Source organism: Jatropha curcas, chromosome 9, assembly GCF_041381405.1.
Source record: "Jatropha curcas cultivar XTBG-Jc1 chromosome 9, XTBG_Jcur_1.0, whole genome shotgun sequence".
NCBI lineage: Eukaryota > Viridiplantae > Streptophyta > Magnoliopsida > Malpighiales > Euphorbiaceae > Jatropha > Jatropha curcas.
In genome coordinates this window covers 22,498,671-22,642,849 of record NC_143159.1, presented here as the reverse complement: position 1 = coordinate 22,642,849, position 144,179 = coordinate 22,498,671, and the positions used below count along the sequence as shown (strand labels likewise).

The 144,179-nt window shown below is 32.7% G+C and overlaps 10 protein-coding genes, 2 long non-coding RNA genes, 1 other non-coding gene and 1 pseudogene across 18 annotated transcripts; 5 read left to right on the top strand and 9 right to left on the bottom strand.

Annotated features, from left to right (window-relative positions):
- Positions 1 to 8,249: 8,249 nt before the first annotated feature.
- LOC149493816 (putative beta-D-xylosidase 5) lies at positions 8,250 to 11,315 on the bottom strand. Its single transcript, XM_089726475.1, has 6 exons — positions 10,786 to 11,315; positions 10,399 to 10,704; positions 10,134 to 10,303; positions 9,602 to 10,044; positions 9,047 to 9,460; positions 8,250 to 8,959 (listed from the first exon to the last, which is right to left on the bottom strand). The coding sequence occupies exons 1-6, from the start codon at positions 11,272 to 11,274 to the stop codon at positions 8,352 to 8,354; spliced, it is 2,430 nt and encodes an 809-aa protein (XP_089582601.1). The 5' UTR covers positions 11,275 to 11,315; the 3' UTR covers positions 8,250 to 8,351.
- A 14,945-nt stretch (positions 11,316 to 26,260) lies between these two features.
- Positions 26,261 to 54,366, bottom strand: ATSAC1 (Phosphoinositide phosphatase family protein). Its single transcript, XM_012211409.4, has 16 exons — positions 54,103 to 54,366; positions 52,882 to 53,086; positions 52,635 to 52,800; positions 50,886 to 51,108; positions 50,093 to 50,169; positions 49,381 to 49,568; positions 49,169 to 49,266; positions 31,894 to 32,027; positions 31,670 to 31,804; positions 29,506 to 29,890; positions 29,294 to 29,415; positions 28,996 to 29,106; positions 28,629 to 28,841; positions 27,765 to 27,956; positions 27,206 to 27,317; positions 26,261 to 26,659 (listed from the first exon to the last, which is right to left on the bottom strand). Exons 1-16 carry the CDS (start codon positions 54,235 to 54,237, stop codon positions 26,468 to 26,470), a joined length of 2,688 nt encoding a protein of 895 aa, XP_012066799.2. The 5' UTR covers positions 54,238 to 54,366; the 3' UTR covers positions 26,261 to 26,467.
- On the top strand, positions 33,318 to 34,396 carry LOC149493815 (uncharacterized). The gene has a single exon (XM_089725672.1). It carries the CDS (start codon positions 33,349 to 33,351, stop codon positions 34,027 to 34,029), a length of 681 nt encoding a protein of 226 aa, XP_089581798.1. The 5' UTR covers positions 33,318 to 33,348; the 3' UTR covers positions 34,030 to 34,396.
- Positions 54,367 to 61,570: 7,204 nt separating the features above from the next.
- LOC149493814 (uncharacterized) lies at positions 61,571 to 64,833 on the bottom strand. The gene is made up of 2 exons (XR_016322447.1): positions 64,469 to 64,833; positions 61,571 to 61,846 (listed from the first exon to the last, which is right to left on the bottom strand). It is a non-coding gene; the product is annotated as an uncharacterized LOC149493814 (long non-coding RNA).
- Positions 64,834 to 67,738: 2,905 nt separating this feature from the next.
- LOC149493813 (SSUH2-like protein) lies at positions 67,739 to 70,184 on the top strand. 2 transcript variants are annotated; one of them, XM_089726170.1, is made up of 4 exons: positions 67,739 to 67,956; positions 69,387 to 69,446; positions 69,809 to 69,855; positions 69,986 to 70,184. In XM_089726170.1, exons 1-4 carry the CDS (start codon positions 67,834 to 67,836, stop codon positions 70,035 to 70,037), a joined length of 282 nt encoding a protein of 93 aa, XP_089582296.1. In that variant the 5' UTR covers positions 67,739 to 67,833; the 3' UTR covers positions 70,038 to 70,184. The 2 variants fall into 2 exon arrangements, with proteins under 2 accessions (XP_089582296.1, XP_089582295.1); XM_089726169.1 differs by having other exon boundaries at positions 67,743 to 67,956; positions 69,969 to 70,184.
- TRNAR-CCU (transfer RNA arginine (anticodon CCU)) lies at positions 68,891 to 68,963 on the top strand. Its single transcript has one exon. It is a non-coding gene; the product is annotated as a tRNA-Arg (tRNA).
- A 7,825-nt stretch (positions 70,185 to 78,009) lies between the features above and the next one.
- LOC110009061 (uncharacterized) lies at positions 78,010 to 79,654 on the top strand. Its single transcript, XR_016322648.1, has 4 exons — positions 78,010 to 78,360; positions 78,443 to 78,496; positions 78,755 to 78,828; positions 79,276 to 79,654. It is a non-coding gene; the product is annotated as an uncharacterized LOC110009061 (long non-coding RNA).
- Positions 79,655 to 79,664: 10 nt separating this feature from the next.
- LOC105629774 (putative acetyltransferase At3g50280) lies at positions 79,665 to 81,370 on the bottom strand. Its single transcript, XM_089726204.1, has one exon. It carries the CDS (start codon positions 81,128 to 81,130, stop codon positions 79,784 to 79,786), a length of 1,347 nt encoding a protein of 448 aa, XP_089582330.1. The 5' UTR covers positions 81,131 to 81,370; the 3' UTR covers positions 79,665 to 79,783.
- A 779-nt stretch (positions 81,371 to 82,149) lies between these two features.
- LOC105629775 (serine-type endopeptidase inhibitor) lies at positions 82,150 to 83,045 on the bottom strand. The gene is made up of 2 exons (XM_012211414.3): positions 82,926 to 83,045; positions 82,150 to 82,789 (listed from the first exon to the last, which is right to left on the bottom strand). Exons 1-2 carry the CDS (start codon positions 82,969 to 82,971, stop codon positions 82,608 to 82,610), a joined length of 228 nt encoding a protein of 75 aa, XP_012066804.1. The 5' UTR covers positions 82,972 to 83,045; the 3' UTR covers positions 82,150 to 82,607.
- Positions 83,046 to 93,790: 10,745 nt separating this feature from the next.
- On the bottom strand, positions 93,791 to 95,742 carry LOC105629776 (putative acetyltransferase At3g50280). Of its 4 annotated transcripts, XM_089725559.1 has the most exons (4): positions 95,592 to 95,742; positions 95,388 to 95,458; positions 95,154 to 95,309; positions 93,791 to 95,012 (listed from the first exon to the last, which is right to left on the bottom strand). In XM_089725559.1, the coding sequence occupies exons 3-4, from the start codon at positions 95,254 to 95,256 to the stop codon at positions 93,910 to 93,912; spliced, it is 1,206 nt and encodes a 401-aa protein (XP_089581685.1). In that variant the 5' UTR covers positions 95,257 to 95,309; positions 95,388 to 95,458; positions 95,592 to 95,742; the 3' UTR covers positions 93,791 to 93,909. The 4 variants fall into 4 exon arrangements, with proteins under 4 accessions (XP_089581685.1, XP_089581682.1, XP_089581683.1 ...); XM_089725556.1 differs by having other exon boundaries at positions 93,791 to 95,309; XM_089725557.1 differs by having other exon boundaries at positions 93,791 to 95,306.
- Positions 95,743 to 102,076: 6,334 nt separating this feature from the next.
- On the bottom strand, positions 102,077 to 102,949 carry LOC105629787 (uncharacterized). Its single transcript, XM_012211427.2, has 4 exons — positions 102,885 to 102,949; positions 102,580 to 102,794; positions 102,308 to 102,534; positions 102,077 to 102,262 (listed from the first exon to the last, which is right to left on the bottom strand). Exons 1-4 carry the CDS (start codon positions 102,947 to 102,949, stop codon positions 102,077 to 102,079), a joined length of 693 nt encoding a protein of 230 aa, XP_012066817.2.
- Positions 102,950 to 105,470: 2,521 nt separating this feature from the next.
- Positions 105,471 to 106,463, bottom strand: LOC149493812 (uncharacterized; annotated as a pseudogene).
- Positions 106,464 to 111,620: 5,157 nt separating this feature from the next.
- LOC105629777 (V-type proton ATPase subunit G1) lies at positions 111,621 to 113,088 on the top strand. 2 transcript variants are annotated; one of them, XM_020677653.3, is made up of 4 exons: positions 111,621 to 111,779; positions 111,979 to 112,087; positions 112,229 to 112,329; positions 112,749 to 113,088. In XM_020677653.3, the coding sequence occupies exons 2-4, from the start codon at positions 112,000 to 112,002 to the stop codon at positions 112,884 to 112,886; spliced, it is 327 nt and encodes a 108-aa protein (XP_020533312.1). In that variant the 5' UTR covers positions 111,621 to 111,779; positions 111,979 to 111,999; the 3' UTR covers positions 112,887 to 113,088. The 2 variants fall into 2 exon arrangements, with proteins under 2 accessions (XP_020533312.1, XP_012066808.1); XM_012211418.4 differs by having other exon boundaries at positions 111,626 to 111,779; positions 111,986 to 112,087.
- A 457-nt stretch (positions 113,089 to 113,545) lies between these two features.
- RANBPM (SPla/RYanodine receptor (SPRY) domain-containing protein) lies at positions 113,546 to 123,766 on the bottom strand. The gene is made up of 10 exons (XM_012211419.3): positions 123,196 to 123,766; positions 121,216 to 121,362; positions 121,006 to 121,092; positions 119,466 to 119,511; positions 118,679 to 118,755; positions 116,622 to 116,790; positions 116,252 to 116,320; positions 115,720 to 115,779; positions 115,267 to 115,353; positions 113,546 to 114,165 (listed from the first exon to the last, which is right to left on the bottom strand). The coding sequence occupies exons 1-10, from the start codon at positions 123,627 to 123,629 to the stop codon at positions 113,884 to 113,886; spliced, it is 1,458 nt and encodes a 485-aa protein (XP_012066809.1). The 5' UTR covers positions 123,630 to 123,766; the 3' UTR covers positions 113,546 to 113,883.
- Between the last annotated feature and the right edge of the window lie 20,413 nt (positions 123,767 to 144,179).

Below are 144,179 nucleotides of genomic sequence, written 5' to 3'. Positions count from 1 at the left end.
TGCTCATGGGACTGTGGTCCTAAAGCGAAGTCGTCTCATATTTGCAAAGCTATCTGTGAAGGGACGAAAGTTGTTAAAGGTGGGTTAGTTCTTGATGTTCCTAATGGGAGAAACACAAGATTCTAGAGAGATAGTTGGTTAAACGAGGAAGTGTTGTTGGATTGTGCTACTGTTCCTATTCCAGAATCGGAGCGTGACTATTTTGTTAGTGATTACTGGACGGAATGAGGACCGGGATTGGAACATACTATCTTCTAGTTTGCCTAGTCAGGTGCAGGATTATTTGGATGCCTTTTTCCCAAATAATGATGAAAGGGAATGGGATGGTTTTGTTTAGGGTCATTCTCCTCCAGGGGTCTATTCCCTCTCGTCTGCGTATTTACTGTTATCAAACGTGAATGTTGCTTTAGCTCCTAAAGTTTGGGATCAGGTTTGGAATGTTCCAGTTTTGCAACGAATCCGAATGTTCCTTTGGCAGGTGTATCATGGCAAGATTATGTGTAATTTCGAGAGATTTAATATGAAATTAACGTTAGATTATTCTTGTTGTGAATGTTCAGCTATGGTGGAGACTACTCTTCACATTTTGTGAGACTGCAGACTAGCTAGACAGATTTGGGAATCGCTTGATGTATCCATGATCTTTACTGATTTTATTAATCTAGGATTGAGGGAGTGGTTGATTATGAATTTACCGGTTCAGTCCTCTTCTACAACTTGTTATGCTTGGAATGTGTTGTTTGCTGTGTGTTTGGTGGGGTTGACATAAATCTTACGAAAGGATTTGTTATTCATCAAGCGAGAGAAATCGAGAGAGCTATTGATAACTCTTGTGTTGCAGATAAGGATTTTGTTAGGCCCCGGGCGATTTTTACTTCTTGGATTCCTTAAATTATTGGGTTGTTTTCAACACGGATGGATGCTCTGAAGGTAATCCTGGGATAGCAAGCAGTGGTGGGGTGATTTGCAATGAGGAGGGAAGATGGGTGAAGGGGTTCATGATGAATATTAGGGTGTGCAATGCTACTGAGGCTGAGCTTGGGGTTTATATCAAGGATTGGAGTTGGCTTGGAAGGAAGGTTTCAGGCAGGTGGAACTGCAAACTAATTCTCAAGTTGCTGCTGCTATTCTTTCTACTCCAACTTCTTCTTTAATAAGGTTTAGGAATGTGCTTATAGCATGTAAGGAGATGATGCAGTGGGAATGGCAAGTTTATGTGATTAAAGTCTATAGGGAGGTGTTGGCTTAAGGGTCAATTTTATCTTGAGATTTTGATGATTATACAAAACAAATAAATTTAATATTCTTGTATATGCTAATATTATTTTATGCAAATTTTTTTAAATATGAAAATTATTGAAAAAATGAAGTTCCTACAACCCAAGACTTTTATTTGAAGACCATGAAGATTAATAAAGATATTTTCTATTGGTTAGTATTATAATAAGTCTTAGGAAATTATTATAGGATAGAGAGTAAATAATTTTATAAGCACAAATATATTTTATGTCTCTCTCAAAATTGTTTTGAAATTTTTTTGAATAAATTTATTAAGAGGATATAGCTGAAATCTTTACTCTTCACGTTTTCCCATCTAAAATATCTTTGGAGTAAATATCTTTGGTGGCTATTAAATGAAATTCTTCAAAAAGTTGTTTCTGATCCAAAAAGAAGTTTCTGATTTATCACAGCTGTCTGTTTCAAATTCATCTGGCTGTTTCTGCTATAAAAGTTACTATGTTTTCTAAACTAAACCTTTCACCTCCAAATCTTGCATGTGTGAATATTAAATGTGGTCTGACAGCCCTTTTAATTGCAACTCATGCATTGCCTCTTTAGTTTAAAAATGTCAGAAACTTCATTGCTCATTAAAGCAAAAAAAATCTCAACGTTAACTTCTAAGATATTATCATCTTTTCATACAAAAACCTTTTCCTCTTTTAAAAAAGAATGGGTTTTGCAAAGAGTATGAGTCCCTTGTTCAAAGTTTAAATCTCTCAAAGCTCTCTCTTCAATCCTCCTATTTCTTTTCGTCTTTTTGCTTCAAAAAAAAATTTTAAGAGAAAAGAAAATCTTATAATAACATTTTCTGAAGAACAATTCTGATCTTTAAATCTGTTTTCTAAATCCATTTTCTGTTGTAGACAGACTTTTTATTTGAAAAACTTTTGTGTAATAGATTACTAATTTTTATGCTTAATATCAGGAAGACCGTAAAAATTGTATATAAAATCACATACATTTTACTTGCTATCATCAGCATAGGCTGCCTTCACTTTATGGTAATGAAAAAAAAAATCATGAGGGATGGTATCATAAACTAGAATATGGAAAAGTTGTATATGATAACAGAGCTCCAAATCAGTATGATCCTGCAAGTGGTTCTGGAAGTAGTGGGTGTTGTAAACGAAACCATGAAAATGGTAATTCATGCACTCCTGTATGAGTTGCTTATTCTTTAGTCTTAACAGAACTGCAAAATTTTTCTATTTAAAAAAATATATAATTTTTTCTTTTTGAGTATTCATGCACTACTAACTGAGTTGTATATTTAAATCTGGATCTATTGTGAGGTCATACATGCACTTACCACTATTGGGTAAGGATGAAGTTCCAGTCAGCTAAAACAGAATAACTAATTCTATTGTGTAGATAGAATTACTGAACGTAACTTTAGGAGTGTATTCTTATCATTAACGTGTATATATATACACTACTTGTATATTGTATTATTCATTCAATATAATTATAAACCCTTTCTTATATGGTATCAGAGCTTTCTGCTCTCTAAGCTATTTAGATCTATTTTTCTGTCAATTTCTTTTATTCCTATGGGTGACGAAACCTCCAAAACTCCTTCTCCTTCAGTTACCCCTGCAATCACATCTCTTTGTACCCCTGTGATACCCACTGCTGTGTCGAATTTAAATACAGCAAACCAACTGGTGTCGATTAATTCTGCGGCTCAAGCACCGCTTAAATTAACTCCTCATAATTATCAATCATGGAATACACAGTGGTATTCACTGCTTGTCGGTTATGATTTGTTGAAGTTTGTTGAATCTGCTATACCAGCTAATTTGGCTAATGATCCTTTTTGGTTGCGTCAAGATCAGCTCTTGCACAGTGCACTAGTTGCATCTCTTTCACCTGATCTGGTTTCGTTTGTTATTGGTGACAAGACATCTTTTGATGTGTGGCGAACTTTGGAGAAAACGTATGCAAAACCGTCTCAAGCTCGAATTATGAGCTTGCGAGAGTCCTTATTTAATGCGAAGTTGGGCAGTTTCACCGTTACTGAATTTCTTCAGCGAATCAAGGCTATAGTTGCTACTTTAGCGTCAGCAGGTGTGACTATTTCTATGGGTGAAGTCTTGCTTCACGTTCTTCATGGCTTACCGAGTGAATACAAAGAAGTATCTGCTGCGCTCAGAGCTCGGGAAAGTGAAGTTTCATTTGATGAACTGCACGATAAGCTTACTGACTTTGAAAGTCAGTTGTCTCGCTCACCTGCTTCTGTCATAGCTCCAACGACTGTTAATGCTGTTCAAAATCGATTCAATACTAATACTTCAAAGGCTGGTGGATCAGGTAATTGGTCTGGTAATCGAAATTCTTCTAATTCAAAGGGCAAAGTGACTTGTCAGTTCTGTGACCGCCTAGGACACACAACCAAACAATGTTATAAACTGAAGAAATTACTTCCATGGATGTTTGAGGGCTCTTCGCAATCTGTCAAATCTGGTGGTTCAACGCAAGTAAATTGTTTGAATACTAATGCTTCTGCTAATCCGCGATGGATAGTGGATTCTGGGGCCAATCAGCATGTGGTCTAAGATTTGCAAAATTTGGCTGTTCATTCAGAATATGATAGGACTGACGATGTGGTTCTTGGAGATGGTACTGCTCATCCTATAACTCATGCAGGTTCTGCAGTTCTTTTATCTCAAATTAAACCTTTGAAGTTAGATAATGTTCTCTGTGTTCCAGCTCTTGATAAAAATTTGATATCCGTTTATCAATTATGTGTTGCTAACAATGTTGAGGTTGCATTTAATCCTTCTATGTTTTATGTAAAGGATTTGAACACAGGGGTGCGATTGGTGGAAGGGAAACCAGTTAATGGAATCTATGAATGGCCGAAACAAGTGTCTGTCTCCAACAACTGTCAGAGTCGTGTCTTCCATACAGTTTCTCATTCTCCGTCCTTATGGCATCAGCGGTTTGGTCATCCTGCCACTCCGATTTTGCGTCTTATGTTGAAGAAGTTTAATTTGTCTGTGTCTGATAATAATTTTTTCTGCAATTCCTGTAAGTGCAATAAAATGCACAAGAATCCTTTCTCTGTTTCGTCAATGTCTAGTACTAAACCTTTAGAATTACTTTATTCTGATGTTTGGGGGCCTGCCCCGGTTACTTCTATTAATGGGTTTTCTTATTATCTTATTTTTGTCGATCATTATACTAAGTATGTCTGGTTATATACGCTAAAACAAAAGTCTAAGGTTTCTATTATCTTTCCTGTTTTTAAAAGACTAGTTGAGAATCATTTTCAGACGAAAATTGGATCGTTATACTCTGATAATGGTGGTGAGTTTGTTCATCTTAAAAGTCTCTTACAGGATAATGGTATTTCCCACTTTCTGACTCCTCCATATACACCTGAGCATAATGCCATTGCTGAGCGTCGCCATCGGCATATTGTCGAAACTGGCTTGACTCTTCTACATCAAGCTAATTTGCCTCTTGAATTCTGGTCCTATGCTTTCCATACAGCTGTTTATTTAATAAACAGGATGCCAACTCAAACACTACAAAATTACTCACTATTCTTGAAACTTCACAACAAAGAACCAAACTATGCTAAATTGAAAGTCTTTGGATGCTTGTGCTATCCGTGGCTTCGGCCATACAATTTTACTAAATTAGAAAGACGATCTACATCTTGTATATTTTTGGGCTATTCTGTCAACCGAAGTGCCTTTCAATGCTATGATCCGATTCAAAATAAGCTTTATATATCCAGACATGTAGACTTTGTCGAGTCTGTCTTTCCATATCCAACGTTAAAACAGTCTTCCAGTCCTTGTCCAACTTCTGAGTCCGTCGAATTATGGTCTCCAATTCATTATGTTGTGTCGTTTCCTTGTTCTTCTAATAATTTGCAGGATTCTGGATTCCATTTTTCGGATTCTCGGCTATCACATCATACTTCCAATGAATTGCAATCTTCTGCGTTATGCAGCACAGGTATGGAACTCTTGACTTCACCTGTTGTTTCACTTGAATCTGCTGCTCCTGCACTTGAATCTGCTGCTTCTGCAATTAATATTGAACAGAATCTTGAACCTATCCCTGTGGTTCAATCGCGACATCAGAAGCTGAATCTTCATACAGTTGTTCCAGCACATCCAAAGCCGATTATTCCTAAGACTGTTGCACAAGCTTTGAAAGATCCTAGGTGGCGGCGAGCTATGGAGGAGGAATACAATGCTCTCATGAAACAAAAGACTTGGACATTAGTTTCCTCTAATCAAGCTTCAAACATAGTCAGCTGTAAGTGGTTGTTTCGCATAAAGTGTGATTCTAAAGGGGTTCCAGTGTGTTACAAAGCACGACTGGTGGCTCGCGGTTTTACTCAGCGACTAGGTTTGGATTATGATCAAACATTTGCACCAATAGCTAAACATCCGACAGTTCGTATTATTTTATCTCTTGCAGTTGTTCAAGGGTGGATATTGAGACAAGTTGACGTCAATAATGCTTTTCTTCATGGAAAATTAACGGAGGATGTTTTTATGGAGCAACCACATGGTTTTGTGAATGATACTCAGCCTAATTATGTTTGTCATCTTCAAAAATCGTTGTATGGGTTGAAACAGGCCCCTCGCACCTGGTATACTGAGTTGGTGACTGCTTTGTGTTCTTTTGGTTTCAAGCAATCCAAGGCTGATACTTGTCTATTTGTTTACTATCATGAGGGAGTTCTCATCTATTTATTAATTTATGTCGATGACATCATTATTACAGGGAGTGATACTAAGGTTGTTGAAAATTTTATTCAAACTTTCAGTCAACGTTTTTCAATTAAGGACCTTGGTGAGCTACAATTCTTTTTAGGTGTTGAAGTTTCTCGAAATTCAACTGGTATTTTTCTATCTCAACAAACTTATGTTCAAGAACTCTTGGACAAAGTGAATATGGCTAGGTCCAAAGCTGCGCATTCTCCGATGACAACTTCGTTAACTCTAGCAAAAGATGACTCTGCTGAATATGATCAACCAACTCAGTATCAAATGGTTATTGGCAGTCTTCAATATGCACTGCTCACACGTCCCGATATTGCGTTTGCAGTCAATAGATTAGCCCAATATGGTTCCAAGCCGACTGTTAAACATTGGGCTGCTCTTAAACGCTTGTTGCGTTATCTAAATGGTACAAGTTCATATGGAATTCAGATTCATTCGAATTCTTCAATGGTTCTTCATGCTTTCTCTGACTCAGATTGGGTTGGGAACGTTGATGATCAATGTTCTACTGGGGCACATGTTATTTATTTAGGGAAAAACCTAATTGCATGGAGCTCCAAGAAACAAAAATCTGTAGCTCGTTCTTCCACAGAGGCGGAGTACAGGTCTGTCGCAAATACCTCGGCTGATATTACATGGATCCGAAATTTGTTATCTGAATTGCAAGTGCAGCTTTTACATGTACCTGTTATATATTGTGATAACATGGGAGCTAAATATGTTGCTGAAAATCCTGTCTTCCACTCTAGAATGAAACATTTAGCTCTTGATTATCACTTTGTTCGTCAGCAAGTTCAAGAAGGTACATTGCGAATTCAATATGTCTCGACAAAGGAACAGCTCGCAGACTTATTAACAAAGCCTTTGCCGAAGCTGGAATTTCTGAGACAAAGAAACAAGATTGGCATTCGAGAACGACTGCCATCTTGCGGGGGTGTATTGGGTAAGGATGAAGTTCCAGTCAGCTAAAATAGAATAACTAATTCTGTTGTGTAGATAGAATTACTGAACGTAACTTTAGGAGTGTATTCTTATCATTAACGTGTATATATATACACTACTTGTATATTGTATTATTCATTCAATATAATTATAAACCCTTTCTTATAACCACTAAGTTATACCTTGTTGCGCACAAAAGATATAAATTTATTTGTTCATATCGAATTCTAAATGTCGCATTGAATTAACAGTCTACTGAGTTATATGATTAGTAATTGGCATCAAGAACTAATTATCGAATGATTACTGAGTGGTATATGATATCATTTTATAATTGTAATAGCAATTTCGTATTTTCATCTAATAAATAAAGGTTTCTGAACATATCTAAAAAGATTTTTTTTTTTTTCATTATAGCTCTAAAGATAAAGATAGCTTACAATTTGAGACAAACACAAACTGTTTATTAATTTAACTCGGAAAAATAAACTAATCTTATTTTATTATTATTCAACTTGCTATGTTGCATACATTTCACGAGAAAAATCGTAAGAAAAATAATCAACCTACAGTAAATAATAAGTAAACCATCAGTCAAATGGATAAAGCAATAGCAAATTAAACCATCAGTCAAATGGCTAAAGCAATAGCAAATTGGTGTTTTTATTTTAGAAGCCCATATGATCATATTGATTTGATGATATAAATAAGTTCAGTTTAAACTTAGCGCGAAACTTAGACTTCAATTAGAGCGAGGAATGAGTGCTTCTATTCATTTTATAATGTGTAATTAACTTTTTGATAAATAAGATAAGATGGATTTGCTCTAGTGTAGGAATATTCATAAATGAAAAGGATTAATATTAAAAATCACATAATCTATATCATGGTTTTTTTTTTATAGGCAAATATAAATGTTATTAAAAGGTAGAGAAGGGTATTTGCACACACAAGGAAAATACAAGAAAGCTGAAATAACCAACAAGACAAAAGGCAACTATAAATCAGCCAAAATACATGCTCCAAGCAAACATTAAGAAAGCAAGACAAGCAACTAAGAAGTGGACCAACTTGAACACAGCATCGCCAATAACTCAAAAACCAAGAGCCAGGCGAAGCAACAGAAATAATTTGTAACTGCATCGGAAATAAGCGCAGCGCACCGCCAATCAAAACACATCTTATATATCATGGTTTAATTTATAAGATTTTATGGAAACTAGCTTTTCCCAATTCATTTTTAAGATTTTCAAAAAAATAATAAGAGAAACAAAATCATAAATCAAAACTAAATTTCATTCACTTCAAAATTTAGACAATAGCTACGTTGCTGGCTAACATCTCCCTAACTCAAAATTTATTAGCACTACTACTCATTACCTAACTAAAACTAATTTGAATTGGAAAAGAAATTACATCATCCCCAATCATGATAGTGTGCCCTCCTGATGGCAGAACGCTATAAGCATTATAGTCTATGATCTGCAGACTTTGACAAACATTAAACTCAAAGCTAACCTTCTGGCTACTTCTAGCTTTAACAAAAACCCTCTTAAAGCCAATCACTTGCTTAATATTTGCCCCTACAATTCCTTCCGGAGGCTTGGAGTAAACAATCATAACTTCGCTTCCATCTCTGGATCCAACATTTTTCACTTCAACATCAAACTGAAAACTTTCCTTACAGGATAAGTGATTAGTTCGGACTGATGGACATGGAGGCGCGAAGGTGTCTTCTTTGTAGTTCAAGCTATGGCAATGTTGGAACTTGTTTAGTTTTATATTAACTGATGTTGTTGGAGGTGGTAACTTATAAGTGAAGTTAGTGTAGCTGAGTCCATACCCAAATGGGTAAACTGTAGAGCCATTAAAGAATTTATAAGTTCGACCTGGATAGCTTAGTTCATCATTTGGCCTCAATTGTAGAGACGTCATTGGTACTTGATCAACATAATCAGCTTGATGCCAAGTAAGTGGTAGTCTTCCTCCTAAACCCAAAAAAACAAAGATAAAAAATTACAAAAGTTATAAAAAACTGAAATTTCTTAATCAAAAACTACAAGCCAGTCAATTACCAGGATTGTATTTTCCAAAAACAACATCTGCAATGGCCCGACCACCTTCTTCTCCAGGATATCCAGCCCACAAAATGGCTTTGATATTGTCATTGTTTTTAGCGAAAGTGATATCTATCCCTCCTGCTGACATGATTACGAGAACAACTGGACCTTTGGCAGCATTCGCAACATTGTTGATAAGTTCAGTTTGGTAACCAGGAAGGAGGAGATCCTCCCGATCTCTGGTTTCGGCTTCAACAGACAAGTCAATACCTGCTACTATTACAGTAGCATCAGCTTCCTGTGCAACTTTCATTGCTGGGAATACCAATTTGTCATCCCTACAAGCAACGTCGACGCATCCAATTGCATAACTCACTTCTGCGTATGTCGAAAACCCATCAATGGGAGAGATATATCGGCATGGAATTCCTGTAATAATCAAAATGTTTATCAGTTTGGAGCATGTGGTTGGCACAAAGGTTTGTAGTTGACCCAATAGGGGTTGAAAAGAGGGAATCAACCAAAACAAAACAAAACAAAACCTCAAGATCAGATGTTAAAAATAAGTACCTGCATAATTTCCAATCATAACCGTGGTAGCGTTAGCATGAGGACCGACAACAGCTAAGGTTTTGATCGTATCAGACTCCAAGGGCAAAGTACGATCATTATTTTTCAGGAGGACAATTCCTTCCCTCGCTGCTTGTGCTGCTAATTCAATGTGTTGTTCGGAACACACGTCTTTGATGCCAAGAGATTGAAATTGAGGGATTCCATCAAAGAACCCTACTCTCAAAAGCACCACATAGAGATATTTTAGTGACCTGTCTATGTCTTCTTCCCCGACCTTTCCTTGCTTTACTGAAGCTTCAGTGTTTTCGGTGTAGTATTTTCCACAATCCAGATCCAAGCCTGCTTTCAGTGTTCTTGCAACTGCATCCTCCTTAGTGTCACCAAGAAATTTATGGCGTTCAACCATAACTTGGATGGAATCACAATCTGAGACTATATATCTGTCACAAAAACAATAAAATCGTAGTCAGTTGTATTATTTATTGAATAAAGAAATTAAATTAAATCAACCTCATCATATCTTCTTTACCCATGAAGATTCCAGTCTCCTCTGATAGTTTGATTTAGGAGTTTCGGATCAGCACAAGCAGGTATGCCATTAACACGATTGAAAGAGCACATAATACTGCTCACATCACCTTCTCTAATACACATCTCGAAAGGTCGATTAAAGGTTTCTACCATATCTTGTTCATTCACCTGAACACATTCAGTTATAACTTTAATTAATTATCACAAAGATGATTTTAAATTTTTGAAAAAAACGAACAAAGGTTTTTCTTTAAGAAAATTACTCTAGCATCAAAGATATAGCGTTCAATGTTCTTCCAATTTTCAAGATCATAGGCAGTAAAGTGCTTGCAACATGAGGAAACTTTAAGAGGTCTGGAGTCTGGATCCGGGTGATTTTCAGTCCCCTCAACGTCCTGTAAGCCTCTTACAAAATTAGAAGCATATCTACCTACAATGAAAGGATCTTCTCCAGGTGTTTCAATGACTCTTCCCCATCGAGGATCCCTTACAACATTAATAACGGGACTCCAGAAAGTTAATCCGGCCCGACCTAAATTGTACATTGCCCTTGCTTCCGTCGAAACAACCTGCATTAGTTAAATATTTACATTAATAGCTAACGTATGTTTGAGACTTTTAATGCTAGGAACAGCAACAAAACTAATTACCTGACCAATAGTTTTCCATAAAGACTCGTTAAAAGCAGCTGTTGTGAGTATTACAGTAGGGAAGCTAGTTGCACCAGGAACAACTTCGTCAAAGAAAGTTCCTGGGCCCGTCTTGGACACACCATGCAAGGCTTCAGACCACCAATTATATTTGGGTAATCCTAACCTAGGCACACCATAAGCCTCATGTCCAAGCTGTTGAACCTTTTCTTGCAATGTCATATGGTTTACCAAGTCTCTAGCCCTAGCATCATAAGGAAGGGACTTGTCGCAGAAGGCAAAATTTGCCATGTCCAATCCAAGGGCAGCATACCTAGAAGGGTCACAGACATAAGTGAAGTTAGTCCCAGTAATGGAAACATCATCTTCGCCAAATGTGGTGGCATCTAATGGCTTTTTCAGTCCATGTCTAGCTGCTGCAGTAGAAATGGCAAAGAAAGCAACACATAAAAGATTGATAATGAGAATAGAACCTAAGCTTTCAGCCATGGCCTTTTTAGATTTTGCAGAGGTGCTTATGGTTCTAAAACTGGTTATGTTATTTATAGGCAATTCTTGATTTTTGTTTTCATAGTTGGTTTTCAAAATCTTTTGAAACTTTCTAAGCTAGCTGTTGAGGTAAGATTCATATATATTTTCAGTTAAGATTATATTTGTTGTCTTTTTATTCATTAAAAAAAAAAAAGATTAATTATTTATTGTTTATCCAATTATACCATTCCTGATAAAAGGAAAATCTTTTGCTTTTCCAATTATCCAATTATCCAATCTGTTGTTGTTTGGAAAATCTTTCTCTTACATATTTATCCACTGATATGATTTGGAAGCGAAAAGTTCTTTAATCTTTTGCTTTATTTTTTTAATGAAAATCTTTTTCTTGAGAGAGAGAGAATTTAATAAAAATTTTTGGTTCTCTTTCCTTAAAATAGAAATCTTTTAAAGTAAATTTTTAGAAATTATTTACTTGTCAGACACACGAGACAAGTAAATATCCTATATATATATATATAAGTGTTTAGTTTTACTTATTATATAGATAGCATAGTAAATACATGTGGTTGTTTTTTTTTTTTTTTTAGAAATTATTAATAATCTGATAAATCTTTTCTTTCTATTTGATTTTTTCTAAGTTTTTTTCTCCACACCCTATGTAAGTGGAACACATAATAATTGATTTAATATTATGTATCATATATTATATTCTGAAAATAACTTTTGGCTTTATTAGAGTATCCATCATATGTAATTTTTTTCAAATGAGACAAGTAACTACCCTATATATGTTTTTTATTTATTGGTTTTACATATTGTATAGATGGCATAATAAATCCCTGCGACTTTTTTTCGCTTTAATGAAACCTTTTATATAAATTATATTGGCGAATTAATTAGAAACAGGGTTACCGATCAGGGTAGCGTCAAGGAATCATGACTCAAGGAACCTACTTGATTTGAGTTTCTCAATTGCTTGGTGAAATATTAAGGAATTTGCCTTGATTTATGATAAATATTTCTAACTCTTTTTTCAACTTTTTATGTTCTGTAAATCTTCACAAGAGTTTATTTATTTATTGATTCATTTTGTTCTTACATGTAAGTATTTTTATTATGAATTCTATTTATTAAAGAAAGAAGAAGAAGAAAAGTAATTCGTATATATTTCCAATTAGCTAGTATATCTTCGGAGAAAAAAAATGACTAATTATTTGCATCCGCAATTTGTTGAGTTCATTTTATACATTATATTCTCTTTCGATGTGAACGGCGTTTTATCACCTTCAGAGTGATTGCGGTTTGTAATTCATATTAGTTTAAGATGGTTATTGCGTTTGATTTTTTTTTTTTTTAGTCTATTAACCGTTCATTTACTCCTCGAAAAATATAATATTGTCCAAACAGATTAATAGTTTATTGGTATTTGATAGTGAAAGCATTAAGGACAATGGCATGTCTATCAGGACCTTCTTGATTTAAATTTTCTTTTGCCAATCTAGTTGTTTTAATCTTATTTAAAATAATTGCTTACTTTTTATTTTTAGAGTTAAATAATATTAATCTTTCCATTTCAAAATGTGTTGTTTTTTTAGGTTGGCACATGGATAAGGAATACAATTACTAGTCTAAATGGCATTAAGGAATACAATTACTAGTTAAATAATATTAATCTTATTTGATAGTGAAAGCATTAAGGACAATGGCATGTCTATCGGGACCTTCTTGATTTAAATTTTCTTTTGCCAATCTAGTTGTTTTAATCTTATTTGAAATAATTGTTTACTTTTTATTTTTAGAGTTAAATAATATTAATCTTTCCATTTCAAAACGAGTGTTGTTTTTTTAGCTCGGCACATGAATTAAGGAATACAATTGCAGTCTAAATTTTACAAAAATTAGTTTCTGAAATGTCTATTCAGAAACTAAATAAATTAAATTAAATTAAGGAAGTAATTGGGGAATAAATAAATTATGAGTAGAATACAAAACTAATGAAAGTAGATTAGGAAACAAAAAATTAAGGGAAAATTATAATCATACCCTTGTATTTTATAAAAAAAAAAAAAGAAGAAGAACTTCATTACCCTTGTATTTTTAAAAATAGACTACTATACTATTGTATTTTCTTTCAGTTATACCATCTTTCCATCCAGTCAATTTTTTACGATTTTAAAGCATAAGTCAAACAAAACTTAACAGTCTAAGGAGAGAGAAATTTTTTTCACCAAAATTTCCTCTTCTTCTTCCTCTATTTCTTTCCAGTTAAACAAGCCTAAATCACATGATCCAAATCCGTGTTTGAAACTCAACAATGATAATTTGATTTACTACCTCATTCGCTGGAAACACAAGTTTAAATGTTGAATGTCCATAACATTGTTTATTGCCTCATTCGCAAAAATTGGAGCATTGTTTGTTGTTTTGAAGATATTATAATAAAGCTTTGTGCAATTCGAAAAATGATAATGTTTACTTTTCCATGTGATTTCGTATATTAATAACATAGTAACAAGAAAATGTTTTGGTTTTTATCATATTATTGTGTTTCGTTGTGCATTTCATATTTGTGGATCAAATAGAGAGAGGAAAAAGTTGTCATAGTAGGAAAAAAGTTTTCACTTTGGAGATAAACTAATTTTTTGCCTTTTTTCTAATTTACTTTTCCTTAATTTAGTCACTTATAGAGCTGAAATAAATGTCAATAATATCATTGATGATATATTTTTCCATTCTTTTTTTCCAAAATTAGTATCACTAATATTATTTTTTTCTCATGGTGATTAATTAAAGAAGCAACTAATTTCTCTAAATTATAATAAGCTATGCATTAATTTGACTAAATTATCTTGTATCTCACATTATTATTTTAGTTATTATTTTTAATATAACTAATTGTAAAATTAAAAAAAATTCATTAATATTAATAAACTTGTCGTGCACCCGTGCATTGCATGGATTATAATATAAAATTTTATTCAAATTAATAAATACTTTATTATTAATTACCTATAGTAAGATTTTATTACTAAAATGAAATTTAAATTAATAATCAAAAGTATGAGAATCTTAAATTTGAAATTTAACATATGGATAATTATTTGTTTTTTTAATTTTGGTTCATTATTACATTATTTGTAAAAAAATCTATGTACCAAAGGCAACCTCTTTTTATTGTTGCTGCTTATTGGAGATAATAACAGATTGAGATATTCTTGGCTAGAGTTTATTAAGTTTGAATGAGTTTGTATCTATGTAATCCCTGAGTTTTAGGGACTAACTATGTATATATATATGTTGTATCTCTTTATTGGAAACACATACAAAAACACTTTTCTATCTCCTTCAATTTGGTATCACAGCCATCTAACATCTCACGATGGCCACTACCCAACAAAACACTGATTCTATCTCTTCCTCTCTTCAATCTCCACTATCAGCTATTTCTCTTCAAGCTCCAAATCTTTTTTCTGCGCCACCTCACGCACAACTTTCTTTCTCCTTAAAGTTGAAAGAAACAAATTATTTAGCTTGGAAAACCCAATTTTTACCTATCATCAAATGCTACAATCTAAAACGGCATATTGATGGAACACCACCTCCTGCTCCTTTTGTTACCAATTCAACAACGCAGCAGTTGGATCCTAATCCAGATTATTTCAAATGGGAGCAAGAGGATCAACTCCTTCTTAGCTGGATCTGTTCTTCCTTGACTGAGGAAGTTATGCCCTATGTTACTGGAATTGACACTGCTTGTGAGGCTTAGGACTCTCTGTCTGATGCGTTTGGAACAACCAACAGTGCCAAACGAGTACAGCTTCACATTTCTCTACAGAATCTGACCTTAGGAGACAAACCTATCTCCCAATTTCTGCGTGAAGCTAAAGCAATTGCTGATGAGTTAGCTGTTGCTGGAACGCCTATTTCTACCGATAAGTTCAACGCCACTATTTTTCGATTGTTAACTCCGGAATATCATCCGGTTATTGGACTCTCTCTGCAAGCAAAACGAAGGTATCCTTCTCTGAACTTTCTGGTCAGCTATTGGCTCATGAGATTCTTCTGCAGGGATCCAATCGCACATCGCCGATTCATGCCAATGTCGCATGGCAAAGCAATTATGGATCAAAATCTTATAATCAACGGCGAGGGAACAATTCCCGCAATTTCACTTCTGCTTCAAAGGGTTCGAAAAAGTGGTACTCTAATCCTTGCCAAATTTGTGGCCTTAATAATCATCAAGCCAAATGGTGTCGAAAGCGTTATGATAAAGATGAACAACAGATTTTCGCTAATACAGCTCATGTTTCAGACTCTTCAGATTCAAGCACTTGGTTTGCTGACTCTGCAACTTCTCATCACATGACGCCAGATTTATCCGCTCTTGAACTTTCAGATGAGTATAAAGGACCTGATAAAGTTACTATAGGTAATGGTTCTGGTTTACACATAACTCATGTTGGTACACGGACCATTCCCACTTCTGTTGCACAAATTAAAATGAATAAAATTTTGCATGTTCCTGCTTTGGAAAATCAATTACTTTCTGTTCACAAGTTTGCTACAGACAATGATTGTACTTTTGAATTTGACTCTGTTGGGTTTATTGTGAAGCACAAGCCAAGTAAGAGGATTCTTTTTCGAGGGCCAGCTGAGGATGGGATTTACAAGTTTTCTTTGTCACCGGTTGCTACGACTAAAAGAGCATTGCATTCTGTTTGTAAACAACCAACAGATTGGCATTCAAGGCTTGGTCATCCTCAACAAGCTACAGTTTCATTTATTACTTCTAGGTTTAATTTGTCTGGTTCGTCAATAAAACCAACATCAAGTCTTTGTGAAGCTTGTTGTTTAGGAAAACATAGTCAAATTCATTTACCTCTTACTGGTTCTATTGCCTCTAAACCATTGGAACTAGTTCATGGTGATGTATGGGGCCCTGCTCCAGAATTGTCTTTTTATGGAGATCGTTATTTTGTTCTTTTTGTTGATGACTTTTCTCGTTTTTGTTGGTTATATCCGATTAAGCAGAAAAGTGATGTGCAATCAGTTTTTTCTCAGTTTCATAAACTTGTTGAACAACAATTAAATTCCAAGTTGCTTCAGTTTCAATCGGATTGGGGTGGTGAATTTAGACCGGTTAATAGTTATCTAAAGGAACATGGTATTCATCATCGTATAACCTGTCCACATACACATCAACAGAATGGCACTGTAGAACGGAAAATTAGACATGTGGTTGATACTTGTTTATCTTTGCTATCTCATTCTTTGGTACCTAAACGGTTTTGGAATTTTGCAATGACAATAGCTGCGTACTTGATTAATCGGCTTCCTACCACTGTTTTGCAGAATTGTTCTCCATTTCAGAGGTTGTATGGTAAACCTCCAGATTATGAGTTCCTTCGGGTATTTGGGTGTACCATGTATCCTTTGCTTCGGCCATATAATCGGCACAAGTTTTCTTATCGTACGGCAGCTTGTGTTTTTCTGGGTTATTCTACTAATCATCTTGGTTACATATGTTTTAATCCTGCAGATAACAAGATTTATCTTAGTCGTCATGTTCGTGTGGATGAAACACTGTTTTTATATAAGGATGCCCATTCTGCAGGAGGTTCAATCCTCGGTCAGCCACAACTACAATCTGATCTTACTCCTTGGTTGGTTTTGACAGCTGCTGCACCTTCAGTTCCTGCTTCTGGTCTTCCACAAATTTCTGTTCCTACTGTTGCCCCAGCCTGTACTGATGTGATACACCATTCTGGTTCAGCCACAACCTCCTTCGTTCGGCCCACGTCGGCTTCCACTCCTGCACCTGACCAACAGATTGTACCCGTTTCGACAACAGCTTCTCAACAACAAATAGTGCCGGTTTCTTCAACTCAACAGCCGGTAGAAACCACTGCTCCGCGTCGTACACATCCTATGCAACTTCGGACAAATCCAAAGAAGAAGAACTTTGCTTTTACATCTGTTGTACATGCAGTTGAACCCACTTGTTACACGCAAGCCATGAAACAATCGGTTTGGCGTGAAGCAATGAGCAACGAAATTACTGCATTAATTCACCATGGAACGTGGGATCTTGTGCCATAGCCACGTAATACCAACATTGTTGGTTGTAAATGGATCTTCAAAATTAAATATAATCCAGACGGCAGTATCGAGCGATGTAAAGCACGGTTGGTGGCAAAGGGGTATAATCAAGTCGAAGGTGTTGATTACGCCGCGACGTTCAGTCCTGTTATCAAACCAACTACGATCCGAATTGTATTATCATTGGCAGTTACAAAGAAGTGGACCATTTGGCAGTTGGATATTTCTAATGCCTTTCTTAATGGGTATTTAGAGGAGATTGTCTACATGCACAACCACCAAGTTTTGCAGATTCTAGATGCCCGGATTACGTATGCTGATTGCAAAAATCAATTTATGGGCTTAAGCAGGCTCCTCGTGCATGGTTTCAGCGGCTAAATTCATATTTATTTAACATTGGTTTTGCAGGCTCTCATACAGATTCCTCTCTTTTCATTAAAGAAACGGCTGGTGATGTTATTTACATCTTGCTTTATGTTGATGATATTGTTATTACTGCAAGTAGTTCAGTAGCAATTCAAAAGTGTGTTCAGCAACTTTCAACTGAATTCAAGCTTCGTGATCTTAGGAAGTTGAGTTATTTTCTTGGTGTTGAGGTCTCTTATCACTCCAAAGGTATTTTACTTTCTCAACAAAAGTATTTGAGTGATTTACTTACTGCCACTCATATGGATCAAGCTACAGAAGTTACCACACCTATGGCTACTATATGTCAATTGACCAATAATGATGGTGAACCGATGGCTGATCCTAATTTGTATCGTAGAAATGTTGGTGCTTTGCAATATGCTTGTTTAACCCGTCCAGATTTAGCATTTGCGGTGAACAGATTATGTCAGTTTATGTCCACTCCAACAACAGCTCATTGGACAGCCTGCAAACGTGTTCTACGCTATGTTAAACGCACGCTAGCACATGGTCTCTTTATTGGGTCTGCGTCAAGTTCTCAATTACAAGCATTTTGCGATGCTGATTGGGCGGGGAATACTTTCGATCGTCGTTCAACAGGTGGTTTTGCAATTTATTTGGGTTCCAATCTGATCTCATGGTCGGCCAAGAAGCAACCAACTGTTGCTCGATCATCGACGGAGGCCGAATACCGTGCTGTGGCTAACACCACTGCAGAGATAATATGGATTAGATCATTGCTGAAAGAATTAAAGCAACCAGTTCAGAATCCTACAATCATTTGGTGTGATAATATTGGAGCTTCCTATTTGGCGGTGAATCCGTGTTTCAAAGCAAGAACAAAACATATCGAAGTCGACTTCCATTTTGTACGAGAGCAGGTTAAAGCTGGCCACATTAGTGTACAGCATATATCCACGATGGATCAAATTGCGGATATTTTTACCAAACCTTTGAGTTCTCACAGGTTTGCTCAGCACAAGAACAAGCTCCGAATTCTTACACGAAGTTCATAGCTTGAGCGGGAGTATTGGAGATAATAACAGATTGAGATATTCTTGGCTAGAGTTTATTAAGTTTGAATGAGTTTGTATCTATGTAATCCCTGAGTTTTAGGGACTAACTATGTATATATATATGTTGTATCTCTTTACTGGAAACACATACAAAAACACTTTTCTATCTCCTTCAATTCTGCTAAAATTTTCAATTCTGATATGAAATTAATGAAACTCTTAAAATTTTACATAATTTGTATTAAAAAACTAAAAGCATGTCAAAAATAGAAACATGAACTAACTTATATATAAAAATGTATTTTCTCTACCAAAAATATTAGTCTTTGACAATGGTTTTATATTGAAAGGTAAGAACTATAAAAAAAAATTTCCGAATATATATGCATGCATTTAATAATGTAAAAAGGAAACAATTTAAGTTCTAAATAACCTGTGGTAAAATCTTAAATGCAAAAAAATGCAAAAAAAAAAAAAAAAAATCAATTCAAATAATATGGAGGGCTAGACGTGCTACTCTTGTCAAATTTGCTCTAGCGAACTTCCGTTGTTATTCCATGCAGACTAGTATTATTCTAGCTGCTACATGCAATAAGATGGAGGAAATATGTCAGAGACTTCCTTTGGACAGGTAGAAATGATGAAACGAGGGTCCATATGGTTAATTATGACACCATAAAATTACTGAAAGTGAATGGAGGGCTACGAATCCGGAATCTCAGACTTATGAATAAAACATTTCTTGATAAATTAGGTTGAAGACTTCTTCATAATAAGGATTCTTTATGGGTCGAGTTATTTTTAGCAAGTATATGCATAGGTTTTGCTCATGGGACTGTGGTCCTAAAGTGAAGTCGTCTCATATTTGCAAAGCCATCTGTGAAGAGATGAAAGTTGTTAAAACTGGGTCAGTTCTTGATGTTGGTAATGGGAGAAGCAGTCATTCGTTATATAATCTACATGGGCGGACTTATGTTGTCACCACCATCGTCACTCTACACTTGGCCTTCTTAGGCTTTTACATCGACTGTGGGATTCTTTTAACTCATTATTGGGTCTTGCTTAGTTGAAAACTTCTTAACGAAAATCAATATTTTTTTCATTCCAAATATAAATATGTGGATTTCTAAATGAATTTCATAAAATTTTATAGAATGTATTTGTTTCAAATAAAGAGTTAGTGTAAATTTAAAGGGTAAATTATATAAAATATTAATTTTTGATCAAATTATATATTTGCTCTTAAATTTAAGGGACAAATTTAATTTTATTCCTTTATCTTCTCTCTTGATTGTGAATTTTGTAAGGTAGTATTTTGAGGATAGGAAATGGAAGGAAGAGAAGTAAATGAAAAATGAAATTAGTCAACATTATAATCCAAATACATTTTATCCTTTTTAAGGTATTTAGCCAATATTAAAAACTAAATGTATTTTCGATCAACTTTAGTTTTTTTTTTTTTTTTTTTTTTTCCGTCTCTCCCACCGTTGGCTTTCCAAACATTCTCGTGTAATTTTAGGGGGGAAAAAACCTGTTACCTTATAGTCTTAAGTCTTAGGGCCTGGTTGGTTTAACTTTGCATATCAATTGATAGTCGTTGCTAATAGAGATTGTTGATAGTTGGTGGTTGGTGGCTGATAGCAATTAGCTGATATATAGTTGTTTATGGCTGATATGAATGTTAATGTTTGGTAAAATTTTGATAATTATTTTTGCATATTATGATATGTAATGTATATTTTTTAATTTTAAGGTGAATATATCATTTTTTGTTTTAATATAAATTTAAAAAGATTAATTAAAATTATTATATTTAATAACCATAAATAAAATAATCATAGAAAATATTAATTTGAAAAGAATAATTTTATTGGTAATTATTTTTATGAGATTAATAAAGTCCAAATAAAATATTAACACAAAATCAGCTATCAACTCACATGAAAAGGTTCCGAAATGTTTCAAACTGATTAAAACTTCTATCAAGCTATTAATCATGGTTCTGAAAACCAAACCGAACCCAACCGGATGGTTCAACCAGTTTAATTGGATCGGACCATGGTCCGGTCTCAGTTGACTACTTAAATTGAAAATTTAAAACAGGGTAAAATTGGATAAAGTCGGTCAAAATTGTGCGAATCGGACCAGCATTAGCTACGGTTCAATTTCAGAATCAGTAACAATAAATCTGAACTTTCATATCCATGTTTTTTTGGGACCATATTTGAAGATCTGGATTTTTCGGACGTTATTTTTGTCCTTGTCAAAGAGGATTTCATGGAGGTGCATGCCTCCGGCCTTACCGCAACCACCCAATTGCAGTGGAAATCTGAGTGGTTGCATGAAGAAAGAAAGTGAAGATTTAAGCTGATGGCTTTTAACTTCTAGTTTATTGCTGCTTTTTCTTTAGCTCTTTGTTTTATTTCATTTAGGTTTCATTTTCTTTGTTTTTTTTTTAACCTAACAAGTCAAAAAATGTCCGAATTTAAAACTCACCCTTTTTAAATTTGTAAATTTATTAAAGAATATTAAATTTCTTACAGAAGTAATATAGAGAAATATTACAATTAAATATAGAAAATCAATATGTTGATTGAAAAATATTATATATAAACGTTTGGCTCAAATATAGAAAAATGAATTTGTATCTGACAACTCTGAAAGAAATAGCCAACTATATCAACAAATTTTTTAAAAGTTTGGAATTTCTTTTATCCTCTAGTTTTCACATGTTGATAGTCAAAAAAAATTTAAATTTAATAATAATAATAATTTTTTATTATTGGTAAGTTCAACAAACCGAAATAATTTATGGACTATATAATAGGGTAGTTATCATCTTGATTCACTAAATCCAGAGGATTCAAATCCGAAATTTCTCACTCTCCACATTATTAGTAAGAAAATAAAAATACTTGTTTATTTAATTTAAATTATCTTGAGGTTTTTCTCAAAAAAAAAATATATAAACAAAATTCTCATCAAGATCAAGAAAGAAAGTCATGATTCAAAATTATCAACCACCACCTAGTTAATCTTAAGTCATGAATTTCAAAGCCAATCTATTGGAGAAGTGAGCTTGAAGCTGACAGGCAGGTCAAGCTGAGATGGATCATGGACTCGTACATATATATTATCTAAAACTAGTCAAATGTACGCGTGGTACGTACAATTTTATTTTTTTAAAAATAATTTTAATAGCATTATTTTTTAACAACCATATATTATTGTGAACAAAAAAAATTGATAATATATAGAGTTGAATTAAACAAAATGGTGAATGCAATAAATTTATTATGAGTTAATAATTATTGAAAAAAGAAATTGAAGATTTTTATCATTAATATTATAAAATTATTGTTTGATTTATTAATTATGACAAAGAAATTAAAAAGTTTTCATTAATGCAATATAGTAATGTTTTAATTAAGTGTGTTTTGCCTCTTTTATTTTCAAAATAAATTTGATTTTTATAAATGTAATGATTGAAACATATTGATTTTCTAAAAATACATAACAGAACATCTGAATTTCCTTTTTTGAATTAAAAACTTTTCAATTAATTTTACTAAAAAGCAAATGCTAATTTTATCTCATATTTAAGCACTATGTTAGAGTAATACTTTCATTTTATTTTTTATCTTAACGTAATGAATAATTTTTAGTTATGTATGTAGTCAAAATTTTAATTTAATTACAATTAAAGAAATGATAAAAAAAAAGAGAAAAATAAATATAACCATAACAATAAATTACATCTAATAAATATACTCTCCGTAACCACTTAAAGTGGAAGAATGTCAATTTATTGCTATTAAAGTAAAACAAAAAAAGTAACTTGATAATATTCATTAACGTTATAATAAATTTTTTTAGAATTAATTTTTCCAGTATCCTATAAATTTTAGGTACTTCAAATTTTTTTAGCAGTTTATTTTAGAAGAAAGGTCAATTTAGGCTCTGAACTTATTGAGCGGAATCAAAAGGATAAGATTTGACCTTTTCGGCCAATTTAACACCTGAACTTATTTTAAATAATTAAAAAGATCAGACTTAATATTTTGGATTAATTTAGCCGTTTTTCTTTATTGTACTTAGACATTTAAGATTATAATTGAGATCGGGCTATTAATTTATTAAAAAAATAATTATATATGAAATAGAGGAAAAATATATGAAGTATATTATATCTTCTTTACTTTGACTAATGTTTTGAGTTCATAAATATATTAATTTGAACATTTTAAAGTTGATATGAAATCCATATATTTCTCATATTGAACATTTTAAATTTATACTGCATGTTTTGTAAATTTACTGGGTTATAAAAATGATGCTTTTATGAATTGAAACTTCAATTCAAAAGTGTTGGAAAAGTTTGATACAATGTTTTTAGTACAAAATAAAAAAGGAGAAAAGTCAATCATATTAAATTGAATCAATTTATTAATTTGTAAAAATTTTAAAACAAGTTGAGAGATTAAATTTTTAATCTCACTAAACAAATTCAAGGGGCCAAATTGACCTTTATTCCGTTTATTTTTTCATATTCACTTTATATGACAAATATATAATGTGAGATTTATAACTTGGTCTCGAATTTAGATCTGATTATGATATATTTAAATTGAAATTATTTAAATTTATTCCAAAAAAGAATAAAGACCAATATAGCCCCGAACTTGTTTAGCAAAATTAAAAAGGCTAAATTTGACCTGAATTTGTAGAAAATGATTAAAAATGTCAAATTGGACATTTTAGGCTAATTTAACCCCTGAGAATAGAAGTTTAAAATCCATAAAATATCATTTTTTCTGACACAGTAAAATTAAAAAACATGTAGTATAATTTTAATATGTTCAACATGAAAAATATATGGATTTTATATGCAATAAAAATTAACTCTAAAATGTTCAAATTAATACATAGAACTCAAAATCATCCATCAAAGAAAAGTGAGATATAATATACTTTATATATCATTTTCTCTATTCCATATTTAACTAATCTTTAAATAAATCATACATCCCGATTCCAGCTATAATTTTTGTAAGCATTTATACAAAGATTCTCACACTATAGGTATAGTGAAAATGTAGAATTAAATTGATTTAAGAAATCAAATTTAACATTTTTAATATCCTGAACAAGTTCAAAGGTTGAATTGACCTAATAGGTCAACTCTGATTTTTTTTAATAAGTTTAAGGGCCAAATTAATCTCTTTCCATTCCAAAAATAATGTTCAAATCAATGATTTTATTTTCAACCAAATGATAAAATGTGAAATTCTATGGATCCCGCATTATATCATTCTATCAATCTAAACGATCTTAAAGTCATTTTAAAAAATACGATTTCCTTTTCTCGAAAGATGGAAACATTCTTTTGAATACACAAGCTTATTATAACTTTCTAAACACATTTATATTAATCCATTGATTCCCATTAGCCTACCCACTATCAAATACTTACGTATATTTGGTTTGATGTAATGCAATATAATGTAATCACAAATGTAATGTAATCAAGATTCTATTGCTATATGTAATGTAATAGAATGTAATCAAGATTCTATTACTATGTTTGGTAATGTAATTGATAAATGTAATTGTTATTCTTTTTTATATTTGTTTATAAATATATAATGTAATTAGTATATCACCACCACCACCACCATCACTCTACCACCACAACCGCCACTCTACTACCACCACCTCAAACACTACACCACCACGACATCATTATTAATACAAAAGAAATATTTGAACTAAAAGCTATTCACTATTTATATTATTAAAGACCATTTTTAGATTTATAAATTTATTTGAACTGAAAAATGAACAGGTAACCCGAAAAATGTAATATAACAAAATAAAAGTTGAAGTCATTAGAAATTGAGTTTTTCATATATTTTCATTGAATAAATTAAGTTACAATATAAAATTATGGGCATTTTGATATTTTTAGTATTTTTTTCATTCTATTCTTCTCTTTCCTATAATAAAATATAATTTTTATTCCATTTTGCATATTAAACTCTAAAATATAATTTTTATTAGGTAAATGTGATAATGGTGGTGGTAGAGTGATTGAAGTGATGATGATAAAGCAGTGGCGGTAATGATGGTGATAGTAGAGTGGTTGTAGTGGTGGTGATAGAGCGGTTGTGGTGGTGGTGATAGAGCAATGGTGGAGTGATTGTGGTAGTGCGGTAGTGGTTATGGTGCGATGATTGTGGTGGTGGTGGCGATGGTGCGATGGTGGTGGTGGTGGTGATGGTGCGGTGATGGTGGTGGTGGTGGTGGGAGAGTGGTTAAGGTGGTGGTGGTGGTGGGAGAGCGGCTGAGGTGGTGGTTGTGGTGGTGTTGCTGGTGGAGTGCTTGAGGTAGTAATGGTGATGGTGGTAGAGGTGGAGGAATGATGGCAATAGTAGAGCGGTGATGGTGGTGGTGGTAGAGGTTGAGGAATGATAGCGATGGTAGAGTACTTGTGGTGGTTGTTGTGGTTGTTACAGAGCAATGGTGAAGTGATGGTGGCGGTGCAATGTGATGCAGTGGCAATGATGCAGTGGCGGTTGTGGTGGTGGTGCGATGGGGGTGGTGGAGCTGGTCGAGTGGTTGAGGCGGTGCTAGTAGATGTGGAGGAAGTGGCAATGGTAGAGCACTTATGGTGGTGCTAGTGGTGGTGGTGGTTGAGGTGGTTGGGATGGTGGACGATGGTCAAGCATGGTAATAGTGTTGGAGTTTGGATTGGAGTGACCGGATGTAATTGGTATTATATATGCTTGATGTAATGGCCAATACATATGTTTTTTTATGAATATTACATCAATTTAAGTATGAAGATTACATATTTAATTTCAATTACATTATAGTGTTAAATAAAAGTCTAACCAAATAATGTAATCAGTTATATAATATAATTCTCATTCCATTACATGGTTAATTACACCATACCAAACATGGGCTTATAATCTAAAACAGTCACCGAGATTGTTGAACCATGTTGTGTAGGATTGATTTGATATGGTGATACAATTAGAGTCAAGATGAACAAGACTCTTTATTAATCATATCAAATATTTTTTTTTTTTTTTTTTTTTTTTTTGCATATTATTCATCTAACAATCTAAGCCATTTCATGGAATAAGAAGTTAAAAATTATAAAAAGAAAACAAGAACAAAAGCAAAAAAATTTTAATTCTTCAAAGTCTAACTCCATAGTTCAAGTTTTCTACCCAAATTAAAATGCTTCATGAAAGTAATAATGGAAAGAGGAAACATGAAAATTTGTATTATTGACAAAGCATAAGTTCATTACAAAAGCATCAGCATTTTTTTCCTTGGAATGGCACAATACACGAAATAACGACTTGGAAAAAGATTTCAGGGGGAAAGAAAAGGGTATTGAGGACTATTTTTCAGCTCTTACAGAACTAAGAGAATTCACAATCTTGAAGTTGCATGTAAATGATGTGACTTTCACTTTATCAGAAAGGTATTTGCCTTTTAGTTACATAATGCACAAACAATTAGTAGAATTAGGAATAGAATTCTGGAGTTTTATGATATTTATAAAATGCATGCAAAAGAAGAGGCATTTTGAAGATCTTTGTACCTTACCTTTTTCTCTACAGCACATATATTGAATCAATGAACTTGTATCTTCAGCAAAGGATTTGCAGGATATTGGCATTAATCCCAAGATCAGCGCCAATTTGATCATACTCCTTCAGAGCAGCTTCCATCTCTGCTTCAATTGTAGCATCATCTATTCCATCGATTGTGTTCATGCGTAGGACATTGGCGTAATACTCCTCCCTTTCTGTATCATTCTGGAAGGGTTCCATTGCCGGGCCCTGTTGATTTTGGTTTCAGTTTTCTCAATACAGTAGGTGAAAACACATTAGTTCATATAATTCCTATGCTTAATCATTTCTTCGCTAAGAAAATAATGGTTAGCAGGAAAAAAAAAAAAAAATACCCTCGAGGTTTGTTTTAACATGTAATTTGATCCCCACTATTTCAAGATTAGCAAGTCCATATACCACCATCAGCAGAAAAATAAAAGATTTTGAGTGATTTTAAGAAACTACAGATGTGGTAAGAAATTTATAATATTATAATAAAGGACCAAGTCATTAACAATCTCACGGGCTCAAATTAGAAATAATAGGGAATAATATGTATATGAAAGAAAATCTCAGGGAATATTTTGCATTTAACCCTAAAAATAATTAAATTAAAAAGTGAAAAAAAGGATACGTAATATGCAGGAAGATCAGATGTCAAAATTGGTTCAAAACAAACTAGGGAAAGGAACCACAATTAGTACAAGTTTACCATTTTACAACGCAATGAAGCATTTTTCATAATGTTTGTTTCCTCAAAGCTAATCGGTTTACCTGACATAATTCTGCATAATGTTTGTAAATCTCACTGTTTTCATCTTGATCGCCCAGCAATGTACCGCCATACCAACCACTGGCTTCATCAACTGAGGTCATTGCAAGGTACCTTGAAATCCAAGCACAATCAAGATCCACTTAGACAGTAAAATCAACATTGATAACTACTCATTCAGTCATCCAGACAAAATTGAAAACAAATATAACAAAGAGGACAAAAGAAGAAAAAGCAACGAATATGATGATAAAAAACAGTTGCATAAAGGTCGTCCCAGAATCAATTTATCCTCCTTTAAAGGATAAAGGTCAAAATGTTTAATAAATTGCAACATGTGTTTTAATACATGCATAGGCACTAATATCCTTGCATGCATGACATTAGTGGTAAATAATTTCCAAAATATGTCCAGATCCGAAATTACTCATAAGCGTTGCCAGGGATACCTTTGTAAATGGTATCAACATATCAAAACCAACAAACCCACCAGCTCATGGCAAGCCCATTGACTGGCAAGGAATATATGTATGAGATGGGTCAATACTATCAAAAAAATACCTTTGGAAGATATCCTCTTCATTCATATCACCAACAGAAGATAGCCAATCTATGTCACCATAACCATCAACTTTGATATCTTTATGAGATCCTCCATTTTCAGTTTCTTGTTGAGCAGCCTTCGGAATAGAACCACTTTCTTCATACTTTCTCTGGCCAAAAAGCCAATTTGGGCTTTTGAGCTGTATTTCGCTGCACAAAAAGCATGTGTCAGTTATTATTTTTGGTAGTTGGACAAGTTACCAAGCATTATTTCTTTCAAACAATACATCAAATTCAGAAAATCTTTTTGCACAAATAAGACCAATGCTTGAATTAAAAATTATGGCACTGAAAGAAGAAAAGCATATTCTAAGACATGGTCCACGTAGAATCCAAGAGAAGCCTAACATCTTTAAGGAAGAAAACCTGATGGCGCTACATCCAAAAGTGAGACGTTATCAGGTCTCTTCATTTCATATACATTTTGAAATTGTCGTTAGCATTGAAGGAATCTAAATATTGCCTTCTTCCTTTTCAATTTCATATCAGTTGATTTCCTTCTTATGCACCTAAAAAGAGGTAACATGGAAAAGAAAGCAAAACAACGTAACTTTAAGGACATGCAATTATCTTTACATTTTGGAGTACAAAGTCAATAATAAAAAAGAAAAGAACCCAAACGACTGTGCGATTCCATACAATCAAACAGAAAGACTAGATACTTGAACAACCAAACCACAAGGTAGGTTATAAGATTCAAGGATAACAGGGTAAAAGAACTGTGTATGCACATGCAAGAAAGCACATACATGTGCACAAACATTGAAGAGAGAAAAGTTGAAAAGATAAGGAAACAAAAGCTAAGGTTAAGGGAAATATTACGCTGCATCAGGTGCCACACCCGAATTTCCCACACCACCACTTGGTCTTTGATCAGGCTCACAATAAAGTCTTACATTCTTGATCGTACCACAGGTCCTCTCAATCAATTTATCAAATGATGTCAGTTTCATGCGGGAAAAGTCTTCCCTGCAAGCTGGAACGGGAGCAAGAGTCATTCCAACTCCTTCAGCCTTAGGACTGCTTTGTGGAATACTGACAAAAAAAAGCGAGAGAGAGAAGAAAAAAAAAAAAAAAAAAACAGAATTACCAGCAAAATTAAAATTATAGGCAGATGAATTATTAACTTCTAACATCTTTTCTAAAAACTTGAGGCAAGCCTAGAAAGCACAGAAGTTAAAATTTTTACCAGGTCTCAGGATCAGGGTCTTCTTGAATTCCAGCAACATGAAGATAATAGTCCGTATCCAACTCCCAAAGTGCAGGTTTCCCTTCCTGCGGTCGGAAGAAACCCAGAAATCTAGAAAAAACGGCACAAAAGTGATAATTGAGGAAAAACAATTGCAAGCACCAACATTTGGAATTGCAAGTGTCCTAGCTTCCAACTGACATCTATGATTGCAGTGTGAAATTCAACTTATTTGCTTTGCTCAAAGCAATAATGCCACAAAATCTAGTAGAAATAATGATAAGGGAAGAACTGTTACAAATTTATTGCATCTTGCTTTTCACCATCAGTATAGGCATTGCTGTAGTAACGCTTAATTGACTTCAGAAATTCTCTAGATTGAGTTGTAGCTTTCCACTTTCCCTGCCTCTCTGGGAACACCTGAAACCAAGAATTGGCATGACCAAGCTAAAACCAAATCTATAAACAAGCTCACCGATTAAAAACAAAAGTTTACATGAGAAAGCATACAGTGTTATGAGCTGCAGAGCCACCATACTGTTGGGCAAGAGCATCTCCCATACCCTGATACATATCCATAAGAGCTGCAGCAATGCTACTGTCAGGATCCACTTTGGGAATATCTATAAGACGCATTGCATGGAGTTGGCGCCCTAAAGCTGCTAGGCCATAAGCATACTGGGCAACGTTTGTACGATCCAGGCAGTCAATGCAGTTTGTGCGTAACACTCCACTTTGGAAACGTGGTGCTTCACCACCAACCTTATCTTGTTTATTCTGTTGACTAGAATCTTTCTCGCTCTCACGATGCATTGTAGAACTAAGATTATCACTACCACTTCCAATCCTTGCAAGTTCCCCAGAGCCGGATCTCAAATCTCTGAGAGAAGCATCCCTGTAAAGAATGCAAAACAAGACAGGAAATAAAACCCAGTGAATTAGCCTTAAAAAAGAAAAACACTATATAGTTTTCTACCAAAAGATCTCTTCAATTTACTGCCCAAACATTTACTTTGAAGTTTAAGGGTAAGAAAATAAAATGGAACGCCTTCTCTGAAAGGCGTGACCTAGCTTCATTCTTCAACAAAAGAAACACTGAATCAACCTAAGCAGAAAAAGACGAATTGCAGTCGAAACTTTCCAAAATATAATGATTCATGAGATTGGGAGGAAAGAAAAACATCTCAATAGCAGTCAAAATGCTAACATGCTAAGCATAGCAGCTTTCTATAAAAAAATGAAACTGATACAAGTACATCAAACACGACTGTAAGCTTAACAGCCATTATTTACAATCAATAAATCCAGTCACGTGTTCACTACGTGTATGACAGCATCATGATAAATACATCAAAATGATAAAACTACCCAAAAATCTTTATATAGTATGCTTAATGGAATTTGAGAAGCTTCGCTTATGCTTCTCCAAATATATGCTATTAGTGACCGATAGAAATAACAATGAATTATTTACGCAACCATTAAGTTAGATGTACAGTTCGTAACTCCATCAGGAAGACAACTTCAACAACAAAAAGTAAACAAACAAGAGCTTCAGTCTTCAATTAAACTTAAGCACGTTAAAAATTGGGAGTCCACAATGCCTATGATAACTGTCTAGATACCCATTCAGAAATCTAAATCCCCCCTCATTCACGCCTGGAATGCACTATACATCTCATGACAAAAGTGGTAACCCATTGCTCAGGTTGCAACTTTCACTATAAGCTATATTGAGTGGCTGTCATCCAAATACATACTCATATTTTCTTATTTTATCACCACTTCATTCCTGCAAAGCCACTTCTTAATAATAATCCATGTATATCCAAATTTATGGTAAGTTTAAGAGGTTAACAAATGGTACTTTATATGTAGTCCAAAATTCAAATCCATACAAAGATTGTCTTCTAACTTGGATTTGTAGGATCCAGCCACACTCTTAAATTGCAAAGTCATATAGTTATGTTCCTTGGCACAGGATTGCATTACAGTTCGGCTGAAGGTTCAGGCTTGGTTGGAGGTAAGGTTGAATGTATTTGAGGTTTGCAAACTGACAAACTATCAATAATCTCAAATTAAGACACTGCAAAGAGCACAAACGAATCTGTAACCTAGTATGGGAACATAGATCAACATTACACGATGAGCAAGGAATTCAACAGCTACTTCATTTTCTTGCTAGTAAACATCATAGCTGTTTATTCAACGGTGTTCAACGTAAAACTTTATCATTGCATAATATGTCTCATTTGATGAGTCTATGAAGTCAACATAGCATGAAACCAAAAGTTTCACAGTACATCAATTTTATTAATTACTGATGGAGTGGGATCAATACACCTTGAAATAAAGGAAAGCATAATTAGAACATAGAAAATTTTGAAATATTATCAGTCACAAGAACAGGTAATATTCATAGAACATAAGAATTAAGAAAAAGGTACAGCCAAATACTTTTCTGCAACAATCCATTCCAGGTTTAATAAATTTCTCAAAGACCAAAATAAGAAGGAATGAACAGATAATCCAGCATCCTTGACATACCATAAAAACACATGATTGGAAGAAGCATAACACAAGATCAAAAGTTCCACAAATATTTGAGATCATAATATCAATGCAAAAATATCAATTGATATACATGAAAATTTTCAAAACAAGAATGTAATACCTTCCAGTGCTTGTTCGAGTAAGTTGGTTGATTCTCCTCTTCACAATGCTAGGTTTACCACTATAGTAAAAACCCGTCAAATCAAGTGCTTCACTCGCCACAGCACCCAAAACAGCCAAAACATTGGCAGACTTGCTGTGGGAACAACATGGAGGGCGAAAAAAAAGTGAGCTCAACAATATAATTAGTTGGAAGAGAAAAGAAAACAAACGTGAGAGAGACACCTCTTTGCAAACTTGTGAAAGTCCCAGTGGATAAATTTTAGATGGTCTTCTTCTGAAAGAACTGTGTTTAGATACCCAACTGCATGTGCAAACTCTCGTCTTAGCATCATTTCTCTAGGCCTCTTTTCAACAGTCTGCAAGTTAGCATTTAAAATTTTAGATTATTTCCAGGTAAGATAAAACATTTTGAACAAAGTTAAAACCTAAGTGGTTACCCAAAATGAGAAATAAATCTGCTAAGTAATGAACTGAACATATAAATTTGAGAACATTTTATATTTTACATATAAATATAGTGAACCCTTCCAAAATGAAGCCAAGAAATGGTGCTCATTATCATCATTATATTATTGAGATATAGAGATGGTGACAAATATGGTGCTTGAGAACTAGTCTCCCTTCTTTTTACAGAAAGTAACTAGCAGAAAACCTTTTTGTAAGAAAATAAAATGGGAAAATGAGTTATTTACTATTTCTATTCGCTTGAGACATTGAAAACCAACAAGGAACTTTTTGTGCCATTTGGCAAACAGTAACTTTCCTTTAATAAATAAAACAACGAGCAAAATTTGGACCTATGAAGAATTTATGTCAGTAGACTTTGTCTTAATCTATTACTTCTTCCATCCTATAATTTGTATCCAGGTTTAACTTGCACATGGATTAAGAAAATTTAGTTAATATGGTTAAACTATAATTTTTGCTTCATTTTTCCTAATATACCCTTATGTTAGTATCCATAAAAATTAAATGATCTAGTATTAAATTGTTCTTGAAATTAATCAAACATTTGATTAAATAGAGTTTTATTGTGATATATTAATTTTGTTTATATCTGTTAAGGATTAGTTGTAAATAGAACTCTATTAGGAGTTAGATTCCTATTAGGTTTATAGTATCTTGTATGTGTATATATATATGTGTCCCTATTGATGAATCAAATATAGAAAAATATTTTTCCCCATTAAATTTACATGGTATCAGAGCCTTTAGCTCGTTAGCTTTTTTTTCTTCTTCCGTTTCTGCGTTAACGTTTCCAGGGACCGGCGACACCTCTATTTCGCGCCTGTCAGTCTAGGTCACCCATCTAGACCTTTGTTTTTTTCTCACCGCCACCCAAGGGAGGAAGAGTAACCTCCGATCGGCGTCTCCACCAAATCCGGTGACCTGAAGACCGGCGAGTGTGTCTCATGCGCCGTCAGAAGAATCGGGCGTCAGCTCATGCGCCGGCGAGTGGAGGCGCGTCCGGCAGTTTCCGGTGACCGGATTTGGTCTCCCAGGATCGACTCGACGTCCAGACTCTTTTCCAGTGGTTAGTTTTCGGTTCCGGCAGCATCTGGTAGGCGCTTTCTTTGTTTTTTGCTACTGCTGTTTGCGGCTTTTGGTTCCTTTTGGTATTGCTACTATTCTGTTGAGTTCGTGCTATTATTTGGTTGCTGTTGGAGTATTTTATTAATGGAAACTACACCCACAGATTCTAAAGCTCTTATTACTGAATTGATCCCAGCAATGAATAAAATCACAGAACATAGATTGAAAGGAACTAATTATTTAGATTGGAGTAAGACAATTAGAATCTATTTAAGGAGTGTTGAAAAAGATGATCATCTAATTGATGATCCACCAATTGGTGACAATAGACAAAGTTGGCTAAGAGAAGATGCTAAGTTGTTTCTGTTGATTCGCAACTCTATTGACAGTGAAGTGGTTGGGTTAATTAATCATTGTGAGTTTGTTAAAGAATTAATGGATTATCTTGAATTTTTGTACTCGGGAAAAGGTAATCTGTCTCGTATGTATGAAGTCTGCAAGGGATTTTATAGGGCTGACCAGCAAGATAAGCCCCTTACAACTTATTTCATGGAGTTTAAGAAGATTTACGAGGAACTTAATGTTTTAATGCCTTTTAGTCCTGATGTTAAGGTTCAACAGACGCAGCGAGAACAAATGGCTGTGATGAGTTTTCTTGTAGGTCTTGCTCCAGTGTTTGAAACTGCCAAATCACAAGTTCTTTCGGGCAGTGATGTTACCTCTCTTCAGGAGACTTTTGCTAGATTGCTACGTACTGAAGGTTCTCATACACCTTCCCCTTCTGATAATAGTGCCCTTGTGAGTCGTAATCAGGTAGCTAGATAGCTAGGAAACAGAAGAAGAGGAGGAAATAACCGCAGTAATGGACCAATCACTCGGGAGACAAGCATTCTTATCTGCCATTATTGTCATGAACCTGGTCACACTAAACGGTATTGCAAGAAACTAATAAATAAGCCACCAAGGGTAAATATGGCACATCAAGATTATGCAGTTACTTCTTCTGACAACAATGTAACAATTTCTGCTGCGAAGTATGTTGAGCTCTCTAGATACCGTTCCTCTAAGTCTACTGATTCCTCAATTGCTGCTGCTGCCAACTCAGGTACCCCTTCTTCCTGTCTTATGTCTGCATCATCCGAGTGGGTCATTGATTCTGGTTGCACCGATCACATGACAGGTAACCCTAGTCTCTTATCCTTATTAAAAGAACCTAAACAATTTAATTGTCATGTTACTTTAGCTGATGGGTCCACATCTCCTGTCAAGTGTATTGGCACTGCCAATCCCATTCCATCTCTTCCATTGTCTTCTGTTTTTTGTTTGCCTCATTTTTCATTTAATCTATTATCTGTTAGCAAAATTACTCGTATGCTGAATTGTTGTGTCAAATTTTATCCTACATATTGTGTGTTTCAGGATCTTTTGATGAAGCGGATTATTGGTAGAAGACGTAAGTCTAGTGGCCTTTATCTTCTGGATGAACACGTTTCATTATCTCTGGCTTGTGCTGGTGCTCTCTCTCCTCTTGAGGTTCATTGTCGTTTGGGTCATCCGTCATTGTCTACTTTCAAGAAGTTGTGTCCGCAGTTTCAGTCTTTATCCAGTTTAGAATGTGAATCTTGTCAATTTGCCAAACATCATCGTTTACCTTTAGTTCCTCGAGTCAATAAACGGGTTTCATCCCCTTTTGAGTTAGTTCATTCTGATGTTTGGGGTCCATGTCCTGTTATTTCTAAAACTGGCTTTCAGTATTTTGTAACTTTTGTGGATGATTATTCTCGTGTTACTTGGTTATTTTTAATGAAAACTCGTTCTGAGATATTCTCTATTTTCTGTTCTTTTTGTGCTGAAATTAAAACTCAATTTAATACTTCTGTTCGCATATTGCACAGTGATAATGCTAAAGAATATCTATCTAGTTCCTTCCAATCTTATATGTCACAAAATGGTATTCTCCATCAAACATCTTGTGTTGATACTCCTTCTCAAAATGGGGTTGCAGAAAGAAAGAATCGACATCTTCTTGAGGTTGCTAGGGCACTTTTATTCCAAATGAAGGTCCCTAAACATTTTTGGGCTGATGCTGTCTCTACTGCATGTTTTTTGATTAATCGCATGCCTTCTTCTGTGCTTAATGGTGCAATTCCTTATAATGTCTTGTTTCCTTCTAAACTTCTATTCCCCATTGAACCTCGTATTTTTGGTTGTAATTGTTTTGTTCGTGATGTTCGTCCACAGGTTTCCAAATTAGATCCAAAGTCCCTTCGTTGTGTTTTCCTTGGGTATTCTCGGCATCAAAAAGGGTATCGTTGTTTTTCTCCCGATCTTGACCGTTATCTTATTTCAGCAGATGTCACATTTTTTGAGAATACTCCATTTTTCCTTCTTCTATATATAAAAGTGAGGGGGAGGATGACGACCTTTTAGTCTATGCTATCCAGCAAGTTCATAACTCTCCTGCTCCTGCTCCTGCTCGTATTCCTGACCTTGCTCCTGCTCCTACTCCAGCGTCTGCTGCTCCTATTCCCGCTCCTGCACCAACATCTACACGCCCTCGTTTTGAACAGGTTTATTCCAGGAGACCAGGAACTCTTGACTCACTTCCTCCACCTGCCGTTTCAACAGAAGATCCGGTTCTCTCCACTCAACCTGAGCCTGTGCCATCCACTGCCCAGTCAGACCTTGACCTTCCCATTGCTCTTCGAAAAGGTAAACGCAAGTGTACCTACCCTATTTCCTCTTTTGTTAGTTATGATCATCTTTCTTCTTCATCTTGTTGTTTTGTAAGTAACTTAGACTCTGTCTCTATTCCTAAAACTGTTGTCCAAGCTTTGTCCCATCCTGGTTGGTGTGCAGCAATGAGAGAGGAGATGGCTGCCTTAGATACTAATGGTACTTGGGATCTTGTGCCTCTTCCGGCAGGTAAGAAAGCTATTGGTTGTAAGTGGATTTTCACCGTTAAAGTGAATCCTGATGGGACTGTTGCTCGTCTCAAAGCTCGATTAGTTGCAAAGGGCTATTCTCAGATCTATGGCCTGGATTATTCTGATACTTTTTCTCCTGTTGCCAAATTGTCTTCTGTTCGTTTATTTATTTCATTAGCAGCTACTTTTGACTGGCCTTTACATCAGCTGGACGTTAAGAATGCCTTTCTTCATGGGGATCTTTAGGAGGAAGTTTACATGGAGCAACCACCAGGCTTTGTTGCTCAGGGGGAGTCGGGTAAAGTGTGTAAACTTCGAAAATCTCTTTATGGCCTAAAACAGAGTCCTCGAGCTTGGTTTGGTAGATTTTGCAATGTGGTACATCAATTTGGCATGCAGAAGAGTACTTCTGATCATTCTATATTTTTCAGAAGCACTAAGATTGGTTTGATTCTACTTGTGGTTTATGTTGATGACATTGTTATTACAGGGAGTGATTCAGCCGGCATTACATCACTCAAGTCATTTCTCCAGACCCAGTTCCAAACAAAAGACTTAGGATTGTTAAAGTATTTTTTGGGTATTGAAGTATCTAGGTGTAAGAGAGGCATCTTCTTATCTCAAAGGAAGTATGTCCTTGACTTACTAAAGGAAACTGGAAAGTTGGTTGCCAAGCCATGCAGTGCTCCAATGACTCCAAATTTGCAACTTTCAATTGGTGGTGAGCTATTTGATGATCCTGAGATGTATAGAAGGTTAGTGGGCAAATTGAATTATCTTACCGTAACACGTCCAGATATTGCTTACTCTGTGAGTGTCTTGAGCCAGTTTATGTCTTCTCCTACTGTTATCCATTGGGAAGCTTTAGGACAGATTTTGTGCTACTTGAAAGGTAATCCAGGTCGTGGCCTGCTTTACAGTAATCATAGGCATTTGAACATTGAATGTTTTTCAGATGCGGATTGGGCAGGTTCAAAGGTTGATAGAAGATCAACTTCAGGATATTGTGTCTTTGTAGGTGGAAACTTGATATCATGGAGGAGCAAGAAACAAAATGTAGTCTCACGATCGAGTGCTGAATCAGAATATCGAGCTATGGCACAATCTGCTTGTGAATTAATTTGGATTCGTCAGTTGTTAGAGGAAATTGGCTTCAAGTCATCCTTGCCTGCAAAGTTATGGTGTGATAATCAAGCTGCTCTTCACATTGCATCAAATCCAGTATTCCATGAACGAACAAAACATATCGAGATTGATTGTCATTTCATTCGTGAAAAGATACAACAGGGTGTTATCTCTACAGGACATGTTAAAACAAGTGAACAGTTAGGAGATATCTTTACAAAAGCTCTAAACGGACCCCGGGTTGACTATCTTTGTAACAAGTTAGGCATGATTAATATCTATGCTCCAACTTGAGGGGGAGTGTTAAGGATTAGTTGTAAATAGAACTCTATTAGGAGTTAGATTCCTATTAGGTTTATAGTATCTTGTATGTGTATATATATATATGTGTCCCTGTTGATGAATCAAATATAGAAAAATATTTTTCCCCATTAAATTTACAATATCAAAATTTAATTAATGATAATGTAATAGTTTGACTATATATTTGTTGACAAAAAAGCATATTAAATAAGGATAAAATAGTAAACTTCAAATACTATTCACTTCTAAAAAAGAAAACAAAACAACAATTGGGACAGATGAAAAAGGAAAGCAGGACGAAAATTATAGGACGGAGGAAGTAACACAGAGGAGAAAACTATACAAAAAGGAAAAAAATTGTTCCAGCCTATGAGGTACTTAGGCACATCCCTTGGGGTCATACTTTTTAGAACATTGTCCATTGCCTATCCCTATATGGTTATTATGGGTCCTTTAGCGAGCTTCCAAAAGAATTGAAACATCACTTCCTTTTAATTTTGATTAGAAAAACCTTTTTAGTTGACTAATTTGTTATATCCCCTAAATGCTTAAATGCAAAAAAAATCCTCCATTAGAACCTTGCCCACAAACAAATGAATCCTCAAAAAACATTGTGTTACACATCTTACTTTAGAAAAAATGTAAGGGAACTTGAATAACCACTTACTCCAATATAAGGAAGCTGGAAACAATTATTCTAATGTCTTGATTAATCCAATAAAAGGTGTAACATACAACTCATCATTTTTTATGCAGGAGGATCCAAGACTAATTAAGAAGTTTTCTTTTAGTTTCCTTTTTTATTTAAGATTCTTAATTAAATTAAAGAATGTTAATTAATCAGGAATTTATTTTCAATTTCCTTCTTTAATTAGGAATACTATTCAGTCTAGGACTATTTAGCTAAATAGGAATATTTTTCAGTGTAGGAGTATTAGCTAATTAGGAATGCTTCTCAGTATAGAATTAGGATTTGTCCTAACTAATTAAATAGGACAACAACAATTAGTTTTAGGGATTGTTTTTTATCTATGAATTCAGAATTTTAATTTTAAGGGTTTCTTTGAGACCGATATATTATTTTGTTCCAACCAAAATCATCCTATTTGTTAAGGACTAGTTGTAAATATAGTTTTATTATAAGTTAGATTCCTAACAGGTTTATAGGTATCTTATATATGTATATATATGTGACCCTATTGATGAAAATATACACAATAATATTTTTCCACATTAAATTACATGGTATCAGAGCCTTTGGCTCTTTAGTGTCCTTTTCTTTTTTTTTCTTTTCTGCGTTGACGCTTCCGGCGAGAAGCTTACTGTTTCGTGACTATCAGTCTAGGTCTCCCACCTAGGCTTGTGCATTTGTCTCACCGCCACCCAAGGAAGAGAAAGTGACCTCCGATCAGCCTCTCCATCAAATGCGGTGGCCTGAAGACCAGCGAGTGGGCCTCATGCGCCGTCAGAAGAATCTGACGTTGTCTCACGCACCGACAAGCGAAGGCGTGTCCAGCAGTTTCCAGCGACCGGATTTCATCCTCTAAGATCGACTCAGCGTCAAGAATCTTTTCCAGTGGATAGTTTCCACTCCGGCAACATTTGGTAGGCGCTTTCTTTGTTTTTTGCTACTATTGTTTGCAGCTTTTGGTTCCTTTTGGTGTTGATATTGTTCTGTTTGGTTCATGTTATTATTTGGTGCCTCTGTTTCTAAGTTGCTGTTGGGGTTGATGAAATCTTTGTGAATAAAGTAAATAAGGTGTTTCCTAGTCTTGGTTTATTCCTAATTAGTGTAAAGATTGTGTTTCCTAGTTTAGGTTTATTCCTAATTAGATTACTTTCTATATTGGAACAATTTTTTGTATATATATAGTGGAGTAGAGGTTGAAAAATATAACCCAATTGAAAGAAATAAAACATATTCTTTCCTTTAATTTCTACATGGTATCAGAGCCATTGCCGTGAATTTTTAGGCAACAGTTTCAGTTTGCAAAGTGGTCTGAGATACGCACAGCACAGCCGAAAGTGGGAGTTGGTCGTCACCGCCCATCTTAGAAGGAAGAACGACCGCTGATCGGCACTCCGTCCAAACCGCGTCGCCGTCCGACCACGCGGGTGCGGCTGTTTCCGGTGAGCTCCGTCGACGATTCTTGTTCCGACGACCTCAACTCGGTGTGGCGACTCAGACCTACTAGTTCTTCAGCACCAGTTTTGCCTTTTTTTGGAATTTTTTCCCTTTCCATCACTGCTGCTGCCTTTTTTACCACTGCTGCCATTTAAATTTTTTTTTTTTTTAAGATATGGTTGACGAAAAGAAGATAGATATGGTTTTTCACTCAGAGAGCCCCTCACTTCAAATTAGTCCGGTGAAGTTAAATGGAACAAACTACCTGGCTTGGTCTCGGTCTTGTTTATTATTCATTGAAGCTAGAGATTTGCAGGGATACCTTGATTGTGGAGCAACTAAACCAGTTTCGACAGATCCAGCCTTTAACAAGTGGAAATCCGTAATTATATCTTGGTTAATAAATTCTATGCAGCCAACTATTTCCCGAGGATATTTGCTTCTTGATACAGCTAAGAAGATATGGGATGCTGCTTCACAAACGTATTCACAAACTGGAAATTATGCTCATAGGTATGAATTGCGACAGAAAGTTCATGAAACGAAGCAGGGAGATCTACCTATCGCTCAGTATTTTGCTGAACTTAGTGGATTATGGCAGGAACTGGATTATTATCAAGATTTTCAAGCAAGATGTACTGATGATGCGACTCAAGTTCAAAAGTTGATTGAAGTAGAACGTGTGTATGATTTTCTGGCTGGCCTAAATAACGAGTATGATCAGATTCGAGTCCAAGTTCTTGGACGAGATCCTTTCCATCCTTACGACAAGCAAACTCATTTGTACAATAAGAGGAGACTAGGAGGAAAGCTATGGTTCACAAATCTACAATTGATAAAGCAGGGTTGATTGCTAATTCTGCAAGAGAACATATCCAGGCTGCAAAGAGCAATTCTTCAGATAGAGATCAATTATTTTGTGACTATTGCGGTAAGAATAGTCACACTAAGGAGTTATGCTGGAAATTACATTGACGCCCAACTAAAGGGCGTGGAGGGAAGCGGATCAGTTCTGCTAGACCACAGGCGCACATATTTGATAGTGGAGCTTAATCTGAGGAACCATCTACTGCTGGAAGCTTTTCTGATAAGGAGATTCAGTCCCTTAAACGATTGTTGTCATAGCTTGATTCATCCTTAACTCAGATTGCAACCTCTAATTTCGTTAATTCAGGTAATGCTTTTCTTACTTTTCTTGCAAAAATTGCAAAACCCTCTTGGGTTATAAATTCAAGAGCAAATAAACATACAACAGGCTCTATAAAACATTTCCTCACATATTCTAAATATCAAAGCACAGACAAAATTCACATTGCGGATGGTTCCTTAGTACCAATTGCTGGCACAGGTTCTATTGACTGTACTTCCAATATTAAACTCTCCCATGTTCTTCATGTTCCTAGATTTCCTATTAATCTGTTATCTGTTAGCTTAATCACAAAAGCACTTAATTTCAAAGTAACTTTTTACCCTACTCATTGTATATTTCAGGAATTGAATACGGGGAGAATGATTGGCAGTGGTAGCTTGTGCGATGGACTGTATCTGTTGGATGACGTTTGTCATTTGTCAAATTCAGGTACCAGTCAAGCTTTGTTAGGAAATTCTAGAAATCCTTCCCATGACAAAAAACGAGACATGGGATCTTGTAACTCCTCCACCAGGAAAGAAGCTAGTTGGATGTAAATGGGTGTTCACAATTAAACATAGGGCAGATGGTTCAATTGAGAGGTACAGGGCTAGATTGGTAGCCAGAGGATTCAGTCAGACCTATGCGTTGATTATCAGGAAACATTTGCCCCTGTAGCCAAGATGAACACAATCAGAATTTTGTTGTCTTGTGCAGTATCTTGACTGGGAGTTACATCAATTTGATGTTAAAAATGTTTTTCTACATTGCGATTTGAAAGAAGAGGTGTATATGGAGATTCCTCCTGGATTTGATGATGACAAAACCAAAGGAAAAGTTATGCTTTCTTTTGGGTATATTCAGAGCGATGTTGATCATATTTTGTTCATTAAACATCATGAAGGTAAGATCACATTGCTTATTGTTTATGTTGATGATACAGTGATGACTAGAAATAATGAAGAAGAAATGACTCGCTTGAGAAATTTGTTAGCCAGGGAGTTTGAAATTAAGGATTTGGGAAAGTTGACATATTTTCTTGGGATAGAAGTTTTTAGGTCAGAAAAAGGGATTTTTATTTCTCAGAGAAAGTACATCCTTGATCTCCTTAAAAAAGCTGGTATGTTGGGATGTAAACCTGCAGAATCACCTATTAAAGCCAATCATAAGCTTCAAGCTGGAGTGGGAAGCTCAGTTGATGTTGGCAGGTATCAGAAATTGGTCGGGAGGTTGATTTACCTTGCCCATACTAGACCAGCTATTGCCTATGCTGTAAGTTTAGTGAGTCAGTACATGCATGACCCTCGGGAGTCTCACTTAGAAGCAGTGCATCGGATTCTAAGATATTTAAAATCAGCTCCAGGTAGAAGACTTTTATTTTCTAAAAATGGCCATTTAACAATAACAGGCTATAAAGATGCGGATTGGGCTGGTTCCCTTGATGACAGGAGATCAACCTCAGGTGATTGTGTTTTTGTTGGAGGAAACCTGGTCACATGGAGAAGCAAGAAGCATGCTGTTGTTGCAAGGTTCGATGCAGAAGCTGAATATAGAGCTATGGCACAGGAAATCTATGAAGTACTATAGTTGCACAGATTAATGGAAGAGTTAAAGTTGATTGAAGCAACAAAGCACATAGAGATTGATCATCACTTTATAAAAGAGAAGATAGTTGAAGGTTTTATAAGTGTCTCCTATATAGCTTCAAAAGAGCAACTAGCTGATGTTTTCACAAAAGGTTTGCATAGCAAGTTGTTTCATCCTTTAGTTTGCAAGTTGGGCATGAGTAATATCTATGCACTAACTTGAGGGGGAGTGTTGAAATCTTTGTGAATAAAGTAAATATCGTATTTCCTAGTTTAGGTTTATTCCTAATTAGTGTAAAGATTGTGTTTCCTAGTTTAGGTTTATTCCTATTTAGATTATTTCTTATATTGGAACAATTTTTTGTATATATATAGTGGAGTAGAGGTTGAAAAATATAACCCAATTGAAAGAAATAAAACATATTCTTTCCTTTAATTTCTACAGGAGTGTTTAGTGTTTATTAATGATGGCTGAACCTAATGATACTAAAGCTACTATCACTAAATTGATCCCAGCAATGAATAAAATCACAGAACATAAACTGAAACGGACTAATTATTTAGATTGGAGTAAGACAATTAGAATTTATTTGAGGACTGCTGAAAAAGATGATCATCTAGTTGATGATCTGCCAACTAGTGACATTAGACAAAGTTGGCTAAGGGAAGATGCTAAGTTATTTCTACTGATTCGAAATTCTATTGATAGTGAAGTGATTAGGTTAATTAATCATTGCGAGTTTGTTAAAGAATTAATGGAATGTCTTGAATTTTTTTACTCGGGAAAAGATAATTTGTCTCGTGTGTATAAAGTCTACAAAGGATTTTATTGGGCCGACCAACAAGATAAGCCCCTTACAGCTTATTTCATGAAATTTAAGAAGATTTACGAGGAACTTAATGCTTTATTGCCTTTTAGCCCCGGTGTTAAGGTTCAACAAACTCAAAGAGAACAAATGGTTGTGATTAGTTTTCTTGCAGGTCTTGCTCCGGTTTTTGAAACTGCCAAATCACAGGTTCTTTCATGCAATGACATTACCTCTCTTCAGGAGACTTTCGCTAGACTACTGCGTACTAAAGGATCTCATACCCCTTCCCCTTCTGAAAATAGTGTCCTTGTGAGTCGTAATCAGGTAGCTAGAAAATAGAGGAAGAGAAGGAAATAACCGTAGTAATGGAGCAATTAATCAGGAGGTGAGTATTATTATCTGCCATTATTGCCATGAACCTGGTCACACTAAACGGTATTGCAAGAAACTGATAAATAATCTGCCAAGGGCAAATATGGCAACTCAAGATTCTGAAATTGCTTCTTTTGACAACATTGTAACAATTTCTGTTGCAGAGTATCCTGAGCTCTCTAGATACTGTTCTTCTAAGTTTGTTGATTCCTCATTACTGCTGCTGCCAATTCAGGTACTCCTAATATATGTCTTATGTCTACCTCATCAGAGTGAGTCATTGATTCTGATTGCACATGTCACATGACAGGTAACCCTAGTCCCTTATCCTTATTCAAAGAACCTAAACAATTTAATCATCATGTTACTCTAGCTGATGGGTCCACATCTTCTATCAAGTGTATTGGCACCACTAATCCCATCCCATCTCTTCTATTGCCTTTTGTTTTTTGTTTCCTAGTTTTTCGTTTAACCTATTGTCTGTTAGCAAAATTACTCATATACTGAACTGTTGTGTTAAATTTTATCCTACTTATTGTGTTTTTAAGGATCGTTTGACGAAGCGGATTATTGGTAGAGGACGTGAGGCTGATGGCCTTTATCTTCTGGATGAGCAAGTTTCATTATCTTTGGGTTCTGCCGGTGCTCTATCTCCTCTTGAGGTTCATTGTCGTTTGGACCATCCTTCGGTGTCTACTTTAAATAGTTGTGTCCGCAGTTTCAGTCTTTATCAGTTTTGGAATGTGAATCTTGTCAATTTGCCAAACATCATCGTTTACCTTTAGTTCCTTGAGTCAATAAACGGGTTTCATCTCCTTTTGAGGTAGTTCATTCTGATGTTTGGGGTCCATGTCCTATTATTTCTAAAACTGGCTTTAGGTACTTTGTTACTTTTGTGGATGATTATTCTCGTTTTACTTGATTATTTTTAATGAAAACTCGTTCAGAGATATTCTCTATTTTCTATTCCTTTTGTGCAGAGATTAAAACTCAATTTAATACCTTTGTTCGCAAACTGCAAAGGGGTAATGCTAAAGAATATTTATCTAATTCATTCCAATCTTATATGTCACAAAATGGTACTCTCCATCAAACATCTTGTGTTAATACTCCTCAAAATGGGGTTGCAGAAAGAAAAAATCGACATCTTCTTGAGGTTGCTAGGGCACTTCTGTTCCAAATGAAGGTCCCTAAATACTTTTGGGCTTATGCTGTTTCTACTGCATGTTTTTTTGATCAATCACATGCCTTCTTTGCTTAATGGTGAAATTCCATATAGTGTCTTGTTTCCTTCTAAGCTTCTATTTCCCATTGAACTTCGTATTTTTGGTTGTACTTGTTTTGTTCGTGATGTTCGTCCATAGGTTTCCACATTAGATCCAAAGTCCCTCCGTTGCGTTTTCCTTGGGTATTCTCAGCATCAAAATGGGTATCGTTCTTTCTCTCCCAATCTTGACCGTTATTTTGTTTCTGTAGATGTCACATTCTTTGAGAATACTCCATTTTCTCCTTCTATATATAAGAGTGAGGGGGAGGATAATGAGCTTTTAGTCTACACTATCCAGCAACTTCCTGGCTCTCCTGCTCATGCTTCTATTCTTGATCTTGCACCTGCTCCTGCACCAGCATCTGCTCACCCTCGTTTTGAACAGGTTTATTCCAGAAGACCAGGGAATCTTGACTCACTTCCCCCACCTGCCGCCTCAACAGAAGATTTGGTCTCCCCTACTCAACCTGAGCCTGTGTCATCCACCCCTCAGTCAAACCTTGACCTTCCTATTGCTCTTCAAAAAGGTAAACACAAGTGTACCTATCCTATTTCTTCTTTTGTCAATTATGATAATCTTTCTTCTTCATCTCATTGTTTTGTAAGTAACCTAGACTCTGTTTCTACCCCTAGAACTGTTGTTCAAGCTTTGTCCCATCCTATTTGGTGTGCAGCAATGAAAGAGGAGATGGCTGCCTTAGATACTAATGGTACTTGGGATCTTGTGCCTCTCCCTACAGGTAAGAAAGCTATTGGTTGTAAGTGAATTTTCATCGTTAAAGTGAATCCTGATGGGTCTGTTGCTCGTCTCAAGGCTCATTTAGTTGCTAAGGGCTATTCTTAGATTTATGGCCTTGATTACTCTGACACTTTTTCTCCTGTAGCCAAATTGTCTTCTGTTAGTTTGTTTATTTCTTTAGTAGCTACTTTTCATTGGCCTTTGCATCAGCTGGATATTCAGAATGCCTTTCTTATGGGGATCTTCAGGAGGAAGTTTAAATGGAGCAACCGCTTGGCTTTGTTGCTTAGGGGGAGTTGGATAAAGTGTGTAAACTTTGCAAATCTCTTTATGACCTAAAAATAGAGTCCTCGAGCTTGGTTTGGTAGATTTTGCGATGCGGTACACCAATTTGGCATGCAGAAGAGTACTTCTGATCATTCTGTACTTTTCAGAAGGACTAAGACTGGTTTGATTCTACTTGTGGTTTATATTGATGACATTGTTATTACAGGGAGTGGTTCAGCTGGTATTACATCACTCAAGTCATTTCTCCAAACTCAATTCCAAACAAAAGACTTAGGGCCGTTGAAGTGTTTTTTGGGTATTGAAGTGTCTAGGTGTAAGAGAGGCATCTTCTTATCTCAAAGGAAGTATGTCCTTGACTTACTGAAGGAAACTGGAAAGTTGGGTGCCAAGCCATGCAATGCTCCAATGACTCTTAATTTGCAACTTACAGCTGACGGTGAGCTATTTGATGATCCTAAGATGTATAGAAGATTGGTGGGCAAACTGAATTATCTTATGGTAACACGTCCAGGTATTGCTTACTTGTGAGCATCTTAAGTCAATTTATGTCTTCTCCTACTGTTATCCATTGGGAAGTTTTAGGACAGATTTTGTGCTACTAGAAAGGAGTCGTGGCCTCCTTTATAGTAATCATGGGCATTTGGACATTGAGTGTTTTTCATATGCGAATTGGGCAAGTTCGAAGGTTGATACAAGATCAACTTCAAGATATTGTGTCTTTGTGGGTGGAAACTTGATATCGTGGAGGAGCAAGAAACAAAATGTAGTTTTATCATGAGTGCTGAATCAGAATTTTGAGCTATGGCACAATCTGCTTGTGAAATAATTTGGATTCGTTAGTTGCTAGAGGAAATTGGTTTCAAGTCGTCCTTGCCTGCAAAGTTATGGTGTGATAATCAAGCTGCTCTTCACATTGCATTAAATCCGGTATTCCATGAACGAAGAAAACATATTGAGATTGATCGTCATTTCATTCGTGAAAAGATACAACAGGGTATTATCTCTACAAGACACGTTAAAACAAGAGAACAATTAGGAGATATTTTTACAAAAGCTCTAAATGGACCTGAGGTTGACTATCTTTGTAACAAGTTGAGCATGATTAACATCTATACTCCAACTTGAGGGGGAGTGTTAAGGACTAGTTGTAAATAGAGTTCTATTATAAGTTAGATTCCTAATAGGTTTATAGTATCTTGTATATGTATATATATGTGACCCTATTGATGAAAATATACATAATAATATTTTTCCACATTAAATTACACTATTCTACCCCTAATTGTTGAGTTAATTTGCGCTAAATTCTTCCCCTGCATCAAGTGGTATCAGAGCACAAAAAGATCCACAATTGCTGTAATTTTTTTTTTTATTATTATTATTATTATTATTCTGTTCTAAACCATGTTTGGTAGAGAGAGAGAGATCGAACTAGAGGTAATCAGTCCCAACAAATAGAGATTGCTGAGACATGGCGAATGATTGAGGATTTGACCTGGGCTGTATAAGCCTTACAACGTCAAGAACCTGTGGAAGCCCGAATGGGAATTCCGGAAGGCAACCACAAATAACTCAAGGTTCAAGGGGATCTTGAGATTGATGAAGTCAAGGACATAAACCCTTTTCATAAAGTTGCACAAACCGAGCGGCACAAAGTGGATTGGAAGGGTTGTCACTACATGCCTGTTTTTGAATGGTGAAGGGATGAAGATTGAATTAGCTGATCTTCATGGAGAGTAACATGCAGCATATTATTTAGATTGGGAAATAACAACATTGTTAGATGTTGATGACCCTAAGGAGAGTGAAAAGGAGAAAGAAGTTTCATATTTTGACAATCAAAACAGTGAAGGCAGCAACAACGACCTTATGGAGCCAATCTATGATGAGTATGATGATGAAGAGCAAGAAATTGACCTAGTTTCTACCCAAGGAGAAAATGCTGCCATTCAGCAGGTTCTTGTTATCCCTAAAATAGAAGAACAAAAAGATTGGAATATTGAAAGTGGAAACAAAGGAAGATTGTTATTATTCACAAAAGTATTTGCTTCTGGATGTTGATAGCATAAAACTTTCAAAAGCAGATTGTTTGCAGCAAGTACTCCATGGAGTTGAAACACATCTTCAACCAAGAAGGCTAGTGCAAACACGGAAAAGTCTTTTTGTTGAACCAGCTTTGCTTGCTTGGAAAAAGGATGGATTATTTGAATGGCTTGTGATATTAGTTACTCTTGCAAAAGCCTTAAGCACGTGGTATTCTAAGGAGAAGTTTACACGAATATATTCTATTCTCGTGGCTAAAATCACTAAACTTTTCTCGTCAAAGCCGAGTTCTTTTCACACCTGAGGAGAATGATGCAGGAGCATCCAAGACTAATTAAGAAGTTTTCTTTTAGTTTCCTTCTTTATTTAGGATTCCTAATTAAATTTAAGAATGTTAATTAATCAAGAAAAGTTTTCTTATAGATTCCTTCTCTATTTAGGATTCTTAATTAAATTAAAGAATGTTAATTAATCAGGAAATTATTTTCAGTTTTCCTTCTTTATTTAGGATTTAGCTAAATAGGAATACTATTCAGTCTAGGACTATTTAGCTAAATAGGAATACTATTCAGTCTAGGAGTACTAGCTAATTAGGAATGCTTTTGCAATATAGAATTAGGATTTGTCCTAACCAATATAAATAGGACAGGAACAATTAGTTTTAGGGATTGTTTTTTATCTATGAACTGAGAATTTTAATTCTAAGGGTTTCTTTGAAACCGATATGTTATTTTGTTCCAACCAAAATCATCCTATTCTAGCCCTAATTGTTGAAAGTTAATTTGCCCTAAATTCTTCCCCTGCATCAATATTCCTATTCTTGTCATTTAAGAACTACAAATAAATTCAAGAAAAAGCTCATTCATGCACAAAGCATTCAGTAAACATTCAAAGGAAGTCTCTGACTAGCCTACTTAACAACAATATGATACACAAACTTGCAACTCGAGAGTTGTACAAAGCATTGAGCAACAAATTTCATTTCATAGTAGCTTGGATGGTTTATGTTTCTACCATACAATTGAAATTGCAATCCACCAAATACCTTAGTAAATAAATTTATAAAGATAAATACAAGAATTACTCTATAGCAACATGCAAGACAATGAATGACTAATCCAACTTGCTATCATCAAGATTTATAAAGATACGAGAAGTTGATATCAAAAAATGAATTTGGGGGAACCTTAAATTATTACTATCAAGATTCATGAAGATACGTGGATAGTAGAAAATGAATTTGGAAAGAACCTTAATTAAGTTGAGCACAATAATTGGGTTGCCATATCTCTTTGCCAGGTCCTCAAAATGCAATTTGGTAGCCTGGTAGGTAGGATCATACCTTTGCACTGATTTAGAATGAAGAAATAAGAGTTAGAAGATCTATTTTTTATAAAGCCATGCAATATGTTGCATATACACTCAATAACAACCTCAAATGTATCAAATTCCAATGTCCTTACAGATTATATCAGGTTTAGGACTAAATCTTGAAGCTTCTTGTGACCAGAAAAGGGGAATTGATCCACGCAACTGCACAACAGAACTCATTTTCCCCTTGCATGATCCAGCTTCTTCATCAAGCACAATTTGTTCTGTCTCAACCTCATTTGCAACCCTTCCCCAGTCATTCACTCCCCTCTTCAAGTAACTGCAGCCCATTAACAAGCCACCATTAGGAAACTTCTACCTAAATATAAATGCAAACATTACTCTCTTTGCTTTTTAGAAAAGAAAATTCATTTTGTTATTTCTATTAAAAAACTGCAATGGCAGCAAAAACTAAAAAGTCTAAATAATGATAACGATGGGTTAATTTCATCAAGGATCACTAATCAATAACTTTAGTTCATTCTTCAAAGCGACCATTAAAGATAAATTTGTGTCAACCATTGGATTTGGATATAAATTGCAAACAAATAATGTCGCTTCCAAAGCAGAATACTAGAACCCATTTAAAATGAAATGTAATTATGAAACAGAAGAAAAATTAGATACCCTTGTCAAAATCATGTTGCAATTCAGACTTAATCTAATAGCTAAGTCAATCTATAGTAATAGTAAAAAGTTTAATGACATAAACCCATTTCAGTCAAATATCAAATGCAATGCTGGAGGATACACAACAGAATAAAAGTCACACATAAACAATCTTAAGTTGAAACCAGAACATACCGAGTCCCAGCAAAATGCCGAGAGCGTCTAGAAATCAAGGCAACACTGAAGTCTCTCCCAAAGATTGACAGCTTAACCTGACATAATAAATATAACAGAATGGGTCAAACCGCTAAACACACATTTTACTCAACTAAAGCGAATGCAAGGACCAACATCAAGCAATCGTGTGTGATAAATTAGTTTCAAAAGGGTAAGCAGTACTTGTAACTGAAAAAAAAAAAAAAATCATTGTTCCCACTTCAAATAAAAAATTCCTAGAATCATACACAATACAGAATTCCTGTTGTGAAAAATTAATATCTGTCAAACTGCTTTTAGAGAAATTAATCTTCAGTCCTAACATTCCATCAAAATATCAATCAAATAGAACATTTCGGAAACTTCTGTCATTGTTTGCAAAAAGAACACTGTATGCCCTGCAAATTCCAATTACACAAGAATACACCAAACTGCAGCCATTGCCCTGTTCATCTTCCAATATTATTATTCTTTGAAGTAACAAACTCTAGGATTTATGCTACAATTTTTTCTAACACACATTCCAAGCAACTTCAAATGCTCCCATAATATTCATATTCATATGCCATAGTATTATCAGACTGATAAGCACATTAGAAGAACTGCAAAATTTTAGGTGATTCAATAAAATGAAAAGTGAAATTCTAGTGGCTAGCAAATTAGGGAGTTTAGTTCATTGCAAATGTATTCTGCAAGCAAAAAGACTTACATTATCACATGATCATTTATAAGACAAATAAATAATATAGAAATAAACAAAAGACACGCAAACCTGCTTAAAATGACCATGGACTAGTGCTATAGTCCAAATAGTATTGCCACATGCTGACCGAATAGGTTTTGTTAGAAATCCATTCCACACGAACATGTTATCATATGGCATCTTATCTTTACCAACTGATGACACATTTTTTTGCAAGCTTTGCATTATAGGATATGTATAACTAAAGAAGAAATCTTTGGTTAAATCCACACTGGACAATAGCTTTTTATACCTGCACTTAAGAAAAATCAAAAATAAAACTACTAAGCAATAAACAATCTGATTCATGGTAGATAACAGGTGAATAATATACATAACTCATAAATGAAGAGAAGAAAATGAAAAAATAAAGAATCAAAATGTTATCCAACATTGATACTTCAGACCCAATTTGACACTTCATTTACTCAAACAAATTGTCAACAAAAAACTTCATTCCACATATTCAAATATTCAGCTATTAAAATGGAAAAATTTTGCCTTAGGCAAATATTTCAGGTGGGAGGTATTAATTGGAATTCATATCAAGATATAGAAATTGCAGCTAAGATGACTAGGCAACTTCTGTCACAAACAAGGTAATCTTTTTAAGGCCAATGCCAGAATATAATGACGTATACGTCAAAGTTTCCTCAACCAACCAGAATATGGAAGAGGAGCTGGGGCAAGACAAGAATAGGACCAGAAAGACAAGAGCTTGCAGTCTTGAACAGCCTGCCTTAAGGTTTTCAAAATATCCCAGCTAACCTACCAACACAAATGAGGTTTTTGTGTAGAATTCTTTTAGGTATTTCCAATGACTTGAACAGAAGAAGTGTTAATACTAACAATGTGTTATCATTACTAGCCGTAGCTTGCAATTGGATTCTTCTTTGACAGATAAGAACCAAAGAGCACCATACTTTGACAACTATGAATGCTTTAAAATGTATGCTATCTTCCCCCATCCTAGTTTTTTGACTCTAAAAGTTCAGCAAGAGAATAAAGAAAATTCAAGATGCTAAAGGGACCACAAAATGAAAAATAAACACTTTTGCCAAACCAAAACCTCAAATTTTGATGCATATGATAAGAAGAGCAGCATGCTAGAACTTTGCGCTTTTCAATACAAGAAGCAAAAAAGATTCATAGCAAGTTCAAAAAAAGAAAAACTTCATGGAGGAAAATGAAAATGCCTTTTCAAGAGAGAGATTAATGTTTCTAAGTTGATCAAGCATCTCCAAGTAACAATAGCATTGAGACCTCAAATAATTAGGTCATGTGGCATATGTAACATCTCTAGTTAGCAGTGCCAACAAAGACAACAATTTCTAGTAACAAAAATTGAATAATGTGCCACAATATCCTCAAATTATCAGTTGCTCATCAACTTTTATTGCTTCCGTCCCATATTTTAGCATTGCTTTTCCTCCTAAAACATTAATAAGGATTCATTTTCATTCCATGAGCAAAGTTGAATCCTTTCGGTGAACTAAATCAGAGGCAACTGCAATTAAGGGATCTTATTGTAAAGGCCACAAACCGAAAAACATGCAGACTGATTAGCACAAACAAAAAAATAATATTGATAATGGCTCAAGTCAAATCAAAGGTACTAACTAATTGCAAAATTAGTTACCATTGTCCAATTGTATCAACATATCGGTCTAAATAGCACATCCATGTCCAGCACAGGGGGTGAGTGCGTGGGTTTGGGGTTGGGGGGGGAGAGACAGAATGAGAGACTAGTTATCTATAAGCCAGTAGATGAAAAGGTACCTTAGCTCAGTTTTAGAATGTGCCACATCAGATTGAATTGATGCATGTGGAATTGTAATCAGTTGGCTTTCATCTATACTGTATATTGCATGACCACATATACATCCTATTTGCCGACGCTTTGTAACCAGAATCAAATAATATGATTCCAAAAATTTAATGCAACCTGAAAAGACCAAAAGAACATGCATTGCCAACATAAAGAAAATAATGTATCAGAAAAATACATGACCAAGATAACACTAACCAGCAATCCCATAAACCTTTGCAACAAAGTTTAGTCCCCCAGTGGCACGATTGCCTTCAGCAATTCGCTGAAGCAAGGACTTGATCTCTTGTGGTGAATAGACCACTGGGTCTTCACTGATATTGAGATCAGAAGGCTCTGAACGGTCAATCTTCAATACCCGAAAGAATCTCTTGTTCCGATCACTACCGATTAGATAAAATCTCTGCTCGAGCAAACAAACAACGAAATTTAATAACAAAAAAATGTAAAACTTATCCCCATTTCCACAAAAATCATTATCCTAAAAGTCAAAATAGATTAAAAAGTTAAGCGAAAACATTATGTTGTGTCAGCCTCTGTGAAATTTGAATATCGCTCAAACTATGGTGATGTTTGATAACCCAAGAAAAATTAAAAATTTCAACCCTCTTTTTTTTCAAGCATGGTTAAAAACAATTATTTGATATGTAAAGCAAACATTTTCTACTTTATGATATAGGCCAAATCCATTTTGTTTCCTAAGCAACCACTACAAAATATGCTCATTAACTACCACTGTTGAAATCACCCAAACCATCATCCACTACCAACAGAAGCCATAACCATTGCCAGTAGCAGCACCATCAATAGGACTACCATAGTTCCATAGCCACCATTATTATTATTATTATTAAGTTCCTTAACCAATTCATAATTTTTTTTTTTTTTTTACAAATTCAGTAGTCTTATCTATCAGACAAGATTATTATTCATAATTCATTCATCAGTTTTGAAAATTTCACCACTCACTAGTCCATTTGCATTTCAGCCCTTAATCTTTGATAGCTTGATTACAAAAATAACTCAGTTCGAATTATTTTCAGCTGCTTAAAATTTCAGTTTTATCAAACAGTACACCATCTATACGAATTGCATTAATCCCAACCAGAATCAAGAAACTTCACTAATTACGGTCTTTTCTTTTTAACATTCAATCATTCGTTTCCCGTCAATCTATATATTTCCTTCGTTTGCACAATAATCAAATACCTTACAAACACCACTCAACAATCTTTTTCACCTCCTGCTTTCAGTTAATCAACTACTCAACAATCTAGAATAAAAATATATGAAAAAGAAGCTTTGAACAGTACACTATTTTCTATACGATTTTCAGTTTCTTTCAATTTCAGGCATGGCATTCACAATTCAAAACAGGTCAATTAACACAGAAAGGAAACGAGAATCTGATTGGCTCACCTGTCTAGTTTCGTAGAGCCTAAACTTCTCGAGGGAGTAAGAATTCGGATCTTCAGGGTCGTTAGACGGGTGGACTTTGGCAGAGGAATTGGCGTAAGGCGCGATTTTGGATTTTGGATTATCGGATTTCGCCATCAAATTTCGCTGAGAATTACTTCGGATTTTTGCTAAATTGCCATTTTGGCGTTTTCCGTTCTGTCTGAATGTCACGGAAAAATGAAAATAGAAATGGGGATTTGAAATTATTAGGAGGTTGTTTGGGGAATTTCAAGCTTTTTATAGGCTTCCATGAACGAGTTACCAACCGTCACTACAACTCAGTGAGTCAGCTCTTCATATTGTATATGTACTCTATTTTTGTGTATCTTTGAATGATACTGTTATTTTCAAAATACGTTGTCAACACGAGATTCTACCATTTTAAGCACTTATTTTGAAACAGGCTGAAGGTAAAATATATTTTACTTCCTTCTCCTTTCATTATGGTAAACCTTGCAAATTAAATTTGTAGCCCTTAATTTAGACGCTAAAATTCACTTATTTATATTTTTCCAAATTTGATGCCTCCTTATAGACCATCCAAGACCATCTAGAACAGTTTCATGACCGCCTTCCCAAAGGCAGTCCAAGTCCAGATATTGTGGAAGCTCTCGCACTTCGTCACGTATTGCTTTATATTACTACTCATGTGATTGACATGGGAATTGTTTATTTAGATTCTGAAGGTATTTTTTGCTTTAAAATCTAGTTCTACTAATAACTCTGAGTTTGGTTTAGTTATTTTTCATTGTAAACGGATTTTGAAGTCTAGAATTGATAGTGATGTCAAGTGGGTTAAAAGACAAAGCCAATTTAGGAGTTCATTGTATGGGAAAGGCATCCTATTGCTATATATCCTCGTGTCCAAATTTGAGATAATATTTATTTTCCTCGAGATAATGAAATTTTTCTCTTTTCAAAAAAAAAAAAAAAAAGAAAAATTATAGGTGCCATGAAAACTCGTGGTAAGTTTCTAATATGGATAAGTTTTCTCCTATTTTATAACTATACTTTCTAAATTCAATTACATTTGATATTTATTCTTTAATTCAACCATCCTCTACAAACTAGCAAATGAAGATGCACTTCCCAAGAAATCAAATTGGTGGAAACACATTGTAACGACCCGAAAATTCAATTTCGTAGAATTTTCATTTAAAAACTAATTTTTTATTCCAACCATTGAAATTCAACGGAAAATATTTTATTATTACTAAACCAGACCTGTAAATCAATTTGAATTTTCCGAAAACCAAGTGAAAAATCCATAAACCAAGCAAAAACTGAGTCAAATCACTGAGTTGGATCAAACCGACTCGAATCTAATCGGAATAGTCTTGAAACCTAGATTTTTCTTTCCTCTTCTTCTTCTTTCTTTCTTCTTTCTGGGTCCAGCGACAGGCCCGTCGCCGACCTCCTCCTCTCCCTCTTTCTCTTGTTTTTCTGGTCACCGGAGATGAGCGCGACGGAGTTCTTTGCGCCGCCTTCTCTCTACCATCGCGCCTCAGCTCCTCCCTCCCTCTGTTTTTGTTCGAGTGAATCACAGAAGCGCCAACAGCCTCTAACCGCTGCTCAATGTCGAGTCCTTTGCCCGCTCGTGACTCTGACGAGAGCTTCAATGTAGGAGAGCTACAGTCCCTTTTTGGTGATCAACGGCGACATTGGTGGTGGCACTTTGCTCCTATCGAGCCCGCTCCAGTCAAATAGAAGGCCGATCTCGCGCAACTAACGCCAAAAATGGACTCCTGAGAGAAAACCGAGCCAGATGGTATGAAGAGCGCTCCATTCCAAGCAGCCATGGATTTTCGGCCACCATAGACGACGGCGGCGGCGGTCTGGCGAGGCCCCAAGAGGCAGAATCACCTCCTCCTCGCGTTGATCATGGAATCATCGTCTGATTTTTGATTGCTACGCTCTAAGACCTAGTTCCTCATTTTTGGTATAAATTCCAAATATAAAACTATTAGATGATTAAGTTAATTTCGACTAAATAGTTAATCAAATATAATTCTTGTTAAGGAATCACGATAGACATTTAATTATTTAGCTCCTATTAATGTGAAAATTAACTTGATGGTTATTGCTGTAAATCATGGTATTGGAGGAAAAATTAAGTGCTAAGTTACTGTTAAGCAAAATTTTTAGGAGAAGTATTTAAATTAATATGCAATTGAAGATATGAGTTGAATTCTTATACAGTAATGATTAGATTAATGTATTTGTTACAAGCTTGATAGGGAGATTGTAATTTTCTTATTATGACAACGACTATTTTGTTTGCTTTTATGAGTTGACAGTATGAAGGTTTAAAAGCAAGGTTATGGCAGCAATTAATGGTAGGATAGCATATAAATTATGAGTTTTGGTAGGGTAATGAGTTAGTTCACGTGAAAGTATAAAAATTTAATCAAGAAATCTAGATTTTTGGATATGGCAACAGTTAACTTGATAAATTGTTTATATTTTATTATAATAGGAAGTGATGTCTTATATCAAATTATTGATAAGAAATGGTTAGGATAGCATATAAATTATGAGTTTTAAACAAAGAACTCTGATTTTCTTTGATATGGCAGCAAACAATCATCTAGTTTTGTACATTTCTTTATAGTGAGATAGAATATGAAGTTGCATATCTATTACTTCATGGAGCGAACAAGTTACATGGAAATGGATAAGTCCCGATTATAAACATGAGAGATCTTGAAATGGTATCAACCAAATTGCTTATTCTTTTTATGAGTTTTGGAAATATTAAGATGAGGACTAATATCGCATACTTGTATCTTGGTGGGAAATGGATAATTAAACATGTTTAGGACAATTTTTTAGCCTAGCAACTGAATGTTTGCTGAATTGACAGCAGCTAGCTAAACCAAATTTCATAAATTTGGGAAAAGTAGAGCTTGCCTAATGTTATGAATTTAATCTTCAGTTGGTAATCAATTTAATAAGGATTATGATGATAATTTTAATATAGAGAATGTGACTAAGTTTTCGTTGAGCATTATTAACTAAGGAATATAAAGCTATGGCTTGATATAAACCCTGGATAATGATTTAGCAAAAAGGCTTATGAACAATTTAGTTATTGTATAATTTTGATATTTGGAAATGTCAAATGACTTACTCATTAAAAGTTGTGAATTGGTTACTTAGATGATGTATTTTATTGAATTGTAATTTAATTTAAGCATTGGTTCTTAGTGAATATGCTAGAATTTTAAAGAATGTCTAAGTATGTTATTTATACCTTAAGCAAGAATGGTTGATAATAACATGGTAATAGGTTTGGAAGTTACTTTAAGTTGTAAATTAGTGTGATTACTTTGGGTGGAGGAAGGGAAATAAATTTATTTGTTTGCCCGATAGATGAGCTGTGTGTTTTAATTGAATAATACTTAGTGTTATTAGAATATTTAAACAAGTTGATAGTCCCATTTTTAGGGAAGGTGCTGCCGAAATTTCGAAAGAATCTATGCTAGTTGTATTTAATGGACAAATTAATAGGTTTGTTCGGAATAATTCTTTATTTTGATATATTTAAAAATAAATCTCTTTATTTACTTTAGTTATTTCCTTTGCATTTATAATTTATTAGATTATCCAAGTTTGTCCATTGCTCCTGCGAATAAAATTCGAGAGCTTCCTCTCTTCGTCATCAGTATGAATACTAATAAACAGTGCACTATCATCTGCATCATGCATAGTTACATTATCGCATAATGCTATAATTACCTATTTATTTAATTAGTAATTATTTATTTTTATTTTTATAGCATAAATATTCATTGCTTTATACTTAATCATATATGTGCATATTTATGTATTTGCATAACAATACTTGTTTATTTAACGTGCTTACATTTAAATGCCATATTTGATTAGATGTGTTGTGATGATGATATGTCGTGTTTGTGTGGAATTGGGATGAAATGAATTACTATTGGGTTTGTGAGGGTGGTCTTCAATACCGTCGGCTATGTATAGGGAGATTGGTGCCCCTGTGTGCATCTGATGATATGGATTATATGCAAAACCACAATATGGCCTCCTGTTGGTATAAAAAGAAAAGATAGTATAAACAAAATGAGAGGGCTAGTCAAGTGAGGATTAGACTAGTCGGCCATGTATGGGGATCGGCTACTTGGTGTACACGTCATGAGAGGATGAGCCATGTGTGAGGACGGCTCATCGAGGGTTTCGGTGACGCCACTGACCAATTTTCACTTGTTTGATTACTTGAAGGTGTAATTACTTGTGGATGCTGATATTGTGACATATGCTTGACCAGCTGTGTAACATCCCTTCCCGGTCCACCCGTTAACCCGAATGAACCGAGCCGAGACGCTACAATCTGGTTGAACTTATGTCCTGTCATGCTGATTTCATCCTGTATGCTAACTATGAATACCGAACATTCCCAATTAAACTTCAGACTTCCAATCTCTCCAACTAATCATCCTAACACAACAACACTTTATCTATATAGTCATAACTGTATAAATCCTCAATAGCATGTCATATCCAGCAATTAATTGCATTCATGATCTATATCAAGTCTTAATGACCTAATCAAACCAACTATAGTAAAATATTTCATATTCAATCCATGTCCTCCAAATACTTACACCACAATAATTACATGCTTCAATTATATTTACAATCACATAGCTCTAACAAATGTAATAATTATACATGCCATAAATCTTAATACATGCCATAATTCTTAATTATACCACTCTCAATCTACTATGACCAAATTCGTCACTTCTGCTTTGATAGTACTCTTCAAGTCTTCAAGTAGCAACCACGATCTTCAACCTACGCGTGATAAAAATCGACGCGCTGAGTATAAAACTCAGTGGTGCTCATAATTCACATACTTAACAAAGTGTGGTGACATCTAACTGAAAATCCAAATTGCATAAAAGCATTGAAAATCATAGATTCAGTAAATTGCAGCATCAATGCCTCTTTATAGCAAAGCATAAACTTCTAATTCACACCATAAATAATTTAGTTCTAAATTATCTCATAACTCCTTTACATGAATCTTTAATCACATATTATGATACTATCATGATTTTACCTGTTGTTCCTTGTGTTGTATGAATGAAATCAATAAACATGTAAGAATACATAACAGTATATGTTCATTGTCTTACTTGCTATTCATTATGCTGTATGACTTATGCACTTTTAGTCACATCATATAAGTTATGATTAATAACATCTCGTGACTGTATGGCCCTTAAAGATTCAATAAATAAACTTGTAAGCATATATAGCATTATACTTTCATGATCTTACCTGATGTTCTTTATGCTGTATGAATTCTGCAACTTTGATTAAACTCAGTGAATATCACAATGAATAAAGAAACATATAAGCGCATATATATGTAGAAATAAACATGCACTCACATATGGAATGTAAGCACACATATCATGATATTTTCATTTTACCTTGATGATCTTTCTTGCTGTTTAGTATACTGTATGATTCATGCAATGTTATGTCAAGATATCTGTATGGCTCCATAAGGTTATAGTGAAACCGAAGTGATAAGAAAAACTGTATGAAACTGGATGAAACTGTATGCTTGGCTGCTATGGCCTTTATAATCATATCCACTCAACGGCCTGTAGCCGGAGTACCAAACTGTATGGGGCGCAGATCTGCTATTCTATGTCGCGACATAGCCTTATCTACATGGTTTTTACCTAACCTCAATGGAGCATATTAATGGTATGTCAATAGATAAAACAAATGCATAGTAACTGTGTCATAATTTGCATGCTTGCATTTTGTGTTTTTACATGTGTTCATGTTGTCTTTTTGCTTTAAAATGGTTGAAGACATACAAGTTGAGAAAAGGAATACAATTGCATAGCATTCATAACTTCATACACCATAGTGTTTACCTCATTTCACATCATTTGCATGCTTGCATGTTGTTTGATGCATGTTCAATTGCATTCATAACTTCATACACCATAGTGTTTACCTCATTTCACATCATTTGCATGCTTGAATGTTGTTTGATGCATGTTCTAATGTTGTCTTTTTGGTTTAAAATGATTGGAGGCACATATGGTAAGCAAAGGAATACAATTGCATTGAAAATGAAGTCCAAAAGAGTTGCCAGACACAATTCGCGAGCGCGCATTGCAAAGTCGCGAGCGCGAGAAGTGAAAATGAGAGTCAGAGAGTTTCCAGGCACAAGTCGCGAGCGCGCGTCGCGTTTTCCAGCCTGCGCAGTCTGTACTCTTTTGGTCATATCTCTCAATATACAACTCTGATTTGGGTGATTCAAAAACCCATGTAAAGATAATACATAGAGGAACAAATAACTCTTCTATGACACTTCCTAATTCCATCATTAAATAGGGAAAAAATCAAGGTGAAGTTACTAGTTACTTTTCCAGCAAAACCCGTTTCAGCATGAACTCCATCTCTACTTCATTTATTCATTTCATCTCATGCTTTTCCACCATTTTCAGTCATCTTTCTCAACATTAAACCACATATCTCCTCATTTCAACACATCACACAAATTATCATGCAAGGAAATGAATTAAACTAAAAGAGATAGCACACCTTCACTCCAAAAAGCTTAAGCTCTTCTTTAGCTTCCTTTTACCTTTGAGCTCACTTCTCCTATACATAAGAACTCTTATGAATACTCTAAAAATATCACCAAATGATTCAATTATGAAAATCAAGATGGTTTACTTACTTGGATAGAATAGAAGTTGAATTAATGCTTGAATCCCATTAAAATCCTCACTACCATTAAAAGTGATGGAGAAAGGAAAGTGGAAGAGGAAAGTAGAGAAAGAAGATGAAGATAAGGGTGAAGAAATGAAATTGAAATGGAATTCACGGGTAGTCTCTAGAATATCAATGATTTTTATGTGAAAATTACCAAATGGTCCCTCAAGTGTCACTATGTCACAACTTAATACCTAAGCTTTCTCTTTTAGTGCAAGTAAGTCCTAATCCTTATACTTTGATCTTTTTGTTTCCTTCAAGTAAGTCCACTTCTTTTCCTTATTTCAGTTATATCCCATTCTACTCCACTCTGGACTCTAATGACTCGAACCGGGTTTTGAATCAGCCCGACTCGACTCTAAGCAACGACTCGATTCAATAGAAAAATGGGACGTTACAAGCTGTGTGTGCATTTTAATACTTTAGGGTGCATTTTAATACTTTAGGATGCATTTCCCGTAAATGCTTGTGTTATGCAATATTTATTATTCATTATAAAACTCATTTCTTTTATTTAACTTTTTTCAGGAAGTAGGAATTCCCTTCGAGTCGGCTAAGGCTATGTAATTGTCACGACCCATTTCCATGGACCGGACCGGCACTAGGGCCCAGGTAAGCTTAAGGCCCCCGAGGCCCGTAGTAAGCCTGAAACACTACAAATTTGCTATCTCAATAAAATTTTAAACATTTACAAATTCCCCTGCTTACAATACACTATAGTTATAATACAGGCTCACAGAATTATTCCATCTATAATAATACACAACTTAAAAGTATACAAGTTCTATAACTGCGGAGTTTACTGACGGATGTATACATATAAGTCTTCGGACATTTATCTATTTAATTGATCAATACTAAAATTAGCGAATTTCTTTTTTAACGGCGAAGAGCAGAGTTATAGCTGGGATTTAGAAAATGCTACTTCCTGAAAGATTTGAACAAAAGAGAAGTGAATTTATTAATGAATAATAATTATTGCACAACACACGCATTCACACAATTGTATAATTATATCAACCTAGTCATCCGACTAGGTATATGCTCACACAGCCAGTCACACAAATGGCATATCACCAGCACTCACAATTATTAACATCTTCATATAATCACATCACGTGGAAATTAGTCAGTGGAGTCACCGAACCCCCGATGAGCCGTCCTCCCACATGGCTCATCCTCTCACATGTGCACCAGGGAGCCGATCCCCTATACTGGCCGACCGGTCTAATCCTCACTTGACCAGCCCTCTCATTATTTTTCCATTCTCTCTTTTCTTTTCCATACCAACAGGGGGCAACCCGGTCGTCTCCATCAAATCTAGATCATCAGGCGCTCACAACAGGAGGCCACCCTGCGGGCTGCGATCAAATCTAGATTATCCGGTGCGCCCAATAAAGAAGCCAGCCTGTGGTTAACAATAACGGTAACGGTAGGTGCACACGGGGGCGCCGATCTCCCATTTACCCGGCTAACAGAAACAGAATCAGGATCCATATAACAGAATCAGGATATAACAGAATCAGAATCAGGATCCGTATAACAGAAACAGTCTCACAAACCCATGGTGACCCACTTCATCCCAATTCTACACAAACAAAGCAAGGCATTGTCACATCACAACTAATCAAGCATTGCAATTAATTGCAGAAATATTGCAAAGTTAAACATCGGAATGCAATACACAATTAGACATTCATACTCAAATGCAAATAAATAAATAATATTAACAATAAACAACAATGATAGAATAAATAATAATAATGAAAATAAACAATAACAATGAAAATAAATAAGTAATTGAATAATTAAGTAAATAGATGATAGTAAAATAATTAGAATACTTTATTTACTATGTATTAAGTTATAGAATTATTCTAAATAAACCTATTACTTTATATTGTTAACTAAGACTAGTCTAAGTTCTATCGAAATTTCGGCAGCACCTCCCCTAAAAATTGGGCTATTTACCTACTCAAATATCACAATAATATATATATTAATCATTCAATGCACACAGCCCATCCGTCGGGCGATCAAACAGTTAAATTTCCCTTCCTCCATCCAAATAATAATGTCAACATTCAACTATTAATTCACAACTTATAATAATCTTCAAACGTGTTCCAATAATATTACTGAACATTCTTTGCTTCACATAAATATAATCAGCTTCTTTAGCTAATTGACAAATAAATGAAATCTTTTATATATCTATATACATATAAGAACACAATTACAGATATTACAATTTTATGTTCTAGTTACAATGCTACTTGCTGAAATAATATCGAAATCTTTTAAAGACCAGCTTATAAACTATCCTATAGTTCAAACAAATGGTATACTATCTTAAATGCAATTGTCGTATTTTCCCAGTTGAAGTTATGTGTTTAAGATTTCTCGATCAATGTTTGAATTCTAACTTATAATCTATTTGATTTATTAGTAGAATATTTATTCATCTTATCTTAGTATAATTATTAGCATTTACTAAGTTTTTGTACTACACTTATTTGCACCCATAAATTTAATCAATAGTAACTCGTATCCTATTATAACTCTATTAGTCAACTAATGATTTCTAATAATACACTTGGCCTATTAGCTTTTAAATATTCCGCCGAACACCCGACAACATCTCTCCTTAATCATACTCAACATCTAGTTTAAATTACCGTAGAACGATCGGCAGCCCATCCACCAGGCAAAGAACTTTAAATAAAATCCCCATCCTCCTATCATTATCAACCCACCATTCTTCGTTATACAGTAATTATAAAATCAATATCTTGAATCCATAATTTACTATGAATTACTTAATAAGTAAAAACAAAATAATTTCTTAAATTGAATCAATAAGTCTTATTTATATGCCTACCCATCATTGATTTTCACCCTTCAAATTTAATCACAATCAAATAAATGGTTTGTTTGACTGCACCTATTTATATTTCAGGACCTATAACCAATTATTTACAACACTAAATCCTAGATTTTCTTTTAATAAGCCAAGTATAACTTCGATTTAATCTCAAGTCATGCTAACAAAATAAGCTAACAACCAATTTATTCATGTGATTAGAATACCCAATAACTTAGTTACTGCATTTCTACCAACCCCTCCTTAATTTAACTTTCTGTGATATTTACGGCTTAGAAGACTAATTTTCGATTTCTGTCGTCTAATGATTCGAACACTATACAATATCAAAGTGCAAAACTAATTGCAAAACTAGATTCTATGTAAAAATTGGTATATACTGCCTATGAGGAATTCTAGTCACCGAATCCACCGCTGTCGCCGCCGTCTATGGTGGCCGGAGGTACCTTGGTTCCTAAATCTTGCAATTCTTACGCCAAGACGCAGCAAATTTCATATAGAACTCAGTTCTATAGCCAACTACTGCAATTTATGTCAATATCTAACAAAATCCCAATTTTTATTTCTTAAATCCCTAAGTCCCATTTTGATCAATTCCTGCGTTAAATCGCCTAATCTATGCAAAATGATTTCTAAAGGAGTGAAATGGGAGGACAATCAACTTACCTCGCCGGAGAGTATAGTCGGAGTTGCTCGGAGGGAAGGACGGAGACGCGACTGTCTCGATCGCGCTAAGGTCCCCAGCTTCGCTGTGACTCTTGCGCTCACCAGAAACGGAAACGGAGAGAAGGGAAGGAAGGCGGGCTGCTGCGGCGAGGAGTCGACGGCGAGGAGGCGCTGGTTCTGGTGGTCGGAAAACCAGAGAGGAGAGGCAGCGAGGTCGCGCGCTGGCACTTGCGCAAGGAAGGAGAAGGGGAAAGAAAAAAAGAAAGAAAAAAAAAGAAAAAAAAAGAAAAAGAAAAGAAAGAAAAATCTTGGGCTTCTAGACCATTCCGGTTCGATTCGAACCGGTTTGGTCTAATTCTATGATTTGGCTCAATTAGCTTGGTTTTCGAAAAAATCAAATTGGTTTACGGGTCTAGTTTAGCAATAATAAAATACTAACTGGTGTAATCTTATTGGTTGAAATAAAAATTTTATTTTTAAATGAAAATTCTATGAAATTAAATTTTCGGATTGTTTCAGTAATCTTCTCCGCAGGGCTACAAAAGTAAATTTCTAAATTTCTATAGTTAATTAATTAATGTATTGTTATATATAACAATTTCACTACTTCTAGATATTATCGAACTTCCGAGTTGTAGGATTATGTACCTTTAATTGTGTATTAAAACAAACATACTAATCTATGAATTTATGAATGTTTTAACTGTTTATCTAAGGCATGTATGAACCAGTTGCTCATATTATGAATGAGATGTATTTCAAATAGGTCCAAACTATGTTTTATTTGAGATGTTTGAGATTAGGTCAGGACTGTGTGATTACTTGATATATATATAAAATAATATGAGCTTATTGTTCCTAGAAATTTGTTTGACATGTATATATGTTGTGGTCTAGGCTTACTACGGGCCTCGAGGACCTTAAACCTACCTGGGCTTTTGTGCTGGTCCGGCCCACGATTTTGGATCATTACACACATGTAGTCGAGATAACTTGAAATTTAAGACCTTCCACTCCTCATATATATCATTTAAAAAAAAAAATTGACAATTTATTAATGATGGATATAAGTTGAATACATCATATAAGAATAAGAAATACAAATATAAAAAACTGAAATCTTCTATTTGGAAATGATCTTGATCTTGACAGAAGAGATTAATATTCCAGGTAAAAATCAATATATTTTCAAACAGGACAACAAAAGAAAATTTTCACAATATTATCCTGAACATTATTTTCTTGAAAACTTATTACAACTGACCCTCTTATTAGGGTTTAATATACTAAACTTTAATGGATGAACAAATCGTACTGCCAAATTTCATTAGTAAAAGAAACTTACCCGAACTTGTAAATCTGAAGTCTTCAACTACAAACAACCAATAATTCATCTTGTATTTCAAACTGTCAGAGAAATAAAAGATCCACATAAAAACTCCTCAATGACGAGGAACAATCCCATGAAAAGAGAGAAATTAATAACCCAATAAGAGGTACCAAAAAAACTCAAGATCTATCAACTATTACAAATTTGAGAGACTAAATCCAAGTTTTATTCCAAACGATCATATGTTTGGAAATTATTAGAAAGAAAACTAAAAAAAAAAAAAGACATGAAGGAACAAAAAGAGACCACCGCCGACCAAAGAAGACAGTCGGCGGTGGTTTCAGAAAATAAAATCTAAAAGATCAAGAGAGAGAGAGAGAGAGAGAACCAAGGTTTTTAATCGACCTCAATTAAATATATCGCTTTTGAATACTATAACTCAGTGTTCTGAGAACTGGACCGGTCAGTGAACTGGTGAAGATAGGGCTTCACTGAATCGGAGGGTTTGACTGGGTTCAATACGGTTCGATCAGATTTTTATATATAATATATTTAAATATATTTATTAAATAAAATTGAAAATATTGTTTAAAAAAAATTTGATCTCAAAATAAAAACAGTTTCAAATTTGACTTTTAAAAAAAATAAAAAATTAGTTAATTTTTAAACAAAATGAATAAGATATGAATAAATTTAATACTAAAAAAATTAATTAATTACCATAAAATATATTATTATTTTTCACATGTGTTAAGCAATTTAATTGTTTGAATTAACATATTAGGATGTTGGGCTTAGAAATAAAGAGGCCCAAAAAATAAAATGTTTGTGGGCCAATTCTTAAGGGGCTCAAATTTTAAAAAAGGCTCGCATTTATGTAAATACCCATAAATTGAATCAAATCGATTTTTACCCGGTCCAATTCACCAGTTTTTACCCGGTTTTTACCAATTTAGGCCAGTTTGTTACACATCCGATTTTTCTATGTAATCTAGACTAGACCACAGTCCAGTTCCTAGTTGAACCGGCCAGTCCGGTGCTATTTTCAGAACTATGCTCTAACTGATACATGAAATATAATAAACAATCAATAAAATAATTTAAAATATAAAAATAATAGGCTCAATCCATAAATCACACATGTACTTTTCATAAAAAAATCACGTGGCATCCTCCACTTTTGTTTTGACCTATTAAAAACTTCATCTTATAAAACTGTATCTGTTAAATACTTTATTTGATCCAACCTCAACTTATAAATTAGATCGATTAAAAATTTATTAAAAAATTTAAAAATATAAAATTATTATTCTAAAAATTGTATTAACCTCATATCACACCAATATTTTGTATATGAAGCCAAAAAAAAAAAACCTTAAAATTTACTGTTTTTAGTGTAAGAAGCTGTGAAATTATTATAAAAGATTAAGTTTAGGGTGCCATAAAATCGATTTTGTAGTTCAAATTAAATGCCACAAGGTTTTTTTTTGTCAAAGTTTAGAGTTAAATGATGTATTCGGCAAAAAATAATACTCCCTCCGTCTTATTTTGTTTGCACGGTTTGACAAAACACACATATTAAGAATTTAGTCAATAAAAATTATTTTGTCTGTTTTATCCTTAACTCATTAAAATATTAATAAAAATCTTTCATTTAATGAAAGATAATAAAGGTTATCATGGAAAAATAATTGTCTATATATCCAAATTTAAAAACCTTGCAAATATTTTGGGACATTCAAAAAATGAATAACAAGCAAACAAAATGAGACATTGGCAGTATAATCCTAACTTGTACCTAAATAATTTAAATGCATTAAACATACATAATGTGCGAGATTACGACTAATATCTACATATGTATTGTATGGATGACCTAGAAAGAAAGCAAGTGGGCCATCGCTTAAATTTGTGGGTGCCATGAAAACTTCTAGTAAGTTATCCACTATCCTATGCCTCTAGCTTTTTGATAAAGGAAAATAAAGCAATTCCAACCAACAAAAATAGACTCGAGGCGAGAGGAAGATTGAAGAAGATGGAAAAGTTATGTCTAGCATCTCCAACACATCTAGTCTATGCTCAATTCACTCCTCACCCAACAAAGCCAAGATTTAGTAGAGTCTTTGCTTCAAATTCTCGTGGATTTTCCCTCAATTCGGTATGTTATTATAGTTATATATATTGGTCATAAATTTCAAAATTTCAAATTAAATCTTTTTTCAAGTGATTAACATATATTGATTTTATTTTCGATTAACTTATAATTGATTTTCAACAATTTGAAAGATTTTCTAAGAGGAAACGATATCAATTATGATTTTATTACCTTTTTTTATTCATATCTTTGAGTGTAATATTAGTATCATTTGAGATTCTATATATTCTTTCTCATAAGTGATATTTCATGGATCGAATTTTTGACGTGATAAAGATCAATCTTAGGTCAATTCTTGATAATCCGATTTAAAATAGAACCTATAGTTTATACGATTTTCATTCTTTTTGCATTCAAGTATTAGTATGGCATCCTTCCTTCCCACACATATAGTGTGAATGTATTTTCCTTAGAAAAAAGCTGAATATATAAATTCACACTTAAACTTTGCAACTTTAATCTTTTAATCTTGTAACACTTTAAACTTTGCGGATGATCTATCGTGTATTTGAATTTATAAATTTTGGTAATATTACGCATTTTCCCACACTAATATGGATAATTTTTAAGATTTTTAGCTTTTATCTGCAAAAATATCAATTTGATTTGTATTTAGCATCACTTTTCAGACAATAATTTTCATAAGTTTCAATTTTTAAATAGCATTTAATTGATCTAATTTTATAAATTGAAATGTTTAATAAAATAAATTTGAAAATTGAAGTATTTAATAGGTGTAATTTTATAAGTTAAGTATTTGATTGATTAAAGTAAAAGTTGAGGATACCACAAGGTTGAAGTAATAAAATTCTGGGATGAAGTTATGTATTCGGTCTCTGAAAAAGAAAATATTTAATAAGGTTTTCTAAAATAAACAATCTCATAAAATAAAGTTTATGTTAATGTATTTTTAGATGTAAAAAACAAATGTCATCAAGCGCCTGTAGCTCAGTGGATAGAGCGTCTGTTTCCTAAGCAGAAAGTCACAGGTTCGACCCCTGTCTGGCGCGTATAAAATTTTTTTTTAATAAATGAAGAAAAACTTATTTTACACACACTTATATATATATATTTTTTACACTTTGTGATTTTTTTGAAGAAAATTGTAATTTACTAATTCACATTTTTTTTTTATTTTTTACCAAAACAACTAAAATTACATTAAAAAAATTATTCTACACTTAATTTTAAAAAACTTCAATATATATTTGTTTTAATTAATCACATGTAAAAGAAAGGAAAAGGGAAATACTGAACCACAAAACTAATTTGATGATTGAGTGACATAAAGCTAATTGGTATTAATTCTATCTAGCCTATTATTTGGATTTTAGCAGAGTCAAATTCTAATATTTGGGTTTCAATTTCACTACTTGAATGTATTATTATTATTATCTACCATTTTTCACTATTAATTTTACATGGTTTTTCAGATTCTCAAGCGATGCAAAACATGTGGAGGCAAAGGCGCAATAGAGTGTGCAGGTTGCAAGGTATTAATTTAATAGTGTATTAATATTTTATTAACTTTAAATTGCATTTCTTCATCATCATCCAAATAATATACTAAAAAAGTAAAAAATTATTAAGTAAACATTTTATAAAATATAAATAAGTAAATTTAAAAATTCAACAGATTATCATTTAAGTCCCAATAAAACTTTCAATTTCTAAAATTAGTCAAATTTAAATTAATAATATTGAATTTCATAAAATTCAACTCAAATAATAATAATAATAATAATAATATTTTCATTCTTACCAAATTTGAAAACAAAAAATTTTAAATAAAGTGAAATTATCATTTATTATTATTATTATTATTATAATGACATTTATAAGGTTTGCTCTTCAGGGAACCGGAAAAAATAAAAAGAATGGGAATATCTTTGAGCGTTGGAAGTAAGCATATTCACCTATTTTTTTAGAACAAAAAAAAAAAAAAGCATTTTAATTATTAGAATGGGTAAAATTTCAACCGAAAATTCTTTTTATTTTGAATTAATTTATTTCAGATGTTTTGACTGTCAAGGATTTGGGCTGAAAAGTTGCCCAAATTGTGGGCAAGGAGGACTTACACCTGAACAAAGAGGAGAAAGATAGCCACCAAAATATATAATATAGTGTATTGTAATTACTTCAACTTTGTGTTTGTTGGATTTATTTAATGTGTCTTCTTTATTTTCTGTTCAATCAATAAGAGAAAATTACAACAAATTTAATGCTGAAAAGAGTTAAAAAGGTGTGTACGTAGGAAAATAGAACTAGATTCTATAAAAATTTTATGAAAATTATTTATAAATTCATATATTTATAAATGGAAATGGATTTACAAATTCATATATTCATATTGGATACAAATGGAAATCTTTTTGCAGTTCTACTTTTTTAGTTTTATAAAATTAGTTAGAGTAAAACCAAAATTTATTAGAATTGATAGAATTCTAAAATTTAGAATAACTGCTCTTTGCACAAGTTGTTTTGTTACTATATATTATATTTTTTACTACCTCTGTTCCATAATATTTGTCATATTTGGAATTTCACGTCTCTTAAAAAAATTATTAAATTTATCTAAGTTACAATAAATTATTGAGTAAATTGATCATATTACCCTTAATTTAATATTAATTCTCTAAGAAAATCATTAAATTGAAGTATACGAATATAAATTGATAAGACAAGATAACAAGATTACAAATTGAGAAGACAATTTGTCCACAAATGAAGCAGAAGCGCCCAATTCAGCGGCTAGGGCCCTAATAATCATGCGCCTTCTAAAGGGTATTTCCTTTATCCTATCAGTTGAGATATGTACTCTTTTTTTACCTCTATTCAAAGGACATTTAAAGCTATTAGAATTACCTTCAAGATTCATTCTTGCATTTCGCCATATCTTATAAACTGTCTTCACAGATATGCCAAAAGCGTTCGCAACTTTTTCATAACTGTACTCGTTCAACTTACCATCTTCAACTTCAGACAGAAGCATGGTGCCAGAGAGATTTTGCATCATCAGCTCCATTTTTTCTTTTGTTCTCTCGTCTCACGTTGCTTTGAACAAAATATTGAGGTCACTCATATTTAGACAACCGTAGTCATTTCTACTTCATTAGTATAAGATTCAAATCTGGAGGATGCAAAGTAGTGACCATTTTTGGATATGGTATGACCGATTTAGATATTATGGACATGTGAATAGATTTTTCTAGAATTAGATCATTAACTGTGATTTCATTTATATGTGGCCAAAGTTTAGAAATCGAGGAGTTCGATTATAAACTCAAAAAATTGGCTCCAAATTCTATTTCATTTTGGCCGCAATGTATTGCATTTGGACACTATTTTCTGAATTTCATTTAAATTTGGAGAAATCAAATTTTGTTTTTAATTTTGAATTTGAATTGAAAAACTATTCAAGTTTAAACAAGTTAGAGCCGAAATTTAGGTTTTCCTTCCTTATTTTTGCTGAAAATTTTGGAAATATATGACCTTTAATGAATAAGTTCAAAAATTTGCCTTTAATTCGGCACCAAAATTTTTTTCGTTTTTGAGCACATATTACGTAAAATGTCCTTATTCTAATAAAATGTGATAAAGTTAATAAAGAAGGTTGGAAGTGAGGGACCAAATGTTGCAAGTAAACAATAAATGCACTTCTTGGGACTACCTTTTGTGTCGGCTATTGTTTTCATAATTAATGAAGAAATGAAAGACATTTTAGGGAGAAAACTTCACATAACTAACTTTCTTAATCCAAAAGCTTTTTTTGTTTTCTTTAAATAAAGGGAACAATGGGTAAATAAAATTTGATATATTAGATAATTATTTTATCTCTAAAACTTTCATGTTTTATAATTGTATTGAAAAGGGTAATTTTTTATTTACACAATTAAAGAGTAACATTTACATTTAATAATAAAAATAAATATTCTATAAGTCATTAGAGCTATTTTGAATCTAAAGGTTTATATTTAACTATTTTAAATCTAACGGTAACATAATTTATGTATTAATACATAATTTTTAATACATGTATGATAGTTTTACCCTATACTTATATTATCCTTTTTTTTTTTCATGAAAATGGATTATTTATTAATTAAGAATAGCATTTGAGAGAATAGTACTCTTAATACACGAGGGAAGAGTATCCCAAATGCAAAAGCCAGCTTCATTGCATGCTTCTCTAGCTAAGCTATGGGTATCAATGTTTACTTACTTCGAATCTAAGAAATATTATCAATTTCCATTTGACCTTGAAACCATTGAATATCTGAAATAATTATATCCTAGTCCAAAACATTAGTCGTAAAACTGCTGATTGCATTGGCCACCATCAAGGAATCTGTCTCGAGGAGAACAGGGCCCAGGCTATTAGAAGATAGCCATTGAAGCATATGACGCACAGTAAGAGCCTCTGCCATGGTGAAACAACAACGCTAAGAAGACAACCAGAAATAGCTCTGAAAAATTGACCACGACTATCCCTAAACACAGTAGCAAACGAGAAACGATCACCACGAACGACAACATCAATATTACCTTTCAAAACACCTTCAGCTGGAGGCAGCCATCTTGCATTAGAAATCACAACAACGGGCAAAAAAGCAATATAAGGTCTGGAAATGGAGTGAGCTGCTACTCCACAATCCTGCAAATAATGTCTAGCAAAAGACAGAATAGTATAAACGGATCTGTGCACATTATTCCAAATATATGCATTATGAGCATTCCATATATTCCGAGCAAGCAAACACACTTCTTCAAGAACTCAATTATTCAAGCTAAAAAATGATGAAAAAACATCATAAAAGGAGTGCTAAAATAATGATTAAGAGTGATTAATAAATAAGAAAACTTATAAAAAGAAATAAAAGGAAACGCTACAATAGCATACAGCTAACTAAACTTTTTAAAGTTTTTTTTTCTTAAAATATATATGATTTTTTTTGAATATTATGAATATATATGATTAAAATTTGAAACTCTTGATTATTATCATATGCTTATGTCATCCATTAGTTATTAAAAAATAAGAAAATTTGTAAAAAATATAAAAGGAAATTAAGAAATTATTAAATAGTGATTAATAATAATAAAATTTATAAAAAGAGATAAATGAAAATGTGAAGATAGGGGAGGCCTAACTCAGTTTTTTAAAGTCTTTTTTTTTGTTTTGCTTCAAACTTTTTTTTTTATCTGATCATGTATATAAATGATTAAAATTTAAACTCTTAATTATTGTCGTACGAATATATTATATATTAATTATTATAAAATAAGAAAATTTATAAAAGAAAAAGATAAAAGCAAATTAAGAAGTGATTAAAAAAGAAGAAAATTTGTAAAGAGAGATAAAAGGAAATGCTAAGTGAGGAGAATGTCAACTCAGCCTTTTAATTTTTTTTTTTTTTTTTTTGCTTCACAATCTATGTGATTTATTTTTCAATCAAATTATGGATGTATATGATTAAAATTTAAACTCTTAATTATTATCATATACTTATATTATCTATTAGTTATTTAAAAAATAAGAAAATTTGTAAAAAAAATATAAAAGAAAATTAAGAATCTATATATCTATATATATAAATCTAAAAAGCTTACTTGACACTCTATTTGTTGAGCATTATATTTTTTCTATTTTTAGAAATTTTTGAGTTTTTTTATGAAAATTTTAATTAATTAATTAATTAATAATAACTAAAATTTGTTAAATTATATAGGACGTTGTAACTAAAATTTTTATGTATCTTATCTATGTATTTTTCTTATTTTTACTTTTTATAGATTTTAATTCAAGTTAAATTTTCTAATTTGTTTATCTCTAAATTTTAGGATTTTCAAAAAAATGGAAGTGATAATGTTTGTGTGCATAAATAGCATGAGATGGATAGATATTTCAAATAAGTATTTGAAATTCCAAAACAAATAGTACGGAATATTCAAAAATTTATAAAAATAGTGGATTTTGATTCTAATGGTTTTCTTTTGATTTTTTTATTTTTAATTTTATTTTAATTTTTGATTGTTATGATATAGAATCAGATGCTGAGGTTGTTGATTTGAATTTTGCAGACTATATTTTGTATTTTTTTTCTCTTTTCTCTTTTTTTTTTTTTTCCTTGATCCTAAACGTATTCTGTAAACTAAGCAAAAAGTGATTATTAATCAATTAAATTAATTAATATTTTGGATCATGGGTTCATCTGTCTTTCTCTGCCGTATGCACCGGCGACCGGAACATCTTCGCTCCTGGAGAACAGAATGATAAGTTCATAGCTAAAAATATTTTTATGTTAATAGGTTGCCATAGAATCAATTAATTAATTTTTTTGCAATTAAACAAAGGTCGTCATTGTTATTTGAACTAAAGACTAAGTTGATAGTATAAAGTTTCTCAACTGAATTTTAATTTTATTTGAGTTGCAAAAAAATTAGGATCCCATAAAAAAAATTCATATAATCAATAGCCTAAATTATAATAGTTCATATAATCAATAGCCTAAATTATAATTCAACAGATTATCATTCAAGTCCCAATAAAACTTTCAATTTCTAAAATTAGTCAAATTTCAATTAATCATATTGAATTTCATAAAATTCAACTCAAAAAATAATAATAATAATAATAATATTTTCATTCTTACCAAATTTGAAAACATAAAATTTTAAATAAAGTGAAATTATCATTTATTATTATCATTATAATGAAATTAATAAGTTTTGCTTTTCAGGGAACCGGAAAAAATAAAAAGAATGGGAATATCTTTGAGCGTTGGAAGTAAGCATATTCACCTATTTTTTTAGAACAAAAAAAAAAAAAAAGCATTTTAATTATTAGAATGGGTAAAATTTCAACCGAAAATTGTTTTTATTTTGAGTTAATTTATTTCAGATGTTTTGACTGTCAAGGATTTGGGCTGAAAAGTTTTAATTATTTATTTTCTGTTCAATCAATAAGAGAAAATTACAACAAATTTAATGCTGAAAAGAGTTTAAAAGGTGTGTACGTAGGAAAATAGAACTAGATTCTATAAAAATTTTATGAAAATTATTTATAAATTCATATATTTATAAATGGAAATGGATTTACAAATTCATATATTCATATTGGATACAAATGGAAATCTTTTTGCAGTTCTACTTTTTTAGTTTTATAAAATTAGTTAGAGTAAAACCAAAATTTATTAGAATTGATAGAATTCTAAAATTTAGAATAACTGCTCTTTGCACAAGTTGTTTTGTTACTATATATTATATTTTTTACTACCTTTGTTCCATAATATTTATCATATTTAGAATTTCACGTCTCTTAAGAAAATTATTAAATTTGTTTAAGCTAGAATAAATTATTGAGTAAATTAATCATATTATTCTTAATTTAATATTAATTCTCAAAAAAAAACCATTAAATTAAAGTAATAATTACTCGTTATATACACTATTAAATTGTTAATTGTTTTAAGTATGGTGATGGATGATTGTTTTGAGTTAGTTTCTAATCTCATCAATGTTAATATGAGTTGACTAGGAAGACGAGTGAATAAAATTACCCATAGCTTAGCTAAGATAACTATTTCATATGCTAATTTTCAATTGTGGTATGAGCTTCAAAATTGAAGCTTTTGTTCTCGATGATTCTATTACTGAATAGAGCTTCTATTCTATATATAAGTAGCTACCAACGATGTATTAATTGAGGTGGTTAGCAATTCTACTGTTCGTGAAAATCCTTCTAAAGCTTTCATGGAATTGGAGACCATATAGCCTATTAAGGAGTTTTTTGTCCGACAAATAGGGGAGAATGACTTTTCATTTTCCCTCCACATCATTGGATCAATTAACCTATAGGCTATTATTGTATTTTACTACATAAGGATATTTTCATCATCACACATTTTAACAATAAAATCAGGGAAAGATAGATAGAAGAATTTAATAGTTTAACAAAATTAAATCTCAGAAACCATTAATTAATATTGATCAAATGTAGGGACGAGTTAGTTAGTTTGATCAAACCTTAGAGATGAATTAATTATTTTTCCTTCTCTTAAATTAATAAAAAATGAGAAAAAAAATATTGTTTTGAAGTAACATAGACATTGACGATAGAGTACAAATATAAATATAGACTAGTCCTAAACCTGCGTGATGTACGGATTGTATAATTTTCTATTTTTGAAAATTAAATTGAATGCAATTTTCAAGAAAAAAATTTTAATTTATATTTGCATTGCTTTAATTTAAATAATTTGCTTATGTAACTTTGATTATATACTTTGCGCAAATTGTACTTTTGCTTAGGTTCTTTTTTAAATTATTCAAATATTAAACTGAAATATTAATTAACACAATTAATTATTATAAGCAAATTTGTTATTCAATTGATAAATTTAGTTAATTATTTATTTTTTTGTATTCTCGTATATTGAAATTAAATGAAGTATAAGAATATGTAATTTTAATGAAATAAATTTTAGTGTTGAAATTAATATTTTAATTCTATTTTTTAATCTAATTATATTACTTAATTAATTATTATTAACTATGACTCTATTATAACTCCATTTTTTATGGAATAAAAACTATTTAATAAAAATTTATATTTATTATATATTAATTATAATAAAATCTTATTACTTTAATTGTTACTCCATTATTTAATAAAAAACATTTAATTTTTATTTAAATATAAAAGATATTAATTATAATGATAAAGTAAAATGGTATGTCATCATTTTTATATTCTAACATGTTGGCATTTAAGTCTTAATATATATATATATATATATATATATATATATATATATATATATATCAGCATTCAATTTAATCAAATCAAATCGCTCTTAATTGCAAAATTGAATGTTGAAAACCAAATTGAATCAAATGATTATGAATAATTGAATATGAATTAAACTAAAATATTTAAGTTTTATTGATAGGAAACTACACTGAAATTAAATTAACAAATTTAACTTTTTAAAGGAACCGATTCAACTAAAAATCTAATTGAATTGGAAAAATACCGTCGATTGGGTTTGGTTTTTCAATTTGAATTGATATTTGCATAGATTCTTTACAAAAACCAGTTATTCCGATTTATTTGATTTAAAAAAAAAAAATAAAACCAAAAATTGATTAACCAATTTAATAACTAAATTAAATCAATTTTTCTAGATAGTCTAATCAAATTTATTTAGTTTAGTTTAAATTTTCCATTAGAAACCAAATATGCTTGCTATTACTCGGGATGAAAGTGAGACGTTTCCGAAAATGAGATGACATCCGTGAAATTTCAATTATTCATATTTGCATTCATTTAAAATTTTATTATCCAAAATTTTATTATCTATACTCATCTTAAATCCGTGTAAATACATGTTTAAGTATCTATTTATTTATGTCCAAAAATCCATTTAAAGTACCTTTGAACGAGTAAGGGCCGTAGAGTATCTTTAAATTTTAAAATATCTAAATCCGAATTTATCTAAAATACATTTTTTATTAATAATGGGTAGAATATTTATGGACACCTATTATTAAACTCGTTTAATACAACGAGTACTTAGAAACCTATATACATATACCCTGCGCGTATCCATTATCGATTTATCATTTCATTCTTTATATCCGTCATAAAGTTATTTATAATTATTCACATCCTCTTAAAATAGATTGATTTAAACAGATTGGAGTAGATGAAAACCTAATATATCCATACCGCTTTCATATCCGACTGTTACATAAAATATAAAATAAATTGCGCTTTCATATCCGACTGTTACATAAAATATAGAATAAATTGCGATAATATTAAATAGATAGGAAAAAAATTTAATTAGATTGGGCCTATGACTTCACTTATAAAATAAACAATAAAACTAAAGATTTAAGAAAAGTGTATGGTCAGAATAACGTGGTTATAATAAAAATTCTAAATTTTTTCCCGTCAAAATGAACACCAAGCTCCGTGATAAATACTATTAAATAGGAAGTAAAAAAAAAAAAAAAGTACAAATATACAAAAAAAGAAAATATTAGGAAAATCATTAAGGACCTTTCACCAATTGGATGTGGTGGAAGGAAGAACTCACGTGACACCGTGAAGGGTTCGGTGACTGAGAGACGGTGAAAACAGAAATGAGAGTAAAAAAATCCTCCATCTCTGTCGAAAAAAGCGGACGAGGAAAGGTGATAAGAAATGGCAGCGGAAGATTACGAGCAACTAAGCAATAACGGCGACAACGACAGGATCTCGGAATCGCCGTACTGCTCTCAACTCCACTTAAATTTCCATTAGCTGAATGTCGCAGAACCAATGTCTATGCAATTCTTGGCCGATCGCCATTCTCCTCTAAATCCGATATTAAAGTTGTCTATAAACGCCTTGCTTTGAAGGTATAGCTTTAAATTTCTTGAGCAAAGCAGTTATTAGTTAATTAATTAGTGATAGCTCTGCTTAAGTTAAACTTAATTGCAGTATCATTTTCCTGGGCGAGATAAACCTTTTAGAAAGATTAAATTGGCATACGAGGTAAGCATTTTGTTTATTTGGTTGAATTGGTGGTTTAAATTATTAAATTTTATTCTAAATTTGATGAATTTCATAAAATTTTAGGAAATTAGTATATACTTCTAAAGCTACATTTTGCTTTTTATTCTAAATTTGATGAATTCATAAAATTTTAGGAAATTAGTATATACTTCTATAGCTACATTTTGCACCTTAGCTTAAGGGTTCTGTTTTTCTTTTTATTAATCTTCCTTCTTCATTTTTTTCCTTTCTGCACAGCCTAATGCTAAAGTTTGAAGAACAAGAGCTCCAACCAGCAAAGGATTATGATGAATGGGGGATGGGATTTGAAGGTGGGATTCCTGGAGTATACATTCTAACTTCATTTCTTTGCTTTTTTAAAACCTTCCACTTTTTCTGTAAAGTTTATGAATTCATTTGCGTGTTGCCTATTTCTGAAATCCTGAAAAGAAGACAATATAATTTGCAGACTTTGGTAAACAGAAATAAAAAAATAACTTTCAAAAAAAAAAAAAAGAAAGGAAAATTTGTCCAAATGTTCCAGAAAATAATTTTAGCTATTTGCATAATGAAATAAGAAATTTGATTATATAATCTTTTCTTTTCATTAAGTTGTTAACCTTTCTCTAGAAGGGGTTAAAGCTGTCAATTATATCTGTCGTATGCCAAGAAATATATTAATCTCCCCAACTTTTAGTATGCTTGGATTTGCATGATAGGAAATATTACTTATCTTGAATTTTACTCACAAATTAGTCACATTCATTGTTTATGAACAGTAACGAATGTGGTGCTTAAGATATGACAAGGAATCCTTGATCTAGAAGCTCATTGTCTCGAGTCTTAATGGGCAGGTACAATAAGGTCTTCAAATCTGACATTAACCAAATAACTAAAATGAAATTAGGAGATTCACAAACACTTACCTTGTTGTTGTGAATGCAGAATGCAAACTCTTATGAATAATACATGGTATAAATCCACTTATCAAATGAGCTAATTCCCATTAAGCTTAGTTTTGGTCTTTTACCTGTATTGGATATTTTTCATGACGTGCTGTTATATATGTTCTGTGCTAAAATTTTTAAAGATTGTTGTGTTGTGCAAGTGTCATTTCCAAAGTTTCTGTTTGAACTTTGGTTAATCTTTCATGTTGCAATTGCAGACATGTGAAATGGGCACTTAACCCTTGTTATTTGCATTAATGAAAGCTACAATGAAAGGAAAGCAATCACACAACAACATCAACCATTTAAGTCTTAATTATTAGTAGTACTGTGAAGGAGGCTAAGAGACAGCAGCCATGAATTCTTTATCAGATTCAAGAGCAGTCATCGAATCTGGGAGAAGGCACACCTCCAAATCCACACTTCCACCACCTTCACGTCCTGGGTAGGCTGACACCTTGCCACAGAATTTATGTGCATACCCACTACGAAGAGTCAAAGCTTTACCCAATCCCAATTCACAGCCATACTTATTGAAACGTGGAGAACTTCCGAAGTGCACACCATAAAGACCAAAAAACTGGCCAAGATGATAAATAATGGGCGATTTAATCCACGAATCAATCCGGTCACGAAACTTTTTATCTGTTTGATTAATCACAGCTTGGTGCAGCAGCCAAGCTGCCCATCCAAGATTCTGCTCTAGCAGTTCACCTCCTGTGGTAGAAGCTGAAACTGCATCAACAAAGTTACCAAAGTAGTTTGGTGATAAAGGTGGGCTCAATCTTGATCTGTTATTGCATGCTAAGCTGCAATGAGTTACTTGATCATGAGGTATATGACGTGCACGGGTTATGCATCTCCACATAAATGCAGATAAAGACTGGAAGGAGGAAATCTTGTCGGTATTGTACTCTGTATTTGCTTTTACTTTGAGTTTAGCAATAGATTCTGCTGAAAAATGAAATATTCTTTCTTTAAGCAGGGGTGCCTCAAATGGGACTAAGAACTGCTCGTGGTGATTAAAAGGAAGATTGATTATAGGACCACAATTGTCAGGAAACCAGCGCTTCAAAACTGGTGGCTGCGAGATTGGAACATGATCATCTCTCTGGGCTTGAAAAATTTCAGACCAAGTGTTCAAAAAATGCCAATAGGAGGTGCCATCACCAATGACGTGGTTGAAAGAACATCCGATGAAGATTCCATCAATTAGTTCTGTAACTTGAATTGTCAGCAACGACCGGACATGACCTTCATGGTTGAGAGCTCTATGATGGTCAAAGAAAGATTGAATAACCGATGGAACATAAGTAGGTGAAAGAATATCTGATACTGTCATATCAACAGTTGCGTGTACAAATCGAGCACCTGGGCTATTGCTGCAATCCACATAGATTACATATGAAGGGGGATCTTCAGACTTTGAAGTTGCGAGGCGACCTGCAAGTGGGTAGAAATGGACAAGCGTAAGAGCTAGGGAGTGTTTGAGCTTCTCCAAGAGATCAAAGATCTTGAAGTCTTCCTGTGGAGTTGGTTTGGCAAAGAGCAGGCCTTTTTGGATGTAGTAGGCAGAGACCATAGCAAGATCACATGGGGACAAATAGTATGGATGTTTTGATTCTTCCGTCATGTGTTGGGGCTTTATGAAGGATTCTGAGATGTGCTGAACTGCTGTTGAATTCATTGCTACAAAGTTACTAATAATTCCCGATTGGCCTTAAAGATTTGCAGCTTCTGCTGAAAATTAGCGTAGCAGCTTCAACTGGAAGGATAAAGAGAAGTATGTAAAAATAACAATAAAATAAGAGCGATGGCTATGGAAAAAGAAGAGGGTAAGGACAAGGAAGGGGTGAGGTAATATTGTGAAATCCAATGTTATAGTATTTTTTCTCATATCGAGGCAGTCACTGTGGTTTAATAAAATGTGCCGGTCAATACGAATCTTTTAATAAAATTCTTTTGATTTTCTCATTCGTTTAAATTACTGTATCTTTTTCTAGGAAGTAGACCTCATGAAGCACGTTCTTTTTTAATATTGTTTCTGTGCGCTTCAAAATGGATTTTTCAGCCTGATGGATTTGCAATTGCTTTATATTAATTTTTTATTTGATTGCATTTTATTATATCCAATTATTGTCATACTAAAATATAATTTTATTGATTCTTTCAATGATACTAATATGCAAGTTCAAATTGATCATGGAGAAGAATTTACTAATGTGTGCTTCTGCTCTCCTGAAGACACATTTCATATGACTCTAAATTCAAGCAATAAAGAGGGCAAGCTTCTGCTCTTGTTCTTGCAGCAATTAATTATTCCTATTGATTTATCATACAAAAAAAAAGATCACATATGCATTCACTACATAATTTAATCAAAGATCACATATCCATTTACTTTAATAAAGTTAAAAAAAGAAAAAGAAAAATGACTAATTAAAACATAAAATATGTATAAGAAGAAGAGTAAGAACAAGTTTATAGTTATTCATAGGCCATAGCTAATGTTTTTCAGGTTTTAATTTGCAGATCCTTAATTACTTATAAGGTATTCAATAGAAATTTGACACTCCAACTTGTTCTAAATATATACTTCTTCACTTCTGAAGTCAACTTTGGAGGCCAACTGGACTTTGGATGGGCTAAACGGCCGTTGGCATTTATAATTATTAGTTATTTTTGTAAAACACTATAAAAATAGCATTTACACCGATCAAAATACCAAAAACTACTAAAAAAAATTGTTACAGACCACCTCATTTGAAAAAATGACATTAACCCTTTCTCATGGAAGAGTGGGCTTATATGCCTAAAATTATGGTTGTTGGGAGAGAGATGGGTGGAGTGATAGTAGGAGAGATAATCTCCCAGTATATAATCATATCTCCTCAAATTACATATGACTTGCACACCTAATTACCACAGCTCCTTGGAGATATACATGTAGATCACTTGCATAATTATTAAGTTATCTATCAGTAAACACAAATAAATCCATCAAATTATTATTATTCTTTGCCTTCCTACATTTCACAATAGACTCGGTGGAGTGGAGGTAAGTCAGAATAAAATGAGCTTGGTTTACTTTTCCAGCATAGAAGAATTCTTTTTATATAGGGAGAGGGTATTAATTGCTTTAGCAAACAAGAAGCCTCTGCTTTTCAGTTCGGCTTACAAAAGATTGAAGTTCCATCTGAAAGGTGAAGAGTGCAATTCTTCGGAGCTAAGCAGCAGTTGCATCTTGGGCTAAGTTTCTCCTCTCCTGAAGACTCGCATGTCATATACTCTACATCCAAGCAGTAAAGAGGGCAAGCTTCTGCTCTTACACTTGCAGCAATTATCCCTATTCATTTAACATACAAAAAAAAAAAAAAAAAAAAGGAATTATGGATGAAAGACCGCATACATAATTTATAATGAAAGATCACATACATATTTGCTAGTAAAAAAAAAGTAAAAGAAGAGCAACTAAAACATACCATATAAAATGAGAAGAGGAAGAACAAGCAATTTACTGTTAGCCATTGCTAATATTTTCTTAGGTTTAAATTTTCAGATTGGGAAAGTGATATATATAAGGTATTGAAGAGAAGTTTGACTTTCAACTCTTGCTATATGTCAACTATAGGAACCAATAGTTTGTTGCTTAAGTGTAGGGAGAGTTGACTAGAGATAAATGGTGCTGTTTAAGTCAACTTTGGAGGACAAAGAGGTTTTGGCCAAGCTAAAAAATAGATTGGGGCAATTATTTTGTAGCCCTCAGAATTTAGTCAAGTACATCAAAAAGGACCTCGACTTTTAAAAATTACACTGTGCAGTTCTTACATTATCAATTTGTTGTAATAGTTAGTTCAATTATTAATTTTTTAGTTCGTTCACTACGAAAAGTAAAAAATTCCTCTATGTTAGAAGGAAGATAAATGAATAGTGTTGAACAAGGGAAAATAATACAACAATTAAAAAATGAGAGTAAAAGATGAAGTTGGAGGAGGAATTTATTTGACTTTCTTAATTTTTATTAGTAAATTAATGTAGTTAATAGAAAATTATAAAATTTTTAATAGAAGAACCTTATAGTGTGGTAGATACATAATCCAGGAACTAGATAATGTAATTTTAAAAAAAAAAGGACTACTAATATATCTGACCAAACTTTATGGATTCTAAAATAATTATCCTTAAATTTATTTTGAAGGGAACAAATATTATATTATATACGCCATCGGTCCCATTTTATTTGCTTATTATTATTATTTTTTTATATTTTAAAATGTTTACAAAATTTTTAACTTTATATATATAAATAATTATTTTTTCTATGATAACTTTTATGATATTTCATTATCTAATGATTTTTATTAATATCTTAATAAATTATAGATTAAAAAAAATAAAATAATTTTTAATAATTAAATTTTTAATGTGTATGCTTTGTCAAAATATGCAGATAAAATAAAAGAAAGGAAATATATACTAAAACGGAAACCCAGTTCACTATTCATAGAATATTGAATTGACAACCTAACCATCTCCTTTTTATGCTGTTCTATTTTTGTCCTTTTAGTTTCAATATCATTGATTTTCACCGCCTGCAATCCTTTATATGGCTATTCTAGTTTCTTTGTCCTTTTAACACGTGGCATAAAATTATATTCTAGTTTCATACTCTGTATAGAAGTATTATGACTTACGCTTTTTTCAATGTTTGCTTTTATGTTCAAGACATTCATAACTACAATAATTTTAGAAATTAAATTGATTCATTAACTTTAAATTAAGTGTCATATCACATATATTTGTGATCTTATGTTTTTATTTTATTTTATCATAGTCTAGCATTAGAACGTTACCGTTTCAAGTAAAGCATTTTAATAATTTTGCCTTCAAAACATTTTCTTTTGTTATAGTTTCTAATTTTTTACTTCCTAAAATACTATAACTTATTGATAATTTATTTAAAATTTATGTATAAAGATTCAATGGTAAAAGGTCATTAAATTAATAATTAAATGTCCAACCGTTAATTTTCCCTTTTTCAAGTTTTAAAAGTTGTTTTTTAATTTAGTACTCAAAAAAATTATTTTTTATTTTAATTTATGTTTCTCAAAATTAAATACATTTAAATATGTATAAATGAATAAATACAAATTTCAACTCTATAAAAAGATATAAAACTGTTCATTACATATTTATCAACTAGATTATTACTTTAAATTAAATATTTTTTCAAAAAATAAATTATTCTATAAACATCTTCTTTTGATAATTTTTTTAGTAAATAAGTTGTTTTAATACTCACTCTGTTCTCTTTATTTAGAGAAAATTTCTTTTTTGGGTATATTTTTTATATAGAGAATTTTACTCTAAATAGTAACTTTGGGATGCAAGCTAAGTTAAAAAGACTAAAAAGCTATTGGAGTGTATGTATTTATTTTAAGATTGAAGCTCGACAATCAAGGAAAGCGGCAAACACATATATTTTCAGCATTTAATGCACGCGTGTTTTAAGGGACAAGTTATCAACTCACTTTTTCATTTCATTTTATAGCAATCATTTTTATAAATTTGGCTACAAAATTAAAGTTTTGATATTGAAAGTCAAAATAATAGCCATATAAATATAAAGTTAGCTCTTATTTGTATGTTTGATGAATATATGTTCACTTTTATCATTGTAAATTTAGCTACAATCGTTGACGTTAGAAACGAATATATATTATGCTCAGTTAAGTTCTGAAAACAACCACGTTTTGTTTTTAAAAGTATGAGTGTATTTTGATTATTCAAAAAAGGGAAAAATTAAAGTTTGGTTAGAAACCATTCTCTTGAAAACCCCTAAAATTCACTCTCTCCTGTAACCACATTTTTGTGGCCTTATTATTATTAGTTGTGTACTTTTCAAATCTTTATAATGATTGTACTCTTTTGTAACCCACTTATAATGGTTGTACACTTAGTGGGCTTTTGTTTTAGTACTTGTGCATTTTTTCAATAGTTTTGATTTCTCTGTGTTAGTTGATGGTTGTGAACTTATTTAAACCATTTTGTGGCCTTTTTATTATTAGTTGTGCATTTTTGTAAGCCATTTTGTGGCCTTGCTATTATTAGTTTTGCACTTTTTCAAATCCTTATAATGGTTATATTCTTTTGTAACCCACTTTATGACCTTATTATTATTAGTTGTGCACTTTTCAAAATGTGAAGTTGTCACACATTTTGCTAGATTGTGCACTTTTTTTAAAAAATTATGCCTTCAAACTCACACTAAAACTCAAATTTTAGTACTCACTCTCAAATTAAAACTTGTTAAGAGGCCAAATACAGTAATTGTCATTTTTAAGAAAGATGTAAGTATACGAATATAAATTGATAAGACAAGATAACAAGATTACAAATTGAGAAGACAATTTGTCCACAAATGAAGCAGAAGCGCCCAATTCAGCGGCTAGGGCCCTAATAATCATGCGCCTTCTAAAGGGTATTTCCTTTATCCTATCAGTTGAGATATGTACTCTTTTTTTACCTCTATTCAAAGGACATTTAAAGCTATTAGAATTACCTTCAAGATTCATTCTTGCATTTCGCCATATCTTATAAACTGTCTTCACAGATATGCCAAAAGCGTTCGCAACTTTTTCATAACTGTACTCGTTCAACTTACCATCTTCAACTTCAGACAGAAGCATGGTGCCAGAGAGATTTTGCATCATCAGCTCCATTTTTTCTTTTGTTCTCTCGTCTCACGTTGCTTTGAACAAAATATTGAGGTCACTCATATTTAGACAACCGTAGTCATTTCTACTTCATTAGTATAAGATTCAAATCTGGAGGATGCAAAGTAGTGACCATTTTTGGATATGGTATGACCGATTTAGATATTATGGACATGTGAATAGATTTTTCTAGAATTAGATCATTAACTGTGATTTCATTTATATGTGGCCAAAGTTTAGAAATCGAGGAGTTTGATTATAAACTCAAAAAATTGGCTTCAAATTCTATTTCATTTTGGCCGCAATGTATTGCATTTGGACACTATTTTCTGAATTTCATTTAAATTTGGAGAAATCAAATTTTGTTTTTAATTTTGAATTTGAATTGAAAAACTATTCAAGTTTAAACAAGTTAGAGCCGAAATTTAGGTTTCCTTCCTTATTTTTGCTGAAAATTTTGGAAATATATGACCTTTAATGAATAAGTTCAAAAATTTGCCTTTAATTCGGCACCAAAATTTTTTTCGTTTTTGAGCACATATTACGTAAAATGTCCTTATTCTAATAAAATGTGATAAAGTTAATAAAGAAGGTTGGAAGTGAGGGACCAAATGTTGCAAGTAAACAATAAATGCACTTCTTGGGACTACCTTTTGTGTCGGCTATTGTTTTCATAATTAATGAAGAAATGAAAGACATTTTAGGGAGAAAACTTCACATAACTAACTTTCTTAATCCAAAAGCTTTTTTTGTTTTCTTTAAATAAAGGGAACAGATGGGTAAATAAAATTTGATATATTAGATAATTATTTTATCTCTAAAACTTTCATGTTTTATAATTGTATTGAAAAGGGTAATTTTTTATTTACACAATTAAAGAGTAACATTTACATTTAATAATAAAAATAAATATTCTATAAGTCATTAGAGCTATTTTGAATCTAAAGGTTTATATTTAACTATTTTAAATCTAACGGTAACATAATTTATGTATTAATACATAATTTTTAATACATGTATGATAGTTTTACCCTATACTTATATTATCCTTTTTTTTTTTCATGAAAATGGATTATTTATTAATTAAGAATAGCATTTGAGAGAATAGTACTCTTAATACACGAGGGAAGAGTATCCCAAATGCAAAAGCCAGCTTCATTGCATGCTTCTCTAGCTAAGCTATGGGTATCAATGTTTACTTGCTTCGAATCTAAGAAATATTATCAATTTCCATTTGACCTTGAAACCATTGAATATCTGAAATAATTATATCCTAGTCCAAAACATTAGTCGTAAAACTGCTGATTGCATTGGCCACCATCAAGGAATCTGTCTCGAGGAGAACAGGGCCCAAGCTATTAGAAGATAGCCATTGAAGCATATGACGCACAGTAAGAGCCTCTGCCATGGTGAAACAACAACGCTAAGAAGACAACCAGAAATAGCTCTGAAAAATTGACCACGACTATCCCTAAACACAGTAGCAAACGAGAAACGATCACCACGAACGACAACATCAATATTACGTTTCAAAACACCTTCAGCTGGAGGCAGCCATCTTGCATTAGAAATCACAACAACGGGCAAAAAAGCAATATAAGGTCTGGAAATGGAGTGAGCTGCTACTCCACAATCCTGCAAATAATGTCTAGCAAAAGACAGAATAGTATAAACGGATCTGTGCACATTATTCCAAATATATGCATTATGAGCATTCCATATATTCCGAGCAAGCAAACACACTTCTTCAAGAACTCAATTATTCAAGCTAAAAAATGATGAAAAAACATCATAAAAGGAGTGCTAAAATAATGATTAAGAGTGATTAATAAATAAGAAAACTTATAAAAAGAAATAAAAGGAAACGCTACAATAGCATACAGCTAACTAAACTTTTTAAAGTTTTTTTTTCTTAAAATATATATGATTTTTTTTGAATATTATGAATATATATGATTAAAATTTGAAACTCTTGATTATTATCATATGCTTATATTATCCATTAGTTATTAAAAAATAAGAAAATTTGTAAAAAATATAAAAGGAAATTAAGAAATTATTAAATAGTGATTAATAATAATAAAATTTATAAAAAGAGATAAATGAAAATGTGAAGATAGGGGAGGCCTAACTCAGTTTTTTAAAGTCTTTTTTTTTTGTTTTGCTTCAAACTTTTTTTTTTATCTGATCATGTATATAAATGATTAAAATTTAAACTCTTAATTATTGTCGTACGAATATATTATATATTAATTATTATAAAATAAGAAAATTTATAAAAGAAAAAGATAAAAGCAAATTAAGAAGTGATTAAAAAAGAAGAAAATTTGTAAAGAGAGATAAAAGGAAATGCTAAGTGAGGAGAATGTCAACTCAGCCTTTTAATTTTTTTTTTTTTTTTTTTTTTGCTTCACAATCTATGTGATTTATTTTTCAATCAAATTATGGATGTATATGATTAAAATTTAAACTCTTAATTATTATCATATACTTATATTATCTATTAGTTATTTAAAAAATAAGAAAATTTGTAAAAAAAATATAAAAGAAAATTAAGAATCTATATATCTATATATATAAATCTAAAAAGCTTACTTGACACTCTATTTGTTGAGCATTATATTTTTTCTATTTTTAGAAATTTTTGAGTTTTTTAATGAAAATTTTAATTAATTAATTAATTAATAATAACTAAAATTTGTTAAATTATATAGGACGTTGTAACTAAAATTTTTATGTATCTTATCTATGTATTTTTCTTATTTTTACTTTTTATAGATTTTAATTCAAGTTAAATTTTCTAATTTGTTTATCTCTAAATTTTAGGATTTTCAAAAAAATGGAAGTGATAATGTTTGTGTGCATAAATAGCATGAGATGGATAGATATTTCAAATAAGTATTTGAAATTCCAAAACAAATAGTACGGAATATTCAAAAATTTATAAAAATAGTGGATTTTGATTCTAATGGTTTTCTTTTGATTTTTTTATTTTTAATTTTATTTTAATTTTTGATTGTTATGATATAGAATCAGATGCTGAGGTTGTTGATTTGAATTTTGCAGACTATATTTTGTATTTTTTTTCTCTTTTCTCTTTTTTTTTTTTTTCCTTGATCCTAAACGTATTCTGTAAACTAAGCAAAAAGTGATTATTAATCAATTAAATTAATTAATATTTTGGATCATGGGTTCATCTGTCTTTCTCTGCCGTATGCACCGGCGACCGGAACATCTTCGCTCCTGGAGAACAGAATGATAAGTTCATAGCTAAAAATATTTTTATGTTAATAGGTTGCCATAGAATCAATTAATTAATTTTTTTGCAATTAAACAAAGGTCGTCATTGTTATTTGAACTAAAGACTAAGTTGATAGTATAAAGTTTCTCAACTGAATTTTAATTTTATTTGAGTTGCAAAAAAATTAGGATCCCATAAAAAAAATTCATATAATCAATAGCCTAAATTATAATAGTTCATATAATCAATAGCCTAAATTATAATTCAACAGATTATCATTCAAGTCCCAATAAAACTTTCAATTTCTAAAATTAGTCAAATTTCAATTAATCATATTGAATTTCATAAAATTCAACTCAAAAAATAATAATAATAATAATAATATTTTCATTCTTACCAAATTTGAAAACATAAAATTTTAAATAAAGTGAAATTATCATTTATTATTATCATTATAATGAAATTAATAAGTTTTGCTTTTCAGGGAACCGGAAAAAATAAAAAGAATGGGAATATCTTTGAGCGTTGGAAGTAAGCATATTCACCTATTTTTTTAGAACAAAAAAAAAAAAAAAGCATTTTAATTATTAGAATGGGTAAAATTTCAACCGAAAATTGTTTTTATTTTGAGTTAATTTATTTCAGATGTTTTGACTGTCAAGGATTTGGGCTGAAAAGTTTTAATTATTTATTTTCTGTTCAATCAATAAGAGAAAATTACAACAAATTTAATGCTGAAAAGAGTTTAAAAGGTGTGTACGTAGGAAAATAGAACTAGATTCTATAAAAATTTTATGAAAATTATTTATAAATTCATATATTTATAAATGGAAATGGATTTACAAATTCATATATTCATATTGGATACAAATGGAAATCTTTTTGCAGTTCTACTTTTTTAGTTTTATAAAATTAGTTAGAGTAAAACCAAAATTTATTAGAATTGATAGAATTCTAAAATTTAGAATAACTGCTCTTTGCACAAGTTGTTTTGTTACTATATATTATATTTTTTACTACCTCTGTTCCATAATATTTGTCATATTTGGAATTTCACGTCTCTTAAAAAAATTATTAAATTTATCTAAGTTACAATAAATTATTGAGTAAATTGATCATATTACCCTTAATTTAATATTAATTCTCTAAGAAAATCATTAAATTGAAGTAATAATTACTCGTTATATACACCGTTAAATTGCTTATTGTTTTGAGTATGGTGATGGATGATTGTTTTGAGTTAGTTTCTAATCTCATCAATGTTAATATGAGTTGACTAGGAAGACAAGAGAATAAAATTACCCATAGCTTAGCTAAGATAGCTATTTCATATGCTAATTTTCAACTGTGGTACGAGCTTCAAAATTGAAACTTTTGTTCTCGATGATTCTATTACTGAATAGAGCTTCTATTCTATATATAAGTAGCTACCAACAAGATATTAATTGAGGTAGTTAGCAATTTCACCGTTCGTGAAAATCCATCTACAGCTTTCATAGAATTGGAGACCACATAGCCTATTAAGGAGTTTTTTGTTTTCGACAAATAGGGGAGAATGACTTTTCATTTTCCCTCCACATCATTGGATCAATTAACCTATAGGCTATTTTCGTACTTTCCTACATAAGGATATTTGCATCATCACACATTTTAACAATAAAATCAGGGAAAGATAGATAGAAGAATTTAATAGTTTAACAGAATTAAATCTCGAAAACCATTAATTAATATTGATAAAATGCAGGGACGAGTTAGTTAGTTTGGTCAAACCTTAGAGATGAATTAATTATTTTTCCTTCTCTTAAATTAATAAAATGAGGAAAAAAATATTGTTTTGAAGTAACATAGACATACAAATATAAATATATACTAGTCCTGAACCTGCGTGATGTGCGAATTGTATAATTTTCTATTTTTTAAAATTAAATTGAATGTAATTTTCAAGAAAAATTTTTTAATTTATATTTGCGTTGCTTTAATTTAAATAATTTGCTTATGTACTTTTAATTATATAATTTGCGCGGATTGTACTTTTGCTTAGGTTCTTTTTTAAATTATTCAAATATTAAACTGAAATATTGATTAGCACAATTAATTATTATAAGCAAATTTGTTATTCAATTGATAAATTTAGTTAATTATTTATTTTTTTCTTTGAAGTTCTCGCATATTCAAATTAAATGAAGTATAAGAATATGTAATTTTAATAAAAAAAATATAGTTGAAATTAATATTTTAATTCTATTTTTTAATCTAATTATATTAATTAATTAATTAATAACTATGACTCTATTATAACTCCATTTTTTTATAGAATTAAACCTATTTAATAAAAAAAATTATATTTATTATATATTAATGATAAGGAAATCTTATTACTTTAATTGTTACTCCATTATTTAATAAAGAACATTTAATTTTTATTTACAGATAAAAGATATTAATTATAATGATTAAGTAAAATGGTATGTCATTACTTTTATATTCTAACATATTGTCACATAAGCATTCAATTTAATTAAACCAAATCGCTCTTAATTGGAAAATTGATTGTTGAAAACCAAATTGAATCAAATGATTATGAATAATCGAATATGAATTAAACTAAAATATTTAAGTTTTATTGATAGGAAACTACACTGAAATTAAATTAACAAATTCAACTTTTTAAAGGAACCGATTCAACTAAAAATCTAATTGAATTGGAAAAATACCGTCGATTGGGTTTGGTTTTTCAATTTGAATTGATATTTGCATATATTCTTTACAAAAACCAGTTATTCCGATTTATTTGATTTAAAAAAAAACCAAAAATTGATTAACCAATTTTAAAAAAGGCAATAACTAAATTAAATCAATTTTTCTAGATAGTCTAATCAAATTTATTTAGTTTAGTTTAAATTTTCCATTAGAAACCAAATATGCTTGCTATTACTCGGGATGAAAGTGAGACGGTTTCCGAAAATGTGATGATATCCGCAAAATTTCAATTATTCATATTTGCATTCATTTAAAATTTTATTATCTAAAATTTTATTATTTGTACTCATTTTAAATCTGTTTAAATACATGTTTAAGTATCTATTTATTTATATCCAAAATCCATTTAAAGTGTCTCTTGAACGAGTAGAGACCGTAGAGTATCTCAAATTTTTAAATATCCAAATCCGAATTTATCTACATTTTTTATTAATAATGGGTAGAATATTTATGGACACCTATTATCAAACTTCTTTTAATACAACGAGTACTCAGAAACCTATACATATACCCTGCGCGTATCCATTACCGATTTATTATTTCATTCTTTATATCCATCTTAGACTTATTTATAATTATCCATATCCTCTTTAAATAGATTGGTCTAAATAGATTGGAGCAGATGGAAACCCTGATATATCCGTACAGCTTCCATATCTAACTATTACATAGAAGATAAAATAAATTGCATTAGTATTAAATAGATAGGGAAAAAAAAACTTGATTAGACTGAGCCTATGACTTCACTTATAAAATAAACAATAAAACTAAAAATTTTTAAAAAAGTGTATGGTCAGAATTCGTTATAATAAAAATTCTTAATTTTTTCCCGTCAAAATGAACATCAAGCTCCGTGATAAATACTATTAAATAGGAAGTAAAAAAAAAAAAAGTACAAAAATACAAAAAAGAAAATATTAGGAAAATCATTAAGGACCTTTCACCAATTGGATGTGGTGGAAGGAAGAACTCACGTGACGCCGTGAAGGGTTCTTTTAGTCTTTTCTTATTGGCATACTGAAATAAGAAATTTGAAATAAGAAATTTGATTATATAATCTTTTCTTTTCATTAAGTTGTTAACCTTTCTCTAGAAGGGATTAAAGCTGTCAATTACATCTGTCGTATGCCAAGAAATATATTAATCTCCCCAACTTTTGGTATGCTTGGATTTGCATGATAGGAAATATTACTAATCTTGAATTTTACTCACAAATTAGTCACATTCATTGTTTATGAACAGTAACGAATGTGGTGCTTAAGATAAGACAAGAAATCCTTGATCTAGAAGCTCATTGTCTCGAGTCTAGATGGGCAGGTACAATAAGGTCTTAAAATCTGACATTAACCAAATAACTAAAATGAAATTAGGAGATTCACAAACACTTAACTTGCTGTTTGAATGCAGAATGCAAACTCTTATCAATAATACATGGTATAAATCCACTTATTAAATGAGCTAATTCCCATTAAGCTTAGTTTTGGTCTTTTACCTGTATTGGATATTTTTCATGACGTGCTGTTATATATGTTCTGTGCTAAAATTTTTAAAGATTGTTGTGTTGTGCAAGTGTCATTTCCAAAGTTTGTGTTTGAACTTTGGTTAATCTTTCATGTTGCAATCGCATACATGTGAAATGGGTTATTAACCCTTGTTATTTGCATTAATGAAAGCTACAATGCAAGGAAAGCAATCACACAACAACGTCAACCATTTAAGTCTTAATTATTAGTAGTACTGTGAAGGAGGCTAAGAGACAGCAGCCATGAATTCTTTATCAGATTCAAGAGCAGTCATCGAATCTGGGAGAAGGCACACCTCCAAATCCACACTTCCACCACCTTCACGTCCTGGGTAGGCTGACACCTTGCCACAGAATTTATTTGCATACCCACTACGAAGAGACAAAGCTTTACCCAATCCGAATTCACAGCCATACTTACTGAAACGTGGAGAACTTCCGAAGACCACACCATAAAGACCAAAAAACTGGCCGAGATGATAAATAATGGGCGATTTAATCCACGAATCAATCCGGTCGCGAAACTTTTTATCTGTTTGATTAATCACAGCTTGGTGCAGCAGCCAAGCTGCCCATCCAAGATTCTGCTCTAGCAGTTCACATCCTGTGGTAGAAGCTGAAACTGCATCAACAAAGTTACCAAAGTAGTTTGGTGATAAAGGTGGGTTCAATCTTGATCTGTTATTGCATGCTAGGCTGCAATGAGTTACTTGATCATGAGGTATATGACGTGCACGGGTTATGCATCTCCACATAAATGCAGATAAAGACTGGAAGGAGGAAATCTTGTCCGTATTGTACTCTGTATTTGCTTTTACTTTGAGTTTAGCAATAGATTCTGCTGAAAAATGAAATATTCTTTCTTTAAGCAGGGGTGCCTCAAATGGGACTAAGAACTGCTCGTGGTGAGTAAAAGGAAGATTGATTATAGGACCACAATTGTCAGGAAACCAGCGCTTCAAAACTGGTGGCTGCGAGATTGGAACATGATCATCTCTTTGGGCTTGAAAAATTTCAGACCAAGTGTTCAAAAAATGCCAATAGGAGGTGCCATCACCAATGACGTGGTTGAAAGAACATCCAATGAAGATTCCATCAATTAGTTCTGTAACTTGAATTGTTAGCAACGACCGGACATGACCTTCATGGTTGAGAGCTCTATGATGGTCAAAGAAAGATTGAACAACCGATGGAACATATGTAGGTGAAAGAATATCTGATACTGTCATTTCAACAGTTGCGTGTACAAATCGAGCACCTGGGCTATTGCTGCAATCCACATAGATTACATATGAAGGGGGATCTTCAGACTTTGAAGTTGCGAGGCGACCTGCAAGTGGGTAGAAATGGACAAGCGTAAGAGCTAGGGAGTGTTTGAGCTTCTCCAAGAGATCAAAGATCTTGAAGTCTTCCTGTGGAGTTGGTTTGGCAAAGAGAAGGCCTCTTTGGATGTAGCAGGCAGAGACCATACCAAGATCACATGGGGACAAATAGTATGGATGTTTTGATTCTTCCGTCATGTGTTGGGGCTTTATGAAGGATTCTGAGATGTGCTGAACTGCTGTTGGATTCATTGCTACGATGGTACTAATAATTCCCGATTGGCCTTAAAGATTTGCAGCTTCTGCTGAAAATTAGAATAGCAGCATCAACTAGAAGGATCAAGAGAAGTATGTAAAATAAAGAGGGTATTGATTTATCGTACACGCTTCTGCTCTTGTACTTGCAGCAATTAATTATTCCTATTGATTTATCGTACACTTGCAGCAATTATCCCTATTCATTTAACATGCCAAAAAAAAAAAAAAAAGGAATATGGATGAAAGACCACATACATAATTTATAATGAAAGATCACATATATATTTGCTAGTAAAAAAAAAAGTAAAAGAAGAGCAATTAAAACATACCATATAAATGAGAAGAGGAAGAACAAGCAATTTACTGTTAGCCATTGCTAATATTTTCTTAGGTTTTAAATTTTAAGATTGGGAATGTTTGAGTTTCAACTCTTGCTATACGTCAACCATAGGAACCAATAGTTTGTTGCTTAAGTGTAGGGAGAGTTGACTAGAGATAAATGGTGCTGTTTAAGTCGTCTTTGGGGGACAAAGAGGTTTTGGTCAAGCTAAAAAATTATTATGTACTACATTAACAAGGACCTTGACTTTTAAAATTACACTAGATAATAGAAAATTATAAAAGTTTTAATAGAAGAATAGTAGTATTTTGTAGTATAGTAGATACATAATTCAGTAACTAGATAATATAATTAAAAAAAAAAGGATTACTAATATATCTGACCAAACTTTATGGACTCTAAAATAATTATCCTTAAATTTATTTTGAAGGGAATAAGTATTATATTACATACTCCCTGTCCCGTTTTATTTGCTTATTATTATTATTTTTAGATATTTCAAAATGTTTGTAAGGTTTATAAATTTATATATATAAATAATTATTTTTTCATAATAACTTTTATGATCTTTTATTAAATGAATGATTTTTATTAATATCTTAATAAGTTACGAGTTAAAAAAAGTAAAATAATTTTTATTGATTAAATTCTTAATATACATACTTTGTCAATGCATGCAAACAAAATAGAAGCGAGAAAGTATATACTAAAACAGAAACCCAGTTCACTATTCATAGAATATTGAATTGACAACCTAACCATCTCCTTTTTATGCTATTCTATTTTTGTCCTTTTAGTTTCAATATTATTGATTTTCACCACCTGCAATCCTTTATATGGCTATTGTAGTATTTTTGTACTTTTAACACGTGGCATAAAATTATATTCTAGTTTCATACTCTGTATAGAAATATTATGACTTACGCTTTTTTCAATGTTTGCTTTTATGTTCAAGACATTCATAACTACAATAATTTCAGAAATTAAATTGATTCATTAACTTTAAATTAAGTGTCATATCACATATATTTGTGATCTTATGTTTTTATTTTATTTTATCATAGTCTAGCATTAGAACGTTACCGTTTCAAGTAAAGCATTTTAATAATTTTGCCTTCAAAACATTTTCTTTTGTTATAGTTTCTAATTTTTTACTTCCTAAAATACTATAACTTATTGATAATTTATTTAAAATTTATGTATAAAGATTCAATGGTAAAAGGTCATTAAATTAATAATTAAATGTCCAACCGTTAATTTTTCCCTTTTTTAATTTTTAAAAGTTATTTTTTAATTTAGTACTCAAAAAAAAAAATTTTTAATTTAATTTATGTTTCTCAAAATTAAATATATTTAAATATGTATAAATGAATAAATACAAATTTCAACCCTATAAAAAGATATAAAACTGTTCATTACATATTTATCAACTAGATTATTACTTTAAATTAAATATTTTTTTCAAAAAATAAATTATTCTATAAACATCTTCTTTTGATAATTTTTTTAGTAAATAAGTTGTTTTAATACTCAATCTGTTCTCTTTATTTAGAGAAATTTTCATTTTTGGATATATTTTTTATATAGAGAATTTTACTTTAAATAGTAACTTTGGGATGCAAGCTAAGTTAAAAAGACTAGAAAGCCATTGGAGTGTATGTATTTATTTTAAGACTGAAGCTCGACAATCAAGGAAAGTGGCAAACACATATATTTTCAGCATTTAATGCACGCGTGTTTTAAGCGACAAGTTATCAACTCACCTTTTCATTTCATTTTATAGCAATCATTTTTATAAATTTGGCTACAAAATTAAAGTTCTGACATTGAAAGTCAAAATAATAGCCACATAAATATAGAGTTAGCTCTTATTTGTATGTTTGATAAATATATGTCCACTTTTCTCATTGTAAATTTAGGCACAACCGTTGACATCAGGAACGAATATATGTTATGCTCAGTTAAGTTCTGAAAACAACCACGTTTTATTTTTAAAAGAACGACTGTGTTTTGATATTCAAAAAAGGGGAAAATTAAAGTTTGGTTAGAAACCATTCTCTTAAAAACCCCTAAAATTCCCTCTCTCTCCTGTGGCCACATTTTGTAGCCTTGTTATTATTAGTTGTACACTTTTTCAAATTCTTATAATGGTTACTCTTTTGTAACCCACTTATAATGGATGTACACTTAGTGACCTTGTGTTTTTAGTACTTGTGCACTTTTTTAATGGTTTTTATTTTTCTGTGTTAGTTAATGATTATGAACTTCTATAAGCCACTTTGTAGCCTTTTTATTATTAGTCGTGCACTTCTGTAAACCATTTTGTGGCCTTGTTATTATTACTTGTGCAATTTTTCAGTAGTTCTTATTTTCTATGTTAGGTAAGGATTGGAAACTTCTATAAGCCATTTTACGGCCTTATTATTATTAGTTGTGCACTTTTCAAATCCTTATAATGGTTGTACTCTTTTGTAACCCACTTATAATGGTTTTACACTTGGTGGCCTTTTGTTTTTAGTACTTGTGTATTTTTTCAATGGCTTTTATTTCTCTGTGGTAGTTGATGGTTGTGAACTTCTTTAAGCCACTTTGTGACCTTTTTATTATTAGTCGTGCACTTCTGTAAGCCATTTTATGGCCTTGCTATTATTAGTTTTGCACTTTTTCAAATCCTTATAATGATTATACTCTTTTGTAACCCATTTTATGACCTTATTATTATTAGTTGTGCACTTTTCAAAATGTGAAGTTGTCACACATTTTGTTAGATTGTGCACTTTTTTAAAAAATTATGCCTTCAAACTCACACTAAAACTCGAATTTTAGTACTCACTCTCAAATTAAAACTTGTTAAGAGACCAAATACAATAATTGTCATTTTTAAGGAAGACATAAGTATACGAATATAAATTGATAAGACAAGATAACAAGATTACAAATTGAGAAGACAATTTGTCCACAAATGATGCAGAAGCGCCCAATTCAGCAGCTAGGGCCCTATAATCATGCGCCTTCTAAAGGATATTTCCTTCATCCTATCAGCTGAGATATGTACTCTTTTTTTACCTCTATTCCAAGGACATTTACAGCTATTGGAATTACCTTCAGGATTCATTCTTGCATTTTTCCATATCTTATAAACTGTCTTCACAGATATGCCAAAAGCGTTCGCAACTTTTCATAACTGTACTCGTTCAACTTACCATCTTCAACTTCAGACAGAAGCATGGTGCTAGAGAGATTTTGACATCATCAGCTCCATTTTTTATTTTGTTCTCTCGTCTCACGTTGCTTTGAACAAAATATTGAGGTAACTCATATTATAGACAACGGTAGTCATTTCTACTTCATTATGTATAAGATTCAAATCTGGAGGATGCGAAGTAGTGACCATTTTTAGATATGGTATGATCGATTTAGATATTATAGAGAAGTGAATAGATTTTTCTTGAATTAGATCATTAACTGCGATTTCATTTATATATGGCCAAAGTTTAGAAATCGAGGAGTTCGATTATAAACTCAAAAAATTTGGCTCCAATTCTATTTCATTTTGGCTGCAATGTATTGCATTTGGACACTATTTTCTGAATTTCATTTAAATTTGGAGAAATCAAATTTTGTTTTTGATTTTGAATTTGAATTAAAAAATTATTCAAGTTTAAACAAGTTAGAGCGAAATTTAGGTTTTCCCTCCTTATTTTTGCCGAAAATTTTGGAAATAGATGACCTTTAATGAATAAGTTCAAAAATTTACCTTTAATTTGGCTCCAAAATTTTTTTCGTTTTTGGGCACATATTACGTAAAACGTCCTCATTCTAATAAAGTGTGATAAAGTTAATAAAGAAGGTTGGAAGTGAGGGACCAAATGTTGCAAGTAAGCAATAAATGCACTTCTTGGGACTACCTTTTGTGTCGGCTATTGTTTCCATAATTAATGAAGAAATGAAAGGCATTTTAAGGAGAAAACTTCACATAACTAACTTTCTTAATCCAAAAGCTTTTTCTGTTTTCTCAAAATAAAGGGAACAAATGAGTAAATAAAATTTGATATATTAGATAATTATTTTATCTCTAAAACTTTCATTTTTTATAATTGTGTTGAAAAGGGTAATTTTTTATTTACACAATTAAAGAGTAACATTTACATTTGATAATAAAAATAAATATTCTATAAGTCATTAGAGCTATCTAAAGATTTATATTTAACTATTTTAAATCTAATGGTAAAATAATTTCTGTATTAATACATAATTTTTAATATATGTATGATAGTTTTACCCTATACTTATATTATCTTTTTTTTTTACATGAAAATGGATAATTTATTAATTAAGAATAGCATTTGAGAGAATAGTACTCTTAATACACGAGGGAAGAGTGTCCCAAATGCAAAAGCCAGCTTGATTGCATGCTTCTCTAGCTAAGCTATGGGTAGCCATGTTTACTTGCTTCGAATCTAAAAAATATTATCAATTTCCATTTGACCTTGAAGCCATTGAATATCTGAAATAATTCTATCCCAGTCCGAAACATTAGTCGTGAAATTGTTTATTGCATTAGCCACCATCAAGGAATCTGTCTCGAGGAGAACAGAGCCCATGCTATTAGAAGATAGCCATTGAAGCATATGACGCACAGTACGAGCCTCTGCTATAGTTGGTGAAACAACAAGACCAAGAAGACAACCAGAAATAGCTCTGAAAAATTGACCACGACTATCCCTAAACACAGTAGCAAACGAGAAATGATCACCACGAACGACAACATCAATATTACCTTTCAAAACACCATCTGCTGGAGGCAGCCCTCTTGTATTAGAAATCACAACAACGGGCAAAAAAGCAATATAAGGTCTGGAAATGGAGTTAGCTGCTACTCCCCAATCCTACAAATAACATCTAGCAAAAGACAGAATAGTATAAACGGATCTATGCACATTATTCCAAATATATGCATTATGAGCATTCCATATATTCCAAGTAAGCATACACACTTCTTCAAGAACTCAATTATTCAAGCTAAAAAATGATGAAAAAACATCATAAAAGGAGTGCTAAAATAATGATTAAAAGTGATTAATAAATAAGAAAACTTATAAAAAGAAATAAGAGGAAACGCTAAAATAACATACAGCTAACTAACCTTTTTAAAGTTTTATTTCTTAAAAAATATAATATTGTTTGGAATATTATGAATATATATGATTAAAATTTGAAACTCTTGATTATTATCATATACTTATATTATCCATTAGTTATTAATAAATAAGAAAATTTGTAAAAAATATAAAAGGAAATTAAGAAATGATTATATAGTGATTAATAATAATAAAATTTATAAAAAGAGATAAAAAAAAAAAGTTAAGATATCAGAGGCCTAACTCAGTTTTTTAAAGTCTTTTTTTTTTTTGCTTCAAACTTTTTTTTACCTGATTATGGATATATATGATTAATATTATAGTCAATAAAGTTCAAACAAAAACCTGTTACTTGAAGATTCATAAACTCCCGCCATAAAACAGCCATATCACCTCCGTGACCCAATCAATCCACAGTAAAACTAACAGAAAATATCAACTATTGTCGAACTTGCTCCACTTTACTCTCCTGCGCTAGCGTTTCGATAAAAAAAACCATCAACGACTTATATCTCAAGGTCTGCTCCTTGAGAGCTTTTACTGTGTGGGGGTTGCCAAGTCCCCGATAGTTCCAGCATAGAGTATTCATTGCATCTAGCTATCCATGACCCTAGGATCAACCGATATAAATGGAGATGAAGCCACAATCAAATCCTTGGAACTAGAAGCGATTGAGACAGTTTTCTTTTGTGGTCGTGGTCTCTTCTTCCCATCATCAGTTTGTGGAATAGCTTCATTCTCAAAGGAACTTAATTTTTCACCGTTGTTATCCAAGTCCATGAAGTCTGCATCTTCCTTCCCCTAACTGACTTGCGATAGATTACCCATAAAAGCTCTATTGAACTCATGAACCTCGAGACTATGACAATTTGGATCCAGTTCCCTTCCCACGAACACACCCCTACCAGTATCATATGCACCATTATCCTCTCTCAACCACACACTCAACTTGTGGGTCTGTCTTCTCAGACGAACCCGCAAACTGTTATCCCATTCAAGCATTATTTCTTCCTTTCGCCTCTATAATCTGATCTCATAGAAACTATTTGTATGTGATGGGTCCCTATCAAAGCCAAGAGAATTGAACAAGAGAGTAAGAAGTTTCAAGTGTTTTTCATTAATGAACTCTATGCAGATATAGGGGAAATAAATAGGAAAAGAATGAAAACTACATAGTCCTATTCTAAATGCCACAAATGGACTTTATGAGTTAAAATAGCCAAGATTTGCTGACACAATCACAACAGCAAACTGACTTTATTAAACCAACATAAAAAAGAATTACAGCAGAAAATAATTCCATCAGCAGCACAGATATAAGCTAGAGCAAAACTTAGTCCAAGTACTTCTTATTCTTGATAGGCACCCTTGCAGATCTTCGTGGTGATCTATCATTGCTTCCCCCTTTCAAAGGAACCTTGTCCTCAAGGTTCAGAGCAGGAAACCTTGACTGCAATTCTGCAGAATTTTCCCATGTAGCATCTTCATGCGGCAAATGTTTCCATGGAACCAGACTTTCCTATACAAATCGTGAACCATTGCGAATCCACCTAGTATCCAACACCTCCTTTGGTTCCAAAACAGTATCACCATCAATAGACAATGGTGGCAAATCAATAGACACAGGCACATCATCACCAATATGCTTTTTAAAAAGCAACACATGAAAAACTGCATGAATCTTAGAACCAGCAGGCAGCTGCAATTTATAAGCCAATTTCCCAATTCTTTCTTCCACCGGAAAAGGCCCATAATAACGACTTGCTAGCTTTTGGGAAGCTCTCCTGTATACTGAATGTTGGCGATACGGCTAGAGCTTAAGATAAACATAGTCACCAAATTGGAACTCAACATCTCTACGTTTCAAATCAGCAGTCTGTTTCATTTGATTAGCGACACGCGAAAGATGGAGTTTCTGTTCCTGCGAGATTTCATCTCTAGTGACCAATGTTTGATCTACTTCATGAACAACTGATTGACCCAATTCATACCGTGGTACCACAGGTGGAGGTCTGCCATACAAAGTCATGAAAGGAGACATACCAATCGATCTGTGAAAGGAGGTATTATACTAGTATTCAGCCCAAGGCAGGAATGAGCTCCACTTGCGTGTTTGTTGAGATGCAAAACAGCGAAGGTACCGCTCCAAATATCTGTTAGTCACTTCAGATTGTCCGTCAGTTTCATGATGATAAGATGAACTCATATTCAACTTGGTATCGGACAATTTGAAGAATTCACGCCAAAATTGCTAATAAAAATTGGATCCCCATCACTGACTATAGACTTGGGCATTCCATGATACTTAACGACCCCATCAACAAATTTGTCAGCCACAATTTTGGCAGAATATGGATGAGACAAAGGCAAGAAGTGTGCATACTTGCTAAGTCGGTCAATTACCACCAACACCGAATTTTTACCACAAGAAGATGGAAGTCCATCAATGAAGTCCATTGCAATATCATCCCAAACTTGGTGTGGAATTGGTAATGGTTGGAGAAGCCCTGTCGGCGACGAGGTGGAAGCCTTATTTGTCTGACAAACAGAACAAGCAGCAATGTATTCTTGAATATGTTTGCGCATAGAGGGCCAGTAAAACTGCTGAGCGATCCGCTTGTAGGTGCGCAAGACTCCTGAATGGCCTCCACAAGGTGAATCATAAAATTCCTGTAAAAGTTTACAAGTCAAATCAGAATTAGGAGGGACCACCACCCGATTCTTGTAAAAGATTAAACCATTTCGCCAGAAATAAGGGTTCCCAGGTTTCTCTGTGGCTAATTTGCTCACGCCAATCATATAAGGATGTGTGAAGACAATTGCTTGAATCTGATCCTATGGAGAAGTATGAGGGAGGAAAAGAGTATTGAGACTGGGGCTGCCAACAACACGGGATAAGGCATCTACAACTTTATTTTCTTTTCCCGGTTTGTATATGATTTCATAATCAAACCCTAACAGTTTGGAAACCCACTTTTACTGTTCAGGTGTGACAATCTGTTGTTCCACCATGTACTTGAGGCTGCGTTGGTCAGTTTGGATGTAAAATTTTCGGCCAAGTAAATATGGTCGCCATGTACGGATAGCTTAAAGTATAGCTAGCATCTCTTTAGCAAAGGTGGACCAAGACTGTTTGGAAACTCCCAAGGCGCGACTCATGAATGCAATGGGCCTATCTCGTTGGGATAATACAGCTCCGATGCCATTATTGGAGGCATCTGTGGTGATGACAAAGGACTCGTCGAAATTGGGCATTGCAAGTATAGGCGTTGAGGACATGGCTCTTTTCAAGGATGAAAAAGACACATCCGCCTCGTCATTCCAGGAAAAATGACCCTTCTTCAACAGATTGGTTAAAGGCTGAGCTATAACTCCATAATCATGAATGAATTTCCTGTAATAACCTGTCAAGCCTAAAAAGCCACGTAAATTAGAAACATTAGTGGGTTTAGGCCAGTCAAGCATCGCCGTTATTTTCCTTTGATCCACTTGAACACCATCATGAGATACAATGTGACCTAAATACTCAATTTGCTGCTGTCCAAAAGCAAATTTACTGAGTTTAATGTAGAACTTATGATGTTTCAGTAGTTCAAAAGCCAAACGCACATGTTCTATATGCATGTTCCAATTTGGGCTATAAATTAAAACATCATCAAAGAAAACTAATACAAATTTTCTTAAATAAGGGCGGAAAATAGTGTTCATGAGAGCTTGGAAAGTGGAGGGAGCGTTACACAAGCCAAAGGGCATTACCAAGTATTCATAGTGGCATTGTGTGTGCGGAAGGCAGTTTTATGGACATCTGCAGGGTGAACCCGAACTTGATGAAACCCCGCGATGAAATCAAGCTTAGTAAAATAAGTAGCCCCATAAAGTTCATCCAGCATATCATCCACAATAGGAATTGGAAATCTATCCCGAATTATTACAGCATTCAGAGCCCTGTAATCCATACAAAATCGCCAAGAGCCATCCTTTTTCTTAACAAGTAGGACAGGAGAAGAAAAGGGACTTGTGCTAGTCCGAATTAGCCCTGAGTTCAACATGTCATGAACTTGTTTTTCAATTTCGCCTTTATGAAAGTAGGCATACCTGTGCTGCCGGACATTGACGGGATTCGTTCCCTCTTTAAGGTTGATTCGGTGGTTAATTTCCTGCTCTGGAGGAAGCTGATTCGGCCTTTGATAGATGTCCGAAAACTGATCTAGCAAAATTTGCATTTCTGGGTGAATTCCTTAAGGGAAAATTGTTGATGAGGATTCCATGAAAATGGCAAAGAGTGAGCTGCTGTGTCTTAGTTCTTTGGACATCGCCTTCAAGGAAAAAGATTTAATCTGTTGATCTCTGATTCCTTGTAGGTGTTGTTGCTGGCCTTTCCACATAAAGTCCATTGTCAACCGTTTCCAATTACATTGAACCGTCCCCAATTGCTGAAGCCATTGAACTCCTAACACTACATCCAAACCTATAATTGGCAGGGAATAGAATGTAACAACAAAGGGTATACTTTGTAAGAGAATAGGAGTATTTCTGAATTTACCATTGCATTACAAAGGGCTTCCGTTCGCTACTTTCACATTAAAAGGTGTAGTCGGCTCCACTGGCAGTTTGAGTAATCCAGCTATCTTTTCATTGATGAAGTTATGTATGGATCCGCTATCAATGAGGACAATTAATTCAAGGGACTTGATCTTAATAGCAATCCGCATAGTACCTATTGAGGACTACCCAGTAAGTGCGTGTAATGAGATCTCAGGTTTGATATCATCATCATCTTCCTCAATGTCAAATCCGCCATCCAGGAGAAGGAGTTGCGGTTTGGAACACCTGTTTCTAGGGACAAACTTCTCGTCATAATTAAAGCACAACCCCTGAGTCTGCTGTTCCTGCATCTCTTCCCAGGTAAGCCACTTCACTGGGGTGGATGGTTTAGTTTTTGTCGGAGAGGAAGAGCTTGTCTGGTAAGATGGGCGAATTGCCTTCTTTTGGCGCAGCAATTGCTCATCTTTCATTCGAGCTAAACTGATGGCATCCTTTAATGTTTTTGGTTTGAACATTCTGATGTCGTTGGCAATTTCTAGTTTAAGGCCACCCATAAACGTCCCAACTAGCGCTTTCTAAGTCCAACCTTTAACCCCGTTTCCAAGCCTTTCGAACTCCCTTTTATAGTCTCGTAAGAGTCCTGTTTGACGAATTTTTGATAAAGACTCATCAAAGTCTTCGCAATCAGTAGACCCAAAGCGAGACCATAATTCCTCAAAGAAAACTTCCCACGATACATCTTTTCCTTCGTCCTTATGGGTTCTGCAAAGCCACTGCCACCATTCATTGGCCGCCCCTCAAAGGTGGTAAGAAGCCAAGGATACCTTCTCAATTTCTGGGGTCCCTTGGAATTCGAAAAATTGGCTCACCATAGTGAACCATTCTATTGGATCCTCTCCTGAATATTTTGGGAACTCCAATTTCGCCAATTTGGAAGAGAACATGGGTTGCCCTCCTTCTTTGGTCACATCTTGGTTGATATGAATTTGGCTGTTACGATTACTTGCACTACTGGAATCATCTCTGTTGGGTAGAGCAATTTTAGAGAACTTAGTAATGGCTGCCTTGATTTGTTGCAGCTCATCACTAATTCCACATTCCATTTTAGATAAACTATATTGGAGCTGGCCAAGCCCAACCTCTAGATTTTCGATTCGCTCTTTGTTTGTAGCCATGAAAAGAGGAAAAGAAAAGAAGAGAATAAGATAAACTGGCTTTGATACCACTGATGGGTCCCTGTCAAAGCCAAGAGAATTGAACAAGAGAGTAAGAAGTTTCAAGTGTTTTTCATTGATGAACTCTGCTGCAGATACAGGGGAAATAAATAGGAAAAGAATGAAAACTACTTAGTCCTATTCTGAAGGCCACAAACGGCACTTTATGAGTTAAAATAGCCAAGATTTTATGACACAATCACAACAGCAAATTGACTTTATTAAACCAACGTAAAAAATAATTACAGCAGAAAATAATTCCGACAACAGCAGAGATATAAGCTAGAGCAAAGACTTAGTCCAAGTACTTCTTATTCTTGATAGGCACCCTTGCAGATCTTCGTGGTCATCTATCAGTATGTCCCAACTTACCACACAAAAAGCAAGACACAAACAACCTCTCGTATCGGAAAGAACAAAGAAAGCCTCCCTACTTGCGCAAGTAACATCTTGCTGTCATATTCTAGAAGTTCTCTAATGAAGTTCCCAAGAGATTTTGCTACTGTCACCATCATAAAACCTTTGGGAAGGTCATGTACTTGTGCCCAAAAATCAAAAAACAGGAGAGGGACTAACTATAACATCCCTTCCCGGTCCACCCGTTAACCCAAATGAACCGAGCCGAAACGCTACAATCTGGTTGACTCTATGTCCTATCATGCTAATATCATAAAGTATACTGACTATTATATCATGATGATGTTGTTTACATTAATACTGTACTTCATATTTACAAGACATGATACTAGTTTTCAAACTGAAATGGGCCCAACTGTGTGCCCTGTACATGCCATGATAAGGATAAATAAAACCAAAATATCAAAATGAGTAGCTACCCTGAAGACTGAGTCTTCCAAAGATGAATTGCAGCAGTTGTAAGCTGACTCTCTACGGTCCAGTCCCAAAACCTACGAGTTAAACAAGTAACTCGCTGAGCAAATAAAGCTCAGTGGATAACTCACCTGATAAAGAAACAAGTAAGCACATACATATGTAGAAATAAACTTGTAAGCACATATGGATAACTAAACATGTAAGCACACATATCACGATACTTTCATTATACTTCGATTTTCGTTCTTGCTGTTTATTATGCTGTATGACTTATGCAATGTTTAGTCCATATAACTGTATGGCTCTATAAGGTTATAGTGAAACCAAAGTGATAAGAAGAACTGTATGAAACTGGATGAATACTGTATGACTGGGCTGCTATGGCCATTATATAATCATAGTCACTCAACGGCCTGTAGCCGGAGTACCAGACTGTATGGGGCGCAGATCTGCTATCCTATGTCACGACATAGCATTATCTACGTGGTTTCTACCTAACCTCAGTGGAGCATAATAGCGGTATGTCAATAGTATAACACAAAAGCATATTAACGTATTAAACCTTCACTCCAAAAAGCTTGAGCTCTTCTTAGCTTTCTTTTGCTGCTACCTTTGAGCTCACTTCACCTATAAATAAGAATTCTTATGAATACTCTAAAAATATCACTAAATGACTCAATTATGAAATTCAAGAAGGTTTACTTACTTGGATAGAATAGAGGTTGAATTGAATGCTTAACTACCCTTAAAAATTGATGGAGATACAGTTGAAGAAGATGGAGAAAGGAATTTGAGGAAAGGAGATGAAGGAGATGAAGATAACGATAAAGAAAGGAAAATGAAATGGTAAGCACGGGTAGGCTCTAAAATATCAATGATTTTGTGTGTAAAATTACCAAATGGTACCTCACTTGTCAAAAGGTTACAACTTAATACCCAAGCTTTATATTTTAGTGCAAGCAAGTCCTAATCCTTATACTTTGATCTTTTGTTTTATGTAAATAAATCCACTTCTTTATCATTAGTAGTATAACTCCCATCCTACCCACTCTGGACTCTAATGGCTCGAACCGGATTTCGGTTCAGCCCGATTCAACTCGACTCTATGCAATGACTCGACTCAGTAGAATGTCACACTAACATGGGGTCTTCATCACCCTTTAGGTGGTGTAAGATAGAAAATGTTTGTTGAAGAGCCACGGGGAGCCTGCTTGAACACGTTCAAAATCCACTTCATTGTAAAAATGAAACAGAAAATGTTTTGCTCCAAGGTTAGTAACAATAAAACACCCCAACAGATGCCATAAATCTGCAAAAGTGGTTACCATGGATAAAAAATTGATTGAGTTGAAGGTCAGAAACATTCCCACCATACAAAAATCTTGCTACGGTTCTACCATGCTTGAATCCTCTTGTATATTGTACCCTTCCTCCTTTGTCTCGTCAAGAGAAAGAGATTCCATGCTACACTCCATACTAACCCCAGCCAGAAAAAAATAAGAAGTGATTAATTAATAAGAAAATTTATAAAAAGAGAATGCTAAGATAGAAGAGTGTCACTTTAGTTTTTTAAAGTTTCTTTTTACTTCATGTTATATATGATTTATTTTTGAATTAGATTATGTATATATATGATTAAAATTAGAAACTCTTAATTCTTTTCAGATACTATATTATCAATTAATTATTGAAAATAAAAATTTTTAAAAAAAGATAAGAAGGAATTAGAAAGTGATTAATAAGTGATTAATAAAAAAATGTAAAAAAATGCTAAGTAGGAGGGTGATAACTCAGCTTTTGATTTTTTTTTTTTTTTTTTTTTTGCTTAGAATATGTATGGTTTTTTTATTAGTTATTTATTATCATATACTTGCACGGATATGATTTTTTTATGGATATATATATAATTAAAATTTTCAAATTTTAATTATTATCATTTATGTATATTATCTATTAGTTATTAATTAGGTAGCACAGACACGGACATGAGATATGAGACACAATACGGACACAGGATACAGTAATTTTTGAAAAAGTAAGATACCGACACACTACATTAAATAACTACAATTTATTAATAATCCAAGTAAACAATCATTTATAATAAGTAATAAACATAAAATGAAAATATTTAATTTTTTATGTTAATATAATTAATCAAGCTCTCAAAACTAACATCACCATTGAAATTATTGCATCTCTAAACTTATTTAGAGATAAATTGACAATTTAAGGTTCCGACAACTTTAAAAAGAGATCAAATTAATCCCATCGATAGTATACATTTTAATTTGTTCAATATAATATTGTTGACTCTTTTTTAATAACAGAATTTCGAATTATTGATTTCAAATCAACATTGAGAATTAATTCTTGAATTTAATAGTGATACATATGTAATAAATTAACAATTGTAAATAATAAGGCAAGAGTTTTTTATTTTTTGATGTATCTTTTAAATTTATATTAAGTATTAACAAATATATTTTTATGACAATAATATTTTTTGTTAAAAAATTTACCTAAGAGTCTAATAGAATTTTTATATGTGTCACTAAAGTGTCCAATAAATCCCCTCAAAATGTCTTAGATGTGTCCATAAAGTGTTTATAATTAATAAAATAAAATAAATAATAGGACACATTTTTTAAGTGTCTGACACGTGTTCGGGGTATCTAATGAGCGTTGGTGTCCAACATGGGTACATTAAACCTTTTAAAGTACCCGTGTATTAAAAAAAATAAGAAAATTTGTAAAAGAAGACTAAGAAGTGATTAATAAATAAGAAAAATAGAAAAATAGAAGGCTAAAAAGGAGAAAACTCTTGAATATTCACTTTATTCCAGCTTTTATATATATATATATATATATATATATATATATATACACTTATGTACATCCTTTTCCTTTTTTTTTTTCTCTATACGTATTGTTTTTTCCATTGTTCTTAAAACCAGACTGAATTGACTCATTCGATCGATTTAATCGAAGCCAGATTGTGATCCAGTTTGGATTGCATAAAAAAATTAGTAATTCTAACAACTGGCATAAACTAGTCAAAACTGGATGAAAACTGTTAGAAATCAGTGAAATGGACCGACTAAAAATTGATCAAATTCTGGGTTTTCTAAAAAATGTAGGCCTTTAGAATTTAGGCCTCTTAAAAATTGGGACACTCATCTTTTAATTTTTGGACCTCTTTATTTCTAAACAATTTTTTTAGAAACAATTAAATTGTCTTAAAGCCAAATGTGAAAAATAATATTATATTTTATAGTTATTAATTGATTTTTTTATATTAAATTTAGTCATATTTTATTCTTTTTATTTAAAATTATTTATTAATTTTATATTCTTTTATAAAAGCCAAATTTATGGCATTTTTTTATATCAAAATTTTTTTAGCCTATATTTTCAATTTTATGTAATAAATATATTTAAAAATATTATATATAAAAATTTGGCTGAACCATATTGAACCTGGTTGAACCCTCCGGTTCAATGAATCTTTACCTTCACTGATTCATTAATTGGTCTGGTTTTCAAAATACTGATTTTCTCAAAAAATATTTTTTTAAGAAAATGAAAAGTAGGTTGTTGCTTAAACAGGTATTTTTTTTTAAAAAAATTGAAATATTATGTATATGTATTTGAAAATTTATTTTTAAAAATATATCCAATCAAGTTATATAAACATGAAGAAAAAAGAATATATTTATTTCTTTTTTTTATCCCTCTCCTAAAATAAAATCTTTTTAACTTACAATTAAATAATGGAATAAAATATTTTAAAAATAAATTTAAAATTTTAAAATCTTCAAATGTTTTATTATCGCATATATTTATTTAAATGAAATAAATTTAAAAAGTTAAACTTCAAAAATGTGTAATTATCTATTGAAACTTCTTCCTAATCACATTCTTATCTTATCAAAATACCATGTCGTTAACCGTTTAGATTTTTTTTTTTTTAACAATATTTATATGACTTTTGAGATCATGGAAAAATTTATATAATATAATATGGATATAATATAATATAATATAATATAATATAATATGGATAGATATAGATATATATATATATATATTTTACCAAAATGAGAGGATTTTCATTTTAATTCCTAATATGAAATTTACAACTATATATGGATAATAATCCAAATCACCTTTGATCTACTTAGCATTTGTACTACACGTATTACATAACTATTTTGACTGGATCAAATCCCTTTATCCTCTCTCTCTTCTTCAACTTTCTCCATCTTTTATTCAGGAATTTATTTATTATAAAATAATAATAATAATAAAAAAAAATAAAAGATCTAAACATGATCATATAGATCTTGTTCATTTGATTAGGCTTTTAACGCTTTTAATTGTTTGTTCTTCTTGTTGGTTTAGGAGATTTGAATTTGAAGGTCCTTGTTTTACAGGAAAAATGTGAGTTATTCTTTGATCACCTCTATATTTCTTTCTTATATATTGATCACATGTTCATCAAGGAAATGGAAATGGAAATGTAATATAATTAATCATGTATTAGCAATAAATTTTCTTTTATTATATATATAAAAAAAAGCTAATTTTCTTTTCTATTTTCCTTAATTGAGCGGTTAAAATACTGAGGTTTAATTATTAGTTCATAGTTGGGAATTTGAATATGGATTCAATGAGAGGCCAAGGAGGCATTCAAATGCTGCTAACTGCAGAACAGGAAGCCCAACATATTGTTTCCTCTGCGAGAAATTGTAAGAAAAGAAATACATTTTTCTATTCTTTTGGAAATATATATTTATTTATTGTTCACTTTCCCTTGTTGAGCAATAAATGTTTTTTTTTTTTTTTTTTTTTTTTTTTTTTTTTTTTTTTTCTCTCTCTCTCTTGATCAGTGAAGTTGACAAGGCTAAAGCAAGCGAAAGATGAAGCTGACAAAGAAATTGAAGATTATCGTTCCAGAATGGACTCTCTCTATCAAAAGCAACTTTCTGAGGTATCAACGACTGTTGTCAGATGAAATATTCTATCGGCCTTCTGAATTTTCTTATATATATAAATTATATATTGATCCAATCATTAGTATTGTTGAGCATTTTATCTCATAATATAATATGAAAAAGATGAAGATTTCAAGAACTGAATAGATCATATTCATATATATCATTTTGTGTTTAATTAGAAGTTCCTAATGATTTAAAAGAAAAAGAACACAGTTTTTTATAGCTTGAATCATATTTTGTGTTACCGAATGTGTGTCTATGTATATATCATCATTAATAAATTAGTAATTGAGTATTTGTCTCATAATATAAATAAAATGAGAAATTAGTTAATAATTATTCCTGAGAAAGTGACTTTTCTAGCTTCAATCGCTATATTTAATATTTAATATTTGATTTATGAAATTCGTAGACAAGTGGGAGTTCAGGGTCCACTGTGAAAAGACTTGAAGAGGAAACTGACACAAAGATTAAGAAGTTAAGGAATTCAGCCTCAAAGGTGCAATCAGATATTGTTGGCATGATCATGAAATATGTCACAACTGTCTAGCCTAATGCATTATTCTTCAATAAGCTTTTTAGCAAGTTTTGGGTTGAGAAATTTTATTTCATCAAATATTGATTTGTTTTGGATACAATGGACATCCATTCTTCTCTTGGTTTGATATTTCAAATGTAATACTCAATCACAGAATTTCTTTTCTCCTTTTTAAGATGATTTTATTTTGAAATGATATAAATAATTTTCCCCACTCCTTAGCTTGGTGATAGATCATGATGCTGTGTTTGGAGCTGTTTTGTATGTAGCTCATTAGACCAATAACAAATGTTGAACAATATTATTAAAATTCTTTTTCTCTAACCAAAGTTACAAGGGAGGACAGGCAACGAGGTAATGAATTTTACATACCTCAGAAACTAAATAATAATTTACCATAGATATTGTCAAGTGAAACAACAAAAGTAGAACTATTTTTTATTATTCTATAAAAATGTCAATAATAGCTGGAAGGGTAAAAAAAATACCCTAAAGAAAGGGCTTGACCATTCATAGCATTGATCTGATTTTGGGTGGATACTTTGGACCTGTATAGCTTCCGGTCGCCATAATTGCTACTTTCTTTCACTACTATCCCTGTAAAGTCCACACAGCAAGGTGAAGTTCAAATAATGTATACTTAATGCATAAACATTTCTTTCACCATGATGTTTTCTTCAGAATCAAATGCAAGTACAATTGCTTAAAAAATCTTGGACAAAATATACTGCTTTATATAAAATATTTACAGTAAAGCCTGCAATTAACATCTATAGGCACATCTAACATGAGTTGGTGATAAAGATTGAGATCAAATTTTGAAAAGTTACAAGCTTTTGGGGATATAGAACACTTCAACCGTCATTTCTAAGCCTCGGCATGAAGATTGTCCATCAAAGCAAACCGGACAGTGTCTTTATCTGATCGCTTGAATTGCAGTTCAGGAAAAGGTCGACTCTGGGAATATGAACAATAAAAGATCAAGCCAGTAACAAGAAGTTCATGAAAGTTAGCACTTTGCCTTCTTGCTACTGCTAAGTACTCTGTGCAAATGGAAAGCTTCACCTTGATCTCCGTTCAAGGACCTTCTCTCCAAACAGCAAACAGTGAGCTGCCGGAGTAACCTCTCAAGATATGAGCGTAAACAGCCTTGGAAATCTTTCAGATTGGGATTTGTTGACAAGATCATTGCATTTACTGTGTCTGCCACAATCTCACGCTGTGACTCTTCCAGAAGGTAGCCAACAGAGGACTCTTGTGGTTTTTCATATGCCAGCAAAGCAACACAGTCCTATAGACAACATGTTAATTCTAGATTTAGGTTTAAACTTCAGTAACATGAGCAGGAAAACGAAGTACAATCTAATACTCTCAGTCAAAGAATTGGCAATTACATATTTACCCCAATCAGCAAAAGCAGCTGATTACATACTCACAAAGCAGCTATCCATTTGAGTCCATATTTTCTTTACATGATATTGAAAAATTCTGGTTGCCTTTAAGATTTCACCAGAGAAACAAATATTAAGCAGAAGCAAAGTGCTCTGCTCTGGAATTTGACCGCCATGATAAATTTCTGTTTGAACATTTCAAGAACAGTGCTATTCAAATCAGAAGAGCTAATAATTTCTTATAGCCCAATGGCCAATTTTACTCTAAAAAGGAGGCCACAAGTTCAAATTGAATCTCTCCCAATTATCAGAATGTGTATATAAATATATATTTTTGCCACCATAGTTGTTGCATAGTGCACCTCAAGTGCAAGGACCAAGAGGTTCAGACCCTGAGTGGCAAGCAATGTTATTTTGGCATGCCCCACTGCTACTTCATTTCATTAAAATAAAAAAGGAAAAAAAATAGAATTACAATTATCGGGATAAATAATGCCTCTAATTCTCCTCAATGTTTTTTAGGATGATTACCACATATGTATAGAACACAACTCTTCTTGTATCTATAAATACATATGGTAAATAAATCAATGTTAAATTACTAATTTCAATTGGTTAATTCACAGTTTGTTCTCTTAAATTATTAATTTCAATTGGTTAATTCACAGTTTGTTCTCTCTTACTTTTTGTTCATGGTCTGCTAAATTTCTAAGCATCATCCTCCGACGAGCAATCAAGAAACCTTAGAAACACATTCTTCAATTCCAATTGCTTTCCAACTCACCTTTTCTACTTTATTAATTTTAAAGATATTCCAATTACTAACATATTTTGATGCTAGAACTTTTTGAAGTGTATGATGTAATTACAAAGAACACTAGTCTTATGTAGGGTCTTTTACATTTTGCATCTCAAGTCACTCAGGCACACACATTAAGCCGTTAACAACTTTGTTTGGCACAAAAGATGTAATATCATTTGATAACTGAGCTTTTCATTACCTGAACAAGATCATCAAACCCAGGCAACTCAAAGAACTTCGCCAATTCAATCCGTCCATATTTCACTGCTTCCTCTAGTGCTCCAACCTATACATTGTTATTGAGTTGCATATGAATAACACTGTCAAACTTCGCACATAAAAAAAGCATCATTGGCGACTTGGATTCAGATTAATAGTTTGCAAGGAAAAATACACTCGTAAGGCATATGAGAGCCATCAAGTAATTACATTAGGAAAAAGTAGCAATCTAGTGTTATAATATCACTAACAGAATGTGAAAGCATCTGTACATATATAGCATAATGCTATGGTATAATTTTCATATATGCTACAGTAAGCTTTCAGCAAAACAACATATATATGTCCATAGTTATTATTGCCAGTCAAAGATGAAGGATCCCATTCCAAAAAGTACAAAACTATATAAAGCAAAATGAGAGAGAACATATACCCGAACCAATTCAATAAATTTTTGACAGTGTAGCAGAAAACAAGTGGCAGATCTTTCATCCTGCATAAAGCAAAACTGAGTCTCACAGCTCAAACAAAACCAAATATTGATAGTAGCAGAGGCAGAAGTGCAGAGCATGGGTTACAATTTCAAGGCAGCACTAAAAACAAGTGCAAGTATAATTACATACAAGAATTCACAAATTCTTAACTTCAACACTTGCTTGCTAGGTACCATATCCAATAGAGAAAAGAAATTATGGGAAAAACACTTCAAAATTTAGCAAAGAAAGCATCAAATAAGAGTAAAATTCACCGCAATGTAACAATGGCTTTTTCCCCTGCAAATTATATCGTATATGATACTAAGTCTCTTTACCTTTCAATTTTGATTTAAGAAATTCAAAATTTGCTCTGGAGGGCCAACCAATACCAGTTCATAAAATAATTTTACATACCACTACTTAAAGAACCTCTGCCTCTGTATAGTAAAACAGATAATTATGTAAAATCTAAATAAAAATTGCTTTTACCTGAATGATCTGGGGATACCAATCACGAAGTTTGCTGATTGCAGCGTCAATGTCACCATTCTTGATTAACTTTATAAACAGATAAACTGTGTCAGCAAAACCAAATCTTGCATTTGAAAGTAGGAGGGAGGAAAGAAAAAGTTTCTTAAGTAAAATTCTAAAAGCCACAACATAGAGTTCAGAGACTGAGGAATATCCTCAATGATGGGATAAAGAACATGACCATGAAAGTAGAAATAATTTATGAAGGAATTATGGTCAAACATAATTTAAGAAACAGATTTCATTTTTCTCAAATTAAAACTTTCATGCATAGGCAACATAAACTACTAATTCAAATAGAAACACCCGTAGTCGAACAAGTTCATACCTGTCGAAGAGTCCGTCTTTGGTTTAATGCATACGTGTATATCATGTCCTGCTCACTAGAGCCATTCTCTTGAGCTATATAAATAGGAGGAACTGTACTTTTACTAGCCAAGTCAAATGAATTGAGAGTCTCCTCATAACCGTAATGCAACAGGTAGGAGCGAACAAGTCTGATCATAAAACGGAAATGAATAACAAACTAAAGAAATAAGAGCAGTATGGAAAAGCAAAAACGACAATTTGAGCCTCTCAATAAATGGCTATCAAGATGAAGAAATTATTTGCAGATATACATTATGACTGACATGCTGATGCAAAAGATGAGTCAAGGAGGCTCAACTCAAAATTCACTAAATAATAACTATATGCTAAATAAACATTAACCTGCTTATAATCACTAAAAAATAACTATATGGTAATTAAACATTAACCTGCTTATAACACCATATGCCATTAAAATGAATTAGCAAAAAAATCTCAACTGAATACACTGTATATAGAACAGATCCTGACTTTTCTGAAGAACAATTACAGAATACCAAAATGATTAACAGTTAGAGATAACACCGCTTATACATTTAATATAAAATTTGGTCTTCCTAGGTCAGAAAAAACAAGTTATTCTTGTTACAATTACTTAAGAGTACACTATTTTTCTGGCAAGTATTTTTCTGCCTTACTTCCAGACCCCTGACAGTCCATGCTCAGAAAGTCCTGAGGATGATTATTAAAGAAGAGAGAGATGTACCCTCTTCCAAACCCATGCACTTAACTACGTTGCACGGAAACGGAAATGTGAAAGCATGGAAACGTGGAGGAAATGCATAAATACAAAAAATGCAGGGTTATTATTTATAAATATAAAAAATAAATTATTGTAAACCATTAAAGATATTCAACAAGTTAAATCCAATCAATATTTAAACATATTCAGAAAAAAAACTCATCTACAAGTCCCATACTCATAAAAGCACTTGCTTTACGGATTTGTATTTATTTATGTATTTATTTTAATTAGAAAAACGAGTTTCCAAGAGTTTTCAGCATATGGAAACGCATTTCCCAGAGCGGAAACATGTTTTCAAATTACTTAATTTATGGAAACGGCTCCGAAACGTTTCCAAGGAGTTTCCAGAAGTTCCCATGGAGGAAACATTTCCAAAACATGGAAACAGCAGCCAAAGAAAGTTTCCATGCAACATAGCACTTAACATTGTGGCTTTCTAGCTTAAGAGCTTCTTTGAAAGCAATTGCAACTTCACTAAAACCAGTGCTATATTCCCTCATCCCACAATATCTGATCCCAATACCACTGCAGCCCATTCCATCCCATGTTTGTATCACCCAAACCAAAACCCAACGATAATTCATAGATAAACTTATGGAAATAAAAATTTTAAAACTGAAAGATCAAGACAGAAAGAAAAGCTCAGTGGATGTGAGATAAACAAAGAGACATTAATTGCCTCGATACAAAAATAATTAAAATGTAATTTCTAGTATGTTCTGTTGAGAAAATAATAGGACAGAAAACATTCAAGGAACACAGCAAAAACAGGTTCCTGAACCTGAATAAAGCAGAGAACAATCACAAATACATCTCACATACACAGCACAAATTCTGTGATTGAACCTTCAGAGAGAAGTTATGAACATTCACAAAGACAGTAAAGAAGTTATGGAATATGAACCTTCAAAAGCTGTAACTTTCATTGATTACTTTAGTTCTTGTACAGAGAACTACAATATATGAAGTACAACAAAAATCACAGCCATACCTTAACCATGCTCGACTTCTACCCATAACTAAGCATCCTTAGTTAAACACTCAAGCTAAATCCATACGGCTATCTAATCGCACTAACTTTACCTACTGGACAGCAGTTTACAATAGAAAAGATAGGACTAACTTTCCCTCCAAAATTCAAACTAACTTACAGTATCTCAACAAAAAATCTCATCACTCCTACAATTTCTTCCAAAGTACACATCCATCACTAAAAATAAAACGGTGAAATTATGATGTTAGAAAGAGAATCAAGTTTTTTATGAACTTACCCGTAACTGACATTCGGTGGCAATGATATCTTCTCAATTGTCATTTGTTGCTTCATCCTTTCTTGGGCTTCATATTCCTAATGAAACAATTATATGAAAAGGAGGCAATAATTTCAACTCAAGCAAATGAGCCAAGTTTTTCTTTTTTTAAAAAAAAAAATTACCATAAAAAAATAAGAAAATATAAATGTTTAATATGTGGATTTAGATCCTTAAAATTCTTGATTATTAACAGTATATGTCATTTCAGCAACACCACATGGACTGTTACTCAATTCCAGCAAGACTAAACAATAAGATATGAAACATCAATTGCCTCACAAAGCACAAGTTCATCTAAAATGATTATTATAAACTGTAAAGTGCCAGGTAAAATGATATCCAGAAGCAAGTAATAGTGATGAATAAATAGAAATGTGTACTCTAAGTCACTAATATGGAACAATCATATGAAGCACCATCTAAGTGCAAGATCTTGCTGGCCAGCATAAGGGAATACTTTTGAGTTCTCGTGTGCAGGGGGAGGTGGGGTATTGGTGCTGCCTGCCAGTTTGACAGGTTTCGAATTTCTACCCTCTTGCACTATAAGGCATGGAATTGACCACTTGGTTACTTGCTCAATTCTTAGAGGGAAGATATTTCAGTTTATTGACTCTCATATAAACACAAAAATGGATTTCCTAAGATTCAGAATGATCTCAAGTGACATGATGCAGCATGAAAAAAAAATTGCTTAACAAGAACAAAAGAATATATTTGCAGAAGAAGAAAGATGAGGATATCTTGCCTTAAGATCAAAAGCAAATTGTTTCTGTCCAAAGTTGACTTCAATCCTACCAAATTGAACTCAAATATTCAGAAACCAAAATATTTACCAACATAAATAATCAGCATGATTTGCAAATCAGAGGAAACAAGTAGAGAATGGAAAGAAACTGACTTGTAGCCTTTATCACCACGTTAATATAAATAACTGAAAACATAGAAACTAAACATTTTCAATCATAAAGTTCTTGTACTGAGAAATCAACCAAATATTGTAATCTGGTTTAGTTGTCAACAATTTAGCTACCTAAATGCAAGATCTTGGGAGATAAACAAATCAAGAAACCTCAAAAACACATTCTTCATCTCCAGTTGTTTCTCAACTCAAATTCTTTACAGTTGATTTTACAGAAAATTCCAATTTAGTAGAATATAAGATGATAGGTTTAAAAGATAATTTCCATTTTTGTTTGGATTTCAAAATTATGACGCTAGAATTTTGTTTGTTTTATGTTATGATTATAACTACTTGTCCTATGTAGGATTGTGTCTTCTTACACTAGTGCATGTGTCTCCTGTTGCTCAGGCAAGTGCTTGCACCTTGCACCAAGGCTCTACGACCCCTTTGCACCTTGTGCGTTTAATAACTATGGCATTGGATTTAAAATTCAATCCAGTCCCAAAAAGTCTATAATGGACAATGCATACATGTGCATGAACACACAAAAAGAAAAAATTAAAAGAAATGGAATTGAAATCAAAACAAGGACCTCACAAATATGTAACACAATATGGTTGAAAATACAGGCAAAACCTGTTTGTGCATGCCACATGAAAATGAATTGAAATACCATAGGATGCAAAATCAGACAGTAAAGCATGTCATCCTTAGAATATGAATCCAAGTGAGATTCAAATTTGTTTTTAAAAACCATATAGTGCCTTTGTTTCTGCCTAACAAGTTATAAACATAATACTTCAACTGGCAGAAAATCAATATTAAAATTCCAGTTCCCAAAATTATCCTATAAATAGCCACATCAAATACCATACAGAAGTTAAAAATTATGGTTATGGCACAAATAATTGCACATAATACTTTGATGTGCTGAAGTATCAATTCAAGTGTATTCAAACACAGTTTAATCTTATTTTTCTAAATCCATTTTAGCTTGGTTTTGTTTAATTAAGTAATCAACAAAACATAGTAACAATACAATTCAAAGAGGGATTTATTTCCCTAAAAATCTTAGCATCAAAATCATTATCACCATAGACCTAGCTTTCCAAAGTAAAAAATAAAAAATAAAAACTTCTGTGGTGGCCAGATAAGCATCATATAATGCTTGTGGCACAAGTCAAATGAATTAGCATTCAGGCAAAAGATGACTCAATAGTCAATATATGAATCCATATAATCGATTTGATGATCACCACTAATCAAAAATTACATAGAAGGCAATGCCAAAACTGCAATATCTAAATCTTGCACAAGAAACAGCGCACAAGCTGTCCCAAAAAAATAGCTAAATTGCATAGATATTTAAGAGGAGAATGCATACTCTTCATTCTGGCTGTGAACTGCAACTGTAGGGAACAAGGGACCTTTCATATCCTTGTACACTGACCCAACTATCGCTCCATTTTTACTGCAAAATAAGAACACATGTAAATAAGGATCTTGTGAGTTTACAATGTTACAATTTAGACATGCAACAATACTTTTAATCCAATAAAAAAAATATTACAGACCAAAGTGGGCACTCTCTTACGTGAAAAAGAATTCCTGTGCAGCATAGTTAATACCAGCACCAACAGTATCCTTTGCTGTAAAAGTTGGGCCAAAAGGCTCCCCCTTTCCTTGTCCACGATACAGATGTCCATCATCTCCATGATATCCACAAGTGTTTGCTTCCCATCTGCCACAGGAGATGACAAAGAAAAAAGTCAGTAAAGAATTGCGCTGCCATATATCTATTACTAACAACAAGTAACAAGGTATTGAAACTCAAAACTTATATATACTGTGAAAAGAAAAAATTACCGTTCAATTGCCAATCAAGGACCCTTTTTATCCTAATGTTTTAAGAATCTCTTATGAAAATGATCATCATATAATCCATCAATTGCTGAATATCTAAATCTTCCCCCGATCGATAGAACATCCAAAAAGGGGACATTTGACATTTTTTGCCAACTCAGTGAAACATGCCTATTCTTGGAACTTTACGCATGAAAAGTCCACCTAAAGCATTAGACATTAGATCTGTGAATTTCTTTTTAAACTCACTTTGACTTTTGCAGCATACTAATCACACTAAATTGTTTCCTCAAAATTTAAAGTCGAGAAGTTAAGAATATAAGTATCCAAAAAATTAATAAATAAAAGTCCTTGAAAACTGAAAGGGGCCAATCATCACCCTAAGCCTTTTTGTTGCCTAACCACTCCAATTTGGACCTTCAACCTTTCAACAATAGGGTAAAGCCCTCAAATTAGTGATAATTAAATATACTATTATGATAATATTCTTTTATGCTTTCCTTCTGTAATATGTTGCATATCTACATCACAAAAATGTCATCTAGTTCATAGATCTCTGGGCTTGAAGAATGTTTTTTTTCTCTCTTTGGTTTTACTTATTCTATTGGATATTCTAACTTTATCTTATGTAATTTTACTTACTGGATGGTATTCTCCATGTCAACAAAATACCATAAATTGCACTCATTCAAAATGGCTACATCTCCATCCTAGTCACTTCAACTATTTGGAGCACCAGCAGAGACAATTGGTTCTACTTTGCTAGATCTTCAGAAACTATAAGGAATAGACTAGTTTAGAAGGAATGGGCAAAGAGGAAGAAGACATGGAGAGCCTCAACAAGAAAGAAGGGAAAGAAGATCTTTTTCCTGAAGATGATAGGCATTATTATTATTGGATTCTCCAGAAATTGCTTGAGAATAAAATCTAGGCTTTTATTGACCTTTTGTATTCATTATTGAACTGTACTCAGTTGTGGTTTCTTTTTTTACTCCTATATGCAGGCAACTACTATTGGAGATTTGAACTAATGTTCGTAGACAACAATCATTTATCTTCTTTGAAGTGTTGGTATTTCCCTATGAATTCTCAGATATTTTGGAATTATATAATAAATTGAAAGTGTTATATTTATTCGAGTGTTTTAAGAACATAATTTATAAACGCACCTCAAATCTCTGAATCTGAGCACCGTTATTCTTGACAACTATGCATGAATGTGCCTACCACTTTTAAAAAACTGTTCTTTACCCAAATTCAACAAAAGGGTGTGGGTTCCTTTTCATTTTTTACTAATAAAGTTCACAGAAACATTCCAGCACATTTAAGCACCAAAAACTTAAAACCAATGTATAACAATGGATTTGAAGACGATAATTTATCAGTTATCTGCTTTTTAACATTTTTTCCACACTCACCCAGTTTCTTTACTCTTTTTTCCAACTATAATTGACATTATAGCTCTTCACTTATTGTTTCATTTCTATACAATTACTCTGCAACCACACAGCCACAATCAAATTCATCACACCAACTCACTGAGCACAACCTTCAAGGAAAGACAAAATCTAGCAACCAAATGCACCTACATTGGCCTCAAGGCTCTTTCATTTCTATCATATCCTCATATAAATACCTCATCAAATAAAATTCCAAGCGAAATTTCCATATTCAACAAAAATCCAAAAGCATAAAGAAAAAAAGAACATACCCGGGCTGTCTTCTCATCTTAAAACTCTCATTAGTGAATCCAATAGCAATCTGTCCTTTAGCCCCAGCATTCTTAACATATATCTCGAAGTAATAAACAAGCCGCTTAACAGGAGCAGGCCTATTAGCTTGAACGGCGCCAACATCATGGCCATGAAGGTTAACGCTTGTGTACTTAACAGAAAGTTTATCTGTTGACATCAGAAGAAACCCTCCGGAGCTGTTGATCGTGTTAAGCTCAGTAGGCTCATCTTCCCGGTCATCCTCCTCCATCATCGTCGATGCAGAAGCAGGAGCCCCAGGCTCCTGCAAGCACTGGCGCGCGAGGTTCAGAAAGTAGGAGCCGGGATCTTGGTGATTATTGGAATGAGCAGTGGTGGTGCTGCCATTAGAGATGGTGGTAGTTGTGGTGGTTGTGTTGTTTGCCGAGCTCATTTTGAGAATTCTAGGGTTATTGATGGATCATTTAACCGGAAAATTGCGGCGGATTACAAAGAGAGAGAGAGAGAGAGAGAGAGGAATTTTGCGTTGGCTTGAAGAAATGAAAGAGAGAAGGGAAAACTGAGGAAAGAAGTATCTTTCTGTGAGCTAATTTCAGGTTGCAGGTTTTGATTCTCTGCTGCTAACTGGGATGAGGTCGGGGCCAGTTTCCGACGTGGTCGAATCAGGTAGTTTTAGTTTAATTTTCGACGGTTATGATTCCTCAGCTTAAAAAATTTATATTTTGGGGTGACTTGTTTTTCTTAAAAAAATTTTTTAAGTACCAAAATGAATTTTTGTTTTTTTTTTTTTGAGTATCGAGGGAGGTGATTCAAAATCTTTTTTATAAGTCCTATATATACTTACCACTAGAGTATATTTTAGTGTGTAAGTATGAAATGAATTTCAAACTTATTAACAAAACAAAAAATGAATATGAAACTATTTCAATTCATCCAAATTAGGCTTAAAAAAATTTTTTTGATTCACCTCTAAATTTTTAGTTTTTGTAATTAAATATTAGTTGTAATTTTTTATTATATCATCTAGATATTTATAATATTTAGACGTAATTTTATATTGAAATTGATTTGAATTTTGGCTAATTAAATATATAATTTCATACTATGTATATATTTTAATTCAATTTATAAATCACTTTTTATCCAATTTAAAAAGTAATTATATTTATCTATTGTAATTCTAAACTTAATGGAAGGGAAAAAAAAAATAGAAGAACCAAATATGAAAGATACTCTATCACTTCTTTTACTTTCGAGGAAATTTCTATTTTGGATGTTTATTTTATATAGAGAATTTTACTCTACGTGAAAATTTTGGAAAGGATGCCAAAAGAAAAAGTCTAAAATGCCCTTCAATAACCTCTATTACTGTCTTTATTTCAGTTCAATTAACAAGAATGGTCGCAAACAAAATGTGGGTTGGACAATTAATGATTTTATGTTTCCAAAGCATGAATAATTGCTACGTTTATGAGCAGCTCAGTAGAAATATACTCAATTTACAAATTTGAGCACAATAAGAGTATTACACTGTCAGGTACCCTAATATGACCACGCATTTTAAATTTTGCACCCTACTAATAAAAAAAAAAAAGTCATTATGTTGATATTACACCTCATTAATCTAGGCACAAATTTAAAATTTATCAAACAAATTGAATTGAAATTCTTTCGTGGACTATGTGTATACGCGTTATATAGAAGTGTGCTCAGCTTTACACATGTGGATATGAATATGACTATTTTTCTTGGAAAGTTTTCATAATATGGTCACGATTTGTATTGTTGTATCCTACCTTTAAGAATTGCTTTTAAATTGACACTGCACCTGAATAATATTAGCACAAATTTTCGTCATAGCGAACAAACTCAATGCCTTTCTTTCTAGACTTAGTTTATGAAGAAGATGAGTTCGTCATGCTGACAACTTTTTGCTTACTATTGCCTTATTTTTAAAAACGATGTAAATTTATTGAATTTGAAGTTAAGGAGACTTTTGGAATCCTCAAAGATTTTAACTAATAAATGCACTTTTGAAATATTCTAGTAATGAGTTGGCTTCCTCTCTATTCATTATATATTTAAAGTTGATTAAGGGCATTATAGCTAGAAAATTGATAGATTGATGTTTAATTACTTTCTTAATCCTAGAACTTTTTCTGTTTTCTCTAAAGTAAGAGAATAGTGGAAGTATTTTTTAATAATCTGACAATTATTTATAAATATATATTAATTAATTATTGTATAATAAGCAATTTTTTTTAAAAAATAAAATAATTAACTAAAAAATAGAAAGTAAAATGTTAAGAAAGGAGAGTACCAAGTCAATATTTTAAGGAGGGTGTCCATTCTAAACTTGCCATCTCCAGTACTGTCCTCCCACTTGGTAAGTTTGAATCCCACCTTAAATCTTCTAAACTCTTTTTCTTTAATTAATTTGGCAGTTTAAGTTAAAAATTGCAATACCCCAAAAGTTAAGTTTTAAAATTACGATATTGATTGGCTTAGGAATTGATGGTATTTCACTAAATTGATACCAAATTAGATTTTATAATTGAATTTGAAGCATTTTAATATTTGGATTATGTAAAATAGCTAAGCTTAGATTTTCTAGCCACCGTAAGTGGTGGTTTTGCAATGGTGGTTTCCAACGAGCGAAACCCTTACACTCAAAATGATGCATTTTTCTTGTAGATTATGAATATGTGATTAATTTTGCAATTTAGCACCATTTGATAGTCGTATTAACGAATTATAGTTATAGGTAACTAAGCTTTGAAGCCAAAAACTGACATAAATTAGTATTAAAATGGTTATTCGATGCTAAAAATGTATGACTAGTTAGTTTATAAGGTAGTTAATGATTAGAACCAATTAGAATTACTCTCTTTGTCGCAAAATATAAGTCGTTTAAGGTTGTTGCACAATGATTAAGGAAGCAATTAATTATCTTAAATTACAACAAACTCAAAATAATTTGACCAAATTATTCTTCATCTTAAATCCAATAGTTATTTGTCAAAGTATATATTGTAACTAATCTAAATAAGTGTAACATTGGAAAAATATTGTTTATTACTCCTTAAAATATTTAAAACGACTTATATTTTGGAACAAAATAATCACCTTAAAATGACTTATATTTTGGGACAAAAGAAGTATTGGTTAATGAAAAAGTTAAAAAAAAAGTGAAAATCTTATCTATTAAATCAAAGGTTTAGCTATTTAATGCAAATTTTATTGATTAATTATAGTTTAATGATTAAAAAATCATTGGATATTTACTTGATAAACTTGAGTGAAAGGTTGCCTAATTGCCAAGTTTAGGGTTGATCAAATGATCTGATTTGTTGGATATCCATTTACTTGCGTATTGGATATAGAGCATTTACTTGCATATTGGATATGGAGGTTGTAAATAAAATTTGATGTGCAATCAAATCGGTTACAGATATAGCGCAATTTTGAACGTTTACTTTTATATCTAAATAAAATAATAGACTAATAAACTTTTTTTTTTTTTTGAGTATTAAGGAAGGGGGATTTGAAACCGATCTATTGTTGGATCGTATATGCACTTACCACTAGGCTATGCCTTAGTGTGCATAAACGAATAAGTTTTTATGAATAAAATAAAATGCATTAGTGCATCATGCCAAACTTCATGCCTTATAGGAATTTATATATAAAAGGTAGGATCTTTGTGTATTAGCAATGGAAGAAATCAGTCATAATGGTTAAAAAAACATGAGGTTTTGGTTGAATATTTTGGGTTAGTTCTCAAGACAATTTATGACTATCAATTTTCAAGTCATGTAAGTGCTTGACTAACAATTTTCAAATCTTTAATCAAGTGCTTGATGGAAAATGAAGTCCAGGTCTGCTAAAATCTATAAACACATTTTTATATTTTTATATGAATCCAACTAAAAACCATGAAGAAATTGATCTCAACAATTAAGACAGGAGGAGGAACCACTTAAGCACTCCCTTCTGCCAAAATTGTTTAGTTTTACCTATGGATTCTCTTATAATCTTTAAAACATTATTAAACTTGAATCTACATTTCTCTTTATGAATTTTCTAAAAATTTCAAATGTAGGTCATAAGAAAATATTCATTTCTAAGAATTCATTAAGGACATTACTACCAAACTTAGACCACATATCAAACATCATTTTCGAGGGGATTTATCAATCAAAAGCAAGAAACTCACATGGCAATATCTCCCATATGGTTCGGCAATCATGGGTTCTCCACCAAGGAGATGATTTCTCCTTATATCAAGCATACTACAAGAGTATAAAAGCCTCCATTAACATGCTTAAGCATTCAATTCACCCAAATTCAATCAATTAAAACAAAATTCCCAATTTTTACCAAGGCCCCTAGAAAATCAAAAATAAGAAATTGAAAGATGAGAATGAGAAATTGAGAATTAACCATTGAAAGCAAGTTTAAAGAATTTAAAATTAACAATCAAACTTTTGGTTTCCCTTTGTCAACTTTAGATGGCTCTCAACCTATAACAAAGAGAATAGCTAAAAAAACACAAAAATCCAACTAAGAAGGCATAGAAAATATGCTATGAGATGAGAAAAATAAGAACCCCCAACTACAAATCCCATCGGAGTCATTCATAGGATATTTAATTTCAACATATATAGCTAGATTCTTGGGAAATTTACATTAAACATCTCATATTTGAGAGTTTACAAATGGTCATTAGACATTACTAACACCAATTGCATGCAAAAATCATGTTTAAAAACTCATTGAAACTCACAAATCCCAAATGGGTCTTAAAATCACATAAACTCCTACATAGAAATAAAACTCATAGTCACCATACATAATCCATATATTATCACAAAATCTCATAATAATATACATATCGTTCTCATACACCAAGTACCAAGATTATACATCTTCTGTGATGAATTCTCAAGAAAATTATTCATTACACAAACCAAAGTCACATTTTAAGGTTTATTTTTCTAGAAATCACATTTATATGACAAACACATTACTTGGTGATTCTATCTCTTCTCTTAATCGAAGAAGTTTAGGATTCATACTTTAAATCAAATTTATAGCTTTCAAATATGAAATCCTGGTTTACGATCCAACCAATCTTTCTTTTTACATTCAAATCAATAATAACCTTAGTTTACTATTTAGAAACATGATTAAACTTGAATTATACATTACACTTTATGAATTTCCCAAAATCTCAAATTTAGGTTATAGGAAACTATTCATTTCTAAGGATTCATTAAGGACATTACTATCAAACTTAAACCACGTATCAAACATCATTTTAGAAGGGAATTTATTAATCAAAAGCAAGAAAATCACATGGCAATATCTCCCCTATGGTTCGACCAACATAGATTCTTCACAAAGGAGATGATTTCTCCTTATATCGAGAATAATACAATAATATATTATTAAAAGCTAGTTTAAACGCTATGTAATCTAACATTAGCTATTTAAAAAGTTATTGTCAAACATAGCCTATGTGTTTTTAGAAACCAAGCCATTTGAACCAATGAACCGACTCAAACAACGTATCTTATTTTGCTTATGAGGAGAGAGGAGGAGGGAGGAGGAGAAGGTTTGCTTGCAAGAGAATGGAGGAGATGGTGACGAGTACATCTACAATGGCTTAAAAACGACAATGTTTGTAGCCACCCAAAATTGATCGTGAATTTGTGGAAACACCGCGTTTAAAAATTTAGGCAACTTTGTTAATGTTAAACCAAGGTTTTGAGTACCCTACCCAAAAATTTTTGTAATTTGCAATTTCATCCTTAAATAATTGAGGGTGCTATTACTACAAAAGGTCAAAATTGGGGCGAAATTTACACAAAAGTCAAAATAGGGTGAAATTACAAAAATTCTGAAAGTTCGGAGTATTCTAACACATTAGGCCTTATTTTATAACCGTTGCTTGTTGAGCCTAAGTGTAATGCTTTAAACCTCTCTCTTGCCAAGTTTAGATTCGATAATTCCTAGCTCCTTAATAACAAGCTGGAATCAGTTATAAAGAATGGGTGGAGGTCGAATGTGGATGGGTCTATGATGGAGAAGAAGTTGTCATGTATGAAAGGTCTTTGTGATTAGGGAAAGCTCAGAAATTGGAACTTCAAGGACAAGAAGATGGCCATCAAACAGTTATTAGAGGATAGTAATTCAATTCTTTAGTTGGATGATGATGTGTGTGACCAGTATTAAATATTCTGTTATGTGCAATGAGGAGATTACTGATTCTATAACTCCTACTAGGGGTTTGAGATAAGGGGACCCTTCTTATCCCTATTCATATATTATTTGTGCTGTGGGGTTGTCTCCTTTACTTAAGTAGGTTGAGTCTAAGGGTTGGATTCATGGATGTCAGGCAGGGAGACATTATCCTAGAGTGTTCCATCTCCTTTTTAAAGACGATTCTATTTTTTTTCTTTAAGGCTATTGAGAGAGAGAGTCGTAAGATTAAGGATATTTTAAGGGATTATGAGGAGGCATCGGGTCAGGCTGTTAATTTCCAAAAGTCTGGGATTATGTTTAGCCCTAGTGTCCCTGTGAACACTCAAAATTTGGTTTTAAGAGTGACCAACCCGCTAAAAGGTAGTAATTTCCTAGGGCTTCCTTCCTTAATTGGCATAACAGGAGTCAGATCTTTAATTAAAAGGATAGGTTATGGACCTGCATTAATAGCTAGAATACTAGATTCCTGTCTAGAGAAGGTAGGGAAGTTTACTTAAGTCAATCGCCCAGGCTCTTCCTTCGTATTGTATGAGTGTCTTCCTGCTTCCTATGTCTTTGTGCGATGAATTTCAGAAGATTACGAATGCCTATTGGTGGGGCAAGAAAGGGGAGGATATGAGTAGCATTCACTGGTGTTTGTGGGATCGTATGTGCTAGAGCAAGAGAGACAAGGGATGGGTTTTAGAGATTTACAAAGTATTAATGTAGCTATGCTAGGTAAATAGGGGTGGTGGCTTATGACCGAGCCTAATACTCTTTTATCTCAGATCCTCAAAGCTAAATATTATCCTGTGGGACTTTTTTATCTACGTCTGTGGGCATAATCCTAGTTTTACGTGGAAGAGTATTCTGTTTGCTAGAGATATGTTAAAACTTGGTACTAGATGGAAAATGGGCAATGGCGAAAACATTATGGTTAGTATGGACCCATGGAACCCTAAGGATAATAATTTTGATGTGGAGGATGGAATCCATTTTATAGACCCTGCCATGAGAGTGTGTGACTTTATGAAAGAGGATAGATCAGGGTGGGAGTTTAATAAGATAGTTGAGAATTTTAGAGTTAAGGACACGCGTGCTATCCTTAATATTCCCTTGAGCATTACTAATAGGGATGATAAGCTTATTTGACATTTTGAGAAAAGGGGTGTTTATAGTGTTAGGTCCGGCTATTTCTTGTACCTTAGAACCATGGGTAGGGGGGTATTATAGAGAGAGAAGACATTTGGAAGAAGATTTGCACCTTAGGGTCCCTCCTAAGATGAAAGAATTCACTTGGAGAACCTTTAAAAGGGTTTTACCTACTAGAAGTAAGCTTATTGCTAGAGGGGTAAGGGTTGTTAGGAATTATGTTTTTTGTGATATGGATGCAGATGGCCCTCACATTCTTTTTAAGTGCCATAATGCTGTGGATGTGTGGAATATTTGTGGCTTTAATGTTCATTTTAATACTGTTTCTTTCAAGGATTTCTTATTGCAGGTTTTTGATAATCTAAGGATAGAGCAAGTGGAAGAGGTGATTTTCATTGCATGGAATCTTTGGAGAGCGAGAAATCAAAGGCTTTGGAATTGTACATCAAATCCTCTGGCTATGGTCCTTAGAGACTCAAAGAACCAATGTGCTGAATGGAGAGCTCATTCAAAAGTTACATGCACTTTGTCTCATGTTAGAAATCCCATGGCACGTCATCATTACAGTGCCCCTTCTCATGCAATTTCGATTGGGCCCAGGGGCACTGCCAGTAGCAGTCTTCCTAGTCCAGCTACCCAGTCTTCTAGCACGCCTCAGGTGGTAGCTCATCAAATAGGGTCTTTGCGCCTATTCTTGGGACCACCAGTATGGTTGGCAAACTTGTATGGATGGTGCTATCTTTATTAACCTTCATATGGCAGGATATGGTTTTATTCTTGAAGACACAAAAGGCAAGATTATTAGTGCTTTTTCTAGTTTCTTGGACTGTTACAGAGATCCTTTACTTGTTGAGGCACTTGTGCTTCGTGAGTACTTGAGGTGGTCTGTTATTCACTTGACGGATGTAGAATGTGTTTACACTAATTCGTAGAATTTAGTTTTAGCTTTAAACTCTCTTGATGCATCCCACATCGCCTGCGGAGTACATCCTAGGCTAGTGTATAAGGCTGGGTTCAGTCCTTCCTCTTCGAGCTAGCTTTTGGGGTGAAGTTAGGGGTCTAGTCTCTTGCAAGAGTACTTGCAAGAGTCCCTTATCATTTAGTATCAGAGCTCTAGCTCCGTAGGGTCGGTGTCTCATGGGGTTCACCAGAACACCGACTGAGGCAGTCGGGTCTTATGGGGGTGGGGATGATGCGTCCCACATCGCCTGCGGAGTACATCCCGGGCTAGTGTATAAGGCTGGGTTTAGTCGTTCTTCTATTATTTCGGCTTCCTCTCATCCACATGGACTCTCTATGCCAGTCATCCTCTCCCCCATACTCCTTATGCCAAGGTTGTCTAAAGTGCTCTTTGGAAGTGGTTGCACCCCTCCTTGTGGCATTAGGGTTATGTTTCTCTGTCTTTTGTTCTTCAAGCTCTAGTCTGTCATTAAAGCTCTCCATAAGCCTAGTGATTCGTCCCATCTTGCCTCTAGATGAATCAGACATCCTGAAATAAAATAGCTAACACAAAACTAAAGGAAATGGTTAGTTTATCACTCCCTCACATGTTTCGCTCTTTATTTGGCTTTTCACAATATATGGGTTTCACTCCAGCCTTTTACCACTCTTTCCATTTGAATAATTGCACTTCAGATTCCCAAAGTTGCTTCAAAAGTCAAGACAAAGTTAGGAAAGCAAAGAATATAACCAAATAATGTGCAAGTTCTAACAAGAAAACACAACGTTTTGAATGACAATATAAGAATAAGAAAGGTATATTGCTAGAATTTAATAAACTAAAGTGTAGGAACAAGCAAATAACACTTTAGCAATGTCAAGAGGCAAAGCACAGGTGTGCTGGAACGACATGGGTAGGTTTTGGACTTCCAGAGGCTAGCATGGGCGTGCTTAGACTTCCAGCGGCTAGCACGGGCGTATTATGCGGGTAGCACGGGCGTGCTTCTCCCTAGCCTGCAGAATCGCCTGGACTTCTAGGGACTAGCACGGGCGTGCTAGAAGATGGCACGGGCGTGCTTCTCCCTGAGTATGCGGGTTCCAAAATTTTCTATCTACTAAAGCTCTAATTGTTCCACATAAACAAATAACAGAATACAAGAATCAACAAATAGACAATTCTGGACAAGATGAATGAAGTTAATTCACTACAAAGCAAAATTAATTATAGACCTAAGTAATCTAATTATCAAAGCAAGTATTCAAGAAAAAAATTTCCAACAACAAAATTGTAACACAGTAATGCTAGAGTGTCAAATTTACTTCAATGCTCAATCTCAGGTCGACACAAATCAATTTTCAAGTGCTTGATACGAAACACATAGTTGACTAGCATATGCAAGTATAACACATAATTTACCAAGTGCTCAAATTTAAAAAAAAAAAATTTTTTTCACGTCTAACTTGCACTGTAACTAACAACATATTTGTTTATATTGTTCTAACCCTAGGATAGATTGAAATCCACAACCACAGTGCTCTGATACCAGATAATACGACTCTAGCCAATTAAACAAGTACTCTTGCAATCAATAAGGAAAATTTAGCAAGAACATACAATCATGGAAGTATCCGTCAATCCTTGAAAACCCCTAAGTACTCTTGAACAGAGAAAGAAAGGAATTAAAATAAGAAACAGAAACTTACCTTTAAGTACTCTTGAAAACAATTCTGAAATTCTTGGCGCAATTAATCTTGTAGAGCTCACAATCTTAATTACTAAAGTTGATTTGGTTGCAATCATACAATGATGAAGCACACGGTCTGTTCTTTTAAAGAACAAAGAAAAAAAAATGTTTTGTTTTATTAATCTTAATGTTGGCTGCTGTGCAGCTCTTACAAAATAATATAAATACCCTAGGCTAAACCTAATTTAGCTATTAACTTAAGCTAGTCTAGGCCTAAACCTAATGAGGCCCAAATGGGCTTAATTAAATACAAGCCCAAGCTAACTAATTAAAACAAGCTTGACTTAAACATTAACTAATCTAGGGTTGGCCCAACTCTGGAAAATAAGCCCAACCAGCCTTACACTAATTAATTAAGTCCACTAAAAGAATTAAACAAAACAGGACAAATTGGCCAGAGGCCCTACACAGCCCATACTTAAGCTCATAATGAAATAACATCCTCCTAATTTTGCCTAAGTATAGAGCATGTAAAATGCATCAATGGGCAGCCTCTTTGCACGCCTTAAGCACCATAACAAACTTTGGTGCTTCTTCTAATTCAATCTCACATCTTGTATAACTCTGATCTTGAAGCTCCAATGTGATTTGTTCTTGAACAAATGCATTCAAGGCTGCTCGTAACTTGGTTGCACGAGCTCTTGTGATTGGCCCGGCAGGTGGAGCTAGAGGATCTTTCATCTTGCTCCCTTGATCTATATCATCTCTTTAAGAGGATTTTTCTGAATTTTGGTTTGGTTTGGTTATTTTGGATTGTAAGGATTTGTTAAGTCTTAGACCTAACTTTAGTGTTAGATGGATCAGGGGACAAGCGAATGTTGGGACTCGTTCTCTAGCTATAGAGTCCTACAAATATGTTCGTTTCCATTCGTGGGATTTGATCCCATACATTCTGTCATCTTTCTATATTTCGAGTTAATGCTATGAGGTACTTCTTTTTTTAAAAAAAAAAGAAAAAAAAAACTATACTACGACTAAAGAGACATTTGGTTCAGCTTTTTCTTATGGTGGATAACTCATTTGTACCAAATAGCTAAGACTAATGTGTTTGAAGCGATTTTAATCAAAAACTGAAATATGACAAAAAAAAATCATTCAGTTGTCAATTTCATTAGCTGCAGTTAAGAGTGTGTATACATACATACATATATATACCCCATAATTTGGCCTGATCAATAATATATTTTTTTTATTGAAAAATTAATATTTTTACATACAAAAAGTATAAGAATGTTATTAAAAAATATATTTTTTTAACCAACAACATTTGGATTGAGGTGGGTAGCGAACTCTGTTCCCCTAAAGGTGAGAGCATAAGTTTGAGTCTCAGGAAGCGTATTTTACTGGGATAATCTTGAGATTGGACCGAATTTTCATCGTAAGAGAAATTGAAGTATCGGAACTGTATTGAAACTATGTTCAATTTAGTTTAAAAATTTTAATTATTTCAATTTCTTAAGTCCCTGATTCAGTTAGCTCAAGTCCTTGTCCAATTTTAGAATACAAAAATTATGTTATAAACAATTAATTCTTTTATCTTACATATTTTATAATCTCGATTACTGTATATTTCATAGAAAGTTATTTTCTTAAGAAAGTTGATTTCCAAGAATGTAATACTAAAAATGTTAGATTATCATTTTCAATTGAAAATAGAACTTTTCAAAAAAAAAAAAGAAAAGAAAAAAAAGGTAATAAGAACATTAAAACTATTATTTTTTTAAATATTTTATTTTTTTTATGGGAATTTAACATTATTACAAACTAAATTGATTAGGAAAAAAGAAAAAGAAAAGACAAGAAATAATATGATATAATATTTTTATAAGCAAACAAGTAGTCATAAATATCGATTATTATCAAAGATTCAAAACCATACTATAATGATAAATACGTTTGATATTTCAGTCCAAATCAATTTGGTTCACTAATTATTCCAATTCTAGCACTTGTTTGGTTTGTTTTCTTCAATTCAATTTGCCAAATATGAGATCTAAAAATGAATCATTAGTACAATACACTGCAACTACATGTTTGGATCAGGATGTTTAAAAATTAATTAGCCATTAAGATTTCTGAAAAAATAATCTACGACAGTTCAGCAGAATAAGCTACAACAGTTCAGCAGTAATTGCAATTGATCAACATTGTCATCCCCTCTAGCTATTTCAACCACATTATGAACCTCTTCTGGTGAAACTACCCTGAAACCAGCATAGTGATGATTCAAGCTCTTCTCTCCTTGTAGTATGTGAACACTGCCCAATTCACCGGCATTTGGATTGGGGAAAGCATAAAATATTCCCTAATTCTTTCATGAACAAGTGCCATTGCACACCTTCCATGAAGTTTTTTAATATTAGAAAATTTATTCTTAGAATTATACTAAAGTGCTAAAGAATGAATGTACAAGTTCTGCTTACGAGATGAAGATAAGGTTGATAGAGTCATGACTTTACAAACTTACATGGTACATGGCTCCCAAACCAAAAAGATGTCATAACCAGTGCATAGATAGGTTCTCACTGATGTTGCTTAAGTTTGCACATCGATTAAAATTCTCAACCTGAGCAGGATCACATAAAGTTGACATGCATTTCAACCATAACCAAAGAAAATAGTTTCTTTAACAATAATAAATTAAATTGTAGACGATTAATACTTGTCCTTTGAGCAAAAAAGAAGCATAATACATTTGAAAAAAATTATAAATTAGCAACCCTGATTAATGGTTACAAAAACAGACCCAATTTCACAAGATTGCCTCATACAAAAGATAGATTTAACTCCCATTCGCATGGGTTGTCTTTCGTCTTTTGTCTTTTTGCTGGAGAATCTGCACCAGAAGACAACATTGGTTCCACTTCAAAAGCCTTTTCCTTAGTATGAATTGAACCAGGGAAGAGACGTCTATCCTTTTCTGCAGAAAACTCAATAGCAACAATAGCAGCATGTTGTAAAAGATGTCAATTAAAAGAACCTTGCATGTTGAATTGTTGCCTAGACCATTGCCAAGTGTTTAAACATGAAACAATAATACATGAAATTTCAGGATTATCATGCAATTGCACACTGTTTGGAATCATAGTTGCATGACTTGCCATACTGATGGGATCAGGATTTGAGAAAGAAACTGGTTTTCTAAAGTGGCTATTTTTAGTGTGGATCTCTTTATGACGTGAATAGGTCTGATCACACCCACTTGCAATAATTTGTTGAACTGAAGAATCCACTATAACTGCAGCATTTACAATCTGGAGAAACTCAACCAAAAGACAAGTTCAGATATGAAAAATGCTTTACTATAATTAGTAAATTGTGAAATGATGATGCCGGCAAGTACCATCTGATTTCTAATAGAGAGTTGTGTTCATTTAGTGTTATTAGTTGGTCATTCATTGCAAAGCAAAGACTTGCCAAAAGCCAGTTACAAATTTCACACTATGCTTTTGCTTTCAATCGAAAAAAAATATTAATGAAATCTAACGTCGAACTAGTCAATAAAGTTAACCCAACTTGCGTAATTGTAACCTGAATATTGCTAGTAGATTCCACTCTCAGTTAAGAACCCAAATAAAAAGCTTTTAAGGTAAATAGCATGCATGCTATTCCAATACTGCCAATGTTGGCAGTTAAATTAACACTACTTTGTCATATCACTTCCTCCATACAAATAAACTTATTTCAAAGAAGAAATTAAATAGTTACTGAATCACTAGATTTTGACAAGTCAAAAGCCACTTTCATAAAGTTGAAAACGTATTGTGAGTTCGCTTCACCAAATCTAGTAATGCCATCAATATTTCTATAATTGGATGAAAGAAGATATGCCAAAAAAAAAAAAAAAAAGGATTAGCACAATGAAAAGCACTCTTATTTTGATGTATCCATGTGAAGAAATGCTTCAAGATAAACTATAGAAAAGTAAGAACCAATCCTATAGAAAGAATCGAATATATAACATTCTATGATATTCCATGCATGTCATCAGTTTGACATTTCATTTATAACTATCGCAACAACAGCCAATGATAGAAGTAGCTAGGAAAAACTTGAAACAGGATCAAACGTCAAAAACATTACTACACAAACTTTAATTACATTGATATTAGTTAACTAATATGATGGTTACTTATACTAATACAGTCTCCTCAATCAAGATCATCGTTAGCTAAGTAGGATAACAATCAAATGTATAGTCAATCAAAAGTCGTTATCTCAACCAGAAGTCAGATCTTATAAGGGTTGAATATTCTTTTCCTCCCTTTTGCTTGGTTGAAGACAAAAGTTGGAAATAGACATTGCCCCACAGAATCTTCCCTATTTTTTAAAAAGACCTTGTAACCGCCAAGCTTGAAGATCAAATAATTACTAAATTAATTGGGCTATTATCTTATAATTTGATTAATATCTATAACCTAATTGCATTGTCATTTGATTCATTTTTCTCCTTTGACAATAGTACACTCAATTTTAGATTTTATACAAAGCATGCAACCTTTAGAAAGTTTAGCATTATAAATCCGTCTTCACTGCTTCCATATCATTAAGGTTTAGTACCAGCAAATGATAGTAAGATAACTTTATTTCAACTATCTATGATGCGAATCCTTAGAAAAACTCTACTACTATAAATCTTATGAATAAATTATAAAGAAATGAGAAGAAAAATAATCATAAGGGGCACATTATAGTGAAATAACATAAAACTTGTTCTTCCCAGTCTTCTTAGTCATTGCAACATATTTGCAAATCTGGAATTGTTTAAAAGCCCATATATAAGATATGACTACCTTAGCTACCTCAAAGATAATCTTACAAGTTTACAAAAAACTGCCACCATTTCAAATAAGTTGAATTTCAAATAGGAATAAAGAATGCCTAACAAACAAGAGTTTCATACCATGAGCAAACCTTAAAAGTATGACCTTTTACTTTGGAAACATGATTTACAAATTTCAGAGATTTTATAACTTAGATAATTCTTTCTCTAACTGCCATTCTAACGAGCATCTAACAATTTGATACTTCATTAAAGATTGCAAAGCGTAAGGATATCTAAGCAGATGTCACCACTTTATATCGTTTAAGTGGGTATAATTTTGAAATAAGCAAATACATTCACAATTTAGATTGTATCCATATATGATTATTGCAAAGAAATAAAGGCAAAAGAAGAGATTAGAAGTAAGCTGTTGCCTATAACTTTGTTCATTAGTATTTAAAAAAAATATGGCTTTCTACTGGCTACAAGAATCAATTATAATGTTTCTAGGACAATGCCCTTAATTTTGTTCATTAGTATTTGAACAAAATGTGGCATTCTAATGGCTACAAGCAACAATTATGATGTTTCTAGGACAATATAGAATAATAGATTTTAATTATTTGCACAAGAAATCAGAGAGAATGATATAGGATATCATCAACATTATAATAAAAGAGCTATTAGACATTAATTAGGCATGGATCACTAAGAAGAACTTGCTATTTAATCAGCTTTTTGAGCAAAAAGTTACTCAAGTAACCATCAGCTAAGACAATGCATAATGATTGTAATAAGTTTACTGTAAACTTCCTTAAAACTTATTAGCATTTGGCAGAGCCAATAAATAGGAATGCAACTCTTTCAGAAAACCAGACAATCTATCTATTTTGCACCTATTGTTACTAACGCTGCATTAAGAATCTGACTAATCTAATCACATAATAGTAGTTAAAACTAATGTTATAAGTCTTAAGGTTCTCTACCCAAATAATATCAGATCTGTATTCAAAGAATTTTTCTTCACACTCCTCTTTCATGTATAATAATTTAATTCACAAATTTAAAATAAAAGAGGAACAATAATATCACAAGTCCACTGCTATATTAAAAGCCAAAGTAAAATATAAAATTATAGTTGATGAAAATTTTACATGATTCTTCACTAATAAATTCTAATCAGATAAGCCTACAAATTAAAAAACCAAATGATACTCAAACTGCACTCTAACAATTTATCACCATTGCTTTTGGAAATCAACAGAAAAGTATGAATCTAAGAAAAATGTGATTCTACAAGGAATAACCCACTTTTGTAATAAAAGGACTCAACTGATAAGAATTGATCAACTCTTGCACATCCTATGGCAAGTTGTTCAATCGATTGTCATTCTCAGAAGCTAGGCATGAGATAACTGATAGCTGCATTTTCCTTGAAAAAAATAATATTACCATTATCCCAACTACTATGAAGCAAGGGTAATATGCTTACATAAGTATGGTGTAAGAAAAAGAAATTGCAAACAATACTTGGAAATCTAACGGCCACTTCAGATAAAACGCATACCATGAAAAATCCTTCAATTAATAAAATTCTGAAAACCATGGCAACAAAGCACTCTTAACTTTGGAAATAAATTTGTTCAATTAAATAGCCACATATAACAAACTTGCACTACAAAAAAAACGCTGATTTACGACCTAATCGGTCACTAAATATAAAAAATCGGCCGCTAAATCGATTTAGCGACCGATTTGTGACCACCTTTAAGTGGTCAAAAAAGTACTCATCGCAAATTTTTTGCGACCTAATGACGATGTGGTCGCAATTTAGCAATTGATATGTCTGTCACAAAATATAAAAAATCGTTCACTAATCAGCGTCATGTTTTCTAGTTGAAAACTTGTCCCAAAGCAATTGCAAAACTTGTCGTTCGCAATTAGCGAGAGGCAGTTGCTAATCGGTCACAAAATCTAAAAGTAATTGGTTGGCGATCTGTTGCAAATTTGAATTTAATGGTTATAATTTTACTGGTTGTTCAGTTGTAAGTCGATTGCAAAATATGATTATAGGAAAAAAATAATATATAAATATTAAAAACTACAATTTTTTTCACTTGTTAAAAAGCAACATATTTATATATCATAAGCATCATCATCATCATCACTGCATAATAAAATCCAAAAAGGAACTGTAAATGTAATATATTATACAGAATATGAAAAAATCACAGATAGCTAAAACGTTTTGAAATCAAATCTATGATATCGGTCCTCTGGATGATCCATTGTAGTGTCCGCTAGATGTGCTGTAGTGTCTACAGGAGTGACCAAGGTATCATCTGCAGTATCTAGATGTGTTGTGTAGTCGCAAGTCGATCCCATATCTGCTGAGACACGCAATGTTGCTTCTTACCGCTGTTTCGTATCCTATAAGTGAAGTCAGCATACCAAAGTGAAAAAAATATGCCCGAGAGGATGGATATATGCTATGAAAAAAACCAAAGTAAAATATAAGTAGACGAATACATCAAAATCTAATCAAAACCAAATTAAAAAGAAAAAGTAGACAAGTACTCATTATCCTGCTACTAAACTGTGCTTGTTACGTGGCTCTAAGGAAGCTGCAAAAGGATTAAGTGACAAATGCTATTAATAGAGGGAAATAATATATAACCGAAATGACAGTTAATGGTGCTAATTAACAGTTATGATTATCTAGTGTAGTAGAGGACCATGAAGCTGGTGAAGGCTCTATTGGTTTAACAAATGGGGTAGAAGAGGAAGAATAAAAGGAAGTGGTGGTGGCACGGGGGGAATAGAAGATGAAGCCCCAGGTGTACCAGAAGAAGGAAGAGGAGGTAGAGGAAGAATAGTCCCTCCCCATCCACATGTGCTACATCATCGATCATGACCTCCACACGGACCACTATCGGACGCGTCTGAATCAACCCCCTGCCTCTAGCCATCCTTACTGCAAATAACAGAACCTACATATGTATGTATACAATTATATGAATGGTAGAACATATGAAAAATATTCATTAATTGATCATAAATATTGTATATATATCTATTAATTTATTATCCATAATATATAATGTATTAAGTATTTCTATCTTCTTCATCATCGTCCTCTTCTTTTTCTTCTTCTTCTTCTTCTTCTTCTTCTTCTTCTTCTTCTTCTTCTTATAAGATTGTCGTCTGATTCTCTGACTATATATAAGATAACTGCATATGTATAAGATTGTCGTTTCATTCTCTAACTACCGACAGACATTTCCAAACTGTCCTACTTGGACAATTTAGGTGTTCTCTACCGTATGGATGAAAAATATATTGCACATGCAACTAAGGTTAACTATATATACGTAAACTTACAGTAATATCAGTAAGTGTATGGTTCTGAAGGTTTTTTTAAAAAATTTTGGCATCACTTCGACATAAGATAATCAAATCTCAAGTCAAAAACACAACATAAACACTTTTATATTATCCAACAACATTCTCCAAAGTGAAACATGGCCACTACTAGGCCTCCAATTCAAACTCATCATATTCATATCATTTCCACTCAAATGAAAACACAAATCCACATAAAGTAATATCAAAATAATCAATTTCAAAGTCAATGCATAAACTTACTTATCTTTTATATATTTACTTATTATACTTTTTTTCATTGCAACCATAAAAAGTCCCAAATATTTTTATAAATTTTTCTCTTTAAATGTATCTTTCTCATTAATTAATTTATTATAGTCAATTCAAATTTTATGCTTTCATTAAAATTATTTCTAATATTTTTTTAAAGTGTTTTCTAACAAAATTAGATTTATAATTTGACTTAAATAATATTCTTATGACTTCTAATTTGTCGCTTATAAATTACATACAACTTTTATTCTAAACACACTAATTAGAATCCTTTTTTGTTATATATACACTAATTAAATTTTTTATTATAAATTACAATTATTTCTAATAATTGTAATTTATCTTTTACAATTTTCAGATTTAAAATTTTTTACCGTCCATTCATTCGTAAAATTTTACAACAAAATATTATCCATTCATTCATAAAATTACAACAAAAAAATCTATAAAAAAAGCAAATACATAAAAAAATATATTAATTAAAACTTAACCAAAAATTTCAACAAATCCAACGTATGTTAAATATTTCTCATTAATTCTCACCCTAAAACTACACATTACATAAAACAACAAAAAATTAACTGCTCAAAATACACAAAATGAATCAAAATGCACAAAAAGAAAAAAAAAAATCAAATTACTGCCTGCTAAGAGCAGATTCGCAGAAAATAAAGGGTAAGGGCACCTACTTGACCAGGCGGACATCGCTACTTCTCCGGCGACAAGGGCGAGCTCCAGTGATCCCACAGCCACCGACGACAAAGGAGAGAAGAAGAGGAGAGAACTGGAAAGGGAGGGAAATGGGGAGGGGCACGCTATGATCACGACTAAGGTGACTAAGGGTTTATAAAGCCCTAATATCTTGCTACCGTATAAATTCAATCGCAATTTTTAATCAAGCATTGTCATTTTGTAAGTAAAAAAATTACGATCGACTTGAGACCGAACAAAATCGGTCGCAAATCTATCGCCAATCCATCACACTCCAGAAACAAAATCTGGAACTAAACTGCAACCCACTTTAGTAACAGACTGTGAATCAGTCACAAATCCGTCGGTAATACATCGTTGTTTGGTTGCAAAATAAAAACCAACTCGCGGAAATTATTAGCGCTATAGTTAGCAAGTATTATCAATCAGTCATAATTCCATTGCTAATTCTATCATAGATCGGTCGCAAATCGGTCTGTGAATATTTAACTTCTGTCACTTCAACATTAGTTGCACACGGTCGCAAATGCATCACAAGTGTCAGTCGCAAGTTAGCTATTTTTTTATAGTGTTGGTTGATAAACATAGTTTCTACACCGCTAATGCAATGACTTGTATAACTGTGTCCTAGGGCTAAGGCTTAAAACTTCATTATTTAATATTTTCAAGTATTACAAAGGAGAGAAATGCATAATTGAAGTATCACCAAAAGCAAACAATCCTCCTAGAATTCTTAGTACAAAGTTACCTGATAGTCATTTCATAAAGTTTTTCCCAAAAAATAAAAAATACATGCCATGCCAACCAATGAATGAACCATACCAAGTGAAACTTAATTTATGATACACCAAACAACTAAAAAATGCAATACTATAAAAGTTCCTGGACCTTTTCAAATTTTTCTTGAGAATCAATAATATGTTCAAACAATGCAAAAGGCACATCAGATCCCAAATCAATAATTAGGTTTAAACAAGTATATGGGAATAATAAAACAAAATCATTACCTTCAATATGTCTCTTCTGTATCCACTTCACATGGCGGAGATTTTCAAGTGGAGCTACCTGATTTAAATGCTTATTCCAGCAAAAAATCACACCATATTTGATGCGGAGCAACTAGTACTTAAATATATGGAAGACTTGGATCCTTGCAAATCTAAGAAGAAGAGGCACGACCGTGCCATTTCCAGCACGCCCGTGCTAGCCTCTGAGAGTCCTAGATGCAAGGCACACCCAAGCATAAGGAACGCAAGCACGCCCGTGCTACAGCCAAGTTGGCCTGTGCTAGCCTCTGAAAGTCCAAGCACGCTCGTGATGACAAGCCTATGAAGATTTGAGTGTCGGCATGCCCGTGCCATACCAAGTATGCCCTATGCTACCCCTGAGAGTCCTCGGCATGCATATGCCATATCCAGTAGGGTTTTGTCTATTTATGGAGTTTGTGTTATTTTTAGGGTTTTATGACTTTTAACCTAAAACTATAAATAGGTTATTTTGTATTATGGACTCAATCATTATCTTTTAATCATTATTCATTTCAATAAACCTCTTTGAGAGCTTATTTCTCTATTTTATCCATCAGATCAAACGACATTGATCAAAACTCCTGACGGAGTATAATCGTTTATTCCTATTGACGTAACCGTTCTGCGTCAGTTGGTATTAGAGCCGAAAGGCAAAGTATCTCCATGGCCGACAATCATGAAGCAAGACTCACAGCCATAAAGGCAAAATTCGATGAGTTAACCAAACAAATTAGACAGTT

Coding starts and splice junctions, on each gene's coding strand:
- LOC105629776 (XM_089725556.1), bottom strand. CDS start 95,256: ATGAATCCAACAGCAGTTCAGCACATCTCAGAATCCTTCATAAAGCCC.
- LOC105629774 (XM_089726204.1), bottom strand. CDS start 81,130: ATGAATTCAACAGCAGTTCAGCACATCTCAGAATCCTTCATAAAGCCC.
- LOC149493816 (XM_089726475.1), bottom strand. CDS start 11,274: ATGGCTGAAAGCTTAGGTTCTATTCTCATTATCAATCTTTTATGTGTT. Junction 9,461..9,601: donor TATGATTGGAAATTATGCAG/GTACTTATTTTT, acceptor TGATTATTACAG/GAATTCCATGCCGATATATC. Junction 8,960..9,046: donor TTTTGGAAAATACAATCCTG/GTAATTGACTGG, acceptor TTTTGGGTTTAG/GAGGAAGACTACCACTTACT.
- LOC105629787 (XM_012211427.2), bottom strand. CDS start 102,949: ATGAGTTCATCTTATCATCATGAAACTGACGGACAATCTGAAGTGACT. Junction 102,795..102,884: donor ACTAACAGATATTTGGAGCG/GTACCTTCGCTG, acceptor CTCCTTTCACAG/ATCGATTGGTATGTCTCCTT. Junction 102,263..102,307: donor CTGTTTTGGAACCAAAGGAG/GTGTTGGATACT, acceptor CGATTTGTATAG/GAAAGTCTGGTTCCATGGAA.
- LOC149493815 (XM_089725672.1), top strand. CDS start 33,349: ATGGAAACTACACCCACAGATTCTAAAGCTCTTATTACTGAATTGATC.
- LOC149493813 (XM_089726169.1), top strand. CDS start 67,834: ATGGAAAAGTTATGTCTAGCATCTCCAACACATCTAGTCTATGCTCAA. Junction 67,957..69,386: donor GTGGATTTTCCCTCAATTCG/GTATGTTATTAT, acceptor ATGGTTTTTCAG/ATTCTCAAGCGATGCAAAAC. Junction 69,856..69,968: donor AATATCTTTGAGCGTTGGAA/GTAAGCATATTC, acceptor AATTTATTTCAG/ATGTTTTGACTGTCAAGGAT.
- LOC105629777 (XM_020677653.3), top strand. CDS start 112,000: ATGGATTCAATGAGAGGCCAAGGAGGCATTCAAATGCTGCTAACTGCA. Junction 112,088..112,228: donor TGTTTCCTCTGCGAGAAATT/GTAAGAAAAGAA, acceptor TCTCTTGATCAG/TGAAGTTGACAAGGCTAAAG. Junction 112,330..112,748: donor ATCAAAAGCAACTTTCTGAG/GTATCAACGACT, acceptor TGAAATTCGTAG/ACAAGTGGGAGTTCAGGGTC.
- RANBPM (XM_012211419.3), bottom strand. CDS start 123,629: ATGAGCTCGGCAAACAACACAACCACCACAACTACCACCATCTCTAAT. Junction 119,512..121,005: donor GTTCACAGCCAGAATGAAGA/GTATGCATTCTC, acceptor TCAATTTGGTAG/GATTGAAGTCAACTTTGGAC. Junction 115,354..115,719: donor AATTTATTGAATTGGTTCGG/GTATATGTTCTC, acceptor AACAATGTATAG/GTTGGAGCACTAGAGGAAGC.
- ATSAC1 (XM_012211409.4), bottom strand. CDS start 54,237: ATGGCGAAATCCGATAATCCAAAATCCAAAATCGCGCCTTACGCCAAT. Junction 53,087..54,102: donor GGCTCTACGAAACTAGACAG/GTGAGCCAATCA, acceptor TTGCTCGAGCAG/AGATTTTATCTAATCGGTAG. Junction 49,569..50,092: donor CGGCATTTTGCTGGGACTCG/GTATGTTCTGGT, acceptor AATGGGCTGCAG/TTACTTGAAGAGGGGAGTGA.
- LOC105629775 (XM_012211414.3), bottom strand. CDS start 82,971: ATGGCTAACAGTAAATTGCTTGTTCTTCCTCTTCTCATTTTATATG. Junction 82,790..82,925: donor TCCTCTTCTCATTTTATATG/GTATGTTTTAGT, acceptor TTAAATGAATAG/GGATAATTGCTGCAAGTGTA.